Genomic DNA, 144,179 nt, shown 5'->3' with positions numbered 1-144,179 from the left:
GCTGATGTCACTCAATACTGGCCAAAGATAAAAATGAGTTCATGTCCTTAACACCTAGTTCATTTCCTTAACCACCTTTAAACTAGGTCTTGGTTACTTGCGAGGAATTTATGCTACAGCAGCACCCAGATGCAAAAGGAACACATATTAGCCATAATTCCTTCACACATCAACAACCTTGGTGATGTTATAAGAAAGGGGTCCTGACCCAGACCCCAAGAGAGGGTTCCTGGCTCCCTGGGTAGACAACTTTCTTACAGGAGAAGGGTACCGATTGAGACCCCAAGAGAAGATTCTTGGATCTCGCATAAGAAAGAATTCAGGATGTGTCCATAGATTGAAGTGAAAGCAAGTTTACTAGGAAAGAAAAGGAACAAGAGAATGACTAATCCATAGGCAGAGCAGCCCCAGGGCTGCTGGTTGCCCATTTTTACGGTTATTTATTGATGATACACTAAACACAGGGTGAATTATTCATGCCTCCCCTTTTTAGACCACATAGGGTAACTTCCTGATGTTGCCATGGCATCTGTAAACTGTCATGGCGCTGGTGGGAGTGTAACAGTGAGGACAACCAGAGGTCACTCTCTTGGCCATCTTGGTTTTGGTGGGTTTTAGCCGACTTCTTTACCGCAAGCCGTTTTATCAGCAAGGTCTTTATGACCTGTATCTTATGTTGACCTCCTGTTTCATCCTGTGATTCACAATGTCTAACCATCTGGGAATGCAGTTTTCAGTCTCATTTTACACAGCTCCTATTCAAGATGGAATTGTTCTAGTTCACACGCCTCTGACAGTGAGAAGATCTCTGCCAGAGCTGGACTTAAAGAACAGTGTCTGGAATTGCGTTACCACATATGCAGCCCATAACCTGGTGTTCACCAAAGGGATCAGTCAAAAATTTCCAGCCTATTTGAAGCTACTGAAAACCACATATGTGTACAGTATATGCAAGATAAATATTTAATGTATGTACCTTCAGTTCTGAATAATGTACTGCATTTCAATGACGGTTTATCAAGTATTTAGAAATGACACTGGATACATAAAATGGAAAATATCCCAGAGAAACAATGGTGATCACAAGGTCTCCCACTTTCTTATCCAGAACAGCTTGTATTCTTTTAGGAATACAATTTTAAAGACATTGTTATGTGAGTTCAAGAAATGGCCTTTTCCATACCAGGGCTATGAGCTATTCTGCTTATAAACCACTCCGGGTGTGTCCACTTCTTTTGGATCTTTATGAACATCTCACATTTCAATGAAAGGTAGCTTATACCCCAAATAAACACCTTCGTTATGTTAAAAATAAAAAAAGAAAGGAAATGCAAAACTGCATACAGGCATATGTACATGTGTGCAAATGCATAGAGAGAAACCTACAAGGATACACTCCAAACGGTTAAAAAGTAGGCACCTCTGGAAAGCGAAGTAGAACTTGAACTTCGTATTCTATGCAAAAAAGGAAAAAATCTAAGAGGAAAAAAACGATAAAGAATATTTGTGGAATATGATTTCTCAATTTAAAAACCTTCCCCTTCCAACACCATCACCCATCCCTGTCATTCTCTTTTTTTTTTTTTTTTTTGGAGACGGAGTTTCGCTCTTGTTACCCAGGCTGGAGTGCAATGGCGCGATCTCGGCTCACCGCAACCTCCGCCTCCTGGGTTCAGGCAATTCTCCTGCCTCAGCCTCCTGAGTAGCTGGGATTACAGGCACGTGCCACCATGCCCAGCTAATTTTTTGTATTTTTAGTAGAGACGGGGTTTCACCATGTTGACCAGGATGGTCTCCATCTCTCGACCTCGTGATCCACCTGCCTAGGCCTCCCAAAGTGCTGGGATTACAGGCTTGAGCCACCGCGCCCGGCCTTTTATTTATTTTTTTATTTTATTTTATTTTATTTTTGAGATGGAATCTGGCTCTGTCACCCAGGCTTGATGGTAATAGCATAATCTTGGCTCACTGCAACCTCTGCCTCCCAGATTCAAGTGATTCTCCTGCCTCAGCCTCCCAAGTAGCTGGGATTACAGGCATGTGCCACCACGCCTGACTAGTTTTTGTATTTTTGGTAGAGACGGGTTTTCACCACATTCACAAGGCTAGTCTTGAACTCCTGACCTCAAATGATTCACCCACCTTGGCTTCCCAAAGTGCTGGGATTATAGGTGTGAGCCATGGCGCCCAGCCCATCCCTGTCATTCTTAGTAATAGGATAGATTTAGGTCCTGATTTTAACTATTCAGAAAACTTTTAGATTTCTGCCTTGTAGACTTCTCTGGCAACTCCCCAAGCCTGCATCAGCTTAGCATCCAATCCATTAAGGCCTCCCCATGGGGCTGAGATCCCTGTCACAGGGTACCGTAAATACAGGGAAGGTCTAGGCAAAAGTTACACATGACATAGTTATGGTCTTGCATGATCTTTCACTTTTGTCTCTTTGTAAACTTTATTTTGTTTCCCTTGGCACATTCTCTTCCCTTCTGGATATTTTTGCAATGGATATTGTAGTCTTTAAGACTTTCTTGATTGCATGTGAGAGAGACTGAATTAGCAAAAGGTAGAATTCATTATAAGCATTCAATAAATGTTTGCTCTTGCTGCTGCCCAGCCGTTGTTATTGAAGGCAGGATTTGGCTGGGTTTTGGAAATAGCTGGATCCAGGAATTTGTATATTCTCAAGAAATTTATTAATCTCTATCTGCTGCTTCTCTCTGCTCCTGTTTCAGTAAAGTCCCTTTCACTTGTGAGACTCAAGTCAAACCAACTTTAGCAAAAAACAGTGAGGAGGAAATACTTATTAGCTCAAATAACTGAAAACCCCAGAGGCTAGCTTCAGAAACCACTTCATATAGGTACTAAAACAATATAAATTACATAATCACCCAGGAAGTGAGGGCGTGCAACCAGATCTATCGACTCTACATGAACTCAGAGTGGGAAAAGAGTCATCCCTGCAAAGGGCAATCTGGGTTTTTTCACCAAAAAAAGGAGAAATAACACACACACCCCAGTCTTCTCTCTCTTTCTCTCTCCCACTCTTCCGCTCTCATTTTGCCCCTCTCTTGCTCAGAAACTGGCTTCTTCTGGCACTCTTATCTTTATGATGGGAAATAATGGCTGCCAAGAGATCCCAAATCCCAAATTAGCCCAACTCTCTCAATTTCAAGCCCAAAAGACTCAGTGAAGGACCTTGTATCAATCATCTACTGCCACGAATAATTCAGGAAAAGAAAGGCTTAAAACAACAGCATTTATTATCTCACTTTGTGTCTTGCAGGTCAGGAATCTGGGGCAGCTTAGCTGGGTGGTTATGGCTCAGTGTCTCCCATGCCAGAAATCACCTCGTGAAAAAAACAGAATCACACGACCCCAAACTCACTACACACAAAGGGAAAGTTAAGCTCAGGAACTGAGCCACTAATACTGTCTTCCTTTTGTTACCAAACAGTCAACTGTAATTTCACAACCCAAATTGTGACGTCATTTCCTCTACTCCCTCTTTTCATGTTTATTTTATATAAAATGTAGATTCACTGAGAGGGAGATAATACGTAATAGACTTTTTCCTCTACTCCCTCTTTTCACATGCAGAATGTAGATTGATTTTTTTGAGACAGAGTCTCACTTTGTTGCCCAGGCTGGAGTACAGTAGCGCAATCTTGACTCACTGCAACCTCCACCTCCAAGGTTCAAGCGATTCTCCTGCCTCAGCCTCCTGAGTAGGTGGGATTACAGGCACGCGCCACTACACCCGGATAACACCATTTTTAGTAGAGATAGGGTTTAGTAGAGACCATGTCAGCCAGGCTGGTCTCAAACTCCCAGCCTCAAGTGATCCACCTGCCTCAGCCTCCCAAAGTGCTGGGATTATAGGTGTGAGCCACTGTGCCCCACCTAAAATTTAGATGTATTGAGGCTAGTCAGAGCCTCACAAGAATGTAACCATCTACCTCACTGCATATCCCCCTTCCTTCCACCCACTTTCCCCTCTTGCCTTTTCTCCTTTAAATAGCAGAGTGCACAAAGCCCCCTTTGGAGAAAAGCAGAGATCACAGATGCTCCTGCAATTTGTGTTTTTCCTGGGTGCATCCTCAACCTTAGCTAAATAAACCTCTAATGGCTTCAGTCACTTTTTGGTTAACTATCTGAAAGCAGTTAACTGGGACTGGAGCATCCATTTCAAAAAGAAGTCACTCACATGGCTGGAAAGCTCATGCTGGCAACGGCAGATTCTCTCCATGTGGGCCTCTCCACAGGAGGCTGGAGCCTCTGCACAACATGGCAGGTGGCTTCACCTGAAGGGAGTGAGCTAAGAGAGAGAGCATTGCCTGAAACAGATTTGGGTTGAAAAGAATAAATAAATAAATATTTAAATATTGTTAGAGACAAAATGCTTGTTTCCAGATACCACAAGGAAAAATGAGCATTCAGACAAAAAGTTATCTCAGCAAGGCAATTTTACTTTCTGCAGAAAGGGTGCTCCCATTAGCTATCTTGCCACAAAAGTACAATGAACAAAGAAAAGACAGGCATATTTATTCCTTACGCGTTGGGTCCTTACTGCTGTATCCAATGTACATCAGTTGGTGCCAGACCTCACAATCCAAACTAAAACCCAATTGGCTAACAACTTAAAACTTTTCTAAATAGGTAAATGCAATGGAGAACAAATGAAAAGAGGAAGCTCAAATAAGGAAGGGGCATAGCCTGCGAGCTGGGTCTTGCCTTTGAGTACATCCAGCACAGATATCTTGGTTAAAGTACAAGGACACAAAATGTACTAATTCCCTTATGTCTAACAGCTACATAGGATAGGGCTTAACAAAGAGATATTAGCAAAAAGCAAGAAGGCTTTGAAGAAAGTTAGTCTTTAAAACAATTTTTTTTTTTTTTTTTGAGACGGAGTTTAGCTCTTGTTACCCAGGCTGGAGTGCAATGGCGTGATCTCGGCTCACCGCAACCTCCGCCTCCTGGGTTCAGGCAATTCTCCTGCCTCAGCCTCCTGAGTAGCTGGGATTACAGGCACGCGCCACCATGCCCAGCTAATTTTTTTGTATTTTTAGTAGAGACAGGGTTTCACCATGTTGACCAGGATGGTCTCGATCTCTTGACCTCGTGATCCACCCGCCTCGGCCTCCCAAAGTGCTGGGATTACAGGCTTGAGCCACCGCGCCCGGCCCTAAAACAAATTTTTATTTCTAACATTTATAATTATTATTATTCTTAAACAAGAAGGGAAACTTTGAACGTTCACTTTCTACAATTTTTTTTTAAAAAAGATAGAAAACATCTGGCAGAAACTATCCTTTTTATGATCAGCCTCAGACATCACATACCATTTTATTAGTTTAAAGCAAGTCCCTAAGTTCAGCCCACACTTAATGAAAGGGAGAGCTTCACCTTTTGAAGGGGGGAGTATCAAAGAACCTGTGAATATGTTACACGACCCCAACACTTACCCAAAGTCAGTGGTTTCCCCACTATAGTCACTTCTGTGGACACCAGAAATATTTTACAGGAAAGTGGTCCCAACACAGACCTCAAGAAAGGGTTCTTGAATCTCGCACAAAAAAGAACTCGCGGCGAGTCTGCGGTGCAAAGTAAAAGCATGTTTATTAAGAAAATTAAGTGGGGCCAGGCACAGTGGCTCACGCCTGTAATCCCAGCACTTTGGGAGACCAAGGCAGACAGATCACCTGAGGTCGGAAGTTCAAGATCAGCCTGGTTAGCACAGCGAAACCCTATTTCTACCTGCATGTGGTTGGCGCACGCCTGTAATCCCAGTTACTCGGGAGGCTGAGGCAGGAGAATCGCTTGAACCCAGGAAGCGGAGGTTGTAGTGAGCCGGGATTGTGCCACTGCACTCCAGCCTGGGTGACAGAGTGAGACTCCATCTCAAAAAAAAAAAAAAAGGTAAGTAGGTAAAGTAGTGAAAGAACAGCTACTCCATAGATGAAGTAGGACGTTCCCAAAAGTAAGAGGAGGAACACATCCACCCTGGGTACAATGCTTGTATGTATGGGGAGATGTGCTCTGTGACAAGAGTGTGTGATAAAGGAATAATTTTCTTAATTACTATATTTTGCAAGAATTGATACTATCTTTAAAGCAAAATTAGGAATGCCTTTGTTCTCCAGATATCGGGATACCTGGAGGCTCCCAAGTCTGAGTCTACTTAGTAAACATTATTAATTTGTTCCCTTAACCGTAAACATCTAGAGGTCAGGAGTGCCTCTTTCTGAGAATGCAGCCCAGCCAGTCCCAGCCTCACTTTCCCAGCCCCCACTCCAAATGGAGTTGCTCCGATTCAAACGCCTCTGACAGATACATTTTTAAACCAGCACAGGGCTAGTCTTTCTTGGTCAAGTTTTTTCCTTTAAACCAATCAACCATGACCAGGGGCAGGGTTATACTATAACTACGGCTGCTCCCTCTGCACCCTTGCAGATTTGGGTGGAAAAAAAAGATTTCTAGAAAGGGGGATGCACAGACAGAGAAAAAGAACCTTTTCCTCCAGCTCCAGAAAGAAAAATCCCAGAGAAGGATTCTGATGGGCTCAGCTCACGTCAAATGCCTCTTCCGAGAGCCATCAATCACTGCGGTCAAGGGGCAGGATGTAATGCTGAAATATGAGGTGCAGGAGGGGTTCTAGGTGGTCACTCATGATTGTCTCCACAGTGTGACTTCAAACCATGCCACTTAATCTTTTTATGTCTTAGTCTCAACGTCGGCTAAATAGAGATTAGAAAGCCTGTGCATAGAGTTGTTACGACTATTAACTTAGATGATATCTGTGAAGCACAATGTCTAGCTACATAAAAACCTATTAAGATTCTTAAGTACTTTAAACTCATCTCAAAATGGCATTTTATTTATTTATTTATTTATTATTTTTTGAGAAGCAGCTCCCTCTGTCACCCAGGCTGGAATGCAGTGACGCAATCTCAACGCACCGCAACCTCTGCCTCCCAGGTTCAAGCTATTCTCCTGCCTCAGTCTCCAGAGTAGCTGGAACTACAGGTGCCTGCCACCACATCCAGCTAACTTTTTTTTTCTTTTTTGAGACAGAGTTTCGCTCTTGTTACCCAGGCTGGAGTGCAATGGCGCAATCTCAGCTCACCGCAACCTCCGCCTCCTGGGTTCAGGCAATTCTCCTGCCTCAGCCTCCTGAGTAGCTGGGATTACAGGCACGTGCCACCATGCCCAGCTAATGTTTTGTGTTTTTAGTTGAGACGGGGTTTCACCATGTTGACCAGGATGGTCTCAATCTCTTGACCTCGTGATCCACCCGCCTCGGCCTCCCAAAGTGCTGGGATTACAGGCTTGAGCCACTGCACCTGGCCTTTTTTTTTTTTTTTTTAAGGCGGAGTTTTGCTCTTGTTTCCCAACCTGCAGTGTGATGGTGCAATCTTGGCTCACCACAACCTCTGTGTCCCAGGTTCAAGTGATTCTCCTACCTCAGCCTCCCGAATAGCTGGAATTACAGGCATCTGCCACCACACCCAGCTAATTTTGTATTTTTAGCAGAGACAAGGTTTCTCTATGTTGGTCAGGCTGGTCTTGAACTCCCAACCTCAAGCGATCTGTCCGCCTCGGTCTCCCATTAGGCATTACAGGCATAAGCCACCGCACCTGGCCTGCTGTATTTTTAGTAGAGACAGGGTTTCACCATGTTTCCCAGACAGATACTGAACTCCTGACCTCAAGTGATCCACCCACATCAACTTCCCAAAGTGCTGGGATTACAGGCATGAGTTACTGCGCCTGGCCACAAATAGGCTTTTTTTTTCTTTTTTTTTTTTTTAAGTAATTTACAATTGGAAAGTCTCAGGGCTTACTCTTCATTTCTAATTCTGATAATCCTTACTTTCTCATTGTGGCTGACTTCATCCACAAGCAGGCTTTCCTCGTGCAAAAGAAATAGCTGCAGTAGCTCCAGGTCCCATGTTTGAAACCCATGGAATATGCGAACATGAATTGCCTTTCTGCCTACTCACAAGGAAGAGTATTGACATTCACTCAGACTGGCTGACTTCAGTCACCTGTCCACCTCTGAATCAATCACTCTGTCCAGGGGAGGGGAGGCTGGGGGCAGAGAAATGGTATGCTTATTGACTTAAACCAATCACAGTCCACCCCAATGACTGAGGATGGAGTCAATCTCTTAGGAACACAAGGAATACAAGAGAGGGATGATATGAAAATCAAGTCCTGTAAGGAAAGAGGGTGGGTGCTGTAGGTCAGAGTCAGCTGGCCTGCCAACCCCGGCCTTCTATTGTAAATAAAGTTTTATTGGAACACAGCCACAGTCATTCGTCTATATATTGTCTATACCTGCTTTTGTGGTACAACGACAGGATTAAATAGTTGCAACAGAAATCATATGGCTTGCAAAGTCAAAAATGTTTACTATCGGGGCCTTTACAGAAAAAAAGGTCGCAGATCCCTGCATGTAGGCAAACATACAATTTCCACTGCAATCATATTCAAAACACATTTCTTTCCCTCCTCCATCCTTCTCTGTTGAGAGACATCACGACAAATCAGCAGAGCAGGCATCTGTCAGCAGAAGAATCCCCCCTGGGTCCATCAACTCCTATCCCATTGCCAATGAGTAAACACACAGCCTGCGGAATTCACATCAGGCAGAGGACTGGTTTGAGAAGAGTTTTCATGGCTGCTGGAGCGTACGGGCTCTGTCTCCATTACCCATCACGGAACTTCACCATTCAAAGATCAATGACGTGCAGCCTAGATGATGCTGGCAAGCCAGGGGCTGTGGATCCCGATTTTTCCTCCATGATAAATGGGGAACAATCTCCAGGAGCTCTAGCCTGGAAGACAGCCCTAGTTAAATTACTTTATAGCCCAGCTGAGAGATGGCCAGCTTGGAGGAGATGTACTCAAGCAGCATGCTAACTAGACTCAGCATCAGCACACAGACCCCTCCTCAGAGCAGCCCACTCCTCCCTCCTCCTTCCCACCAAAGAGCAGACGAATTGTGCCCTGGCACTGGCCTATGGAAGCTGCTCTTCCTGACATTTCCATAGTAAATAAGATCAGGAGTCCGTGTGGTTTCCACCCACTTCACATGAGCACGTCCGAGACCACAACTTTCAAGCTTGCCAAGTGGCAGAGAACTTGTACATCATGGAGTCCTTACAGACACTCAAAATGCCGGTTTATCATGCTTACAAGAAATCTCTAGTGCAGTGACTAAGTGCATAGGCATTAGAGATAGGCAGAATGAGATTTAGATCCCAGCTCCACAACCTACCATGGGCAAGTGTCTTAGTTCAGGATCCCTCAGAAACTTACTTTAAGACAAGGGTTCCAGGGAGGGGAGCACTACACACTGGGGTCTGTTGGGGGGAAATGGGGGAGGGATGGGGGGGTGGGGAGGTGGGGAGGTGGGGAGAGATAGCATGGGGAGAAATGTCAGATATAGGTGAAGTGGAGGAAGGCAGCAAATCACACTGCCATGTGTGTACCTATGAAACAATCTTGCATGCTCTTCACATGTACCCCAAAACATAAAATGCAATAAAAAAAAGACAAGGGTTCAAGTGCACATCGTTGATTTAGAAAGTGACCTCAGGAAGCACCACAGGGGAGTGAGGAAGAGGAGGAACCAATAAAGGACGTGTATCAAGGAGCTATCACTGGAGCTGAATTCTGCTGGAGAACCAATGTTAAACACTGCCTCAATGGTAACTCACCCAAGCAGCAAGGGAGCTGGGGTATGAATACTCCAACACCTGTATGTTATTTGAGGGATTCTGCCAGAGGCATTAACCCCATGGCACTTCTGGCCTACTATGTATGGCGGATCTGGTGGCCAAAGAGAGCCTTTGGGCAAAGAGCTGCCAATGCTAGGAGATGGAAGTCCTGCCCATGGACTCCAAAATGGTAATACTCAAGGAGGTAGGGGTGGAGCTTGAAGGGGCATCAACAACATATGCTGCAGCATGCAACCTAATCTCTCTAAGACTCAAGTTTTCTCATCTACAAAATGTAAATTATTGTAGCAAATAATATCTAATATCATGGGGTTGCTTTAAAGAATAAAGTCAATACTGCAAGTTAAAGTATTTAGCAATGTGGCTCTAGTAAACATTTAATAAATAACAATTATGTTTACAAGACACCATCTGCAAAAGGAAATGTGTAATAATAAATGCTATGCTCATTTTTTAATCAACTCTGAGCCCCCAACCTATGGAGTTGGCAAGAAATCAATCTCCCTGTTTTGAGGTGCTCCTTCCACCTCCTTAAGGTCACATTAGAATCTGAGAGGTTTAACTTGGGGCCAAAAAATAAAGGATAAACTCTTGGTTTTCAGTTCCCCATGACCTCTCTGGTGAATTTATCATCCAACTTTGCAGAATCCATTGAGTTTGGTCACAGGAAACTTTGTGGAGGCTGGGGGCCCAGTACCAAGGGAGGGTTCAGCGTCTTTCAGCACACCCCCACCATTCCACACTTCCCTGTCCTGACCACCAGTGGGGGTCCAGCCACTTCCCCAGGATCCCATAAGAGAGTAGATTGAGGCTCTGCAGAGCTCCCACCCCTCTGGTGTTGAGGGATCTCCCTCCTTGCTCATTGTTCCTGCCTCTTCCCAACTCCTCAAAGTCTCTCATCTCCCTCTTTTGAGCCATAAGCCAAGAGCTGCAAGCTGAAGGGCAAACAGAATGGTTCAAGTTCCCTGAGATTATGGGGTTCCTTCTTGGAACTGGGCTCTGCAGATCCTGGCTGCCAGCATTACCTAGGATGCACATCTTTGAATAGTAACATTCTGTGATGGGTAACAGAGTCAGAGCCAGTGCACTCCTGCAGCAGCCCCGAAAGCTCTCATCTACCAGTCCTCTACCTGATGTGAATCCACAGGATTCGTATTCAGGTCATTCGCTATGGAACAGATTTTAATGGAGCCTGGGAGAATTCCTCTGCCTGCAGACAACTACTCTTCTAGTATGTTGTAATATTCTAACAAGAGAGAAAAGGAAAGAGTGAAAGAAACATTTACGGAGTACCACCTGTAGCAGACACTGCATGACCACCACCTACCCACCACTCCTCCTTTCCCTTATTAACAGTATGCAGTAGAGGAGAATTTACAAAGAACTTCCATTCATTCTGAGTCTTTTCTTGTAACAAAATAGAACACAAATTGATGGTGTTGCAATGAATTATCCGGTCTCATAAAATTTTGTGCTAAATCAACTATCATATCAAATTCTAATACAAGCTAATAGCAAGAGCCAGTGATCTAATGAGAAAAGGATGGAAGAAAAAGCCAAAGCCATAAATTCTATTCAATCAGGGTTTTGCTGAGGTTTTTATTCCATGAATTACAAAGAAACAAGCTAATTTCTTTAGAGAAGAGTGTCTGGTATACAGTAAGCAGAGAAGATGTTCCTTTCTAAAGGCCCGCTCATGCTTTGAGAAAGAGAGGTTATGTTAGTTCGCTAGGAGTGGCCAGATGTCTGGCTTTTCAAAACGAGCACAACAATTCCTTTTCCCAGGGCGATGAGACAGTGACCCAGGAAAATACAACCTTGTCTTATCCCCAGCAAAGGTATCAAATGCATGGAAATTTAACACAAATAATTTGCTGCTCTTTGGGGCTTTCACATGATTTGAAATCAGCAAAGGCATTAACCCCACGGTACTTCTGATGTGATTTTTATCCACATGATTTTTACCTCAGTTGTTACTATGCAAAGCTGAACATTTCAGAAACTTAAACCCAACTGACTTAAGCCTAAAGGGGGATTCACTGGCTGGCGTAACTTGAAAGTTCTGGTGTAGCTTGATCCAGGTGCTCAAAAGACAGAATCAAGATTTGGTTCTTCTCTACTTTTTGTCTCTGTGTTGGCAGTCACTCTCGGGCAGATGTTTCCCCCAGCATAACAAAACAACTGACAACAGCTCCTGGCTTACATCCCACCAGCTCAGATCCTCAGCAAAAGAAGAATGCATCTTTTTCAGGGTATCTCTCACAAGTCCTGGAATTCACTCTGATTGGATCGGCAGGGGTCATGTGCCTTTCCCGAAACTTGTTGTGGCTTGGGATGCATTAAGTCCTCTGGCTGGCCAAAGCTAAAATCATCAGAGGCGTGTGAACCAGAGCAACTCCACCTTCAATAGGACCTGGGTAAAATGAGGCTGAAATTTACTGGGCTGCATTCCCAGACGGTTAAGGCATTCTTAGTCACAGGATGAGACAGGAGGTCAGGACAAGATACCGGTCATAAAGTCCTGGCTGATAAAGCAGGTTGCAGTAAAGAAGCCGGTAAAACTCACCAAAACCAAGACGGTGATGAGAGTGGTTTTGGTCGTCCTCACTGCTACACGCCCACCAGCGCCATGACAGTTTACAAATGCCATGGCAACCTCAGGAAGTTACCCTATATGGTTTAAAAGGGGAGGCATGAATAATCCACCCTGTGTTTAGCAAATCTTCAAGAAATAACCATAAAAATGGGCAACCAGCAGCCCTCAGGGCAGCTCTGTCTGTGAGGTAGCCACTCTTTTGTTCCTTTGCTTTCTTAGCAAACTTGCTTTCACTTTATGGACTTACCCTGAATTCTTTCTTATGCGCCATCCAAGAATCCTCTCTTGGGGTCTTAATCGGTACCCCTTTCCTATAACAAAATTGCCTACCCAGGGAGTCAGGAATGGGACTAATTTAAACCACATTAACTCAGAGGTTGGGAAGAGCCACACACAACTCAGAAGAGCCACACACAACTGATCATCTGATTTCCAAAATGACCCCCAACATGATCATTTGGGTTTTTTTACTTTTTTTTTTTAAACTCAAAGTTATACACACACATTATCATAATTACCTCCATTATACAGACTAAGAAACCAAGGCTCAGAAGAACCAAGTAACACCCAAGCTCTCCTACTCAAACAAGGAAGAGCTGGGACCTAAATCCTCAGTCTATGTGACCCCAAAGTGATGTCTGCTCAGTGTCTTCTTAAAATGTCCATTTATAGGCCAGGGAGTCATTTTCAGGGCTGATCAAAGTCTTCTACTGTATACACAAAACAAAGATACCAAATGGCATTCCTGTCCCCTCATTCCCACATCCCAGGGCAAGCAAATTTCAGGAGCCCATCTGAGCCCCCCTTGAAGAGGAACTGAAGACAGTTAGTAAATCTGTGCTGAGCTAATGCATTTTTCTGGTTGACAACTTCACCGCTGCCACCAACCTCAGTGCTTTGCTGATGTCAGGCAAGAAACGCAAAATATATTCTGCCCTGTCACTCTGGTCATCTCTTCCTGTCCAATCCCACACTAAAAATAAGCAAACAGGATTGGCATAGTCAACTCAATGTGGCTGAAGGGTCTTTCAAGGCTCCACATCCAGAGTGTAGCCTGGCCCCCTCTCTAGAGAATGGTGTGACAGAAGATACCCATAGCATTATGCTTGGGTGTCCCCTTCACCTAGGAAATCCACTTCGGGGCATTTATCCTAAAAAAAAAAAAATAATCAGAGATGTGAGCAATCATGGATATACAAGTGTCTTCTGAAATATACGCTCAGAGTGCCCGCAACAGATTACTCTGGGCACTTGTTAAAAAGGAGCATTAGGCTGTGGCTCCCACCTGCGATCCCAGTATTTTGGGAGGCCAAGGCGGACAGAGCACCTGAGATCAGGAGTTTGAGACCAGCCTGGCCAACATGGTAAAACCCTGTCTCTACTAAAAATACAAAAATTAGCCGGGTATGGTGGCACATACCTGTAATCCCAGATACTGAGGAAGTTGAGGCAGGAGGATCGCTTGAACCCAGGAGGCAGAGGTTGCAGTGAGCCAAGGTAGTGCCACTGCACTCCAGCCTAGGCAATGGAGCAAGACTCCATCTCAAAAAATAAAAGTTGGTGAGGGGGCATCAGCTGGGCAAGGGGCAGGAGTGGGGCAGGATCATTGCATTCCACTCACACCTGCAAAATCAGAATCTCCTAAGCTATGGTATCCAGTCTCAGTTCAAGGCTGCAGTGAGCTATGGTCAACACCATTGCACTCCAGCCTGGGCAACAGAGCAAGACATCATCTCTAAAAAAAGAAAAAGTTTAAAAAAGGTTGCGGGGGATGCGGGGCAGGATCCCTGCATTCCACTCGCACCTCTGAAATCAGAATCTCCTAAGATGACTCCCAGTGTTTCCTGCCGCCCTCTGTGTCCCTGGTATTTACACCCACCTTGTTACAGTCTCCTCCCACCTCGAACAGGGCTGCCCTCTATAGCTAATGCAGTGGCATATTGCAGAAGTGACAGGGTGCCCTCTGAGATTAAGTCATAGAAGACACTGCAGCCTTGTCTTGCTTTCTCTTGGGTCACTCTTTGTGGGGGAAAGCCATCTGCCATGTCATGAAGACACTCAAGCAACCCTATAGAGAATTCTGCAGGTCCAGGAGCTGGGTTCTGCCAACAGCCAGCACAGACATTGTGAGAGAGCCACCTTGGAAACGGATCCTCCAGCCCCAGTTGAGTCTGAACCACATCTCGACTCCTGAGAGACCCCAAGCCAGAATCAACCAGCTAGGACACTCCCTAGTTCCTGACTCTCAAAATCTCTGTGAGGCAAATGGATAGTCATTGTTTCAAGCTGCTAGGTCTGGGGGTAGTTTGTTATGGAGCAGTATTATTACACAGGGTGAGTCCAGGATCTACACCTTTACAAGCTCCTTGGGGAAGTCAGACACACTCAAGCCACAGCAGGCCAAGGATGTCCCTGCAACATCGTTTAGATTTAGAAAGTAACATCGATGCCCCCTAGGGGATCAGAGAAGCAAATTACAGTCAGCTTGCACAATGGCCAGCAATCACAGAGGAGACAGCTAGTAGCTACCTTAGCTTTTTTCAAACGCTGCCAAGCGTTTCATGACATACTGAATGGAAAATCAGCTCACATGCACAATGCATAATATAATCCTATTTTTGTTTCATATAGAGATTATATAATCCCTTATGCCCCAGGCCTTAGCCTGAGATGGGTGCAATTACATAATAGTCTTTTACTTCTTGAAGAAGTTCTTGTCACTTCTAAATTATTAAAGTACAAGCCCACAAGCAGCCTAATGGCTTCAAATTAGCCCCAACTGTTTCTGAGGGTTCCGCAGGAACGCATGCACCTGAGCTCAGGAATGTGCCCGTGGGTCCTTCTGGCATTGGCATCCTGCTGTGCCATTGCTGTGGTCTGCGGGGGCAGCTCCCACTCATAGCCCAGGAGGCAGGATGGCTCACATTCACCCATGTGGAGATACAGGCCCTTACAAATATCCAAGTGAGACCAGGATGTAGTTATTTGTTTCACACATATTATACATAAAAACAATCCCCTGTAAACGCCAGCTTTAAAGGAGGCGAAAATGGAGGCAATCAAGTATAATGTTTCAAGGTCTGACTCCACTTTCTATTTAAGTCAAGCACGTTCACCTCATCTCTTTGTGGTCCCTCTGTGCTGCACAATTCCAGGGCCACCATTCCAATTGTATTCCTTGTAGAGTGCACCCCGGAGTCATGCCTTTATTTCCTCATCTGTAACATGGGGATTATAATCACAACTCATAGTGTCATCATTAGCATTGAGCAAGTGAATTCATGTAAAGTCCCTCAACAGTGCCTGGCCCAGAGTGGGCACTCAACAAATGTCACCTCTCATGTTAATTACCATTATTATTATTTATATATACTCCACACATATAATTCCACTGCCCTCCCTAGAGGTAGTTCCATTTATTAAGTGGGCAAACCTGCAAAAGTTTTCCATGCATTTACATACATATATTTTGGCATTGATTTTTTTTCCTGTATGAATAGGATTGTTCTCTATTCTCGGCCATATATGTCAGAGAAGCTTCCATGTCAATGTGCATAGATTGGCCTCACTCTAGTTCAGATATACCAAGGTTTATCTAACAGTCCCCACTTGTCCAGTACTTATTTCCAGTTTGATGTTATTGCACGCAATATTGCAAAGAACATTGCTACATGCTTCTCTGTCCATTACACCAGTATTTCTTTAGATGAGATTCCTAGAAGTGGTCATTCTGGGCCAAAGGGTATTTGCATTTAAAATGTTGATGGATCCTCAGCCTGTTGGGTGCTACTACAGACAACAGAATAAGAGGAGAGATATAGTACCATGAAGATTAATTTAAAATTATTGCCAAGAGTAGTTGCTAACACTCAACATCCAAATGCTTTACTTAGAACTTCCTGCCTAAACACTCACCCTGCACGGAGGATGTTCTGGGAATATCGCCACACCTCCACGTCCCCACCCACCTCCTCTGAAACAATCGATGTGAGAAATAAGGCTTCCTGCCCAGGAGACCAACAATACTCCCTGGAGAAACATGGGAATCTCTCCCCTCCAGAGGACATCTCAACACCACCCCAGAGCCCAAACAAGACAACCACATAGGCCAGAAGGGCAAGTCCGAGTCTGCTCATTGGATTCAGCACATTACTACCGAGAGGGAGACAACCTTGGAGGCCAGGGTACTCCTTACCAGATGTGGTCCTTCTCCTCCAGCCTCAGGTGAGACCAAGCACAAGCCTGGATATCCCTCTGCCACCATCTGGTCCTCAGTCCTCAACTCCAGCAAGCAAATGCGTGGATGAGGATGCACACCCTGTCCCCCAAGAGCCAGCAAGTGTGTTCAGACCTGGGGCAGCCAAACTCTAAGTTTAGAAACAGATTTTTCTCCAACCCTGCAGGGGCACGTTCTACTAACTCACACAGTTTGCTTTAGCTTCTCTTTAGAATACTTAACTGCTCCATCTGCAGCTTCAGTATTTGAGCTTTCAGGACATCCCCAAGAACCATAGATAGTTATTTTGCTTATTTTCTGCTCATCGAGTGCTCATACCCAGAATCAAGAGATGGTCCTGCTCAAAGGTAAACTCCATGCAGAAAAATACATGTAACATCTTCTCCAAAGCAGAAAATACATGTAACATTTTAAATGAGGATTTTCCAAGCTTTGGGGAAAAAAAAAGTGGAAGCAGATTCTACTCCAGGAAACCTACTAAATATGTATTATAATTTTGCATTTATTCAAAAATATTTACTGAGTATTTGCTACTTGTCAGACTTTCTTCTAGGTGCTGAGGACACAGGGGTGCGTAAAGCAAGTCAAGACACTACAGACAGTCCTCAACTTATGATGGTGTGATTTTTTCATTTTATGATGGTGAGAAAGCAATAGGTATTCAGTACATTCCTTGACTCACGATGGGGTCACATTCTTATTGTAAATCGAGGAGCACCTGTATAGGGATTACATTCCAGTGTGCTGATGCATAGAAAAAAAGCCTAGAGAACATTTTTAAAGTGATAATGGTTACCCCTGAGGATTGCGATAATAGAGATCTTTATTATTTTTTATGTTTTGTGTAGTTTGAAATTTTTCCAACTGGAAAAAAACTCATGGTATAGATGAATATTTATAGTTATGAGACTATACTCACAATATATTGCTACATGAAAAAACCTGGCTACAGAAGAATATGCAAAGTATACTTTTTTGTAAATATATATTTATACTGTGTGTGTATGTGTTGGGATGAGTCATTTTGACTACAGGGATTGTGGAGGAATGTGTTGTTCGATTTTCTTGGTGTCCTTCTAGATGTTGCAAGTGGTATGCATTGAACACATATCCCTTTTCTAAAAAGGGAGAAAATGGGTCAGGCAAGGTGGCTCACATCTGTAATCCCAGCACTCTGGGAGGCCAAAGTGGGGAGATCACTTGAGCCCAGGAGTTCAAGACCAGCCTTGGCAACATGGTGAGACCCTGTCTCTACAAAAAAATACAAAGAAAAAGAAAAAATAGCTGAGCATGGTGGTACACATCTGTGGTTCCAGCTCCTTGGGAGGCTGGAGTGGGAAGACGACCTGAACCCGGAAGGTCAAACCTATAGTGAGCCATGATCACACCACTGCACTCCAGCCTGGGTAACAGAGGGAAACTCTGTCTCCAAAAAAAACTGGGGTGGGAGAGAACAGTGGGGAATGTTATTTAGCAATGAGAACGTCAACCTGGCCCTATATTATTCTATCCCTTGGTCTACCAAAATACCTGAAAATTCTCCATTAGAGTCAGTCATTTGGTTAAATATTTTATTCACGGAGGCTCCTGCTACACTACTTAAGAGGAATAACACACTGGTCTCTGTCACCTGCAAAATGGAAACGTGAACAGGGAATCAGAAAGTGAACTGTCACTTTAGAGAGCGAAGAGTCTGCCTGGCTCAGCAAGACACCAACAGACAAGGAAGGGGATGGGGAGTCCCAGTGGTGCATGAGGACTCTGCTCTGAAAGTGAGGAGGAGGAGACTGGAGAAAAATCAGACAAGATGTGGGATAAGAAGGACCCCCATGCATGCCCCTCCACCTACCCCATCCCATTACCCGGCACCCACTCTGCAGCCAAGGTCAGAGCTGTCAAAGAATAATGAGCGCCTGTTTACTAAGAAGAAAGAAAAGCCTACTTATAAGAGGTTTTTATCATAGTGAGCCGCTCGGCCTGAGTCTTCGGAAGTTCATCAAGGGTGACATCACTCTTCCCGGTCACAGCCCCAGGACAGAACATCCCAGCAACACCCAAAGGACTCACCTACCCACCTCCCTGTCATTGCAGCAGCGAAACTGTCAACCCCAAAGATGAGGACGGTTACACGAGGAAACGTGACAATCACTCCTCTCCAAGCTGTCGGCTAGAATATGAGCTTAAATCTAGACTGGCTGCAGCAGAAACCATGTTTAACAAGGGGCACAGTTGACTGCTGGGACTGTTTTATATTCAATCCAGACTTCTGATGATGAGTTATTCATTAATGACCAACTGCCTCAGGCCCCTGTTTTATTAAAAGCTTTACAAACCATCCAAGAAATGAGATATTGAGCCAAACATTTCATTCTTCCTCTTTTCATCATTCATCCAACATTTTTTACAGCTACTTACCAGGGGCCAGGGACTGGGGTTCAGGTATAAGAAGATCATTTTGGGCTTGAACATATCTGAGGACACTTTGAACTTTTATAAAAACGTGCATTAGATTTTCTTAATTATGGAAGTAATGCATGCATTGCAACATGCTAAGCAACAAAGTAAAAAAATCCATAATTTCCCCCACTCCATTATAACTCCAATCCCTTGAAGTTAGCAATGTTAATAGACTGTTGCAGAGGTCCCTTCTCTATGCCTTTTTTTAAAAAAAAATGTTTATCTATTTATTTATTTACTTACTTACTTATTTTTTCACTGGATTATGAGACTGGCTAATCTTTGTATTTTTTTGTAGAGACAGGGTTTCATCATGTTGCCCAAGCTGGTCTCGAGCTTCCAGGCTCAACTGATCCACCCATCTCAGCCTCCCAAAGTGCTGGGATTACAGGCATGAGCCACCACACCTGGCCCTCCATGTCTGTTTTTACTTACCAAAAAATAAATATATATATATTGTACTATACACATGATTCTACAACCCCTCTTTTTCACTTCATTATGTATTAAGAATCTCCCTTCAGGGTAATACAGAGATTGAGCTTGTCCTTTTTCATAGCTGTGTGATATTCCACCGTATAGCTGTAATATCATTTATTCAACAAGTCTCAGACTGATAGTTAGGATGTCTCCTAACATCCTATTTGGGGAGACTCATTAAACATCCTTAGATGTCATTGTACTTTCATAGATGTCTAAAGAAAAGACTCCCCAAGTGGAAGAGACATCTAACAGTGATAGAGGTCCCTTGCTGCCCCAGCTCACAGGAAAATTCCCACTCAGTTCTCTACTGGTTAGGGAACAAGATTACTCCTTCTCTCCTTCTCCCCACAAGGTGTCCAAACCCCTCACCTTCTCTTCATGGGGCTGGAGAGTTGGCAGGATGGTTAGATGGTTGTTTGTTCACAAACGATGGGTCAGAAGGCAGGTGCCCTCCAGGGCAGCTCATTATTCAGTCCCTGACCTTTCTCCTCTGCGCTCATGATGGAAGCCCTCCCCAGCCCCCTCCCACTTCCCAGTGACCTCCACATCATCCTTCTCTGCTCAGAATGGTCTTCCAGATCATCCTCCTCTTTCCCCAGCCCCAGTCCCATCACTTCTCAGAGACCAGGGATCGGGAGTGGGCAGAATGCATCTGTGTGCTTTCATCCTTGGCTCTGTGTCAGTGCCATCTGGTGAAGGAGAGAAGGGTACCCAGAACCAAGGCGGGAGAAGAAAGGTGGGGAAGACCAGAAGAGGAGAAATAAGAGGAGGAGAGGAAAGAGAAGGGGAAGGGAAGGAAAGGAAAGGGAAATGGAAGGGAGGGGAGGGGAGGGGAGGGGAGGGGAGGGGGAATTATTAGCCAGAAAAGAGACACTTCCCAATACAACCCTACCACATGCACTGCTTTCTACTCTCTGAACATTTATGGTACATTAACTCCAGCTATCCTCAGATCCTCCCTCTGTGAAGACACTGACCATGCACATTTCACAGTGAGGACACTGGAGCCAGGTTGTGGGGTGGGGCATTGTGATTTAGCTGACACCACTCATCAAGTTGGTAGCAGAGAAGGGGCTACAATCCAGCTCTCTCTGACATCCCTTTATTGTGAGTCGAGGAAGCAGTGAGTCTCCATTGCAGTTCATTCCACCTGCCCTTCACAATCCCAAGGAGCAATCCTATTAATCATCACAGGAAGGTTAATATGAAAATAGAATCAGTCCTAAATTGAGACAGACAAGTTCAAATCTGTCACCCTTAACCCAGTCCAATTCAATCTGTCAGCAAGTGCTGTTGTCTGTTCCTTCAAACTCTATCGGGAATTCAGTTTTTCCTTTCTACTCCAGTCACCTCTGTTCAAGGCACTAGGGTTTCTGCAGCCACCTCCTCTCTGCCTTCCCAGCCCCCATCTTGCCTCTCCACAGGTCTTTGCAGGTAGCAGCTGGAGCCTTCCTCTTAAAATATAAACTGAATCGTGCCTTTCTCCCCAGCTTGGAGCCTCTAGCAAATGACTTCTGGTTGCACTTAAAGTAAAACCTCCATTTCTCACCGTGGTCGATGAGGCAGGACATGATCTCCTCACAATTCCAACCTCATCTCCTGCAGCAACCCCTCTCACTTACCCTGTTCCTCTTTCTGCCCCTGTGAAATGTAAGACTCTGGGCTGGACGCGGCTGTAATCCCAGCACTTTGGGAAGCCATGGCGGGAGAACTGCTTGAGGTCAGGAGTTCAAGATCAGCCTGGGCAACATAACAAGACCCTATCTCTAAAAAAATTTTTTTAATGAGCCAGGTGTGGTGGCCTGCATCTGTGGCCCAGCTACTCAGGAGGCTGAGGCAGGAGGATCACTTGAGCTCAGGAGTTCCAGGTTCCAGTGAGCTGACTGTGCCACTGCACTCCAGTTTGGATGACAAAGTGAGACCCTGTCCCAAAACAGCAATAACAACAAAAACACCAAAACTCCCAGCTCTCTTCTGCTTTCCATGGCCTTTGTAACTGCCATTCCCACTCCCTGGTATTCTCAGCCTCCAGGTGTCTGCACAGCCAGCTCCTCCTCTTTCCATCTCAACTCAGATGTCACCTCTTTGGAGAGGCCTTACCACCATCAGGAATCATCTTGCTCACCTTTCTGCTTATTCTGTTGATTGTCTATCTTCCCAGACTATGAGGTACACAACACCAGAGCAGAGGCCAGGTTTACTTTGTTCAAGCACATGGAATACAGTAGGTGCTCAATGAACCTCTGAGGAGAAAGGCAGGAAGGATGGGGTGGTGTGGAAGAAGGAAGACCAGTGTGTGCACCTCAAGGTAGTAACATCCATGCCCAGGCCCCAGACACCCGAGGAAGAGTCAGCAGGCCCTGAGACCAGTCTCACCCCTTCATCAACACCACCATAGCCAGTGTTGTTTGTAGCTCAGTGTGGGCCCCCACTGAGTCTGACTATGGCATATTCAGAACAGCCAGGGCCTCTAACAAGGAGACTGGGGACTCAGCAGTCATTTTCTCTTTGCAGCTGTGACATCTTCATGAATGGTTCTCTTTGAGTCAGGTTTGTGTCTCTTACCTGACTCTTGCAGCCACAAGTTCTAGAACTCTGCCTCCCAGGGTGTGACCGTGTACCAAGATATTTTACATGCCATGTATCTATGACAGCCTCATGGGGGAACTACTGTTATCATACTCATTTTAAAGATAGGAAAACTGAGGCTCAGAGAAATTCTATAACAAGCTCAAAGGCTCATAGAGCCTCTTACCAGCTGAGCTGAGACTTAGACCCAGACAGGCTGAGGGCAGAGTTGATGCTCTTGACCATGACACTGGAGACCTCCTGGCACCAGGGACGCCAAAGTATGAGTGAAGTCTCTAAGAAATCTACCAACTGGTTTCTGCCTTAATTTTCTTGACCCCGGGATTCAAGGCCCTGGGTGCAAGGGCAGCCACAGCAGAGGCTCAGCAGTCCACACTGAACTGGGGAGTAGGTAAATCCTATCCCTTTCTCTTGCTGTGCAAGGCCAAAAGGATCAAGCTGATTCCCTAAAAATCCCACTTTCCCTCTCAGTGAAGAAGAAAACGATATTGATTCTGCAGGCTCCCTGAATGGTGAATTTGCCCCTATCAGGCAGCTTCTGCTGATTTGCAGAAAAGAAACAAATCACTCCAGCACCTAAATCTTAACAAGCTGGGAGAGATGGCAGTAGGGATTGCTGCCGGGAGGTGGGGCAGGAACCAGGAGATATTTATAGGGTACCAGAGAGAAAGAAATGGGGGTGGTTGGGCCCATTCTGCTGCTGACCCCAGATTTATATTCTACAGGCCTTGTTCCTGGTCCCCACAGGACCCCTGGGTCCTTTCAGCATCTCCTCCTAGCCTTGGGGAGATGAATCACACATGCAGAGGAAGCGAGTGTTGCTGTATCTTTGTGGGTGAGCCTATGTGTGCGTAGATGTGTGTCTGGTGTGCACATTGGAATGTCTTTGTGTGTCTGCCTCAGTGTATCTATGTGTCTTTGTATATGCATGTGTTTGTGTTTCTGCCTTTGGCTACAGCTTTCCAATGGATGAGATCAGTTTCCCTTTCAAATCACCTTTTGGGAGTTTACAACAAGATCCATTTCTCTCCCTCTGCTGTTCACAGTGATGCCTCATCCTCCCTGCCTCTAAATGTCAAGGCACCTTCTCCCCTGCTGACAACAAAGCAAATCTGGGAGGTGGTCTTCCATTCTACTCAGGGGTGAGTAAAAGTCTGTAATTATGATATGCTACCAAATGAGGTGGATGGCTGCAAGCTCCTAGCTGGTAAATTCCCTCCTCCTTCCTTCTTGCAAGTCAATTCTTCTTTTTTTTTTTTTTTTTTTTTTTTTTTTTTTTTTTGGAGATGGAGTCTTGCTCTGTTGCCCAGTCTGGAGGGCAGTGGTGCAATCTCAACTCACTGCAACCTCTGCCTCCTGGGTTCAAATGATTCTCCTACCTCAGTCTCCTGAGTAGCTGGGATTACAGGCATGCACCACCATGCCTGGCTAATTTTTGTATTTTTAGTGGAGACGGGATTTTGCCATTGTTGGCCAGGCTGGTCTTGAACTCCTAACCTCAAGTCTTCTACCAGCCTCAGCCTCCCAAAGTGCTGGGATTACAGGCATCTGTCACCACCCACCACACCCAGCCAAGTCAGTTCTTATTTAGAGCAAAGACTTTTTTTTTTTAACTAATGCAAAAGATTTACTCTAAGCTAGTTATTTCATGTAGTATTTATCTCCCTGCACAGACCTGTGCTAGCCACGTATTTAAAGTGTCTGTAAATAATATTATCAAAATAATCTTAATCTTCTAAATCTCACAAATGCTTATGTTTTACAATCCAATCAGTAATGAAAGCTAAACAAGCCAATCATGGAGCAAAGATTTTTAACCTCTGCATCTGTGGTCATGTTTTGGGCAACATGTGAGGCCACCAGCTCTCTCTTCTGTGCCTTCATGATCCAGAAGCTACATGTGAGGTGGCAGCATCACAAAAATCAAAGTAGCCTGAGTCTCTGAGTAATTGCATGGGGGACTACCACCCTAGAGGGCTGATCGACCCTCAGAATTCATGTAGGAGAAATAAAGCTTGGTTGTATAAAGTCACAGAGACTTCTGGGTTTGCTTGTTACCACATTCATAAGCTTATCCTAATGAATACAACATCTAAAGCATCTTATGTATCCCTGGTGGTACACAGAATAAAACTTCGGGTTACATTGAACTTGACTATTTCTAAGGTCCTATTTAGCTCTGAAACTTGATAGTCCTAACCTCTTATGATGGCATGACCCTAATTATTTACCCAGATCACACCTCTGAAGTCTCCACAAACATAAAATTGCAATCTAGCGTTTCCACCCAGCCCTCTGGTACATGAGGAGATAAGTCTAAAGATGCTACCACACCCTCCCAGAATGGCAAAGCATGAAACTGAGGAATTTTTTCCTGTGACTGTGAAGCTTCTATATTTATCACTCAGCCAGCTGCATTTCACCCTGTGCTGGGCAACTGTTCGCAAATGAACCCAACCCAAAGCCCTTCTCCCCATTAGCCTTTCTGTAATCCAAATCCTCCCAGTTGAGGAAACAACTTTGAAATTAACCCTAACCAAGTCCCAGAAGTGTCCATGGGCTTCAAGCAAGCTGAGTGCCTTGGGGGACTTATTCTGGCTCTTGTCGGACTTGATACGCACGTCCACTGAAGTGTCAGATGACTTGGGTTCCAATCCCAGCTCTGGCATTCCTACAGCAGTGTGAACTTTGACAAGCTACATAGCCTCTGAGTCATATCTTCAACTGTAAAATGTGGATAATAATAGTACCTGCCTCCTAGGATTGTCCTGAGGGTCTGTAGAGCATAAAACTAGTGCCTCAAAGTCAATGAAAAAAAAGCAGCCTGGCTGGGCGTGGTGACTCACCCCTGTAATCCCAGAACTTTGGGAGGCCGAGGTGGGCAGATCGTGTCAGGAGATCGAGACTATCCTGGCTATCACAGTGAAACCCTGTCTTTACTTAAAAAAAACAAAAAAAATTAGCTGGGTGTGGTGGCACATGCCTGTAGTCCCAGCTACCCAGGAGGCTGAGGCAAGAGAATTGCTTGAACCTGGGAGGCGGAGGTTGCAGTGAGCTGAGATTGTACCACTACACTCCATCCTGTGTGACAGAGCAAGACTCCGCCCCCAAAAAAGAAAAAGAAAAAAAAAGCAGCCCTTCACGTAAGCATAATGGGAAAAAGCACGTGTAACAAAACTCTAACCTGACAAAGTGTCAGCTCTTTAGTCATTGGAGTCACCAGTAAACTTGGCCTGAGAGAGTAACCCTTCCATTCATTATTGCTCTCTAGCTAAGACCAGCTTCTCAGGGGTGCCATTGTTATCAGGGATGGGAAGGAATGGGACAGGGGACCAGCATCTTTTGATGAGAAGGAGAGTCACTGCTTCAGTACTGCCGGGGAAGTCCCAGTTGGGCAGTGCGAAGCTCTGGGCACCAAAAAGACAGCATGAAAGTGGCACACATATCACTTATTCACTTGAAGTCCCATTTTCTTCCTGTGTCAAATCCACAGGTTGTATTTAGATTCTACAGTGGCTGCCACAGATTTTAAAGTGTGGAGACCCTGTAAGGTGTTGCCATTGTTATTGCCAACATCAGCATTGCCCACCCTTCTCCCCACGAAAAGCCCTTACAGAACCAACCCAGCCATCTCCATATTTTCTCTTCCAGAGCCTTGTACTATGTGGATGGATAAATAAAAAAACAATTCTTTTCAATTTCTAGGACCCTCCTGAAATCATTATTCACTCTCCAAGAGGGTAGTTTTTAATTCTGCTATAAATGAGAAGCTGGCCTTTAACTCCTCCTTCTCCGTTGTCATGGAAACTGGCGCACTAGCAACTTGGCATGGAAACAAGAAATGGGTGTTCTTTTTCCACCAAGAAGAGGAAAGGCTTGCAGAACTTCAGGGCAGGAGGTGGATACCTTGCACTCTGTGTGATCTCCCTTTGTTAAGGAACCACCCAGAAGATGCCAATAAGGACAAAATTTTGCAGCCCTAGAACTGACTTCAGGACCATGGAGAGCTCCCTGAAAAGTTAAAGGGTGAACCAGGAGGAGGAAAAATGCAGTCAGTAGCTACACCATATCCTCAACTTCTACATGAAACAAAGTATAAAAGGTGGGGGCTGTGCTGAGTTTAAGAATTCTAGCACCGAAAGGAGGAAATTTTCGTTATGATTTGGTTCGCAGTTCCGTGTATGTTCCAAGGGCCAGCTTTAGAATCGCCTGGAGCATCATTCCTAACGTCTACTGAATTACTCTGCAAGGCAGAGCCCTGGATTGCATCTTAACACATTCCTCCCCTAAATGACTCTGATGTACACTAAGACTTGAGGCCAACTGATCTAGTGCTGCAAACACATTTTTCAGATGGGGAAATGTGTTAATAGAGATGAAGTGTATTTGCCAAGTTCCAACAATAAGTTGGAAACAAGGCCCAAAGCACCCAACCCTAAGACTTCTCTAAACCACACAACACTGCTCTAGGGTCTATCTCAGAACTCTGTTCTAAGGACCTGTCCTGGTGGCCACAGGGAGTCCATAAGCTCATCATGCCTTAGGTCACTGTTGTGAGTTCTTTTCTATGAGGCAAATTATCCTGGGACAGAAAAATTGTCTTACCACCAGATTCACATCCCTGGAACCTAACAAACACAAATACTCAATTCACATTGGATGAATTCACTGATCAGTTTATGAGCAAATGAATGATCAAACCAGTGTTTCTCAATGACAAATAGTGATATCTCTTAATGGAGTGATAATTTAAAATGTGTATTCAATGAGCAAGTATGAGATAAAAACTCTTATTACCCCAACCCAAAAATGAAGTGTACAGAGAGGTTTAGTGATTTACACAAAGGGCACAAAGCTACTATGGCACAGATGAGATTCACACCCAGGTGTGCTGAATCCAGTGGCTGGGCTCCTAAGCCCCATTTAGTTTTTTTTGGGGGGGGGGGTTGTTTTTTGTTTTTTTGACACAGACTCTGGCTCTGTCACCCAGGCTGGAGTGCAATAGCGTCATCTCGGCTTACTGCAACCTCTACCTCCCGGGTTCAAGCGATTATCCCTGCCTCAGCCTCCTGAGTATTTGGGACTACAGGCACCCACCACCACACCTAGCTAATCTTTGTGTTTTTAGTAGAGATGAGTTTTCGCCATGTTGGCCAGGCTGTTCTCAAACTCCTGACCTCAGGTGATCTGCCCACCATGGCCTCCTAAAGTGCTGGGATTACAGGTGTGAGCCACCGCACCCAGCCCCAAGCCCCATTTTCTAAATGCACCCAGGTAAAGGCATGTTTCCATGTGAATGGCCTCTGTGCATTGAGAAGAAGTTTAAACAAAAGGGCACTCAGTATAATATTTTTGGTCACTGGTCAGAGTCTCTCCTTGGGGCTTACCTAAGAGAGGTTAAATTCATTTATTCTTTCATTTATTCCCCCATTCTATGAGTATTTGTTGACCGCCTAGTATGTGCCGGGCCATGTTCTAGATACTGGGGTACCCTAGTCAACAAGACCAACGTGCTTCCTTGGAGGAAACAAAAACTCAATGAACAATAAACTCACAAGTATGTATTATATATTAGGTCGTGATGAGTGCTAAGAAGAAGACAGCAGGGTAAAGAGATAGAGAGTGATAGTGACATGTCAGAAAACAGCAAAGAGAACCACTGACACCCAGCCACTGTGTCTACAGGAAGCCCAAACTGCAGGCTGAAAAACAACATGCCAGGCAACCCACAGTTTGGCATCAAAACCAAAACATCTGAGTGATTTTCTCCACTGGATTTGTCTTATGTTTTCCTTTTTCACAGAACTGTATGTGGACAGGTAGAAATAAAACCTGGGGGGTGAAGGCTCTGAGTGAAGCTCCATTTCCTGGCCCAGTCTTGGCCTTCCTCCTAGTAAGATGGCTGCTGTGAATGGGGAAGATTGGCAGGAAGGCCGCCCTTGGGTCTCAGGAATATAAACAGAGGGCTGTCTTTTGACAAGTATATTTGTTAAGACTCTCTGGATGCAGGTAACAGATACTTGCCAAAACTAACATTAGAAATGCAAAGGGATTTTATTATAAGGATACGAAGTGTTTCAAGGAAGCCAGAGTGGGTTTCATGCCAGGGCTGAAAGGGAAGGAGCTGAGAACCCCTGCTCCCTCTCTGCATCTGTCCCCTCAACCCATTTCTCTCTGCGCATGAGCTGCTTAGTTTAGGCAACAGAAGATAAAGATAGCTGCCTATGGTTCCTGAGTTTAACATTTTTTTATTTAACATTTTTGTTCAAAAGCATCCCTCTGGGCCAGACGTGGTGGCTCACACCTGTAATCCCAGAACATTAGGAGGCCAAAGCAGGTAGATCACTTGAGATCAAAAGTTCGAGACCAGCCTGGCCAACATGGTGAACCCCTATATCTACTAAAAATATAAAAAATTAGCCAGGCATGGTGGCATGTGCCTATAATCACAGCTACTCAGGAGGCTGAAACATAAGCACTCCTTGAACCTGAGAGGCAGAGGTTGCAGTGAGCCAAGATTGAGCCACTACACTCCAGCCTGAGCAACAGAGGGAGACACTGTCCCAAAGAAAAAGGGAGAGGAGGGAGGAGAGGGGAGGAGAGGGGAAGGAAGGAGAGGCGAGGGGAGGGGAGGGTCCCTTTGGTATCCTTCTTAGTCTCAATCCCAAATTCCCAGGATAGACTCTATGTGGGGGGTATGCTTTCCCCTTAGCTGATTTGCTATGAATAGGGAAAGTAGAACCTCACCAGACACGCGTCCAGTGGTACACATCCCAGGGACCCTACGAATCAGAAAGATCAGAAAGGTGGGAGGAGAAGTGTTCAAGAAGGGAATGAAAGTGAGCTGTGCAAGATCTCACAAACTCACCATGACAATGATAGATCCTGGGCCCTAAAAATAGAAAGAGTGCATTCTCTAAGGGCTGATAAATTTTGTTAAGGAAGGAATTGGGGCCCATCCTACATGGAAGCCAGTGATGGGGATGGGAGAGTTAAACCAAATCCATGAACTTTAAAAACCATCCAACTTCTACTCAGTAGTCATTGAAATGGCCTCCATAAAGCTCTGAGGCAAAATTATAGATCATCATTTTAATTGACTAAAATTGGCTATACATTAATATTCATGATTATTAGAGCAGCTAATTTTCCTCTTTATAGAAAGTGAGTGGGGGATCATTTCAGCTGCTACTTACTTTTCCTCCCTTTGATTTCTGCAGAGGAGGTGAAAGAGAATAAAACATATAGCACTTGGAATCAGCCATCAATTTTGGAATGTTGAGTAATTATCAAGGATTTTAAAAATTGCTTTGACCTCTTAGAGGGACTGAGTAGAAGCATTCTATGAATATTTTTTTTAAACATGCACCTGTGAGCCTTGAGGACCGGTCCCTTTGACTAAATAAGGGCAGGTGACCTAAACGACATAAGCACTCCATCCACTCCCCTGCCCACCAACCGTGAAGGATGAAAATAACAATAACAATAATAACAGTCATCAGAGCCCATGCTGGGTGCAGCCAAGATGGGATGAGAGTACACAGGTAGGGTGACAAGGTGACCATGCATGGCACGGGTGGCAGCTGAAACAGGAGAATCGTTACATTGACCATTGAGTATAAACGGATTTCTCACTGCCAGAGAAGGAAGTCACTAATATGGAAGGGAAGGAAACTAGATGAGCTCTATGGTGATGGACTGGAGTCAGAGGTGTATCAATGTGACTTTACAGTTTCCAATATGGAGAAAAAATTATAGAAATAAATATAGATGTAAACCTGTTTGTATATGTGTATGTCCACATACACACACGTGTGTGCACACACACATACTCCCCAGATTTGCCCACTAAGAGGACCTGGAAGCAGTGCTACCCTAAATGCTATAAACGTGCCTACACCAACATCTTTGTTGCTAGATATTCTCTACTAAATTGAATCAAGGCACTTTAGAAAAACGGCTGATTCCAGGGCTGGCTTGGGGAAAAAAACAAGATAAGCCTGGAACATCTTGGGCCAGAAAGCAAGAAAACATTCAAAGTATCATAGGGGTCACATCAAGGGACACAGAAGCCAGCTTAAAGTGGCTCTTGCCAGCCAAAAATGAGGTCATTTGAGCATCAAAATAAATGAGAATAGTAATGAATTATAGCCCACTCAATAAAATAGCATAGAATGAGTTCATACTGATAGAAATAAATGAGTGAATAAAGTAAATGTTTGATAGTGAATTGGATATTTATGTAATTTCAGTGACCCTCCCCACAAATAAATACTGCAAAGAGAATAATTTTACAGTGGAGAGAAGTCCCCTATGGGTAGGTCCCCCACTGAAGTGACTAAAGTGAATGTCACCAGTAATCACATGCCATTCAACAGGACTCAATGAGGACACCACATCTATTCACATGCTATTCCTGCCCCAGATGCATGACCTGAATCTATTCACCAGGGAGCATCAGCACACCCACACTGAGTGACAGTCCACAAAATACTGGCTGTCCTTTTCAAAAGCATCATGAGAGTCAAAGAGAGACTGAGGAATGCTTCAGACTGGAGGAGGTCCAAGAGACAGGACAGCTAAACACAACAGGAGATGCCAAACTGGTTCCTTTCACTGCAAAGGACGTTTTTGGCACAAATGGGAGCCCATGAATGGGGTCTGAGGATTAGATGGGAGGAATGTTGCAGGGTTAATGTCCTGAGCCCATGAATGGGGTCTGAGGATTAGATGGGAGGAATGTTGCAGGGTTAATGTCCTGACCCTAATAGTTTTAGCGTGATCACAAAGGGCATGTCCTTATTTTAAGGAAACAGACTCTACTTGATTCAGGGGTGACAGGGCATCGTTTTGACAACTTACTTCAAAATGGCTCCAGAGGGGGGAAAAAATGTGATCTGTATTGAACTTGCAACTTTTTAATAATGATAATAGTAACAGCTAATTTGAATGTCTACTATACACAATGCACTTTTTGTAACTCTGTTTCTACCTTATAATAACCTTACAAAATCATCCTAATATATTCCCATTTCATAGATGAGAAAACTGAGGTTCCAAGAGGTCAAGTATCATGCACAAGGTCATCACTTCTTTAATTCTATGAGTGTGGACTGTGTCTCTGGGGACTGTGCCAGACACTGGGCATGTAGTGAGGAATAAAATAAGCATTTCCTTCTCCTAGTGAGGAATAAAACAAGCTCAAAGTTTAAATCCAGGATGCGCTACAGGCAAGAACCAGGAAAACAAACAAGGAAATTGTTCCTGATCGGGATGACAGCCATGAAGATACAAACACAAGGCTGTGGAGAAAGATAACATTGGGGAGCAGGGGATGAACCCAATCTGTGAGCCTTTATAGGTCTTAGTAGAATTTGGATTTTATTCTAAATCAGTGGGAAATCATGGTCATGATTTGTGCATGGAAATGACATGATCTGATTTGGGTTTTGGGGGGTTTGTTTGTGTTGAGATGGAGTCTTGCTCTGTTGCCCGGGCTGGAGTGCAATGGTGCAATCTCGGCTCACAGCAACCTCCACCTCCTGGGTTCATGCAATTCCCCCTCAGCCACCAAGTAGCTGGGATTATTACAGAGTCGCATCACCATGCCCAGCTAATTTTTGTATTTTTAGTAGGAACGAGGTTTCACCATGTTGGCCAGGCTGGTCTCAAACTCCTGACCTCAAGTGATCTGCCCACCTCGGCTTCCCAAAGTGCTGAGATTACAGGTGTGAGCCACCACGCCTGGCCCTGATTCGTGTTTTAAAGGATCCTTCCTAACTTCAGAGAGGGATTATCAGGGCAAGAAGAGGCAATGCAGGGGCCAATGAGCTGCTAAGCGGCAGAGCCAGTTTTCCCACCCCCAGGTCTCTCGGCCTCACTCTCTTGCCACTCCAGCAGGTCCCCTGAGTGTCCTCCCCATTCCTCCACGGTCACCTCATCTGGGTACCCTGTCTCCTGGAATTAATGCTGCCTATGTGGCTGGGGACGCATCCCTCCAGCGATGACTGTAGAAGTTGCTGGGTAAATATATATTTAGCCAAATGAGCCACTCCATAGTAGCCTCTAAGATTCCAAACTGCAGAGAGATTAAGGGAGGAATGGGTGGCTCTAGGATTAAGATCTGGGTTCTAAGGCCCAGCTATGCCAGTTAGCAAGAGACAGATGTGAGAAGCATATGGGCCCCTTAAACTACAACTGATAATGCTTCTCCCCACTTTTCTTGTTTGGATGTCTTCCATTTTAAGCCCCCCACCCTATAGTCTACACCAGCTTGTCCTATAGAACTTACTGTGATGATGGAAATATTCTATATCTATGCTATTCAATATGGCAGCCACTAGCACATGGGGCTATCGAGGACTTAAAATATGGCTGGTGCAACTGAGAGACTGAATTTTTTATTTTATTTAATTGTAATTAATGTAAATGTAAATAGCCCCATGTAGCTAGTGGCTACCACATTGGACAGCACAGGTCGGTACCCTGGGGACAAAATACTAAGACACAGTTCACTGGGATGCACACCTTCACCCAGCTTCTCAGCTCCAAGGAGAAAGGCAGCCGGTGAAAGCAGCAAACCACAAACCCAAAGGTGACCTGACCTTTGCCATATGACCTTTGCCCCAGGCCCCCAGGATGATTTCAGGGTTTACCAACCCCTCTGTCCCATCTAAATGATGTCATTTCCTTTCGAAGATATAGTTATTTTAATGAGAACATACAACGCTAAATTGTATTTCTCTTTCTTCTCTCCCGACACAATTCTGCTTTTAATAAGATTTTTCCCTGGCTAACCCATTTTCACAGCAGCTATTCTAAAAAGCTGTCTTCTGATTGTGCCATGACATACACAGGCAGGGGAGAGAGCCTGAAGCACAAAGCCGGAGGGATGTACGTCTATTTTCTTACCTCCCTGGGGAAAGCCAGATAATATAATCAAGCCAAAGACTATTTTCCTAACACCTGCTGTGAGGCCAGCTGACCAGCATTTGCCATGGTCAGTCATAATGGATGACGTTGCCAGCAAAAGGCACTTTGACAATGGGAGAGGCAGGCCCAGGCGCCTCTATTCTCTTGCAGGAACTTCTTCAGCCCTGAAAAATGAAAGCAGAGACCCATTTCCCAAGCAAAGACAAGTGGAATTTATTCTCTAATATCAGACTGTATAAGGGGCTTTCAGCCCAACTGGCGATCCGAAAGCTCTTCAAGCGTTAAGTGACAGGGACCCTTAGCATAGGTTTTTCATCCTCTTATTCCTTATATTCATTATCAAGTCATGGCCTCCTTAGTGCCAAAATGTAATAGAATCCATTTCTTTCTCACCACCTCCACCACTGCTACCCTTGCCCAGGCACCCAATGTAACGACACCTGGCAGTTACTCTCAGTCTTTCACCCACAGTAATGAAATAAACTCCTCCAAGCTCTCCTTGCTTCCATTCCATTCTTGCCCTTAACACTCACCTTTCACACACAACCCAGAGTAACTGCACGAGGTAGGATGGCCATGTTATGCTGCAATAACAACTAATCTCCAAAAGTCAGTGACTTATCACAGCCAGGGTTTACTTCTTGCTTATGTTCCATTCAGCTGAGACATCTGCTCCAAGTCCCCACTTTCAAGAATCAGCCACCACCTGCAACACTGGCAGTCACCATGGCCCATGACAGAAGGAAAGCATTCTGGAGCATCTTGCATCAGCAATGCAATGCTCCAGCCTGGAGGTGACAGGTCTCATTTCCACTTGCAACTCATTGGACAGAACTAGTCACATGACCCTGCTTTATAACAAGAAGGCAGGAAGTGCAACCCTCTCCCATCCCCTGAATTCAGGGAGAATGTTACACCGGAGGGAATCTAAGAGAGCATCAATTTCAACTTGCTTGTTCCAGAAGCAAGGAAACTGAGGCCCAGAGAGAAGTGGGATTTATGCACAGTCACAGAGCAGGGAAAATCACAGAGCTGCTGCTCCAAATCCAAGTTTTCTTTCATCCATCCATTAAATATTTACAAAGGATCTACTATGTGCCAAGCACAGCTGGGAAGCCAGAAATGAGCAAGGCCTACCTGGCCTCTGCTCTCCAAGCTCACAGCCTGGCCAGAGAGCCGGATAACTAAACAGGCAATTACAGACCCCTGTGAAACATGCTGAGTGCACATGGTGTCAGAACACCATACGGAACTCTCTCTGAGTGGTTCTCCAGTGAATTCTGCTTTTTGGTTTTGGTTTTTGTGAGATGGAGTTTTGCTCTTGTTGCCAAGGCTGGAGTGCAATGGCATGATCTTGGCTCACTGCAACCTCTGCCTCCTAGGTTCAAATGATTCTCCCACCTCAGCCTCCCAAGTAGCTAGGATTACACATGCCTGCCACCGCACCTGGCTAATTTATTATTATTATTATTTTTAGTAGAGACAGGGTTTCAGTATGTTGGCCAGACTGGTCTCCAGCTCCTGACCTCAGGTGATCCACCAATCTCGGCCTCCCATAGTGCTGGGTTTACAGGCATGAGCCACCACACCCAACTGAGTTCTGTTTATTATAATAAGGTTATCGTTTTTGCCAACAGGTGCCACATGGTCAAGTCTCCGAAAAAAACACACAGGTCAAACCAAGGAGAAACTCAACAGAACAAAAAGTTTATTTGGGGACACTCATGAGCTCTCTGGCTTCTTAATAACCCAGGGAAGGATAAGGTCCCTAAAGACATCTCACCAGCCAGGCAGAACAGGGCTGAGCCAGGTTTCCCTTGATTTATAAAAATGAAGAAATGATGTCTTGTCCACCCTGGCATCATGGGACAGATTTCTGCTAATTTCCTGAGTATGGCTGAGCTGCTCTCCCCTTGGAGGTAGGTGCTGGGTGCAGAGGCAGCCACACTGCATCCATCGGCATCCTTCGGTTGCAGGTGATGGATTGGCAGGAAATGTAATAGGTGCTCAGTAAGTACTTACTGAATGAAGAAAAACAGAATGGCGGCCTGCTGTGGTGGCTCATGCCTGTAATCCCAGCACTTTGGGAGGCTGAGGCGGGCGGATCACTTGAGGTCAGGAGTTCGAAACCAGCCTGACAACATGGTGAAAACCCATCTCTACTAAAAACACAAAATTTAGCCAGGCGTGCCGGCTTACACCTGTAATCCCAGCTACTAAGGAGGCCGAGGCAGGATACTTGCTTGAACCCAGGGGACGGAGGTTGCAGTGAGCTGAGATCACATCACTGCACTCCCGCCTGGGTGACAGAGCAAGACTCCATTTCAAAAGAAACAAAACAACAACAAAGAAAACAGAATGGAAGGAAAAGCTGAGACACCAGGCTCCAGAATGGCAGGGACAGGGCAGTTCGAGGAAGAGGAAAAGCAAAAGGTGTGTTAAGTGGCAGGAACCAATGGAATACATATGGGATGTTTGCCTTGGCATTAGTGAATGCCAATCATTTTAGGTCTTTGTGCTCATCATCCAAATTCCTGGGAGATAGCTCCTGATTGGTCCAGCCCAGAGCCGATGCCCTGGTTTGCCGAAGATGTTCTCCGAGACTCCCACAACCAGCCCACTGCACGTGGGGGCAGTCCCCACTTCCAGCTTCCACCATCTGTGCCTCAGGGTGCTCTTGCCCACATTCTCAGCAGAAAGAATGCTAAGGAATCAGCATCCCCAGGAGCAGCCTTCAATCAATAACTCAGAGGACAGGAAGTGGTGTATGAATACCCCACTCCCCATCTCAAATGGGAGAACCCTGAGGGGCACATTCTACACTGTTTAATCCTAGTGGGATTAAACTACACTTGCCCAGAGTGGTAATGGGCTTGATGATGCACATTTTATCAGCTTCCTGCCCTTCCCTGTGTCACTTCTCTCCCCTATCCTGGTATCTGATATTTCTTCCCAAGTAAACAACCTGCACTCAAGTCCTTGTTTTAGGATCTGCTTCCTAGGAGAGAGGTGGCAGGAGACCCACGCTAAGATACAGCCCCTCTAGTACCACCTGTACTGTGGGGAGGAGAAGTTTCCTAGGATAAAGCAGAGATGCTGATACCAAAATAATAGAAATCCTGGGTGTGTAGAATGACAAAGAGTCACATAAACACTTGTCACACAGAACCATTGTGGGGATAAAGTAGCATCTACTGCAGAGTGAGCCCTAGTAGCTCACTCTGCCACTCTGTTCCCCAAAGCATGTGTGAGGATGGCAGTGAGTCCCGGTTTCTAAAACAAAATGCTGGAGTCCAGCAGCATCCCCTACCCCCCGCATGCCCAGTAAGCTGCCCCCCAGTCCCCAGAGTCCCTGCATGCAGCAGCCTGACACGGCCCCATCTCTGACTTCTCTGGGGCCAGCCTGTGACAAAGGTCAGGAGACCACAAAATCTCTCAGGGGAATAGATTTCCATTTCTGTCAACTGCAGTTAGGCAGCTCTGTCCAGAAAAAAACAAAAGCAAAGGGCCACACTCTTTCCCTAATTTAGCACGCTGTCCATTTTCCCAGGGAGTCCACACGAGGAATGGCAAGATGGTGAGTCCTGAGCACTGGTTAGCCTAATATTTTACTTTACAGTTATTAGAATTATGAAAAGGCAGCATTTGTTGGACAGGCTGCCCTGATATCTTTTTTTAAGGACAGGGTCTGGCTCTGTCACTCAGGCTGGAGTACAGTGGCACAATCACAGCTCACTGCAGCCTTGAACTCCTGGACTCAGGCCATCCTCCCACCTCCGCCTCCCAAGTAGCTGAGACAACAGGCACACACCACCATGCCCAGTTAATTTTTAAATTTTTTCAGAGATAAGTCTTGACATATTTCCCAGTCTGGTCTCAAACTCCTGGCCTCAAGCAATCCTCCTGCCTCAGCCTCCCAAAGTGCTGGGATTACAGGCATGAGCCGCCACATCGGGCCTGATTTTTTTATTCTTGAAAGGAAGATTTCACACTAGTAGTAGTCACCTAATAAACGAAAAAGAGAATTTTTTTTCTGGCATGGCAAATGCCTATTTCACGCCCTTATGGACAATTTTCCTAGCCAGAAAGAAAGATTTAAAAGGCGGATTTTTTTTCTAAGCATCCTGAACGGAAGCCAGACACCTGGACTTCTCTCTGCTCTGGTCACAAGGAGAGGAGAACAGGGATGGGAAGCCACATTGAGAGGCCTAGGGTTCTCCTGTGGTTGCCAGTTCCAGTTGGACCAATTACTATCTGTGTGTAACTTGGATGGTCCTCAGTTTTCCCACTTGTAAAATGAGGATGCAAATAAAGTTCTCTGAGGAATGGATGAGAGTGCAGGCAGAGTGCCTCACATGTGGTAGGCATTCACTATTATGCAGAGTTTTCACATTCGGAAGTTATTTTGGCTTCTGACATTAGCGTCTTCCTTGTTTCTCCACAAGCCAACCAACACCCTTGCTTCGGGGCCACCTCCTCTGGGAAGCCCTTCTTGACTTGATTTCCTCAGCCCGCAATCATCTTGGTCACCTCTGAATCTCTGCACACTACTTTAAGTTCAACTATAAACTCTAAATAAGATTCTAGATTAGTCTTGATTGAGGAGTTAAAAAGAAATTGCTTAGGCAGATAGTGAGGGTACAGAAATCCTCAGCAAGATTTTCCTTTTAATGAAAAGCTGCACCACATCATTTTCCTTTCTAGCAAAGAGCAGTCTGTAAAATCAAGTGGCAGACATAGATGCCAGCAATTGTGCCAATCATGTTCAAGATGGCGGCTCCATTGTCCCTTCTCTGTGTCAGCCACATGTATAGTAAGGAGCAGACAAGATGGCACCAGCCAAGGGGAAAGCTCATTTGCATAATAAGATCAGAGTGGGGTGGCCAGCCTTCCCCAAACGTGATGTAAACGTCACACCTGATCCAGCCAATCTGTGGGCCCTACCTAAATCAGACACTGCCTCCTCAAGCCTACCTATAAAATCTGGCAGACTCTGCCACCAGTGGGTCTTTCCTTTCAGAAGCCCCTCCCTCTCACTAGAGAGAGCTGTTCTTTCTCTTTCTTTTGCCTATTAAACCTCTGCTCCTAAACTCACGTGTGTCCATGTCCTAAATTTTCTCGGCATGAGACAAAGAACACCCTGGGTATTTATCCCAGACAACAAAGCCACTTCAGTCTCACCTCCCCAGCTAGACCAGAGGTGTCTCTGGAGCAGGTCTCTGATCGTGCTGGAGGCTCAGGGCAAGTATCTCTGTGCCTCTTTCAGCTTCTGGTGGCTCTGAGTTCTGCAGCTTGTGGCTGCATCACAGTAATCTCTGTCTCCATCTTCACATGGCCTACTCTCCTGGCTCTTATAAGAACACTCATTTTTTTTAGGGCCCACCTTAGTAATCCAGGATGATCTCATTTCAAGATCCTAATTTATTTACATCTGGAAAGGCCCTTTTTTCTAAAAAAAAAAAAAAAAAAAAAAAAAAAAAAAAAATTCGTTTTCACAAGTCCTGGGGCTTAGGACATGGATGTATCTTTTTTCCCAGAGGGAAACACCACTCAGCCCCTATGGCTTCTCATAGCATCTTAAATCTTTCCACCACACCTCTATCCCCAGTTTGCAATTTTATATTTATTTATGAAACTATTTGGCAATATGCCTATATCCTTAGGAAGTTGCAGATAACGTGAGGGCAGATTCCACGTCTTCACTGATCACCACTCTACCCCCAACACACAGTAGGTGCCTAGAATGCATATGTGGAACAAATGGACAGCAGAGCCCAGAGCTTCTGGAGAATGCTTCTTGTCAAGGACACACGTGGGCAGCCATGGGCAAAGGCCTTCAGCAAGCGATGTGCTCAAGACTTTATGGCCTCATAAATCCCATGGCTGGTGGCATGATTAGAACTGCGTAAAAATGCAAGCAATTTAATTTCCCAGTCCACAGCCTGCGGAGCCTTGTAAACTCACCCCCCTAAACCAATAGCCATAAATGTTTGATAAAACACCATGCGGCTTCCTGTTTCCCAGAAATAGTTCCTGGGCCCAAGGAAGAAGTGACATCCAGCTCCTACTTGAGGTTACTTGAGCACTGTAATTAATGTTTGATAGAGCTCTTCCTACTGGCCTGAGCTCTTTCTTGGTGCCGTATCAATAATGATGACATTTACTCAGCCAACCTGCCGATGAGTCCAATCCAGGGAGGAAAAGAAAGGAAATCTTAGAAGCAGGCTTCAAACGCATTACAGGGTAAAGCTACGTGGCAGTGGATTTGTGCAACACTCTGAGGTTTCTCATCCCACACCTGCATCTTTGATCTCACTTGATCCCTGCGTTGGGTCTGTGGGAAGAACAAAGCAAGAACTGCTAACTCTATTAAAGGAAGGAGGACAAGTGTAATAGCATCTGCCACAAAGGTGGCCAAGAAAGGGACCTTCCCAAGTCCATGAAGCTCATAAAAGCCTCAGGACATGAACCAGGGTCTTAGGACCTCTGACTCCTCTCACACCATTAGTGTTGGTAGTGGGAAAGAAAATACCACAGTGGACCGGGCACAGTGGTTCACGCCTGTAATTCCAGCATTTTGGGAAGCTGATGCAGGTGGATCACGAGGTCAAGAGATCGAGACCATCCTGGCCAACGTAATGAGACTCCATCTCTACTAAAATACAAAAATTAGCTGGGTGTGGTGGCACACACCTGTAGTCTCAGCTACTCCGGAGGCTGAGGCAGGAGAATTGCTTGAAACCAAAAGGTGGAGGTTGCAATGAGCCAAGATCACGCCACTGCACTCCAGCCTAGCAGGTGGTGACAGAGCAAGACTCTGTCGAAAGGAGAGGAGAGGGGAGGGGAGAGGAGGGGAGGGGAGGGGAGAGGAGGGGAGGGGAGGGGAGAGGAGGGGAGGGGAGGGGAGGGAGAAAGAGAGATAGATAGATAGATAATACCATGGCAACCCTGCCTAAACTGCAGCAGGAAGGAGGGAGGTCAAGTTCCAGGAAGATCTTCCTGACCACGAACATTCTATGACACTCAATTGTCTTACCTGGTAAGCTCATAGATTGCAAAATCCTCCTCTTCTGCAAGGTTTAGGAGAAGAGAACTCATTTTAGGATTAACTGTAATCCTGACCAGATGGAAGAGTCACCTGGAACCCCTTGGTCCATAGTAGAGACCAGCACTTCTCAAATTTCAACATGTACACAATCAGCAGGGGATCTTTTTCACATGAAGATTCCAATTCAGTATGTCTGGGGCAGGGCCTGAAGTTCTGCATTTCTAGCCAGCTCCCAGGTGATGCCGATGCTGCTGGTCTCTAGATCACATAGGAGTGATAAATGGTGGACAATTTTTGTACTAGGATGCTACAGGTTTGGTAGGGTCATGGTTGGGTAAGAGTCCTTCTTATGCAGCATTGGGTTTGAGCCACTCAGAGAAGAGCTGTTGATACAGAAGTCAGCCGAGGAACAATGCCCTCCTCCCCAGATGTTTCATACTCAGGGACTTGGGGAAATGGCCCCCATTTTCTCAAGCCTCTATTTTCTCATCTGTAAAATGCAGAGTTGGGCAGAAGATGCATAAGATTTGAGTTTTTGTCTGGCCCTTACAACCCAGGACTCTAGGAATGCAAACTACAGATAGCCCCTGAGCTACTTCATAAGATCCCAGCGTGGCCCTGGAGGCAGAGGTTTGCTAGTCCTGTCTGCTCTGCACCCGTTCCCCATTCCTCTGGTTTGGGGGCCCCATTTCCTTTGCAGTGCCTCTACCTCTCTTACTTGGTGATGTCTGGATGGGGTTAACCCTGCTCTCAACTCCAACGTGAACACATAGTCCCAGGCATAGTCAATCAGAGTGGTTCAAGGGTGAGCATGTGACTCAAGCTAAGTCAATGAAATTCAACCGTGAGACTTTTAGAACAGCTGCAGAGAAAGCGCTCCCTTTCTGCCAGTGTTGCTTAACCGATAGGATAAAGGTCTGATACAGCTGGTGGTCCTCTTCACCATCATGTGGGGAAAGGCTGCCTGAGTACACAGGTCAGTCTAGAAGAAAAGAGAAATCAGAGACAAAGAGGCTGAATCACAATGCCAGTGATGGACACCTAGATTCAGCCATGCCTGAAGCCAGAACCCTGGATTTTCCAGCCCCTTGAGCCAGAAAATTCTCTTACTTCAGCCAATTCGAGCTGGGTTTCTAGGGCTTTCACTCAAAAGAATTCTGATTCACACATTCTGGATTCTTTCCCTAAAAAGAAGATGGGAAATTAGAGGAAAATCTCCTTTTATGCTCAGACACACAAGAACATTACTGGCTTCAATAAATTGCAGAATGCCAGAGCTGGCAGACCCACCTCACTGTACAGAGGAAGAAACAGAGGCCAAGAGAGTGACCTTTCCATGAATACCCAATACATGGGCTAATACCACAACATATAACCCAAGTCAGATTTCTTTTCCTTACATACAGGCAACAGTGTATCCAGGTAGATGACCCGACTTAATGGAAAACAGAACTCCCCAAACACATACCAGACCAAAATGACCTCCCCGCTTCTCATCACACCACCTGAAATGTCACCATTAGAGACCATCCCTCACTGTCTGCTGCCTCCAAGATGCACCTGACAAATGCAGGAACCCAGGGAGGGAATTTACTGTTCAAGCTTATTTATAGAATTATACAGTAAGAGTTGGTATGAATTAGCATTGGGTAACTTTATAGATGGGGAAACTGAGGCTAGGAAAAGAAATGTAACTGGTCTTCCCACATCTCTCTGTCTCTCTCCAGACAGAGATCTGTCTACAGTGGTCTGAAAGCAAAGCTGCCATGCTGCTATGGTCTCAATGGTTATGTTCCCCCAAAATTCATATGTTGAAATCCTCACTCATAAGGTGATGATATTAGGAGGCAGGCCATTTCAGAAGTGATTAGGTCATGGAGGAGGAGTCCTCATGAAAGGGATTAGTGCCCTTAGAAAAGAACACTGAGGCCAGATGTGGTGGCTCATGCCTCTAATCCCAGCACTTTGGGAGGCCGAGGCTGACAGATCACTAGAGGTCAGAAGTTCGAGACCAGGCTGGCCAACATGGTGAAACCCCATTTCTACTAAAAATACAAAAAAAATAGCTGGGCATGGTGGCGGGTGCCTATAATCCCAGCTACTCAGAAGGTTGAGGCAGAGAAATTGCTTGAACCCAGGAGGCGGAGGTTACAGTAAGCTGAGATTGTGCCACTGCACTCCAGCCTGTGCAGCAGAGGGAGACTCCACGTCAAATAAATAATAAGCATTGAGGGAGATCCCTCACTCCTTCTTCCATGTGAGGACACAGCTAGAAGGCACCATCATCTGTGAACCCTCACCAGGAAACAAATCTGCCCATGCCCTGATTGTGAACTTCTCAGCCTGTGGAACTCTGAGAAATAACTTTCTGTTGTAGAAGGTACCTAGTTTATGGTATGTTTTATGGCATGTGTCACTGGGAATGACACCCAAGGAGAAGAGGGAGGTGGGAAGAGTCCAGGGTCAAAGGATGCTGACTTCTCTAAGTCACCTGACCGATGGGCCAGCTGAGAACACATGGATCTCAGACCTGACTGAGACACAGGCTCCAGACCACACTCGGCTTCCTTTAAGAGTCTGGAGAAGCTGGCAGGCTCTGTTCACTCTTTCTCTGTGGTGAGAAGGGAAGAGAACTTCATATTTTGCCCTGAAGATACGGTTGTTGACATCTCTTTACATTATTAGAGAAAATGCCCAGCCAAGAAATAAACCACCAGTTTTATTTACAGTATATTTCCCAGAACTCAGAGAAACAGTGTGCTTTTTTTTATGTAGGCCTAAAACCAAAGTGTGATTTATAACCATATATCAAACTTTACAGGACATAAAATTCTCCCTACCTTATAAAAACATACAAAGAATTGCTCACTCTTTACATAAATTACTTAAGAACATCCTGGGTTTATACATCACGTTGAAAGGATTCCCATTACGGAGAAGAGCTGTTGCTACCAGTGGCAATCTTTGCAGTGGTTTAGGGAACAATTAAAATAGGAAACACAGAAATTGTAACAAACTGCTCTATGGGAAAGAAACTCACCCCAGAAGGGCTTAGAGTACATTCTTCCAACCACGAAATTAGTCACTTCCTTATTGAACTTCAGCCTTTCAAACTTTACGATAAAATCAAGGACAGTATTTTAAACCAGGGGTCGTAACCCCAAGGCCATGGACCCGGATCAGCATCAGTCTGTGGCCGATTAGGAACCGGGTCGCACAGCAGGAGGTGGGCGGTGGATGAGTGAGTATCACTGCCTGAGCCCCACCTCCTGCAAGATCAAGTGTGGCATTAGAATCTCATAGGAGCATGAATCCTATTGTGAACTGCGCATGCAAGGGATCTAGGTTCCCTACGCCTTATGAGAATCCAATCATTTTCATCCCGAAACCATGCCAACCCTCAACCCCACCCACCATCTGTGGAAACATCGTCTTCCACAAAACCAGTCCCTGGTGCCAAAAAGGATGGGGACCGCTATTATAAACAGCTTAAGGGCAAGAATCATATCTAGTTTCACTCACTGTTATCCCTGACACATAGTAAATGCTCAATAAATATGGAATGAGGAGAGAGGGAGGTGGGGAGGAGGGAGGATGAAAGAGGGGGTAGCACACAGAATGTAAATGTATCAGTTATCTACCACCACAATGATACTGTATAACAAACTACCCCCAAAGGCTCAACTTCAAACTATTCTTTTTATTACTGCTCACAAGTGGGCAGGCTGCCTGGCAATTCTTCCAGCGTCAGCTGAGCTCACCCACATGTGTGGAGGTCAGCTGGTTGTTGGCTGAGGGCCTCAGTTGGGTCAACCAGACTCTCTCCCATCTGTCTCTCTCTCCCATGCGTGACTTTCCTATTCCCCCAGCAAGCTGGTCTGGGCATGTTTTCCAGCTAGCGTGGGCACGTTCTCGTAGTGGCTGTAGAGATCCAAGCAAGCAAGTGGAAATATACAAGCACTTTCTCCAACTTCTGCTCGTGTTATGTCTGCTAAATGCCATTGGCCAAAGCAAGTCACATGCTCAAGCGCACAGTCAGAATGAGGGGCTAGGGAATTAAGAGTTATAAGACAGAGGGCACAGCTACAGGGAGAAATTAACTAGAGCTATTAATACAACCAGCCTACCACAGTAATGATACCCAATTCCCATCAGCCCCCACCCTCACCCCAAGCTCCACTCCACATTCGATTATCTAAAGCCCATGCAAAAAGAATAGAAAACAAGATTCTACTGACTCCGTTCTCCGTATGGGAAAAGTGAAAGCTCAAACTCACGCTCTTCAATTAGAGTCATATTTATTTAAACCAGCAGTTGCAAATCTTAATACCTACAGGGAATAGGCAGGTAATAAATTACTGAATCAGACCAGTCAAGGAACAGAGGGCACCAAGAAACACTTCCCCTCTCTCCCCAGAGGTGGTAGCTACACAGCTCAGGCCAATAGACACCTCACAAGAATGCAGGCCCAGGCTGCCAGCTCATCTAATAATTTCAAGAGAGGCTGAAAATAGGCATTTTTTTTCAATGAAATCATATTTAAAAGTTAGCCACTAATTCAAAAATAAGTAAATAAGCACAAACCAGGCACGACAGTTCATGTCTATAATCCCAGCACTTTGGGAGACCAAGGCAGGTAAATTGCTTGAGGCCAGGAATTTAAGACAAGCCTGGGCAACATGACAAAATTCTGTCTCTAAAAAAAAAAAAAAAAAAAAAAAAAAAAAAAAAAAAAAATTACTAAAACTAGCCAAGCATGGAGGTGCACACCTGCAGTCTCAGCTACTCGGGAGGCTGAGGTGGGAGGATGGCTTTAGTCCAAAAGACGGAGGTTGCAGTGAGCCATGATCCCACCACTGCCCTCCAGCCTGGGCAACAGAGCCCATCCAGGTCCAAAAAGATATATCCATAAGGCAGAGCCAGTGTTTAGGGCTGAGCATACCAGCTCTGGTTTTAAACACCACACTTGGGATCTTGGGCCCTGTCTTGAGTGTATTGATTTTGCTTCACCATGGATGAGAGAAAATGAAGGCAGGAACTGTGTCTGTCTTGTTTAGTACTCAGTTCCCAGCCTAGAACAGTGCCTGGCATACACTATTGGTTTGAAGGAAGGAAACAAAGAAGGGAGAAAGGGATAGTTGAGGGATGGGAGGGGAGGGGAGAAATTAACATTTGTGGAGTATCTGTTACGCATTACGAAACATTTTACGCATGTGCTCTGGACTGAATTGTGTTATCAGCAAAATTCATATGTTGAAACCCTAACCCCCAATGTGACTACATTTGGAGATGGGGCCTTAAGGAGGTAATTAAGGTTAAAGGAGATCATAAGAGTGAAGCCCTAATCTAATAGGACCAGTGTCCTTATAAGAAGAAAAAGAGATACCAGATGATATGGTTTGGCTGCGTCCCCACCCAAATCTCATCTTGAATTGTAGCTCCTGTAATTCCCACGTGTTGTGGGAGGGACCTGGTGGGAGATAATTGAATCATGGGGGCAGTTTCTCCCATACTGTTCTCATGGTAGAGAATAAGGCTAATGACATCTGATAGTTTTACAAGGGGTTTCTTCTTTCACTTGGTTCTCATGCTCTCTTGCCTGCTGCCATGTAAAACATACCTTTCACCTTCTGCCATGATTTTGAGGCCTCCCCAGCCATGTGGAATTGTGAGTTTATTAAATCTCTTTTCCTTTATAAATTACCCAATCTTGGATATGTCTTTGTCAGCAGCTTGAGAACGGACTAATACACCAGAGATGGCTCCCCCTCCCCATTTGCACATAAAGGAAAGGCCATGTGAGACATGGCAAGAAGACAGCCATCTGCAAAACCAAGGAGGCAAGCCTCGCCAGAAACCTATCCTGTCTGTACATTGATCCTGGATGTTCCAGCCTCCAGACTGTGAGAAAATAAATATCTGTTGTTTAAGCCACCCAGTCTCTGGTATTTCATTATGGCAATCTGACCAGACTAATACACCATCTCATCTAACTAAAAATATAAAGCAAAGACATGAAATGCACAAATCCACAACCCAGAGAAAGATAAACACTTTACATTTGTGTATTATTTTACAATTTACAAAGCCCTGAGACAGGGGAACAGATTATTGCTTCCATTTTTCAGATGGGAAGACTTGAGCACAGAGGGGCCAAGAGACTTGCCCAAGGTCACACAGTGAGAAGAGAGTACCAAGTCAGATCCAGGTTTTAAGAGCACAGACTTTGAGAGCTCTCTTTCCAGGATATCCCAGCATCTCCCATCAACGATTTAATGTAGTACCTCAATCTATAAAAAATAGAGCATTTAAGCTGGAGGTATCACATTGGCTGACTTCAAACTATACTATAAGGCTACAGTAACCAAAACAGCATGGTACTGGTATAAAAATAGACATATGAACCAATGGAACAGAATAAAGAACCCAGAAATAAAACTGCTCACCCATAATCATCTGATCTTTGACAAAGTCAACAAAAATAAGCAATAAGGAAAGGACTCCCTATTCAATAAATGCTGCGGGGATAACTGGCTATTCATATGCAGAAGAATAAAACTGGACACCTTCCTTTTACCACATACAAAAATTAACTAAAGATGGATCAAAGGTTATTTTTTTTCTTTTGAGAGGAAAAAAAAAAAAAAAAGGTCATTCTGTTGCCCAGGCTGGAGTGCAGTGACATGATCCCCAGTCATGGAAACCTTCACTTCCCAGGTTCAAGTGATTCTTGTGCCTCAGCCTCCTGAGTAGCTAGAATTACAAGTGTGCACCCCCACACCTGGCTGATTTTTGTATTTTTAGTAGAGATGGGATTACACCATGTCAGCCAGGCTGGCCTTGAACTCCTGGTCTCAAGTGATCCACCCACCTCGGCCTCCCAAAGTGCTGGGATTATAGGTGTAAGCCACTGTGCCCAGCTGGATCAAGGATTTAAATGTAATACTGCAAACTATAAAAATCCTAGGAGAAAACCTAGAAAATATCATTCTGGATATCATCCTTGGCAAATAATTTGTGGTTAAGACCTTAGAAGCAATCACTACAAAAACAAAACTTGACAAGTGGGACCTAGTTAAACTGAAGAGCTTCTGTATAGCAAAAGAAACTCTCAACAGAGGAAACAGACACCCTATACAATGGGAGAAAATAGTCATAAACTATGCATCTAACAAACGTCTAATACTAGAATCTATAAGGAACTTAAACCAGCAAGTAAAATCAAATAACTCCGTTTAAAAAGTGGGCAAAAGACATGAACAGACACTTCTCAAAAGAAATACAGGCAGCCAATAAACATTTTTAAAAAGCTCAACATCCCTAATCATCAGTGAAATGCAAATCAAAACCATCGCACACCAGTGGTTATTACTAAAAAGTCAAAGAATAACAGATGTTGATAGGGCTGTGGGAGAAAGGAATGCTTGCACACTGTTGATGGGAATGTGAGTTCAACCACTGTGGAAAGTAGTTTGGAGATTTCTCAAAGAAGTTAAAACAGAACTACTATTTGACCCATTCTCATTACTGGATATATAACCAAAGAAAAATAAATCATTCTGCCAAAAAGACACACACTCTTGTATCTTCATCACACCACTATTCATAATAGCAAAGACATGGAACCAACCTAGATGCTCATCTATGGCGAAGTGGATAAAGAAAATGTGGCCAGGCACAGTGGCTCAGGCTGGGCCCATTACAACTCATGCCTGTAATCCCAGCACTTTAGGAGGCCAAGATGGGTGGATCACTTGAGCCCAAGAATTCAAGACCAGTCTGGGTGACATGGTGAAACCCTGTTTCTATGAAAAATACAAAAATTAGCTAGGTATGTTAGCGCATATACCTATAGTCCCAGCTACTTGGGAGGACAAGGTGGGAGAACCACCTGAGCCTGGGAGGTGGAGGCTGAAGTGAACCAAGATCATGCTCCAGCCTGTGTGACAGAGCAAGACCCAATCTCGAGAGAAAGAAGAAAGAAAAAGAAAGAGAAGGAATAAAAGGAAGGAAGGAAGGGAGGGAGGGAAGGAGGGAGGGAAAGAAAATGGGGAGGGAAGGAAAGGTGGGAGGGAAGGAAAGGGGGGAAAGAGAAGAAAATGTGACATATATACACCATGGAATACTATACAACCATAAAAAAGAACAAAATTGTGTCCTTTGCAGCAACATAGATGTAGCTGGAAGTCATTATCCAAAGCAAACTAATGCATGAACAGACAAGCAAATATTGCATGTTCTTACTTATAAGAGGAGCTAAACATTGGGTACACATGGACATAAAGATGGCAATAATAGACACTGGGGACTACCAGATGGAGGAGGGAGAGAGAGGGACAAAGACTGGAAAACTAACTGTTGGGTACTACGCTCAGTACCTGGGTGCCAGGATCAGTCATACACAAACCTCAGCATCACACAATACACCAACATAACAGACCTGCACATGTGCCTCCTGAATCTAAAAGAAAGGTTGAAATTCATTTTTAAAAAGAGCTTTTACAATTCATAACAAAAATTGCAGAAATGTAACGGAAAAAAACATCAAGGGAAAGACATTAATAGACAATTTCAGAAGTATACAAATGGTCTCTAAACTAGTCATCAAAAATCTACAAATTAAAACTGTGAAGTGCTTTTTCCCTCATTCATGTGTCGAAAATTTTAAAGGTTAATAATATTCAACATTGGGGAACTCATGGAATGCAAATTCCTGCAGCAGCTTTGTAGGGCAATTTGGCAATCACTATCAAACTAGTAAATGGGCAAGCCCTTCAATCCAGCAATTACACTTCAGGGAATTTATTCTCCAGAAGAATTTTCACAACCTAAAAAGTTTTAGGTATGCCAGGTGCAATGGCTCGTGCCTGTAATCCCAGCACTTTGGGAGGCCAAGGTGGGTGGATCACCTGAGGTCAGGAGTTTGAGACCAGCCTGGACAACATGGTGAAACCACATCTCAACTAAAAAGAGCAAAATTAGCCAGGCGTGGTGGTGGACGCCTGTGATCCCAGCTACTCAGGAGGCTTAGACATGAGAATCACTTGACCCTGGGAGGCAGAGGTTTCAGTGAGCAGAGACTGTGTCACTGCCCTCCAGCCTGGGTGATAGAGCGAGACTCTGTCTCAAAAAAAGTTTTAGGCACAAAGATGTGCATTGCAGCACCATTCATAATCGCGAAAACTGGAAACTGTTTTACTGAAAACAGTGTCTTTCCTATGGGTCACTGATTTAGGAACATGCTCTCAGGGAGCAGGAACGAGGTCATGAAGAGGGAAGAGGGAAAAGCCAACACAAGGATGAAATATCCAGTTGGTCACTACCATCTGTAATTGGGTGCTCCATCTATGGAAGCTTTCAAAGAGATTGTGAAATGCATCTCAGAACTGTCCATCTAAGGGCAGCAGGGGAAACACACTATCCATCAGCCCTTGTCTCCTATTGGTCAGGACCACCCAAGGGGCAATGGCTCCCTCTAGCTTCAAGGTAGCAAGTGCAAATCAGATTCCCAGTGGAGTCCCACATTGCAACATCTGAGACCCCATGGTGTTGAGCCCCATGGAGGGCTCAACTGCACAGAGTTAACTGAAGCCTGCTTAGAACTGTTCAGCACAGTCATGACTAGGATAAGTATTATGACCTCATGTCATGAACCAGAGTAACCTGGCCTTCCGTGTTGATTAACTCTGATGCAGGGACTGGCTATGTAGTTCATGGTGGTCCTTATCTCTCTGATGGCTTGTCAGTGAAGAAGCCACCTCCTATGGACAAGGTCCTCGGTCATGGAAGGGCTGTGGATCTACATAGCTGAAAAATACAATGCCTGATGGTGACTTCTCCTCTCCATAGAGGGGCAGAACCTTCGTCTCCTGAATTGAGGTCAAGGGAGCTCCACTGTCTTAGTGATTAGGATTATAGCTGTGCAGCTGTATCACTTCTTTTCCTCTCTCCAAATGGGCTTCTTTGATACCATCACCTCTTCCACCCAAGTTTCTCTCCTTTCCTTGGACTACTGCAGAATGAGTGTAATCTTAGGTTTTTCCCCTTCTGGTCACCCTAAAACAAGCATAAAAGCTGTCTGGGCCGGGCGCAGTGGCTCAAGCCTGTAATCCCAGCACTTTGGGAGGCCGAGGTGGGTGGATCACAAGGTCAAGAGATCGAGACCATCCTGGTCAACATGGTGAAACCCCGTCTCTACTAAAAATACAAAAAATTAGCTGGGTATGGTGGCGTGTACCTGTAATCCCAGCTACTCAGGGGGCTGAGGCAGGAGAATTGCCTGAACCCAGGAGGCGGAGGTTGCCGTGAGCCGAGATCGCGCCATTGCACTCCAGCCTGGGTAACAAGAGCGAAACTCCGTCTCAAAAAAAAAAAAAAAAAAAGCCGTCTGAGCCTTCTTAATGCTTTTGTGCTTGCTAATACCCCTGGGAGGAACTGTAGGGAACACTGTAGCCTTGGTCTTCCCAATAGGCTTTTTCCTTGGGACTTGCCCCCCCTATTCTATGTGCTTTTAGTGGAGCTGTCAATCACAGCTTCCATAGCAACAGGTATAGTCTATTAGAGAACCCTACCCTCTAGGGCAGGCTGGTTCAGAAGTAGGCATGTGACTCAAGCAGGACCACTCAGAGCTCTTCCCTAGTAATCCTCTGCTGGAGCCATAGAGAAGACTATATCTTGCCTCTGGGGTCATAGTGTTGGAATTTGGGTCTGCCAGCTACATGTTTCTGCCACTGAAGAGAAATCTTAAATAATAAAATCAATACACAAAAATAAACATAGCCAAGATATGGAGAAAAAGTCCCAAGTACATTGTTTGATCCATGGCTCCTGTCGTGCCTATCAATATCTTTATGTCTCTCCTCATAGATATATAAACCAACAAAAATACTTTAGGAGCTTTAGCTAGTTTGGCTGAATTTTTGTCATTTGCAACAAAAAAAGTTAAACAAAAATAGATTGGGGAATTGGGGTAATGGCAAGAAGGTGAACAAGATTTCAGGACCTCTTCAAAGACCTAGACAATGGTTTTCTCTGATCTCCACAGACATATACATGGAGCTGGATCTGAAATCCTGCTTTATTCAGCTCAGCCCTTTGTTCAAGTCTTGAGAGGAAGTCCCCTTTCCATTTTCATCTATGAAAGTAAAATTCATCATCTTTTTCCTTTCTTGTAATAAAGAGGAAAAAATATGAATACAATATAATGGTGGATTCCCTAAGGACTCAAGTGAAATGACTGATACCTCACATGAAACGCTTTATCTTCTGGCTTCATACTGTAATATCAATTTAGGGATTTCCCTGGCAGTGTATCTATAATTCTATGAGTACTGTACTGCCTTCAAGAATGGCCTTGATCAAAAATAATAATTATAGCAGCTAATATTTACTGAGCATTTATTATGTATCAGGAACTATGCTAAGCATTATCACACTTATCATAGCAACACTTGGAGCAAGTACCATTATTATTCCAACAGTAGCATTCTATGGGATTGCCTGCCCAGTGCTCCCTTCTTCTCGCCCAATCTTATCTCTACAACAGAAGCAGCCATGTTACAATGTAATCCCACCCCTTGGCCACAGCTGATTGGTTCAAAGATAATCACCTGATCCCAAATAGGCCAGTGATACCTTTCCCTGAGAATTTTGAATGCAGCATGATATCAAGTCAGACCCTCTCTGAATGGCTGATGTTACTTTCATATAAAAAGCTGAACACATAAACAGCTGCGTTTTCCATCCTGTGCACTGAAGAGCAGAGAAAGTTTCGACTGCAGAGAAAAAAGGAATGACATCTGTGCCAAGAAAGAAGCAGTGATAGGCAGTGGAGACATGCTCTACAGATCTCTAGTCCCGTCTCCAGTTGGTAGGATCTAGCTACTTCCTTGTCATTCCCCTAGCTTGACTTTTCAACTCTTCTTTATAGTATGAACTTTCTAATAAATTACCTCTATTAATGTTGTTGTGTATTCTAATTAACTTAGGTTTCTGTCACTTGAATGAAAATATATTAACAAACACAATCCCATGCCCTGAAAGAAGAAACTAAAGCTCATGGAAGTTGTATACATTTCCCAAGAATACATGGCTGAAATTGAATTTAAATCTGGATTTTCACAACTCTGGAGCGCCTACTCTTTACAATTTACTATATGGAAAGTGGAGAAGTGACTTGGATTACAAGTATTCATTCATAATGGATGCTCTAAACCCCAGAATCTTCTCTGAGCATAATAAGAATTCTGATCATCTTGAAGAGCTGCTCATGACCCTAGAGGATGTTAAGAGTGAGAACTATGTCAACAAGAATTTAGTCCCCATGGTGAGACTCTCATCAAAGAAGAGGCTCTGGGGCCCTCAAGTATTTCACTGGCTGGGTTAAGGAGCAGGAAAAGCTTCTGAGAAAACCCTGGTGTGCTGACACTTCAGCCCTACATGTTGATTTGACTTGAAAACCATCCTGTCTAACAGGTGCTCATGGAAAAACAACCTCAGAGTCATCTGATTCCTCCTGTTCCTTCACCTCCACAGCCACGCCCTGTTGGTTTTAGCTCCAAGGTAGACCTCACTCTATCTACACTTCTCCATCTCCACCACTATGACTTGAGGCTCTGTCGTCTCTCACCTCTGCTCTGGCAGGAGCTTTCACTGGCCCCCATGCCGAGCATTCTCCTTTTTGTGCTCAAATCCAATCCCTACCCTTTCCAGTCTTGTTCTACATCCCAAGGAACCGTAGTTCCCAGGCTCTCTGGCTTCCAGATAAATGCAACCACTGGGAGGCACCAGTGGGAGACTAGAGGGAGAGACGCAGAGAGAAACCAGGGTGTCTCTGACCCTCCACCTGTTTCAGGGGGAATCCCTGGGCAACATCCACACCTCCTCAATGGTTTCACCTCCATGATCCCAGCTCCAGCAGGGCAGCTCCAACCACGGTTCTCCTTCCTGCCAAACTGTTCCCGCTCCTGGGTTCTGATAACATCATCTCCCTATTTTGTCCATTTGGCCATAAGTAAAAAGAAGTCTCCCAATATTAATCATTTCTGGGTCACCTCCTTTTCCCCTATCTGACTTCTCAGCTGTTTTAACACTTGTGTAACCAGTTCCCCATATTAAGTCTCCTCTGTTTGAAACACCTAGACCAGATCCTGACTGATGCACTTCCCTGATGCACTGATTCATCTTCTACCCAACAGCCAGAGTAATCTTTCTAAGATATATGCTGAATCATACTACTCCTACTTAAAACCATTCAATGGCTTCCCATCACTTAGAATAAAATCCAAATTCCTCACCACCAGGTCCCTCAAGACCTGCCCCTGCCTGCTCTCCAGCCCCTCTCACACCTCTCTCCCCATCACCCTGCCTGCTCTCCAGCCCCTCTCACACCTCTCTCCCCATCACCCTGCCTGCTCTCCAGCCCCTCTGGCCTTCAGCCCGTCCTCCCACATGCCAAGCCTTTTCCTCCTCCAAGCCTTTGCACATGCTGTTCCATCTGCCTGGAACGCTCTCTTCTCTGCTCTCAACCTGGCTCACTCGCTTCTTTTTCTCCTGTAAGTGCAACATAAATGTCCCCTCTTCATAGAATCCCTCCACCACCACCCATGATCGTCCAATATAAAGCCCATCCATGCCTTTTATTTTCTCTCATCGCACCCTGGTTTGTTTACTTGTTACTGCCTGCTGGCCTCGCCAGGTTATAAGTCCACAAGGCAGACCCATATCATGTTCATAGTCTTATATCCAGTGTATCAGTCAGAGTTCTCCGGAGAAACAGAGCCTGTAGATTTATGTAGATATATCAAGGGAGAGTTATCATGGGATTTGGTTCCTATGACAGTGGAGACCGAGAAGTCCCAAGATCTGTCGTGCTGCAAGCTTGAGAACCAGGAAAATTAGTGGTGTAATTCAGCCCAAGTTCAAAGGCCTAAGAACCAAGAGAGCTTATGTGAAACTCCCAGCCGAAGGCCAAAGGCCTGAGAGCTAAAGAAAAGGAAGGAAGAGGTAAGGGGTGGAACTGGTATAAGCCCCAGAGTCTAAAGGCCCGAGAACCAGGGGTGCCAATGTCTGAACACAGGAAAAGATGAATGTCCTAACTCAAGACGGGGAGAGAGAATTTGCCTTTCCCCCCACCTTTTTGCTCCATCTGGGGCCTCACAGATTGGATGATGCCCACCTACACTGGGGAGGCCCATCTGCTTTACTCGGGTTATCAACTCCAAAAACAGTCTCACGGATACACCCAGAAATAATGTTTTACCAGCTATCTGGGCATCCCTTAACCCAATCAAGTTGACACATGAAACTAACATCACAGCCAGCCCCGGACCTAGCACATATTAGACAACAAAGATTTGCTGAATGAATAAATCAACCAGTGAGATGATCTATCTAGTTCAGCGGTCACCAAGAGGGGCTTATACAGCCCCATGCAGGCTGTCTTGGCCTGGGTGCTCTAGAAGCAGACGACAATAATTTGTGCAAAAGTCATTTACTAGTGTGTATCCCCATGACAAACCAGTAGGCAAAGCCCCACTGGGGGCAACCTTGGCTCAATTCCTCATCTTAGAGTTGACCAGGTCAAAGGCAGGGGAGCTGAAACACACATCCCCCACCCCACACACCTCTCAGTCATTGGTTAAGAGCTTCCCATGGGGTGGAGAATGAACATAGATTCCCAGCAAAGCAAGCTCCGGCAATCTGAAGGCAGTTCCCCACGAAGAGATGCAGGTGCTGGCATTTGAGGAGGGAGCGCACACTAGGGGAGGATGCATACAAAAATGGTGAAGGGATGCAGGGATGTGAGCAGCGCAGTAGCTGGGCTTGCTACAGATGCATTTGGAAACGTGTCGTGGTGCTTTCTGGTTTTCAGTAATCTTGGGTATGGCTGACATACAATACCCAAGGACCAGGCATGCTCAACATCGTACACTACCGGGTGCGTTCTGTCCCACACAATAAAAAACTGTCCACCTCAAATGTCAGAAGCGCCCCAACAGATGAACACTCATCTGCTTCCAAACCCTCACTCAACAGAGCAGAACTGAGGTCCAGAGAGGGAGAGTGACTTGCCCAGGGCAACACAGTAAGCAAGTCACAAAGCTGGGGCTGGAATGCTGGTCTCTTCACAGCAGCCCTGGAGTCTTAATTCCTTTCGAAACCTAAAAGAGAACATTCTAAGCTCCAAAGTGCAAAGTCTCTTCTGGAATTCTAGAAGGGGGAGGCAATTCCCCCTCTTCCCACCCAATAAAAAAACTGTCCCACCGCAAATGTCAAAAGCGCCCCAACAGATGAACTGGGGAGAATGAAGTGGAGAGAAATCAAACTTGAAGACATCAGCGGCTAGAGCCAAAAGCAGATGTGCAAACAAAGATAAGGGAGACAGAGTTTTCACCAGACAAATTCACACCCTGCTCAGTTTAGACATTAAAATGAACTAACTTAATTTCATGCCATATGCAAATCCTTACCAGCTGTCAGCTCTGTAATCACAGGAGACTTAATGTAATAACTAAACAAGAACAAAAACGCAGCAAATACAGGCTCTGGGCAAGTCCATTGACAGCGGGTTTTATGTTCCCGAGAACTCAGCGAGTGCAGAGCGTTTATGGCGGACATCTGGAAGGAGCTACGTGCCCAAATGCCTGCCATCTCCTTCACAAAAATGCCTGCAGTGATAATAAATAATGGCTAAGGACTGATCCGGCCATTGCATCCCCTGATCTTCCATGTACTGTGAACATCTCCCTCTAGGCTCTACAGCTTTTCTCCAATTGTGAGGAGCCAGCTAGGTCCAGCCACCTGGACCAAGAGCTCAGAAGTAGCCAATAAATATCTCAGGCTTCCTGAGTTCAAGTCTCCCACCCGGAACCAAAGGAGTGGGAAGATGGCTCCTGCCTTATGGTAGGGGGCTTCTCTGGCCAGAGGACCCCGCATTTCTCCAACTGCCCAAGTTAATAGTCCTAAGTGCAAACATCAAATGCTTCTTACCGTGGGCCAGAAACCAAACACACCACTTTCTGTGCATTATGTCAATGTTACCCAGAGTATGGGGAATGATTTAAGGATATTCATTCATTCAGCAAACCGTTATTAAGCACTTATTATGTGTCAGGCACTATACTGAGAACATAGCAGCAAACAAAAATCTCTGTCCTCAGGAAGCTTCATTTCTCATGGAACAAACATTTTTAAGTACAGTTATGATGTATGTTAGATAAAAACGCTTTGCAGCCAGGCATGGTGGCTCACGCCTGCAATCCCAGCACTTTGGGAGGCTGAGGTGGGGGATCACTTGAGGCCAGGAATCTGAGACTAGCCTGGCCAACATGGTGAAATCCCCTCTTTACTAAAAATACAAAAAATTAGCCAGGTGTGGTGGCACACACCTGTAGTCCCAGCTGCTCAGGAGGCTGAGTCACAAGCATTGCTTGAAACCAGGAGGTGGAGGCTGCAGTGAGCTGGGATCGTGCCACTGCACTCCAGCCTGGGTGATGGAGCAAGACCCTGACTCAATAATAATAACAATAATCTCTGTACAAATGCTATTATTACCAGTATTACTGCTTCTAGCCACTTCTCCAGGAGCCACATCACATGTTAGGTATCATTACTAAGAGGCCCTCTCTGCAGCTTCTGAGGTTGCTCCCCTTCAAATCAGAGTGGAAACTGTCATTTGCTCTCCCTTCAGATTCCAGCTGAGCCTCTCAGCTCCCCTCCCATTGAAAGTCAGAAGAGCCAGTACTTGAGATTTAACACTCTATTGCCTGCAATTAAATCCAGCCACATAAGGGGAAATGTCAAACAGCTAACCTTCTTGCCGCACACTGAGGTCCTGTGGCAAGAGCATGCGTGAATCCAGCCATAAACCCTTGACTTGTCCTCGCCTGGGAGTTTCTTTTTCTCAATTGACTTCCCAGGCTCAGTTGGAAGAATTCTGGGGAACACCCCACGAAGCATGCTAAGAACAGTGAGGGGTAGCCACAGGGAGGGCTTTTATAAATGGAAGCTGTAAGGTTCAATAAGAAACTAATCAGCCCCCAGAGAAGGTGAGCTTTTCATGCTTAAACAAGTGTTCCATTATACTGGAAATATCTGGGAGGTCTGCGCTGTGTGCAGGCTCTGCACTGGGGGCTGCCAACAGGGCTGCCCTCCTGAGACCATGGTGCGCTGGGGAGGGAGATGCGATACGAGAATTTGATACAAGAGGGATGTACGCTCAGGGAAAGAGCAGAGCATTCCGACCACAAAGACAATGCCCTCACATAGGGTCTGGTGAGCCCCAGGCAAGGAGCCGAGACCTCTGAGATGAGCAAGACTTTTCTATGTGAAGCAGGAAAATGGGAAAGAACATTCCAGGTGAAAGGTCTCTGTGCAGCAGCCCTTTGGTGTAAAGAAAGCTGGATGGGTGGGCCAGGTGGCTCATGCCTATAACCCCAGCACCAGGGAGGCTGAGGTGAATAGATCACTTGAGCCCAGGAGTTTGAGACCAGGCTGGGCAACATAGTGAGACCTCCCATCTCTAAAAAAATATTTTAAAAATTAGCTGAGCATGGTGGTGTGTGCCTATAGTTCCAGCTACTCAGGAGGCTGAAGTGGGAGGATCCCTCAAGCACAGGAGTTCAAGGCTGCAGTGAGCTATGATTGCACCACTACACTCCAGCCTGCATGACAGAGTGAGACCCTGTCTCTAATAAAAGAGAAAGTGAGATGGTCCCGGATGTGCATGCGGCCCCCTGACTCTCTCATGGGTTTTATTGCTGTGGGACGCCATCCCGCAGCACACTGTAGCTGCTCACAAGCTATTTCTTGAGGGAGACTGGATAGTCCAGGCACCCATGTTTTGTTCCTCCTAGAGTTTGAGGAACTCTAGGAGTCTTGGGAAGGAGGACATGAAACCAGAGGGCAAATATTATTCTGGATAACAATAATAATAATGACGACTGCTGAGATTTACTTAGTGTTTGATAAGAACTTCACTTACATTAGATCTTTTTTTTTGAGACAGGATCTCACACTGTCACCTAGGTGGGAGTGCGGTGGTGCAATCACAATCATATTTCACTGCAGCCTTGACCTTCTGGGCTCAAGCAGCCCTCCCTCCCACCTCCGCCTCCCAGGTAGCTGGGACTGCAGGTGTGCACCACTATACTGGGCTTTTTTTTTTTTTTTTTTTTTTTTTGAGACACAAGTTTTTGCTGTGTTGCCCAGGCTGGTGTTGAACTCCTCGCCTCAAACAATCCTCCCACTTTGACCTCCCAAAGTGCTGGGATCACAGGAATGACCCACCACTCCCAGTCCCCTTATACCATTAATCCCCTTAATAGGAGGATAAAGCAGGTCTTGTTATTGTCTTCATGTAAGAGAAGGAACAGCCAAGGCACAGAGCGATGGTGACTCTTGTACGAGGACACAGGGTAAGGAGGTTGCAGAGTTTCATCATTACATCCCGTACGGTGGACCACGTCACTCCTCAGGCAACTGCCTCCCTGACTCTGATGATGGCCAGATCCCTACAAGGGGTCTTTGAGGCCCCAGGATCTAACGCTTCCAGGCCATCTTTCTGACCACATCTCCCACCTGCTCCCCCTCCCTTGCCCTCTCTAGCCTCCTTTGGCTTCCTTGCCATTCCATAAATACACCACGAGCTCCTGCCTCAGGGCTTTCACACGTGCTGTTCCCCCTGCCTAGAACACTCTTCCCTCCAGATATCCATGTAACTCAGCACTTCAATCACAAACCACTCATCACCCTCTTTCCCACTTTATTTTTTCCATAGCGCCTGTCGGCCCCTAATATACCATACCACTTACCTATCTTGTTTAGCATCTCTCTCCTCCACTAGAAAATAAACTGTGTGAGGGCAGGAATTGAGTCTGTTTTGTTCACTGTGGTTGCCCAGGGTCCAGGGCACGGTCCCAATGGAAGCTTGTTAAGTGAGCTCAACAATCACCCCTTTGGTCCCAATGGAAGTTTAACAAGCTTGTTAAACACCAAGGCACAGCCGAAGCATGCAGCTGGTTAAAGTTTGGCAAAGTTTTTCTGGGCACCAAGACAAGAAGCCAAAACTGGAGGGGACAAAGAGGGACGAACAGGGGGTTTTCAGGGGTTGACAGGCCAAATTACCAAGACGGGGAGCCTGGGCTGTCAAGGGGGCTATTACTTGTATTTTAGGGGGACACAGCCCCAAGGACAACAACGGTAAAGAGAATGCCACCTTTTCTTCCAGCCACAGGGAAGACAACGGAACTACCTTCACACTGCAGGCCAAAGAGATGCTCCCATTTTCTGAACTTCTCACCCGGGAAGTAACCCATGTTTTACCTAATCCTAGACCCCGATGTGCCAGAAATTGTCAGAATTCCCAAGTGTTAGAGCTCCCTACAAAGCCACCCTTGCTGTATCTCAACCCTCTCCCAGAAATGTTTATCTGACCTGGAGCTGAGACGCAGAGAGAGCTTGAGGGTCCTGCTTATCCTCCTCTGGCAGAGCCCACCGCAGGGTGAGCTGTGGCAGGGCAGCGTGGGGTGGTGGGCTCCGAGGCCTTTGCTCTGGGATCCGCAGAACACTTAGGGAGGCAGCAGCTGTTGCTTTGCCCCCAGATAAAGCCCAGGTGCTTCTTCAAGGCTCTCTGAACTAGCGTTTCTCAAAGTTCACGTCAGCATTTCTTGAAGAGCTCCCAAGCCACAGATGCCTTGGGGTATTAGAGGTAGAGGGAGAGACACTCATTCAGAGCACCTTTTTGTATACCTCTGACTATTAGAGCTATGGAAATGTTTCACATGCCCAGAAAATCAATCAATCAATAATTAAAATCTACCGAGATGTGGGGGCTTCCCAAAGCGTAGTCTGTGGACCAGCAACCTGATGGGCCTCACCTGGGCGCTCACTGGAACTGCAGAATCTCTGCCTTAGAGCTACCGAATCTCAATGTCTGGAGGTTGAGGCCCAGGAACCTGTGTCTTTAAAAACTTTTTATTTGGGGCCAGGTGTAGTAGCTCATGCTTCTAATCCCAGAACCGTGGGAGGCTGACGTAGGTGGATTGATTGATGCCAGGAGCTCGAGACCAGCCTGGCCAACATAGCATAAACCCTATCTCTACTAAAAATACAAAAATTAGCCAGGCATGGTGGTGCACACCTGCAGTCCTAGCTACTCAGGAGTCTGAGTAGCATGAGAATTACTGACACCCGGGAGACAGAGATTGCAGTGAGCTGTGATCGCACCACTACACTCCAGCCTGGGCGACAGAGTAAGACTCTGTGTCAAAAAAAAAAAAAAAAAAGAAAGAAAAAGAAAAAGAAAAAAGAAAAAGAAAAAAAAGAAAAAACTTTTTATTTCAAAAAATTTAGATGTAAAAATTGAATACCTAGAGTTTTTCTATGTCCTTCACCCAACATCCCTAATGTTAGTATCTCACACAACAGTACAACTATGTAAACCAAGAAATGAACGTTGGTGCAATATGATTAATCTATGGATATTCGAATTTCATCCGTTTTTCCATTAATGAACACTTAATGGAAAAACTAATTTGTTGGACCATTTTCTGGTCCAGCATCCCGTCCAGGATTCCACAATGCATGTAATTCTCCTACAGGACCATAATACAACCATCAAAATCAAGCAGTGAACACTGATCTATGTTCTCCCCAAACCCCATTTATGTTTCACCAGTTGTCCTAATAATTTATTTCTAGTAAAAGAATACAATTCAGAATCAGCCACATACTTAGTGTCGTATTTTCTTAGTGTACTCCAATATGTAATTGTTTTGTCTTTTATGATCTTGATAATGAAAAGTCCTGGCCTTTTAGTTTCTAGAATTTTATTCAACTTGAATTTGTCTGATGTTTTCTCAAAATTAGATTGAGTCACTGCCCACCCAACATCACAGACCGGTAAGTCAGCAGCTGCCGCGTGTTGAGCTGTATGCTTACCAGCATCGAATGTATGCTGCCAATCCTGCTTACGACAGTTTCACTTGTGATTATAACTAGTTCAGTAGTATATAGTAGGATAAAACAGGAGGGAAAGGCCAGGCACAGTGGTTCATGCTTGTAATTCCAGCACTTTGGGAGGCCAAGGTGGGAGGATCGCTTGAGCTCGGGAGTTTGAGACCAGCCTAGGCAACATGGTGAAACCCTGTCTCTACAAAAAATGCAAAAATTAGCCAGTAAAGTAGTTCATGCCTGTGGTCCCAGGTATTCAGGAGAATGGCTGGAGACCCAGAGGTCAGGGCTACAGTGAGCTGTGAGTGCACCATTGCATTCCAGCCTAGACAACGGAGTGAGACCCCATCTAAAAAAAAGGTGTGGAAGAAAAGTTGTTTCTATGAAAACTAAGTTAAGTCTTTTGGAAAGCCACAAGAAAAGCAAGCTTCTAAATAGAAATTGATGAAGAATTAGTTGTAAGATAAAGATGGGAAGGGGAAGAAAATTATAAATATCTGGAAGGGTTCTATATGCTGCTTAACCAGTGTCTTTAAATTGTCATTACATTTAAAATTTTAAATTATATTCCCATTACATTTAAATTCTCATTACATTACATGAACCCAAAGAGGAAATCACCTGATTCATGCAGGAAAGACAATGTGAGACTTCACTCAATTAACTCATTTATTTATCATTCATTAACCCAATATTAATATTAGACAATATTCACAGTACAAATTGGTATACAGAATACCATATGTGTAAGTTAAAAGATAGGATAAAATATGCATAATGTAAGGTTTCTGTTTCTCTATTCTAACCAACTTTTCCAACTAACCTTCCAGACACCAGGCAATAGGCAAATGATATTAGGGTGACCTCTCAGCTACACACAAGAACACATTAAAACTGAGCACTGACCAGACGCAATGGTTCACACTTGCAATCCCAGCACATTGGGAGGCCAAGGCAGGTGGATTGCTTGAGTTCAAGAGTTCAAGACCAGCCTGGGCAATGTGGTAAAACATCGCCTCTATACAAAAAAAAAAAAAAATACAAAAATTAGCTAGGCATGGTAATGCGTGCCTATGGTCCCAGCTACTCAGGAGGCTGAGGTGGGAGGACTGCTGGAGCCCAGAAGATGGAGGCTGCAGTGAGCTGAGATCACCTCACTGCACTCTAGTCTGGGCAACAGAGCAAGATGCTGTCTCAAAAAAAAAAAAAAAAAAAAAAAAAAAAAGATGCGAGTACCAGGAATATTATTCAGCCTTTAAAAGGAAGGAAATTCTGACACATGTTACAACATGGAAGAATCTTGAGGACTTTATGCTAAGTGAAATAAGCCAGTCATAAAAGGACAAATACTGTATGACTACACTTAAATGAGGTACTTATTTTACCAAAACTCCAGGGGTTCAGTCTAGATTCTGCTGCTTTCTGCACAGAAAGCCAATATTGAGACCATGAATATTGCCAGGAAAGAAGGCTTTACTCAGGTGCTGCAGCCCAGGAGATAGGAGACGAATCTCAAATCCATCTCACTGACCAACTCAACTCGGGAGTTTATACAACAGGAAGAAAATGTAACTACATGCAAGAAAACAGGAATTAGGGAGGAATAAGGAAGAGGAGCTGGTCAATAGGAAGCAGGTGGTCAGTTAGGTAATCATGGCATCTCATTGTCCAGATATGGTGGCCTGGTGAGTTTCCGCTCCTTGATCCTATCTGGGAGGCCTGACGGTTGGTTTCCAGAGAAAGGAACTTAGATAAGACAAATGTAACTTTTTCACGTTTTAAGACCAGGAGAATCAATTTCTATGTTTATTCGAAGAAACCGTAAACATCAGTTCTACGGGACAATTGGGCTGGTTTCACTTAGTGTAGTTAAGATCAGAGAGAAAGAAAGTACAGTGGTGGTGGTCAGGGGCTTAAGGGAACATGGATGGGAAGTGTTGTTTAATGAGTATGTAGTCTCAGGTTTATGAGATGAAAGAGTACTAGAGATGGATGGTGGGGATAGTTGCAAAACAATGTAAATGTATTTAATGCCACGGAACTATACACTTTAAAATAGTTAAGATGGTACATTTTATGTTATGTGCATTTCACCACAATAAAAAATTAAGGGGGGGTAAGGGAGTGCTAGATTGTTTACATCCCATTTTATAGGGCGTTCCGGCAGAATTTCAAATAAGACACAAACTTCACTGCCCTTCCTGTATTTCCATTGACGTGGGTTCTAGACAACCTGACGAGGTAAAAGAGACAGTTTCCCAAAGGTAGGGCTTTTGGGTTTGGTTTGGTTTGACAACTGCATTTTTTGTTGTTGTTAAAGCATCTGTCTCCATTTCCTTCTAACCCTTTCCCTGAGATTACCTGAGTAACTTGAAAAATACGGAAAAGCTACCAGCTGCCCTGGAAAGAGACAATACTACTTGCCAAGCCCATACAGCCAGAGACCTGCATGTCATATTTTGCCTGCACATAGTAGGTTATTAACATATGTTTGCTGAATTAATCAATGAACAAATGAAAGTTTCATTTCTTGGCTGCAAAAAAAGAGAGGAAAAAGCCACAGGAAAAGTTGGGGAAAAAGAAAAGGGAAATCCAAAAAGTTACCCCAGTACATGTAGCAAAATTATCTATTTATGTTGCGTTACTTGGGTTGGAAGTTGCCTGCAGAAGACAGAAATCATTTTAGCAGAAGTTTCTTCATCAGTTGCAGCCCCATGACCAGCTCAACAGGTCTCAGGGCAGATGGCTAGGGATTCACAATCAAACCTCCCTTCCCAACCCTAGCTCATTGCCCCCTTATTTGGATGCAGTAATGGTGATCAAGCCCCTCGCTGGTAGGCTCTTGCTTCTTGGGAAGCTGAGAGCTGATAGGAACCCTGGTCAAGAGATCCCACCATGGAATGCAAATTAGTCCAGCCACTCGCATATATTTTAAGACGATTAGAAAAAAAATAGGGGTCTTTCCTCCTGAAATTCCCCTCTCTCTCAATAGAGAGCGAGCCACTTTTCTTTCTCTTTCTTCTGCCTATTCAACCTCTGCTCCTAAACTCCTTGTGTGTGCCAGTGTCCTAAATTTTCCTGGTGCAAGACAACAAGCCCGGGGTATGCACCCCAACATCACCGCTTCATACGGAGGACCTCGTCCAGGAAAGCAAGGGACAGCATTCATCAAAACACACATCTGGTGAAGGCAAGCCAGTGTTACAACCCATCAGAATGGCTGACAGCAATCAAATTCAAAATGGTGCCACAGACAGAACCACACATGGACGTGCCTTTCTTTCAAGGACCCTTAGATCAACCCCAGGAGGAGCCCTAGCTGCTGTTCCCCACATAATGCCACTTTTCAGCAGAAGTAGCCAGAAAGAGTCGTCATCCAACACCCCCTAGCAGCAGTTAGGGTTATAATTCCAGAGCGGGGAATGATACGGGAGTTAAGAAAAAATGACTTAGGCAGATAGTGAGAGTGCAGAAGTCCTCAGTAAGGTTTTCCTTTTAATGAAAAGCAGCCATAAATCATTTTCCTTTCTAACAAGGAGCAGCCTGTAACACCGAGCTGCAGACATAGATGCTGGCAGTTGTGCCAAGCATGCTCAAGATGGCGGCCCCATCGCCCCTTCTCTTTGTCAGTCACATGTACAGTTAAGAGCAGAAGAAATGGCCCCAGTCAACTGGAAAGCCCATTCGCGTAACAAGATTAGGGTGGGGCAGCCAGCCTTTCCTTCAAGCTATGTAAATGTCATACCTGATCAAACCAATGTGTGAGCCCTATGTAAATCAGACACCACCTCCTCAGGCCTGACTATAAAATACAGTGCATCACTTTCTGGGCAGTCTTTCCTATTGGAAGTCCCAGAGAGGGAGGTGGTTTTCTTTCTCTTTCTCCTGCCTATCAATCCTCCACTCCTAAACTCAAAAGGAAAAAGAAAAAGAAAAGAAAAATTGCTACAGTCACTATGGAGAACAGTGTTGTGGTTCCTCAAAAAACTAAAAACAGATATGACAATATGATCTGACAATTTCCCCAGTGGTTACATTTAAAAGAAAGAAAATCAATATATTAAAAAGACATCTCCATTCTGATGTTTACTGCAGCACTATTCACAGTAGCCAGAATAAAAAATCGCCCTAAGTATCTATCAGTGGATGAATGGAGAAAATGTGGTATATACACATAATGGAATATTATTCAGCCATAAAAAAGAACGAGGTCCTATCATTTGCAGCAACAGGAATGGATCTGGAGGTCATTCTGCTAAGTGAAATAAGCCAGGCACAGAAAGACAAAGATCTCATGTTCTCACTCATATGTGGGAATTTAGAAGGTGGATGTCATGAAATTAGAGAGTAAACTGGTGGTTAACAGAGGCTGGGAAGGGGCAGCAGGGCAGGAGAATGAAGAAAAGTCAATTAATAGGTACACATACACAGTTTGATAGAAGAAATAAGACCCAGTGTTTTATAGACCATTGGAGTGACTACAGGTTACCATAGTCTATTGTATATTTCAAAATAGCTAGAAGAGAAGAATTTAAATTTTTCTAGCACAAAGAAATGACAGTATTTAAGGTGATGGATATACCAAGTACACTGATCTGATCTTAACAAATTACATGAATGTGTTAAATTATCACGTGTACCCTGAAACTATGCACATCTATTATTCATCAATTTTTCAAAACAAAAACTTGATCATCTGCAAAGACTCTGTTTCCCAATAAGGTCTCATTCACAGGTCTTGGTGGTTAGGACTTCGACATCTTTTGGGAGGTACAGTTCAACCCACGACACACATTTGCACCTAATAGAGTGGTTAACAGCTCCAGATCCTCCTTAATCAGATCAAATCCCAGCTCGACCACTTACAGTCTGATGGCCTGTGACAAGTCACTTCACGTCTCTGAGTTTCGGTTTCCTCATCTATAAAATGGGTTTCATAACTCTACCTACCTCATGGGGCATAAAAGGGGCATCAAAGGATTCAACAAAATCATGTACTTGTTCAAACCAATGTTGATGGCACTCCTGTGGCCTGCCAGCATCAGGCACTGGGGCTGTAGCTGTGAACAAAAGACAAATCCCTGCCCCCACGGAGCTTACTAAGGACAAAGGGGCTGCAGAGACAGTTTATATTTTTTTAAATAGGCTGGGTGTAGTGGCTCATGCCTGTAATCCCAAAGCTTTGAGAGGCTGAGGCAGAAGGATCGCTTGAGGCCAGGAGTTCGAGTCCAGCCTGGACAACATGGTGAAACCCCATCTCTAACAGAAATACAGAAAGTTAGCCGGACGTGGTGGTACATGCCTCCCAGCTACTTGGGAGGCTGAGGCAGGAGAATCTCTTGAGCCCAGGAGGCAGAGGTTGCAGGGAGCCAAGATCACGCCACTGCACTCCAGCCTGGGTGACAAAGTGAGACCCCATCTCCAATAAATAAATAAACAAACAAGAAAAATATCTAGGCTAGCAAAGGGCAAAGAGTGAGATTATTTCTAAATACATCATTTATGGCTGAAAAATTTTAAAATGATGCAAGTGATAGCCTCAGCAAAACATTTGCATGAAGGTAAAAGAGGTGGCTGTTAAGTGAATCCCCATAAAAAGAGAGGGGAAAAAAAGATCTGTAACAATGAGGTCATCCTAACTCATGGAATGCTCATAGCATGGTGCTTGGCGCCTGGTAATCTGCTGCTCATGATTATAACTCTCCCAAAAAAGGAAGTTGCAGGAAGCATGTCCACTCTATGCCAGTGTGAAGCCCAGCCAGGCCAGCCACGCTCCCAAAGGGCCACTTTTCCCACTGCAGTCGCCAAGCAGCCAAGAAGGCTCAAGAAGGAACAAGGAAAGCCAGGTTGGTGGCCTTGGAGGAGTCTGCTCCCTTTCATCCATCCCCAGCCTGGTGGGTAATTTTGCAGCTGCGCCCGCAGCCAATGAACTGTTCTCAAACTGCATCGAGATAATGCTGTTGGAAAACTGGGAAGATCCATAAAAGGGCAAGAAAAAAATGCTGAAAGAAGCCAGTCTCCAAAAGCCATTATATTATAGGATTCCATAGGAACAAGGAAAGCCAGGTTGGTGGCCTCGGAGGAGTCTGCTTCCTTTCATCCATCCCGAGCCTGGGGGGTAATTTTGCAGCTGCACCCCCAGAAACATCTAGCAGAGAAAAATCTATACAGACAGAAAGTAGATTGCCAGGGGCTGAGGGAGGGTGTTTGGGGAGAAACAGGAAATTGCTACTAAAGGGTCTTTGCTTTCTTTGGGGGTAATGAAAATGTTCTAAAATTGGGGTGATGGTTGTACAACCCTGTGAATATATTAAAAACCATGGAATTGTGCACTTCAAATGGGAGAATTGTGTGGTATGTGAATTATATCTCAATAAAGCTGTCATTTAAAAAAAAAAAAAAAAAAAAACCAGTTGCCTTGGCTCTAAACTTATTTCTCCAGTTCCTCTGAGAACGCCAAATCACTGCCATCTCTCTGATTAGGGCTGAACTCATTTCACAATTATTTTTAAAAGAGTATTTTCTCAACACCTGAAATAGGGCCTTTGATGTCTGTCCAAAGCCCTCCTGGGAATTCTTATCTATTTAAAAGAGGGAATGAGTATTACGAGCTTGGCTTTCTTGGCTAGCCAGGCACCCATGTTAATTTCCACATCTCCACGTTACTATGGCAACAGAGAGCTTCCACTGAGAGCTTTTTAGGGGTCATCAAAATGGACTGCAATTTGGACTCAGGGAGATCCACAGCCCCTCTGCCCAGCAGCCCCCAGACCCTGTCTGCCTTGAATCAGCTGAAACAGAGAAATCAGAGAAGGGGGAGGATGCAGGCTCCACTGGGTCTTCACTCCACCCTGGCCCAAACTGAGTCACCATCCCCATGCAGAAAGAGAAGTGTTAGTCACATCTTTCAGAGGCTGTGATCTAAAACAGGGTATTGAGCACCTGAATCAGTCTCCATGTCAACATGACCATATTTTTAGGCAGGAGTAGGCAGCTTCTCGGGCCAATTAGAGTAGTACAGCTAGAAAGCATTCAGCCAACAGCTGGGAGAAAGGCAGGCAGCCACTGGGAGGGAATCCACGGTTCTCACAGAGGAGGCTCACAAATGCAGAAGCTCCCTGCCTTGGGGTTCTCTAAGAGTCCACCACGTGAGGCCCAGGAGGTCTGAAATCCATGCTGTCAGGCTGTCAGGCAGAATCACTGAGACTGAGAAGGGAAGAAGCAGTGCATGATAGCACGGGGAGCCTCGAAGATGGGCCCCACTGATCATTATTTCCTGGTGAGCCTTATGTAGCCCCCTCATATGTTGTACCAAGGTTGATCTGTGTTGTGGCCAATAGAGTACAACAAAAGTTAAAGTGTGCCTTCTGAAGCTATATCATAAAAGACATCACACTCTTGGGTATTCATAGAGGGGGAAGCCAGCTGCCATGTTGAGAAGGCACTCAAGCAGTCCTATGGAACAGCCCACATGAGAGAAACTGAAGCCCCCAGCCACCAGCCATGTGAGCCACCTTGGAAATGGAAAGTTCAGCACCAGTCAAGCCTTCAGATGATTGCAGCTGCACACAACATCTTGACTACAATCTCAAGAGAGTCTGCCAGCTAGAACGATCCAGCTAAACTACGACCAGATTGACCTGCACAAAATAATGTAAAGTAAAAAATGTTTGGTGTTGTTTTAAGCTTCTAAGCACTGGGGATATTTGTTACACAGCAATGGATAACAGATGTAGGGTGGATGCCAGAAATTATATTGAGAAGATGAGTTTATTAAGATTGTTCCCGGCCGGGCGCGGTGGCTCAAGCCTGTAATCCCAGCACTTTGGGAGGCCGAGGCGGGTGGATCACGAGGTCAAGAGATCGAGACCATCCTGGTCAACATGGTGAAACCCCGTCTCTACTAATGGTGCAAAAAATTAGCTGAGCATGGTGGCGCGTGCCTGTAATCCCAGCTACTCCGGAGGCTGAGGCAGGAGAATTGCCTGAACCCAGGAGGCGGAGGTTGCGGTGAGCCGAGATCGCGCCATTGCACTCCAGCCTGGGTAACAAGGGCGAAACTCTGTCTCAAAAAAAAAAAAAAAAAAAAAAATTAGCTGGGCATGGTGGCGTGTGCCTATAATCCCAGCTACTCAGGAGGCTGAGGCAGGAGAATTGCCTGAGCTCAGGAGGCGGAGGTTACGGTGAGCCGAGATCGCGCCATTGCACTCCAGCCTGGGCAACAAGAGCGAAACTCCGTCTCAAAAAGAAAAAAAAAAAAAAGATTGTTCCTACTTGCTCCTTCCCTACCCTCGAAGCATTTTTATAGTAGAAGGTGACATGTTAATGGATAGGGAACCTAGAGACTTGGATTTGTATTATGGCTCTGTCCTTAGTTTTTCTACTTTTTTTTTTTTTTTTTTTTTTTTTTTTGAGACGGAGTTTCGCTCTTGTTACCCAGGCTGGAGTGCAAGGGCACGATCTCGGCTCACTGCAACCTCCGCCTCCTGGGTTCAGGCAATTCTCCTGCCTCAGCCTCCTGAGTAGCTGGGACTACAGGCACGTGCCACCATGCCCAGCTAATTTTTTGTATTTTTAGTAGAGACGGGGTTTCACCACGTTGACCAGGATGGTCTCGATCTCTCGACCTCATGATCCACCCGCCTCGGCCTCCCAAAGTGCTGGGATTACAGGCTTGAGCCACCGCGCCCGACCAGTTTATCTACTTCTAAAGCTGAGGAGCTAAAATGTAACCTGAGATCTCAGAAAGCCTAGGGTCTCATGATGGTCAAAGCCGTAAGTTTTGAGTCAGGAAGACTGGTTGTGAACCCCGGCTCTGCCACTTGCTTGCTGTGTGACCTCGGGCTAATTACCTAATTTCTCTGAGCTTCACTGTCACCTTCTATAAAGTGGGTTTAATAATATCTTCTTCATGGCATTATTACAAAAATTCAATCAAATACCCTACAAATTAATTAGCATGCAGTAAGTGCTCAGTTGTTACCACTACCCAAAATGAGATACCAAGGTGGGTACAATTATTTCCACTTGTAGCTAAGATACAGGAGAATCAGAGGAGTAGTGAGGGGATTTCGTTGGTCTTAGCAAGGCCCCATGTGGTTGTTTTTCAAACTCCCCTCCACCAAATCATTCTTTGAGGAACTCTGTCCTAGAGAAACTTCCACACATGTGCCAAAAAATCATACAAGTATTTCACTACAATCTGTAATAGGGAAAGACTGTAAATAATCCAAATGCCCATCAACAGGTAAATGGGAAATAAATTGTAAATGGAATACTATACAGCACTAGAAAGTTAATGAACCAGAACTATGCGTATCAGTATGAGCATAAATCTCTAAGACATAATTCTGAACCCAAAAAATGCAGAAGGAGCCACAGAGTATATATAATGTATACAAATCTGCAGAACATCCTTATATATTATTTATAGTTACATGCCTATGGATAAAAGCAAAAAGCCACGCGTGGGGCAGTAGCACCAAATTCAACATGGTGGTGACCTCTGGGAGGGAAGGAAGGGCATGGGAAGGGAAGAAGACCCACGGAGCTTCAGTGCATTGGTGACATGCTATTTCTTTTTTTTGAGATGGAGTCTCACTTCATCACCCAGGCTGGAGTGCAATGGTGTGATCTCAGCACACTGCAACCCCCTCCCCCCAGGTTTAAGTGATTCTCTTGCCTCAGCCTCCTGAGTAGCTGGAATTACAGGTGCATACCATGCCCGGCTAATTTTGTATTTTTAGTAGAGACAGGGTTTCAGCATTTGGTCAGGCTGGTCTCAAACTCCTGACCTCGTGATCTGCCCGCCTCAGCCTCCCAAAGTGCTGGGGTTACAGTAGTGAGCCACCGTGCCTGGCCAACATGGTATTTCTTAAACTGGATGGCAGGCACACAAGTGCCCATTACACTGTCAATGCCTTTTGGATGTCTGAAATATTTCAGCATTTAAAAATAGATATGGCCAGGTGTGGTGGCTCATGCTTATAATCCCAGCACTAAGGGAAGCTGAGGTTTGAGGATTGCTTGAGCCCAGGGGTTAAAGACCAGACTGGGCAACATAGGACCCCTTCTCTAAAAATATATATATATATATATATAATTTCAATTAGCCAGTCATGGTGGTATGCATCTGTAGTCCCAGTTACTTGGGAGGCTGAGGCAGGAGGATCACTTAAGCCCAGGAGGTTAAGACTGCACTGAGCAGAGATCGTGCCACGACACCCCAGCCTGAGTGACAGAGAGCCTGTCCCAAAAATAAATAAATAAATGTGCATAGAGAAATATTGAGCAGAATTTTGAATGTATATTTTTCTTCCTTTTTTGTGATTCTCTATCTGTAATGATCTCATGTTGTTTTTGAGAAATAAAATAGTTGTTTAACAAGTGAAAAGCAGTTATATTTAATTTTTTGCAAAAGTATCACTTCCCCAAATGATTTGCTCTGCAGCACTCATCTGCATGTTTGAGTCTTGAACTATTGCTGATTTGAGCCCATATGACCTGAGAAACATCCTGAGGCCAGAGCACAAGCCTTTAGCCCAGGGACACTCATATGGGTGTCCCCCAAACCCGGTTTCTTGGTGATGCCTCAGAAACTGGGTTTGACCTCACCAGATATGTCGTAAAAGGAGAATTAATCAGTAGTCAGGGAGAAAGGCTGCTGGGCTCTCTTTTTCAGCCACAGCATTAAGTTAGGAGAAAAAAAAAATCCAGGGGTGGAGAAGATGAGAGAAGTGAAGAAGCAAGAACAGGTGTGGTGTGTTTTCTTTGTAATGAAGTTGAGTCATTCTGCAGCCAACTCAATACCATGCAGCCTGAAGCCAGGGAGTTTTGTTTTTCCTAAGCAGTAGAATCTGACTCTGCCAGCAAGAAGCGTTTGACTGCTGTTCCTTAAGACATGCAGGGGTTTTTTTGTCTTGTTTTGTTTTGCATAATGGACACATTTCCCATGCAGCCACTTTCCGGGTTCTTTGTCATGTGTCAAGGTAAGCGGTTAGAAAACTCCTCCGTGGGCCACGGGGAGGCAATTTTCACCTAATACAGAATGCTTAAGATGGAGAAAGCCAACTTTTCAATATCGCTTCAGGGACCAGATTTTGTGCATTCAACACAGCTGAATGCAAAGTCAAGAGTTAAAATTGAGTGTATTCTGACAAGGAGATTGAATGAGGGAAGTAATGGCAAGTGAATTACTGCCCCCTGGTGGCCACATACAGTAATGGATCATTTTGCTGTAATAGCCCTTTGAGTCTTGTCTTCCTGTGTTCCGTGCCATCTTCCACTACCCTCTACAATGGGGTTACAATCTGGCAACCCTGGAAAGCCAGCCAGCAGGCATGCCAATTGTCTTAAAATCTGGAGATACGGCCGGGCGCGGTGGCTCACGCCTGTAATCCCAGCACTTTGGGAAGCCGAGGCGGGCAGGTCACGAGATCAAGAGATAGAGACCATCCTGGACAAAATGGTGAAACCCCGTTTCTACAAAAAATACAAAAACATATTAGCTGAGCGTGGTGGTGCACGACTGTAGTCCCAGCCACTCGGGGGGCTGAGGCAGGAGAATTGCTTGAACCCAGGAGGTGGAGATTGCAGTGAGCCGAGATTGTGCCACTGCACTACAGCCTGGGCGACAGTGTGAGACTCCATCTCAAAAAGAAAAAAGAAAAAAAAAATCTGGAGATATGCTTAAAAATCTAGGCCTCACATTTCTTTTGAAAAATTGAAAACTCTGTCCACTTTTTAGACTGCATCCCAGCTAATATGGGTTAGAGCTGAGAAGCTGCTGCCCACTTTAGACAAGGCATGTGCCCTCAAATCTGCCACACTGGCCCCCCCATTGTCTCATGGCCAGGCAGTTTTACTCATTAGCAGTTCCCCCATTGCTCCAGGATTTACTACACGTACCCTAAGCTAATTAAAGAGCTAACAAAGACAGGAGGGTGCCTTCAGAAGCAGACAATTACATTGCTTTATGCCTGGGTGTGGACAGAGGTCCACAAGTCCCATAATACCCAGCTCAGTGAGAGTAAGTGACTCGTTCAAGGTCACGCAGCTAGCAAGCAGTGGGCCTTGCATTTGAACGCACATCTGTCTCGCCCCCAAGCGTCACTGTTTTCTAATGTACCAACTGTCACCCATAAGCTGGCTGCATACCAGGCCCTCCTCTGGGGAAGGTTTTTACAATGACATTACTAATTGGGCCATCAGGAAGTGCAGTTCAGAGGACTCCAAGAGAAAAATATTCATGACCTTTGTTGAAAAGATTAAAACAAGAATAATCACCACCCTGATATTGTTCCTTAAAAACTATGGTTCTGGCTGGGTACGGTGGCTCAAGCCTGTAATCCCAGTACTCTGGGAGGCCGAGGCAGTCAGATCACTTGAGGTCAGGAATTGAAGACCAGCTTGGTCAACATGGTAAAACCCCGTGTCTATTAAAATACAAAAAAATTAGCCGAGTGTGGTGACACACAACTGTAATCCCAGCTACTCCGGAGGCTGAGGCAGAAGAATCGCTTGAACCCAGAAGGTGGAGATTGCAGTGAGCCAAGATCACCCGACTGTACTCCAGCCTGAGCAACAGCGCAAGACTGTCTCAAAACAAACCAAAAACCTCTATGGTTTGTCCTGCTGCAGGTGTTTCATGCTCATCACTACCAAATTGCTTGAGCACCTACTCAGTGCCATGCTCTGTGCTGGGGGCTGGGAGCTGTAAATGCTGTGGGGGGTGCAGGGGGCAGTTACAAGATATGAACAAGGGGCCCAACAGACAAGGGCCAAAGCTGCTTAGTCCTCACCTTGCAATGTCCCCAGTGGTGTCCTTCATGACAGCATGACTCTGGTCATCAGCCCCAACTCTGCCCTGGGCCCGGACAATTTGTTCCGTGCTGTGGATCAGTGGCTTCCCTAAACTGGAATCAAAACAAGACCTATACAAGGTGCGATGGGGGTCTCTCCCCGGTGGGTGGGGCAGCCTGCAGCTCTGGCCATTTCTTCTGTGGATAATAAAGCAGCAATGACTTGGTGTCATCTAGAAATAATTACAACAGCTGATCTTTATCAAGAGTTTGCTCTGAGGACAGGTGTGGTGGCTCACGCCTGAAATCCCAGCACTTTGGGAGGCCAAGGTGGGTGGATTGCTTGAGCCTAAGAGTTTGAGAACAGCATGGGCAACATAGCAAAACCCCATCTCTACTTAAAAAACAAAAAAACAGCCAGGCATGGTGGTGGGCACCTGTAATTCCAGCTACTCAGGAGGCTGAGGCAGGAGAATTGCTTGAACCTGGGAGGCGGAAGGTGCAGTGAGCCAAGATTGCACCATTGCACTCCGGCCTGGGGAGTGAAACGCCGTCTCAAAAAACAAACGTTAGCTGGCATGCGCCTGTAGTCCCAGCTACTAGAGAGGCTGAGGTGGGAGAATCGGCTGAAGCCCAAGAGACAGAGGTAGCAGTGAGCCAACATCACACCACTGCACTCCAGCCTGGGCAACAGAGTGGGGTGGGGGGGGTGAGAAAGAAGAAAGAAGAAAGAAAGAGAGAAGGCAGGCAGGGAGGGAGGGAGGAAAAAGAACGAACAAGGGAGGGAGGGAGGGAGGAACGGAGGAAGGGAAGAAAGGGGAGAGAGTTTGTTCTGTGCCAGATGTATAGAATCTCATTTCACCCTCCCATAAAACCTGGGAAGAGTTAATATTATCACACTGTGTGCAGTTTACAGAAAAGCCTAAACAGATGATCAACAGGATCAAGTCACTTGCTGAGTGATTCAGTTTGCAAGTGACAGAGCTGGGATTTGAACCCAGGGCTGTGTGACTCCCAACAGTGACACCCACAGCCACCACACAGCCCTGCCTCTGAGGGCACTACATGCCACAGAAAAGGTCAGATCTCAAAGCATCAAGCCTTCCGCAAATCCTGAACTGGATGCCAGAAGCAAGGTAGGCTGTTTGTCTCCATTTTACAAGTGGGGACAGTGAGGCTAGGAGTACCGTGCCCAAGGTGACACAGAGAGTAAATGGCAAAGTCTGATTCTGATCTCAGGTCTCTCTGACTCCCCAAAATCTGAACTGCTAACTTCTTAATGCTTAGCGTTTCTGGGGCACCTCCCTAGATATTTAAGTTCAGCATTTGTGGATTAAGATGGAAGTGTCCGTTCTCTGCTTCAAGGAGAAAATTTCTCTCTGGGAAGCCCAAAGAACTAGCCAGGTCCTTCTGGAGAGTATGCAGATTACAAAGTCAGGAAGGATTGAGCAGGGTGGCTTGCATCTGTAATCTCAGTGCTTTGGGAAGCCAACGTGGGAGGATCACTTGGGGTCAAGAGTTCGAGATCAGCCTGGGCGTATTAGCAAGACCCTGTCTCTACAGAAAATAAAAAATCAGGGTCAGGCGCAGTGGCTCATGCCTATAATGCCAGCACTTGGGAGGCCGAGGCGGGCGGATCACAAGGTCAGGAGTTCTAGACCAGCCTGACCAACATGGTAAAACCGCATCTCTACTAAAAATACAAAAATTAGCCAGGCATGGTGGCACACACTTGTAGTCCCAGCTACTCAGGAGGCTGAGGCAAGAGAATCACTTGAACCCGGGAGGCAGAGGTTGCAGTGAGCCGAGATTGAGCCACTTCACGCCAGCCTGGGTGACAGTGCGAGCCTCCATCTCAAAAAAAAAAAAAAAAAAAAAAAAAAAAAAAAAAAAAAACCCAGAAATAAGAAAATTCTCCGGGCTGTGGTGGTGCACACCTGTAGTCTCAGCTACTCGGGAGGCTGAGGTGGGAGGATCACTTGAGCCCGGGAGGTGGAGGCTGCAGTGAGCTGCACTCCAGCCTGGGCAACACCAGGAGACCCTGTATTTGAAAAGAAAAAAATAAGATTTTTAAGTCAGGGAGGAAAAGCCAAAGAAGGAAAGAGAAAGAAGGTGGCGGCAAACCCAGCAGCATGGGGTGGGGGCTAAAAACAGGTGCTGCGCAGTCACGGAGGCTAACAGGGTGAAGGCGTGGATAGCATCAGCAACTTCATTTCACACCCGGGAAAACTGAGGCACACGACAGCTGCTCCGGGACGAGGAGACCCCACGAAGGGACCGCCGTGGAACTTCGAGTTTCCGGGCCCACCAATCAGCGCGCCCCAGTTTCCCGCACCTGCTCCTCCCACCAGTGGCCTAGGCCCCGCCCCTCCCGCTGCTTATTGGCTGCTACTGGAACGAGACAAACGCAAGCGACAACCAATGGGAGTGGCCCACGGCGCGCCTTTCCCGGGGAAGCAGACGCGGACGCGGGAACCCGGAAATGCGAGGGAAGGACAAGTGGGGAAAGCCAATCCGCCGCGACGAGGGCAGCGGGCCGTCCAATGGCAAGTCACCGAGGGCGGGGCCAGGGGCCGGCTGCGAAGGAGGACCCGGGAGCCGGTGGCCTCGGAGCTGGGAGCGCGGGGAAGGCTTTTGGGGTACTGACAGCCGCGCGCGGTGAGAAGGGGGCAAGCGCGAGGGGCTCGAGAGGACGAAGCCGGGAAGGGTGCGGCGGGGTCGCGAGCCCTGGGTTCGGGAAGGAGAGGCTCCGCAGTCTTGGAGGGGACTTAGACCGGTCCCCTCCCCTGTCCGGGCCTCAGTTTCTCCCTTTCCAGGGAAGTGAGGGGGAGAGATTCGCGCCTTCCCTAATACCCCTGGCACCGGCGAACTGCCCCTTGCCTGTACAGCTCGGTCCAGGAGCCTGTCCTTCGGGAAGCCCTCCCAGACCCCTGGACCCGCGCAGCACGTCAAGCGCGCCCCTATTAAAGCGCACCCTAAGCCATTCCACATGTTCTGTGGCAACAAGCCAGGCTCCCCATAAGACTCTGAAGCCCGTGATCCATCAGTCATTCCCGAGTCAGGACCAGCCCAGAGCAGGTGCATAGGCCCTGCCTAGCAATAAGGTGGAGGTTGTGACCTGGGGACTGGGCGCAGGGGCCCTGGGGTTTCCTTTCAAACGCCTCTGTTTACCTCCTGTGGACCTTCTGGAATTTAACTTATGCTCTCTGTGCCTTGATTTCCCTTGTCTGTAAAATGGAGTTGGGGGTAGCTCTTCCTTCTTAGGGTGGTGGCATGAGGGTAAGATGAGGCGATGCGTGGCCAGTACATAGCTCAGCGCCCAGCACCCCATAGTTGCCTAATAAGTGCTTATTGTTACCATAATGTTTGCGTACCTGGCCGCCCTCCACTCCCACTGCCAGCCCGAAGCACATACAAGCCCCCTTGTCACTGAGGCCAAGCTCTGTAGCCCACAGCCTGAGTTCCTTTCAGGGTGCTCCAACCGCTCATCCTCTTGGTGGTGTCCCTTCTGGACAGGCTGGGAATGGAAGGCCCAAGAGGGGAAGGGCACTGTGGGCGCTGTGGCTGAATATCAGGGTGAGGGCAGTAAATGAGGCCACCCAGCAGTTGTGCTTATCAAAGATTGGGTGTCAGAACTGCTGTGGCTAATCCGCTTGTGTGTATCTCTTGTCAGTCATTTGCGTCCCAAATGTTTGACATATGTCCCCAAACCAAGTGTTTGTGATCAGAAGCCACAGGGATGTGTGGTAAAGGAGCATCACTTTAGAGCCGTGAAGTTCCTGAGTTCAAGTCCTAAGGCTGTCACTTGCTCACGGGGCGACTTTGGGCAAGGGACTTCACTTCTCTGAACGTTTCCTCACCTGGAGAGTGGGGTGAAAACATCAGCTCAAGTCACTGTTGAAGATTGCAGGAGGTGGCCTGTGTGAGGCGTTTGGTGCTGAGCACAGGGCCTGGACTGTAGCAAGTACTCGATACTTGTTGGACCACAGTAGTTATTTTCACAGTCGCGCTGCCTGGGAGGTGGCCCCAGTCCTTCCAGCCTGGCCCGCCTCTATCTAGTGAGGTCCACTCCTTGCCTTGTCCCCACACCCCCATCTCTCTAGTGAGCTAAAAGAGCAGGAAGTCGCCAAGCTCATCTTCCGGCTGAAGTCACGCCGCATCCTGAACGTGTCTGTTTCTCCTGCAACTCTTGGCTCCTTGCAGATCCTGCTCCCTCTCAGCCACCTGTGGACATGCGCAAGGGGCTCACTCCTGAGTCCTGACGATGCTCATGCCGATGGCTTCAGTGATGGCAGTGACTGAACCGAAATGGATCTCGTTCTGGGGCCGCTTCCTGTGGATGACGCTGCTGAGCATGGTGCTGGGGTCCCTGCTGGCCCTGCTGTTGCCACTGGGGACTGTGGAGGAGCAGTGCTTGGCTGTGCTCAAAGGCTTCTACCTGCTCAGGAGCAAACTGGACAGGGCGCAGCATGCCACTGCCAGGTGCACCAGCCCATCCACGGAGCTCAGCGTCACCTCCAGGGACGCAACACTGCTGGTGGTCAAGACCAAGGCCTCTCCAGGTAAGACAGACTGGCCGTCTTCCTCAACACTCGTAGACATTTATAGAATGTGTGCCATGTCCCGTGTGCAGGGTGGGGTATTGTGAACAAGTCAGCCCTGAGCTCCCAGCATTAACAAGCTGACAGGTGACTGAGAGTGTCATGATTGTGGTCATGGGGAAGCACAAAGGGCTGTAGGGGCATACCAGGAATGCTCCCTGGAAGAGGTGACACCTGAGCTGGGACTTAGTTGTAAGTAGGAGTCATCCAAGGAGAAGGGCATCCAAGGAAAAGACCTCCAGGCAGAGACCGGAGGGTAGGAGAGAGCCTGGGGGCATTCGAGGAACTAAAGGAAGTTGAATGTGTGGGGCTGAGCCTCACAGGTGGCCGAGGGGCCAGGACAGCAGGGCTTGGGTAAGAGCAGGCTCCCCACCTCCACCAGGAGTTCTCTGTGGTGGGGACTGACATAGGCATTGTCAGATGGTGGTGGCATCCCTGGCCTCTCCCATGAGATGCCTGTAGCACCCCTACCACCTCCCCGGTTATGACAACTAACCAGGTCTCCAGCTGTCACCTAATGTCCCCTGGGGCGCACAATCAAACCACTGGGTTAAAAGAGTGAAAGAACAGTCCCGGATGGTGAAGCCCCCAGAGTCTAGGAAGAGTGGGGAGTTGTTAACACCTTTGGGCCTGCAGGGCAGGGAACCTGTGTCACCAGCACAGGTCGAGCCGGAGATGTAGGAGAGGGGGCCTACACTGGGAGCTGTGGCCAGTGGGAAAGGCCCAGCAGAGCAGCACAGGTGACAGCCCTGAATGTCCTCTGCCCCCTACCCTCCCTAACAGCACTTCTTTGGTTCTCTTCCAGCAGGTAAGTTGGAAGCCAGAGCCGCCCTGAACCAGGCCCTGGAGATGAAGCGCCAGGGCAAGCGGGAGAAAGCCCAGAAGCTCTTCATGCACGCCCTCAAGATGGACCCGGACTTCGTGGACGCACTCACCGAGTTTGGCATCTTCTCGGAGGAAGACAAGGACATCATCCAGGCGGACTACTTATACACCAGAGCACTGACCATCTCGCCCTACCATGAGAAAGCGCTGGTCAACCGCGATCGGACGCTGCCACTTGTGGAGGAGATCGACCAGAGGTATTTCAGCATCATCGACAGCAAGGTGAAGAAGGTCATGTCCATCCCGAAGGGGAACTCGGCTCTGCGCAGGGTCATGGAGGAGACCTACTACCATCACATTTACCACACGGTGGCCATCGAGGGCAACACCCTCACCCTCTCAGAAATCAGGCACATCCTGGAGACACGCTACGCTGTGCCCGGGAAGAGCCTGGAGGAGCAGAACGAGGTCATCGGCGTGCACGCAGCCTTGAAGTACATCAACACGACGCTGGTTTCGCGCATCGGCTCCGTCACCATCAGCGACGTGCTGGAGATCCACAGGCGGGTGCTGGGCTACGTGGACCCCGTGGAAGCCGGCAGGTTTCGGACGACACAGGTCCTGGTCGGACACCACATCCCTCCCCATCCGCAGGATGTGGAAAAGCAGATGCAGGAGTTCGTACAGTGGCTCAACTCGGAGGATGCCATGAACCTGCACCCGGTGGAGTTTGCAGCCTTAGCCCATTATAAACTCGTTTACATCCACCCTTTCATTGACGGCAACGGGAGGACCTCCCGCCTGCTCATGAACCTCATCCTCATGCAGGCGGGCTACCCGCCCATCACCATCCGCAAGGAGCAGCGGTCTGAGTACTACCACGTGTTGGAAGCTGCTAACGAGGGCGACGTGAGGCCTTTCATTCGCTTTATCGCCAAGTGTACTGAGACCACCCTGGACACCCTGCTTTTCGCCACAACTGAGTACTCAGTGGCACTGCCAGAAGCTCAGCCCAACCACTCCGGGTTCAAGGAGACGCTTCCTGTGAAGCCCTAACCCTAGAAACCCTCCCTCAGTGACAAAGGATGTCCTGAGGTAGGGGGAAAAAAAACAAAAAACAGCATTTCTAGAAACCTAGTCCCTTCCCAAAGCAAAAGGAGAAACATTCTTTACCTCCAAACGTTGTTTTAGTTAAAAAAGAAAAAAAATTAAGTTATTAAGCCTTGTCTCTAAGATAACTTATAATTCAACCAGGCTATTTTCTTCTTTGGAGCAAGCTAGTCAGTGTTGTGTGGTGTCTGCTGTGTCTTGCTGGTGGCCGTGCCTTAGGGGCACCAGTGCTGCCGTTTGAGTTCTGGAGCAGAATTTGCACTAAGGTGGAGGAGCAGCCAGGAGGTGTGGGACAGGGCCCAGAGGCAGACATCACTCCACGTGCTGATCTGAAACGGGCTGAGACGTTCCATGACTGCACCTGGAAAGTTGGACCCCGGTCGCAGCTGAAAAAAGTGGTTGAAAGCTTGCTTTCTCAAGGTTTAGATTAGTGGTGACTAACTTCCAAGCAAACTGCAGAGAAAATGAATGCCGACACTCCTAGTTCAATCCCTACTTAACCTCCAGGAAGACTTTCTGAGCCATAGTTTGCGAACTTCAGTGCCAGCGGCTATTTTTTCATATTGAGACTATTTTTCTAATTATGAATCGGGGTAGCCATAAAGAGCTGTCTGTGGGCAGGGGAAACACAGGGGGATGGCCCATTTGGTTTTCTTTGGGTATCAGTGCTTTCCTCGCACTTCATTTGTGGCAACTTGGGCCAGATGTTTTCGTTTAAAAGTTCTCTGGGCTCGTCCTTCCAACTGTGTCGTGCTGTAAACCAGGTGTTATGCGAGTAGGCACCTGCCCTCGCTCCCCTGCCTGAGTTTTCTGTAGGTAGATGTTGAAGAACCTATCTGAGAAAACGTGCCACGTGGACACCTAGTAAGCATTTTTGATAATGAATTAGAGCACCAGTTTCTACTGAACAGAGCAAAAACCTTCAGCCACAGCCAGGTCATGTCCCTTTGGTCCTGGAGTTTCATCTACTTACTGCCTGGACCCCCAACTTCCACGGCCTTTGCTCTGTCCTGTGTACCCCTGGGAGGCAGAAAAGATTGCCTCAGAGTGGCCTTATTTTTCTCGTGACTTGTGAAATGATGCAGTTCTCAATGTAATATGGCCAAGTTTCCAAGCTGTCATCCTATGGAAGTAGAATCTTCTCTTTTCAATCATATGGCACAGGTGCCAATATGACTGCTGCTATTTAGTCAGAGTGGTGGAAGTCACCGAGTCCCCTTCCCAGTGATGGAGCCCGTGATGTCTAACACTGTACTGCACTTTGCCAGTGTGTGAGTGATTGCAAATATGCAGTGTTATCTTTGATTTGGGAATTCAGTTCCTGACAGTAATGAGGCCACTGCTCTACCAGAGTTTATACAGTTATTCAGTTGTATAAACAGCACATTCAGAGTAGTTTTTGAAAGGTCAAGAAAAATAAGTGAAAAGATAGGTGAAATGGCTCTAAATGGTAATTATTCAAACCTTTATAAAATGTTTTCACACTCTCATGCTGCCAGACGGACTTCTTACACTCTTCTCGTCTTGGTTTTATAAGCACACCAAGGTCGGACAGATGAGCTTGCTTGCTTTCTACTCAAGAACAAGAGAATTTGCACTTTAGCTCTATGTGAAGGATATTATTTTAACAAATTCCCGATGCTAATAAAGTTATTTTATTACATGAATCCCTGAGACTCTGCTGTCTTATTTGCGAGGTGTTCCCATCTGTTCTAAGGGCAATGGGGGTATTCTGACCTTTAGCCTTATTCATAATACTGTTCTGGGGGAGCAACAGATCCAAGATGGTGATTTCCACGAGCAAGTGAGCCAGAAGTTGCATAACCCACCCACCTAGGTGGATAAGGATGAATTACTAATTTTCTTGTTTTTTGTTTTTTTTTTTACTAAGACAAGTAACTGAAGTAGTTCCTCAGGTTTCTATTTACCATCAGTTCTGGATTTTCTAGGGAAAACACACAAACCCACTCATACGGTCCTGGGAATCCATTTGTACAACAGTCAACTCCGAACCTAAATGGGGTTCTGCTCAGGCCTGAAAAGGTGTGTCCCTGTAACAAGCCGGGGTTGACAACTGCAAGTATGACATTAAGGTCAGAATATTGGCTGCAGGCAAGAAAGCCAGTTAATGTGAAACAGCAAAAAGTAAGGCCACACCCACAGTGATCGTCATGGCTCTTCGTGTGTCAGGCCTCCAACCATGAGGGCTCCCTCTGAGCTACCCAAATCATTGCACCAGCTGAATGGCCTTCCAAGCAGCATCACAGAGAACACTGCGGGAAGAACGCATGGGACAGCAAAGGCTCTTGCTGCTGCCAATAGCCACCGCTTGAATTTAATTCAGAAGTAAAGCCTAGTAAAAAGTTTTGTGTAACAAAGAGATGGAGAGGAACCTACATTTTAAAAGACTTATGAGGCTTACCAACCAATGATCATTTATAGGAAGGTGGAAATTTGAGTGGACAGTTGATAACAGTAAGGGATGACCACTAATATTTCTAGCAGTGAAGGCCTTTCAGTACTGAGACACCTGCCACAACATTACTGGACAATCACGATGACATCTGGAACATGCCTAAAAAGAACAGAAGGTGAAGGGGAAACAGACATGAAGGAAGAGGGGCTGGGAGCTGAGGAATGCTGGAAGCCGAATGGTAGGCACATAGGAGTTTATTTTACTGTTCTACTTTTTAATAGGTTATATTAAAAAATGTTAAGTTAAAAAAAAATATAGAAAAGCCCGACTGATGCACAAAAACTTAACACAACAGATAAATGAGGAGTTGATTCCCATGACATAATACAAGGATTCCCTGACATCTTTCTCCAGACTGTGTAAATAAAGGAAGCTTCCCCTACTGAACTGGCAATGCTGTTTTCAAAGCAATAAATAGTATTTGATAAAAGATGTGAAGTAAAAAAGCTCATAAGCTCCAGTGTCAAACTGCTATAACCTAAATTGTATAAAACTGAAGACACATCACAGCTGAAATAATTTAAATCAAAGTGACAATGAGATTTGACTTAACAAAAGTTCTATTTACACATCCATTAGGTAAAGCAAGGTACACCCACTTCAAAACACATCCATATGTGAATGCACATCTGAGTACCGTTCAGCAAGAAGTTTTATGGGAACTTCAGTTTAATAAAGCTAAATGGGGAGAAGCGAAGTTTGCATTTAACATGGTATTAAACAAAACCAAAGGGCTGAAACTCATGTTTAGACAACACAGGTCACTAATCACTAGGCAAAGAAAACGGTCCACAGCAGGTGGCACAAATAATTCCTATACAAATGTTGCAAATATTCTGCTTTAAGGAAACATAAAACAATGGTTGACGTGTCATTTACAAATACAGAATATAAAAATGCACAGCCCCCTTGAACAAAAATCCAGCAAATGTTTTTAGATGACTTCCCTCAGACCCACCCCCACATTAGGCCATTCTGGTGAATTACTAGCATCTGCCGTTTCATCTTTTAAAAGAATGATGGGCACAAGTGCTGTCCAGGGTGGAAGACAAGTGTCATATAAAAAGGGGCCGGAGCCGGCCAGAAACATTTGGACAAGTACGTCTCAAAAACTCTTGTGTTCTAGTTTCGCTTCTGTACCTCAGTCTTGAAGATACAAAAGCCTCTTAGGACACCACATCCTGGGCCCAGCCTGCAGAGTGGTCACTTTTCTGCCACTGCCCTCAATATGAGGGAGCACTGAAAGGCTCTTGACTTAGGGCCTCTTCCCCTTTCTGTGAAGCAGAGGAGCCATCTGTGGTTGCGAGTGGCCAGCACACCAGGCCTGTCCATCCCCAGTGCACTGGTGGGTAGTGTGGGTGGTCCTCCGGGCCAGAGTGAAGTAAGGCATTTCCTGTCTCCCAGAGTCCCGTTCACTTTCTCAGAAACAGCTTGGCAAAATCGGCGTTGGACATCTTGGGTGCCTCGGTGGTGGGTGGGGTGGCAACTGCAGGAGCCGGGGCAGGGCCGTTCTCGGCCTGAGGAGCTGCAGCACTTGGGCGCTGCAGGGCACGAGGCAGTAGAGCCAGCTGCGTCCTTCCCTTCCCCCTCCTAGAAGAGCAAACACTGAATGGACCTTTTGAAGCAACAATTCGTGGCCCCTGGTTTATTTGTGAAAATAAGCCAACACAGTTTTAATATAACCAGAAGTTAAAAAGTGGAGAAAAAAAAAAAGGATGAGACAATCCTTGCCTCCTTAATTCTGGCTATTAAGTAAAAACTGCTTCAACAAACTTGACCTCGTTCAGTTTTGGCAAAGATCAACCCTGAGCACCAGTCACACTCAGAGGGGATCAGAGTGACTATCACCTCTCAGACCTCACCGGTCACCCAGCAATTCCGCTATCTCCTCCTCATCCCTATCAGGAAAAAAGCACAGCTTATGTGGATCATAGCTAGGGCTGTAGACTGGCCACACATGGGTATGCTCTGGACACCCTGCTCCAGTGGAGCCACAGTGATTACCACAAGAACAGCAGGTCTTGGCTTTTCTGTCCTAACAGGAAGCTAATTCATCCTGGTTAATCCCACCATGGTCCATGAACTGGTGCCAGCCAGGGTGAAGTCTGCACTAATCTACTGTGCAAGCACTTACGCTCCGTATGTCTGCGGTGAAAGCATGGGGCCACCTGGTGCCTTCCTGGCCTCCGGCTTCTCTGGAACCTTCCTCTGAGGAGGGTTGCTGATTGCCACTTTGATGACATTCTCTTTGATAGTCATGCCGTCCATCTTCATCACAGCCTGCGACGCCTGGGATTCATTTTCGTACTCCACGTAGGCCAGGCCCTGGAAGAGGCAAGATCCAGAACCAAGTCAGATCCTGCAGACCCAGGATGCAACCTCCTCCAGCAGGGCAGGCGCTGGGCCTCCTCCCAGAGACCAGCAGACCAGGACACAGCAGACGCCCCACCAACAGATTACCTTCCCCACCGCCGCATCCTCTTGTCTACAGGCTTATTTCCCCACCCTCCTCTCCTTCCCTATTGCTATTACGCGCTGTAACTTCAGATAACCCTTCCAAGTTCAGTACACCTTGTACGTGCTGCGGAAGTAGAAAGAAAGAAGGAAACAGACAGATGGACCAGTATAAATCCAGCAAATAAACCAAGAAGTGGACAGAACACAAAGCGAGCAGTCCAGGTGCCCAGGTGAGCCCTCGTGTTTCTGAGCCCTTACACCGCACCCCCCAATTTCATCCTCTTTTTCTCTCCATTAACCTGGATAAAGGGGAGGTAAAGTGGGCAGTGGGTAGACAGTAACACAAAACCACTTACTACTCAAAATGGGGCACAAAAGGACTTAGCAGGAGACTTGGGGGCAAGAAGGAAGGACAGGAGAAGATGTACTGCAATGGAGGGACTCAAGGGGCCTGGCTGGAGGCCCCATGGAAAGAGAGGCCTGGGACAGAGGGAGGAGGCTGCACCCCAAAGCCTGTGTGCTGCTGGTCATAGGGCTTCCCTTAAGCCCTATAGCAAGGGGCCAGTGTATGGTGAATTCATGATCATCTATTTCCAAGTGCCTTATTCTTTTTAGTACAATTAACTACAAACAGGTTAATCTGACTCCAAATATAAGTAGAGCTAAGTGTGCAGATCTTTCTGTTAAAATAACTTCTGTTTCTCAGCAGATGAACTAGGAACTCACCCTAAAGGTAAATAATCTTTGAACAGATACAAAAACGAAGTTTGCCTGAGCCTTGAAGAGGCACAATCTGCTCTAATGCTGACCTTTGGTTTGCCAGCCCGGTTGGTGACCAGCCTGAGGTCCTTCACGGTGCCATGAGCCTTACAGATTTCCTCTAGTTCCTCTTTAGTGCAGGAGAAAGGCAGGCCCGAGATGAACAGCTTGTGTTTCTCCAGGGAAGTGCTGTACCTGAACACCTATAGGAAGGAAGGGAGAAAAAAACCATGATTCGAGGCCTGATCTGGCTCACCTGACTCCTCTGACACCAGCCTTGTCCCCAGGAGCACGCCCAGCCAGGCAGACCAGAGCCAAGCCATGCTGAAGCTTGTTAACAGAGCCACCGGGGTGAGTCACTTAACCTCTCTAGCTTCCATGTCTTTCTCTGTAAAATGGCAAGAATAAAAGTGGCCAGTCACAGAGTCTGATAAGGATTCAATGAGGTGACACACATAAAACACATTTAGCACAGTCTCTTGTCACTACCAAGCACCCAGTGGCAAGTACCCACGCAATGAGTCAGACCTCAGTCAACCAGCTCAGGATGAACCTTGGCTCACAAGGAAGTTTAGAGCCAAACAGAGCATAAAACTTCTGTGTATATCCTAGATATCACTGCTGCAGGAAGAAAGTCCCTAAAGCAACCACAGATACAAGGCATTCTGTTTTTCCATAAACCTACCTTAAAATCGGGGTTTTTGCTCTTATCCACACAGGGGGAAACAAACATCGGCCTCCCTTCCACACTTTTACGGTCCATCTCCAGTGCCTGAAGGGCTGATTTCTCTTCTTTAAACTCCACATAACAATAGCCTCGGAAATCCCCGCGGTTGCTGAAGATGGGTCGGATCTGGACCACCTCCCCACAGGCCTCGAAGAGCGGCCTGAGCTTCACGTCCGGTTCCTGCATGCTATAGGGCAGGTTGCTGACAAAGACGGTGATGCTGTCCTTGCTGCTGTCGTGCAGCACCTTGGGCATGTCCCTCTTCAGGGAGGCTGCCTTCTCCTTTTGCTTCGAAGGGGGCTCCACATCTACAACGGCACATTTCCCAGCGGGCCCTGCTGCTGATTCCACGTTTTGTGTTTCTGCAGGTGCAGGGATGCTGTTCTCGACCCTTCTGCGTTTGGAAGGCTGCTCTACAGGTTTTCAAAAGAAAAGCAGCCTTGGTTAACCGTTACCTCTCTTCAGGGAGCTTGAACAGAGGTGTGATGTGAACGTGCTGTGATAGCTGCATGTGACACTCCCTCGCCAGACTCAGAAGGGCAAGCATCACCCCTGAGAAGTCTTTTGTGACCCACCTGAACTGTCCCACAACTTTCTGTGTGCCCCAGCTACACTCGGGTAAGTGGGCTTGGTCAAGTGGAAGTAGTAACATAAATCCCCATTGTCCACTCTTAATTAAACAAAAGCCCAGAGGGTCTCAAAGTGCAGAAGGCAAATTCCAGGGCCCCTCTCCTACAAAAGCCCAGGTCAACAGCGGTAGGACAGGACATGAGAATCTGCACTGGAAAAGCACTCTAGTGACTGATGCCCATGCCCCACAGAGCACATTTTGAAAAGCACTACAAAGGGTCTGTGGTTTCTAAAACACTTTTTTTTTTTTTTTGAGACGGAGTTTCGCTCTTGTTACCCAGGCTGGAGTGCAATGGCGCGATCTCGGCTCACCGCAACCTCCGCCTCCTGGGTTCAGGCAATTCTCCTGCCTCAGCCTCCCGAGTAGCTGGGATTACAGGCACGCGCCACCATGCCCAGCTAATTTTTTGTGTTTTTAGTAGAGACGGGGTTTCACCACGTTGACCAGGATGGTCTCGATCTCTCGACCTCGTGATCCACCCGCCTCGGCCTCCCAAAGTGCTGGGATTATAGGTGTGAGCCACCGCGCCCGGCCAACACTTTTTTCAATATTACCTTGTGTCCTTAAGAGAGCTTAACCACAATCTTCTACTCCAGTCTGTCCTCACCACTGCCTCCAGAAGGCCAGGACTAAAGCTCAACAGATGTCCGCCTCCAGCAAACAGACCTCCCCATCAGTTGACCCACCACCTTTGCAATGGGTGGAAAGCCCTGCACGCTGCTACTGTATTCAAGAGCGCCCCTGGGCTAGGTCCAGCTGACTGGCCCGCCTACCACTCCAGCTTCCTCAAACATTGCCCCATCCCTCTCCATATATCCAAGTTCAAACCCAATTATTTGCTGCTTACAGAAATTGCCAGGCTGGGCTAGGCCTTCAGGCTGTGCTAACACTGGCTCCCTGTCTAGCTCAGTCCTTCCCTTCTCAATGCCAGTCACTCGGTCTCCCCCCAGATTTCAAACCTCTTTCCCCACAGTCTTCCTGGTACAGAGCTGGCCCACTAGTGCCTTCTTTGACCTCCACCACTATTAACAACTCCATCTCCCACAGTCCTGATGACATGCCACCGTGGTCACATATCACATTTGTCTTACTCTACTAAACTGGGATGCCTAAGGGGCAATGAGCCCCCGTTAGTTATTTAGGAAAGCCCAAACAAGGTGTGCAAGCAAGGTCAACTCAAAGATGGATGACTCTATTCGCAGTTCTTTCTGGCTCACACATCTGTACCAAGAAAGTGTACAGAGTCCTTACACATCCAGAGACAATTGTTTTTTTTTTTTCTTTCTTTTTATGTGATGGAGTCTTGCTCTGTCTCCCAGGCTGGAGTTCGGTGGCGTGATCTCAGCTCATTGCAAACTCCGCCTCCTGTGCTCAAGTGATTCTCTTGCCTCAGCCTCCCAAGTAGCTGGGAAAACAGGTACCTGCCACCATGCCTGGCTAATTTTTGTACTTTTAGTAGAGACAGGTTTTCACCATGTTGGCCAGGTTGGTCTTAGATCCCTGACCTCAGGTGATCCATCCACCTCGGCCTCCGAAAGTGCTGGAATTAGACATGAGCTACTGCACCCCACCATCAGAGACAATTCTTTACATTAACTGACTCTCTGATATAAATATGACCCAGAGCTGCTCATCCCTGAAATTACAAGGGTGAAAGAAACACTGCTGGAAAATTCCACTAAGTCACAACCATTAAAAGCAGGGCCAAGGCTGGGCACGGTGGCTCATTTGTAATCCCAGCACTCTGAGAGGCCAAGGCAGGAGGATCACTTGAGGTCAGGAGTTCCAGACCAGCCTCGTTAACATGGTGAAACCCCATCTCTACTAAAATACAAAAATTAGCTAGGCATGGTGGCTGGCACTTGTAATTCCAGCTACACAGGAGGCTAAGGCAGGAGAATCGCTTGAACCCGGGGGTAGAGGTTGCAATGAGCTGAGATCACACCACCACACTTGAGGACGGAGAACAAAGACTCCCTCTCAAAAAAAAAATGTAAAAAAAAAAAAAAGCAGGGCCAAGCCTGGTAAGTCTGTGCAGGGTGAGGGCTGCTACAGTGGTGTGCAATGCTACAGCCTGAATGGAAGGAAGATGAACAACATGGGGCAGTGACAGGGACCCCGCCTGAGATATGGAAGCCAGAATGAAGATGCAAGGGGGTCCGTGCAGGGCCATACCTGGCCCCAGGTGTAGACCAGACAGGGTGGGGATGGCACCCAGGAGAAGGGGAGGCAGGAACAAGAAACTGATTTCTTAAGTACAGGTGCTGGATGGAATAAGTGAGGATGCTGGGGATAAAGGGAGCCAGGCTTCTCAAGGTCAGAGAAGGGTATGACACAGCTGGGCACAGCGGCTCATGCCTATCTTCCCAGCACTTCGGGAGGCCAAGGCAGGCAGGTCACTTGAGGCCACAAGTTTAAGACCAGCCTGGCCAACATGGTGAAACCCCATCTCTACTAAAAATACAAAAAAATTAGCCAGATGTAATGGTGTGGGCCTGTAATCCCAGCTATTTGGGAGGCTGAAGCACAAGAATCACCCGAACCTGGGAGACGGAGGTTGAAGTAAGCCGAGATCATGCCATTCATTGCAACAGGGTGAGACTCTGGGCAACAGGGTGAGACTCTGTCTCAAAAAAAAAAAATGAGTACATAAATTTTAACAAGAGAGAGAAGGTTGCTGCAAGTATGAACAGAAACCCTGTGGTGTTAGACTGGAACTGGAGGTACTGGTGTGACATCATGATTTTCAGTATATACAAATAGTTACAGAAGTAAATATCGACATAAGTGTCTGTGTACACATGCACCCACACACACACTCCCTACCCTCAACAACACAGGCCTAAGAACAATACCCAACAGCAGTGAGCATAACTAGCACCTTCTAAATACCACTCATCACTCAAAGGAACCTTGGAGAAATGACAGACTCCAGGGCTGAGTTAGGGAAGATGACCCTTGGCAATTTTGTGCTAGAAGGTAAGGAAATGATCAAAGAACAAGGGGACGGGTCAAAGGGACATAGAAGCCTGTGTGAAAAAACTCTTGCTAGCCAAACCTGGGATAAGTAGAGCATCAACATAAATAATTACCAAAAGGGCCATCACCAGCAATGAAACAAAGCGAAATCAGAGGCCACCTGATGGGACTCAATGAGCAGGCCACAGGAGCACCACAGGAGCATTCCTTCCCGAGATGCATGAGCGGAATCCAATCCCCAGGGAGCCTCAGACACACCCAGGCTGAGGGACACAACAGAGTGTGTCATCAGAGTAAAAACAAGAGTATAGGTCATCACAGTAGAAACAAAGCTGAGGAGTGCTCCAGACTGAAGGAGATCCAGCAGACAGGACAACTCGACACAACAGTGTATCCTGATCCAAATCCTTTCACTACAAAGGACATGCCTGTGCCTGGGGTCTGAATATTAGACAGGAGTAGTGCTCACTGCTAACCTTGGCTCCAATGGCTGCATTCCAGTCATGGAGAAGAGGGCCCTTGTTTGCAAGACATACACCCTAACAGTCATCAAACGTGATGGATATCAAGCTGGTAACGCATTCTCAAATGATTCAGGGAAGAACATTCTTCAAATGTTTTTGCAACTTCACTAACTTTGAGACGTTTCAAAACACAATTTCTCAAGAGCTCCTTACCTTCTTCATCATCGCCCCACTCCTTCTCATCATCCTCATCTGCTCCGCGCTTATCTGGGCCTCTGGTCTTTTTCTTCTTTTTCAGTGCTTTCTTCTCAGCCCGGGCTCTTTTCCGTTGTTCAGCCTTTTCTTCTTCTTGCTGCACAAGGGCTGCTTCCTTCTCTGCAGCCTAGAAAAGTGAGAAGATGAGACATCGCTGCATGCGGGGATGACATTCACTGTACTTACTCGTCAGGAAAGGGGAGAGGGGGTGGAAATTCATTATTAAATGAAAAGCAGATATCAGGAGAAAAGGCAGTCAGGCTCACAGATATTCCACTCCAGGGCTCATTCAGGTTCCTTGGAATTCTGGATCTGACGTCTGTGTTATATTAGCAATTTCCCCACCTCAATCATTACTCACCAAAAGGAACGGGAAAAAGTTCATAAAACTGAGGCCCTAAATAAGTTGGGGGTGTTCATGTTCCAATGACTAGGCTAAGTGAGGCTCTTGTTCATTCTTTTTTTTATTAATTCTAGTAAATTTTAGAGCCAAAATTCCCTCACTACATGAAACAAGTACTTAATATTGGGGCTGAAGTTTTAGACCAATCTAAAACGATGATACAAGACAGGTTTACGCATTGATCTAAATATTTTATAATTAATACTGAGTAAAAGACACTTAGGAAAACATAAAACGTCTTGACAAGAAACATCTATACCAAATCAAACCAAAATAGCTAACAGGGGTGCCAAAGACTTCAAACATTGTCATTACCTTCAATCTCTGCTCATTGACACGAGCTAATCGGGTTTCAGTTTTCTGAACAGCTATATCCCAATCTTCTAAAGAACCTTGAGAGAAAGAGAAGTAAAACTTTTACTCTTTAGGATTTTGAAGGATATAATCAAATAAATTTTTCTTAATTTCTCTGTAACTCTAGAAGAGATTTCTCCCATCAAACAATAAGAAAATGTAATTAATCTAGGCTTGAAGTTTAGAATTCAAATAGTCCTTTCTAAGTGGGTTTAAAATGTCCTTTCCCTTTCAGGAGAGACTTGAAACCCAGAACATGATCTATTAAGGGCTCTAGACGGCAAAGAATATGAAAACATTGTCATGCCATGCAAAAGGTACATTTATATTAAGACTGAAGAATTGGCCAGGCGCGGTGGCTCAAGCCTGTAATCCCAGCACTTTGGGAGGCCGAGGCAGGTGGATCACGAGGTCAAGAGATCGAGACCATCCTGGTCAACATGGTGAAACCCTGTCTCTACTAAAAATACAAAAAAATTAGCTGGGCATGGTGGCACGTGCCTGTAATCCCAGCTACTCAGGAGGCTGAGGCAGGAGAATTGCCCGAACGTAGGAGGCGGAGGTTGCAGTGAGCCGAGATAGCGCCATTGCACTCCAGCCTGGTTAACAAGAGCAAAACTCCGTCTCAAAAAAAAAAAAAAAGACTGAAGAATTTTAAGAGCTACTCAAATGTTCAGGCATTTATTTCTTATTTTTTGGTGGTCTTTGATTCCCAGTTCTGGGGAGTCCATACCCAAAATCCAGATCAATACCCACAGATAAATTCACATTATTTTCCTAATGGTTCTAGCTCTATAACACTGAAGACTCTGAAATTTAACACAGAACACATTGAGCCATTTGCCTCTCCAAGCTCCTTTGTTGGGCAGACACTGCATTGGAGCACAGTGGTTCTCAATGGAGGGATCCTGCCTATCAAGGGACATTTGGCAATGCTGAGAGACACTTCTGGTTGTCATGTTTGGTTGCAGGGGAAGGCTGCTACTGGCATTTCATGGCTACAAGCCAGGGATGCCGCTAAACATCCTACAACGCACAGTCCCCCTGACAAAGAATTAGAACTCTGTGCTGAGTGACATCACAGAGTCCTCCTGGTAGCTGCAGAATCTGAGAGGAGCTGCAGGAAGATTCGTTTTCAGGACACTCATGACAGTCTAAGCATAAGGCACCACTTAAGAGGTGGCAGCATAAACATAGTCTGTCCCCAGATTGTAACCACATGCTCCTACTTGAGACCAAACAGCAAATGGGTCAGGCTCCATGCAGAAGAGATCCAGCGGTCCTACCTTCTGTCCTCTCCATGGTGAGCAACACTTCGCAGACATGCTCTGGGTAGTCACTGGTGCACTGGACGGCCCGGTGCAGCGCCTTCCGGCAGTGCTGGGTGTCACCATGTGCCCTAAGGCAGAAAACAAACAGTTGCTGCCACCAGCTCACCAAAAAAAAAAAGGCACTCAAAGGAAGAAGCTGTCTTCTCCCAGGTAGAAACTCACTCTTCAGTAACTCTAGCTTCTGAGGAGATCTTAGCTTTCAGATCTATCCACGATACTTTCTCCTTCCACAGTCTCTACAGTCACCTACGAAGGCTTTCCCTAAACCACTCTCTCCCTCAGCCATGTAGGGACTATTGGAAAGCGTACCTGGGAATGAGATCTACAACCAGCATTCTGCCTTTACAGCATTCAAATTGCGCACATGGCAGGGGAATCCCAATAGCTCTTTGTAACCTGATACAGTCCCTAGGGAAATTTTACTATGGAGTCCTACCCGAGAGGAGTAGAATGCAGGGTAGTGTCAAATTTCATACCCAGAGTCAGATTTTTTTTTTTTTTAAAGATGGAGTCTCACTCTTGTCGCCTAGGTGGGAATGCAATGACGCAATTTTGGCTCACTGCAAACTGCAACCTCTGCCTCCCAGGTTCAGGCAATTCTCCTGCCTCAGTCTCCTGAATAGCTGAGATTATAGGCGCCCACCACCACATCCAGCTAATTTTTTTATTTTTAATAGAGACGGGGTTTCACCAGGTTGGCCAGGCTGGTCACAAACAGATCTATTTTGTATACTGCTAATCACAACAGCCACACAACAATTCTGTTAGTCCTAACTGTTATGAAACAGTATATCCGCATTTGTTTTTAAAACATTTTAAATCTACAGAAGTATTATATATACATATAACGACACTCAGAAAAAATTCAGAGCACTGGTTCTCAAAGTAGGATCTACATATGTATCCCCTTGGAGATCCCCTGAGGATCTCCAAAAGCCTCTTAGGGGGCCTGCAAAGACAAAACTCCTTTTATGATAAATACCAAGATGTTACTAGACTTTTTCACTATGTTGATATCTTCAAGACAGTGCATAAGAAATGGTGGCCCTTAGCACAAATCAAGGCTGTACACATTTTTTTAATGCACTGTGTGGCCGGGTGCAGTGACTCAACACCTGTCCCAGCACTTTGGGAGGCTGAGATGGGCGGACCACAAGGTCAGGAGTTCAAGGCTGGCCTGACCAACATGGTGAAACCCCATCTGTACTAAAAATACAAACATTAGCCAGGTGTGGTGGTGCATGCCTGTAATCCCAGCTACTCAGGAGGTGGAGGCAGGAGAATCACTTGAACCCATGAGGCAGAGGTTGCAGTGAGCCAAGACTGTGCCACTGTACTTCCGCCTGGGTGAAAGAGCAAGACTCCATCTCAAAATAATAATAATAGTGCACTGTGTGATGAAATGCTACGTACACTTAAAGCCTTTCTGCATAATGAAGTAAATGGTTATTGCAAAAAACAGAAAAGCATGTTACTGTTTGAGTTGCAAGCTGATCAAGCCACTTTTGTCATAGACAACATTTTTACTTGAAAGAACACTTGAGTGACAAACCAGTCAGTTACTCAGAACTGGGTATTTAGCAGACATTTCTGAAAATTAACAAAGTGAGGCTGCCACTGAGGAAAACCACTGACATTATTTGTTGCATGTGATAAAATTCAAGCTTTCAAGTGAAAATTATAATCTTTGAAAAACTTGTATCTGCCACCACAAATCTGACAGCTTCCTACTTAAAATACTTTTCTACTAAAATCAGTACAGATATGAACAAATATGATTTTTTAATACTATAGAATGAACTAAGTCAACATTTGGAAGAGCTGCATAATTTAGTGAATTGGGATTTTTCCAAATAATATCATAGAATTATAGCATCATATAAAAGATAAAAGAGACAAATGGATATTACTGTAACAGAATCTGTCGATATGGTTTCAGATTCCACGTGCCAACACTAAAGTTTTGCTATAATATGTATGAAAGAATATCCACAATTATCTGAAAATGCAACTAAAATACCTTTCTTTTCTAACCTCTTATCTGGGTAAGGTCAAATTTTCTTCACACTCTTCAATAAAAACAGATCACAAAAGACGGAACGCAGTAACAGGCATGAGAATTCAGCTGTCTTATACTAAGCCAGACTAAATATATATTTGCAAAAATAGAAAGCAATGCCACTTTTCTCACTAAATTATTTTGGGGTCTGGAAAACAGTCACTGTTCAAAAAAGTTTATTAATGTCAAATGATTTGTTATATTTAAATGAATTTAAATGTTTTTTAGATTTCTCAATTTATAAATTATAAATATCAATAGAACTCACATGTGTAAGTTTTTTGGGATCCTCCAATTCTGAGTGGAAAAGGGATGGTGAAACCAAAAAAAATGTGAACTACTGACCTAGGGGGATATTCAACAAGCTTTAACAGTGGTTATCTCTGGGGTGGGATGATAAGAAACTGTCACTTTCAGCCAGATGCGATGGCTCACGCCTGTAATTCCTACACTTTGGGTGGCCAAGGCAGGAGGATCACTTGAGGTCAGCATGACCACATGGTAAAAACTGTGCCTCTACTAAAAAAAAATACAAAAATTAGCCAGGTGTGGTGGACCACACCTGTAATCCCAGCTACTCAAAAGGCTGAGGCAGGAGAATCGCTTGAACCCTGGAGGTGGAGGTTGCAACTGAGATCACACCATTGCATTCTGGCCTGGGCGACAGACCAAGACTCCCCACCAACGCCAAAAAAAGAAAAGAAACTGTCATTTTCTGTCACATATTTGTGTAAATATTCTGACTAATTTGGGCACACAATGTTTTTTAAATAGGGAAAAAACATTCAAAAATAAACGGCAATGTAGCAATGCTATGCAATGTATAATGTTCAAGATAAACTGAAAAGTTGGTCACTTTTTTTTATGTTTTCCCCATGTTATAAATATTGTTAGGCATATCTTATTTCATCTGAATAAGTTTTAAAGGCTTGTAACACATGTATGCTTTAACTGCATTTTCATTACAAAAAAATTTAAGCATAGAAAAGTCTCAAAGAATGGGTCATGCACAGTTATGACTGGGTCAGTAATTTGAGTTTTTTTCTCTTAGCTTTTCAGTATTTTCTACTTTTCTATAAAAGCAATTATAATAAAAAATAAATAGTTCCAAAAGGTCAAATAAAATATCATGCCCAAAAATAAAAACAAAAGCAAACGAAAAGAAATGCATGGCTATAAGAGTTCCAGGCACACAATGCGATGTCTGGTTCTCTAGCCCTGTCCATTAAAAATGTACCCACTAATGAAAAAGATAGAATGAAAGAAGGCAGCCCAGTTCTAAGGAGCTTGCCCAAGCTGGTAGGAGTCAGCCAGGAGTGATGACAGGGGCATAGCTGACAAGCACCGCCTCCCTCCTCTCCCCGAGGTCAGTTACCTTTCCAGGTTGTAATACTCTAGCCACATGTTGGCGTACTTGGCGTTCCCTCTGGTCATGATGCTATCCCAGAGTTCCCGAGCTTTCTGCATGTTATTGCACAGCCGAGCCTACAGTGCATCAACAGGCTGTTAGGAGGCCTAAACCTTATGACATTGACACCCGTCATACAAGGTACTTCCAACCAACACACATAAAAAGCACCCCATGACTATCAGTGTTACAGATGACCCTGGGCATTCCCCAGGCCTCCCTCTAGTGGTAAAAGCCCCAGCCCAAACACTTGAGCCTTTCTGCAGTGACAAGTTTATCTGCCTACGTTTCCTGAGAACCGAGAGAGGGAGTGCATTGTATTTACTGGACAGTAATTTGTTTTTTATTTTTATCAAGCAGAACTAAAAGTATTTGAGAGACAATGTTAAAAAAGACTGATCTAATATTAAATGCACACTCTGCTACTAATACTTACAAATTGTAAGTTGGGCAAATTACTTAAACTGTAATTCCCAGTTTTCTCATCTTTAAAATGGTTAAAACCTAAGCATCCTATACAGAAACTACCTCACAAATGTTAGTCTTTTCCATCTGACTCTCTCTCAGAGGATAAAACATGATTAGAATTGTTACAGTCCTACCTGCTGATCAAGGCAGGTTTTGTGTTTTACTGACCCTGGTGTCCCTGACCCGGTAATGACATTCAAATGATCATATCGTCTAATTACTTGTCAAATCATCTGTTCTCCACATTAGACAGAAGTCTTACTAGCACAGGAATTGTATCTGTCTCATTCCCATAGCAGTGGTACAGTGCTGACAAACAGTACCCGCTCACTGTGCTCTCAACAATGAAGCAAAGAGGCAGAGACGGATGTCAATGAGTAAATACCTGGCATTCAGACATTTACTACACAACTTCTAGCTGGGAGCTAATATTTTCACCAACATATTTACAAATATGAGTCAAGTTAGGTAAATACCATGAACCCTTGTAGAGCCTAGACTACTACCTAGGTAAATAACATAAATCCTTATAGAGCTTAGGCCATTATCTGGGACTCTGACTCAATTTTAATTAAGGTTTAATAGGATGCTATTAAACAATGGTGGATGAAAGTGATAGATTTGTCAAAAACATTTACCTCAATCCTAGCCCAGTTCTGCATGATCACGCAGCTTGGATCACCACTCTCATTGAAACCTTCAAAAACAGCATTAGTAAACTTAGAAACTTAGAGACAAATAGCCTTTGGCTGAAAAGGTACATCAACCAGCAAATAGTATAGATCAGGAAATACAACTGGGCAGAGCCACAGGCTGGGGCATACTTACGCTCTTCCACCTCCTGTTTCAGGTACTCCAAGGCTCGAGCGAAGGCAGCCCTCAACTCCTCCAGCTCTTTACTGGAGTCTAGTGGAAAGAGCAAAAAAAGGCTTTAGGAAACCACATAGTATGGCATTGTTTGTCTTGTTTTTTTATCCTATGCTGAAACTGTCTGGAGACCCATTATGAACCAGGCATCATGCAAGGGACACAGAAATAAAATTGCCAATTCCTGCCCTCATCACACAGTGAGGGAGAAAAAAATTAGAATAGAGTATGGACAGCGTGGTGACAAAGGCAAACACAGGGTGCTGTGTGTAGGGAGTCTCCCCCAGCTGGGGTGACACAGGCAAACAGAATGGCTAAAGGTTACCTGCATGAGGTAACAGCTGACACAAGTGTACAAGTTAGGGGTTTTCTGGTTGTTTTCTGAGGAATAGGAGGGCAGAGGATCCCACAGAGGTACAAAGATTTTTCTAAAACACAGCAGTCTTATTTCAAGAAGTATTTAGGATAAATAAAAAAGGCCAGAAGGGAGAAATGACAGCTAAGACTAAAAAGACTGGCAGGAGCCAGCATAAAATGTAATGACCATTACTCTCTTGCTTTACAATCCACAGCATGACTTGTTAAAGATATAAATCGCTACGATTTCTGGGGGGAAAGTCACCCATGCCTAGTCTACATCATTTGCCCAATTACAATGTATCTGGGGAACTGGGGCATCTCGCCAAAAGCTGTATTAAGAGCGTGATCAGTTCTGAAGTGAAACACATGCGCTTACATACCTTGTTTGAAATCAACCCTCCTCCTCAGGTAATCAAGGTATGCCTGCCAAATCTCCACATAATCAGTGGCCTGGATGAAGCCGGCATTCAAAGCTTTCTCAAAGGTTACTGGAGTCAGAGAAAAAGTCAGGATTTGTTACCAATTCAAATGGAAGCTAATAAAAAGTTACTACATTCGACTGACTATAAAAGACTACATGACTTTAAAGACTAATAGATGTAACAGAAAGAAATGAGCTAGACAGGAAAGTTTAGGAAAGAAGTTGCTACAGCACTCTACAGACTGTGTTCTAGAAAAAACTTCTTCCACAAGATGCCCTGCAAGAAGAGTTCCAGGTCAAGGAAGTTTGGAGAAAAAGACTACAACTTCTTAGGAAATGCAATGAATATTAGCATGTTAAAAAGCTCTAAGAAGCCACAAATATAACCAGTTCATCTCTCACTCAGAGCCCTTTTTGTCACTACACTCCATAACCCAAAGATAACCCCAGGGAACACTGATTTAATGACTTTGTCCCAGGTCTCTGTTTCTCACTTGGGACAAATAGCTTAGAAGTTCTCCCACAAAAACATCCGCACCAGAAATTACTTGATGATCAACTCCATGTCTCTCCATGGCCAGGAGGTACCGACTCCACAAGGCAACTGTCCAGGGGCAGTTTCTAACAGCACGGTTATGTACAGACAAAACCAAATCCTTTACTTTCAGCTGCCGGTCCTACGATAAAGAATTCCAGAGTTAGGAAATTAAATTTTGTTGTCAAGAATTCATCAATCAACAAGACACTGCCAGCACAACAAATGACAAAAGAAATGTCCTTATACAGCCAGGTTCAGTGGCTCACACCTGTAATCCCAGCACTTTGGGAGGCCAAGGCGGGTGGATTACGAGGTCAAGAGATCGAGACCATCCTGGTCAACATGGTGAAACCCTGTCTCTACTAAAAATACAAAAAATCAGCTGGGCATGGTGGTGCGTGCCTGTAGTCCCAGCTACTCAGGAGGCTGAGGCAGGAGAATTGCCTGAACCCAGGAGGCGGAGGTTGCGGTGAGCCGAGATCGCGCCATTGCACTCCAGCCTCGGTAACAAGAGCAAAATTCCATCTCAAAAAAAAGAAATGTCCTTATAAACAACTCTTGTGACCTCGTTTCTTAAGAAAAAAAAAAAATCACTAGGGAGAGTGGGGGAGAAGAGAGAGAGAGGAGCAACCTACAGGTTAACACTGCCTTAAGAGACATCAGCCAATCCTACTGGATATACTTCATTTGGATGCTTATATACACACACACTGAAATATTTTGTATATACATACTGAAATATTTACCAATGAAATATCATTTCTGGATTTGCTTAGATTAACACAGAAGGGGCAAGCAGGCGAGACAACAGATGAAAGTAAACTAAAGCTATAATTGGTAATAACTTTTGAAGCTGGGTGAGGGGTACAGGAAGTTTCATTTTACTGATCTGTCTACTTTTATATGTTTACATTTTTTCCATAATAAAAAGTTCAAAGAAAAAATATCAATTTGTTGTAAGTCCTCAACATAGTTAGAATATATGCAAATTTTACTTACAGTTAGTGACCAATTTAAAAATAACTTGAAACGCTAAAACTTTCTAAATGAGTTCGCAAAGAGGAGGAAAAGCAAGAGCAGGGCCATATGCAACAAACTCCTGGCACTCTTACAGATTTTCTCTAAGTAGATTCTAAATTGGCAAAAATAAAATGAAATTAAAACAGTTATCTTACTAGGTACTGACTGTAACGGATCCATAAGTCTGGGACAAGGCAGTTCTCAACCAGGGCGCGCTCAAAGATCAATTGAATGCGAGCAGGATCGCCAATTTTCATCTCAAAATCAATATATGCTTGATATTCTGCCAGCCTTGGTGCCTCTGCTTGCAACTGGAGTACAGGAAAATTATGTTAAAGTTGAATTTAGTTAGTGACAGGAACCACAACACATCTGCAAATAAAATAAATTTTGGCAAAGTTGGCTACAGTAGCTAAGAATCACCAAATCCTTACTCAGAGCCAATACACTACGGGCTCTACAACTTCTCGAGCAGAACGAAAGTCTTCTCATCTGGCTCAAAGTGCCAGTTCATGGCAGTCATGACAAAGGCTCCAAAAACACTTTTCTAAATCCATTCCTAGACCACAGGGAATTTAAGTGGCCCATCAATCAGGAACTGAGTGAAAGAGGTCACCTTTGCCAGTGACCACTGTTAACCACCCTTCCAAACCAGAAATCATGTTCTTAGGCTACTAAGTAGAGTTAATACAATCAAAGTAGAAAAATTTAGTGCCTGGTGCTATTTCAGGTTTCTTATTCCAAATGTTAGTTCCTGAAAGAATGTAGGTAAATGCAGAAGAAGATGGAGGCAGCTGTGCTGAATGCTTACTGATCCAAAGACACACAATCAATTCTTTTTCGAAAAAAATCTTCTTATTCGACATGTTTTCTCTTCAGCCACATTTTGCTGATGGCCATGACATAATTGAATGATTGACGCTTTGTGAAACACAGGTACATGCAAGTCATCTATACATGAAAAAGAAAGGGAGGAGTGCAGGAGAGTAAGAGAACACACAGGCTCTGTATGTGGAAAAAGGATGTTTCAGAGCCTCCGTTTCCAGTAATGATGAACAATTAGTTACCCAGACACACTGTGCCATTCAAAACAACTAAAACTGCTAAATTAAATATAATGCCTTCTTAAAAGTTATCCACAAACTGGCAAAGAAACAAGGAATATTAAGGACTAAGGACAAAATCTAAGTGAAGGTGGCAAGCTAAGTAAAGGTTAAGCTTTTGCTGGCTTGACATGTAATAAGAAGTTGATTTCCACAATCCTATTGTTGGTCAAGAAAGAACAAATAGAGCCAAGAAGCCCAAAAAAACCTCAGGCCAGTCCATACATGGACCTACTGTATATGAAATTAGAGGATAGGAAACCACAACAAAGAGATCTTAAAAGCAGTCAGAGAAAAAACAGTGGCTACCTCTGAAGAAGCAAGATTTACACAAACCGCTGACTTCTCAACAGCAACAACAGACATCAGAAGACAGAAAGATACAATCAATTGCTGAAAGAACATACTATCTGTCTAGAATTCTTTCAGAACATACTGTCTAGAATTCTTTCAGAACATACTGTCTAGAATTCTTTCATTGTTGCTGTTGGTCTAGAATTCTATAGCCTAAGAAAATAATTTTCAAGAAGGGAAACAAATACCTTTTCAAATACAGAAAATCTGTTACCAGTAAATCTCCCATGCAGGGGACTCTAAAGGTCAAGTGTTAAAGATCATTTTTTTTTTTTTTTTTGAGACAGAGTTTCACTCTTGTTGCCCAGCCTGGAGTACAGTAGCGTGATCTGGGCTCACTGCAACCTCTGCCTCCCGGGTTCAATCGATTCTCCAGCCTTAGCCTCCAGAGTAGCTGGGATTACAAGCACCCACCACCACACCCGGCTAATTTTTTCCATTTTTAGTAGAGATGGGGTTTCACCATGTTGACCAGGCTGGTCTCAAACTCCTGATCTCAGGCAATCATCCCACCTTGGCCTCCCAAAGTGCTGGAACTACAAGCATGAGCCACAGTGCCCCACCAGAAAGACAAGATCTAAGTAGCGGAAACCTATACTAAGTTCACAGACTGGAAGATGTAAATTCTTTCCCAAACTGATCTGCAGGTTCAATGTAATTCCAATTAAAAAAAAAAAAAAAGATTGGGGGGGAGAAAAAAAAAGAGTTTAAGAATATAACTAGAAAAGCTGATTCTAAATCCAATGGAAGCACTGAAGGCCCCCCCACCCCCCCAAAAAAAAAAGCCAAAACTCTCTGAAGAGGAACAAGGTGGATGGGACTTGCCCTATCCAAGAGCAAAACATTGTAACTCTCATCATTACAACAGCCTAACGTAAGCCAGTGGGACAGACCAGAAAATCCAGAAGAAAGACCCACACATAAATGGACAGCTAATCTATGACAGATGTGGCACTGCCCATCCGTGAGGGGAGGAAGAAATTATCATGCTCAGTACTAAAACAACTGGTTCTCCATATGGAAAAAATAAAACCAGACCTGGTCTCATACCATACACAAAAATCAATTCCAAGTGAATGAGGACCTGAACATGAAATAGAAAACTACAAAACTTTTAGAAGAAAATTGAGAAGGGGAGATTTTAAAATATACACAACCACCAGGGAAAGAATTTTAATCTAACTGGATTTATCACTAAGAACTGTTCCTCAAAAGACACTGTTTAAAAAAAAGTGAGATGGGCCCTACGCTGACTCACGCCTGTAATCTCAGCACTTTGGGAGGCCAAGGCAGGTAGATCACCTGAGGTCAGGCATTTGAGACCAGCCACCCCGACGCTACTAAAAATACAAAAGTTAACTGGGTGTGGTGGCAGGCGCCTATAATCCCAGCTACTCAGGAGGCTGAGGCAGGAGAATCGCTTGAACCTAGGCAGTGGAGGTTGCAGTGAGCCAAGATCACACCACTTCACTCCAGCCTAGGTGAAAGAGTGAAACATCTCAAAAAAAAGAAAAAAGAGAAGAGAAGAGAAAAGCAACAAACTGAAGACAAAATCTGTAAGACATACAGCCTAAAACAAGACTTAAGACTCAGCACTCCCACAAATCAATTAGAAAAAAGATATGGATCAAAGACTTTTTTTTTTTAAGCAACAAAAGGGAAATGGGTCAAAGACTTTTTTTTTTAAGAACCAGGGCTTTGCTTTGTTACTCAGGCTGGAATGCAGTGGCAGCCTTGACCTCCTAGGCTCAAACAATCCTCCTACCTTAGCCCTCTGGAGTAGCTGGAACTACAGACACATGCCACCAAGCCTGACTAATTTTTTTTTATTTTTTTTTATTTTTTTTTTTGGTAGAGACAGGGTTGCACTACATTGCCCAAGCTGATCTCAAACTCCTGGGCTCCAGTAATCCTCCCACCTTGGCCTCCCGATGTGCCTAGATTATAGGCATAAGCCACTGTGCCCAGCCTGAAAACTTTAGCACACACAAAAATTTGAAGGGCTAATAAACATGAAAAGATGCTCAACTCCATCAGTAATTAGAGAAATGCAAATTAACACTACAATTTCACATTCATCAAATTAGGTAAAATTTAAGTATATTTAATATCCAAGATTGGCACAAGCAATGAGAACTCTCAGATACTGCTCATGGCAGTGTAAACTGGTAACCTGGGAAACACTTTAATATCACTCTATGATCCAGCAATGTCATTCCTAAGTACATATTCTAGAGAAACTCTTTTTCATGTGTACAAAGAGATACACACAAGAATGTTTAAGTGGCAGCTGCTCCTCCTCCTAGCAAAAATCTGGAAATGACCCAATTATCCAGCAACATAGATAAATAAACTGCAGTACACAGGTAAGTTTACAGCAGTGAAAACAAATGAACAAGAACCATACTTAGCAACATGAGTAAAACCCAAAAGCAATTGTTCAATGAAAATAAAATATACAGCACGGTTCTATTATACAAAAGTTCAAAAGCAAGCAAAATTAAACAATATATTAATTAAGGATTCATTCACAGCTTGTAAAACTATAAAGAAAAGCAAGGGAATGATTATCACAAAAGTCAGGAAAGTGATTACCTCTCGGGAGAGGGAGGAGGAGGCAATCGGAGAGGGGCACATAGGAGACTTCTAAGGTACTGGCAATGTTCTATTTCTTAACCTGGGTGGTAGGTACATGGATGTTCACTTTATTATTAGTATGTAAACTGTATGTATACATTTATACACTCTATATATTTCACAATAAAACAAATTTTAAAAGATACTGTTAACTTGCAACTATCCATCAGGGAAAGGTTTGTAGAAAGACGTTTACTATAAAAGCCGCCAACACTTACCAGTGTTTCTTCATAGGGTTTATATTTCTCCAACTGCTGTAGTGCTTTGTTATAGTTCTGAATTACTGAGTCTGGTACTGGGTCTTCTGACCATTCTTCGTACTCTGCAAATGTGGCCTCCATATCTATTGAAAGATAGATTCAGCCCCGTGGGTCTTGCCATTGGGCTTCATCAACCCAAACACAGATTAAGCCATGAGACTCAGGTGCCACTAACCCCTCCCAAATCTGTGGCCACGGCAGCTCTTACTGATCAAATTCTGATTTCTGCTGAGCCCAAACCTGTCTGTAGAATCTGTCTCAACACAATGTCCCAGGCAGTCCTCCCAGCTAATTAATCAGTCAATGACACTATTAGCAACAATTTAACAACACTTACCTATTGTTGCCTATGTTCTAACACTTCACATCCATTAACTCATTCAGTTATCTCCCCTCTACAAGGTAGAGTCTACAGTGATTCTCATTTTGCAGTGGAGGAAAATGAAGCAGAGGGTTCAGTTGCTTGTCTACAGTTAATGGTAGAGCAAGGCTGTAAACCCAGGCAGTCTGGCTCAAGTTCACACTCTCATCACTATGCTAGGCTGTTTCATCCCGGTATGTGAAGTGAAATCTGCAAGCTGGCTCAGCTCTAGTCTTTTCTGCCTAACACCCAACCATCTGATTAGAGCTACTTTATAACTTGTTAAATCAAATCCAATAAACCATGAAGAGAAATAACACCTGGGCTCCAGTAAAGTTGCCCAGAAGTTCTGAGTATGTACGATACAGGCCTCTGCCTAGGGATCAAACAAGACGGCCATGCCAAACTTCGCCCATACTCAGAAAAATCCTCTCAGCACGCACACACGCACAGCTTCAAAGACTCAAAGGCTTGGAATGCCAAAATGTATTTACCAAATGAAACTCTTTACCAAACCCCAAGAAACTCATTTATGAGTACTTCCAATCAACTGTACCTCTGAACCAAATCCTTCCCATAGATGAATGATCTAAACCCATGTAAAATTCCTGCTGTTATGGAAGAGGTTACTTGTTAAGAGAAAATGATCATAATGGAACTCTTGTTCAATAAAGTTTCCCCAAAAAAATACTGGTGTCACTCACTATTCCTTTCAGAGACCCTATCTCTGCCTCTTCAACCAGGTCTCAAAGGAGAAAAGCGCTCTCACCTGGGAGTCAGGGAGTCTGGCTTCCAGTCCTGCCTCTGACCCTCATAACCCTCTTAAGCATTAACATTCAAGATGGTTTTACCAAGGACCTCATCCAGAGAGACAACGTCCAAGGAGAATAAGAACACCAGCTCTACCTGCCTCACAGGATGGTGGGAAAGGTCTAATTACATGTCGTATCCCAAAGCATTTTAAAAACCATAAAGGGCTGGCTGTTGACATGTCAGTTTCTCTTACCATAGAGTGGGATCGCCAACTGTCGCCGGAAGAGACTGTGGACTTTCTCAAGCTGTGAATCAAAGGTTTGTTCCCGGTCAAAAGGGGAAAGGAAGCCAGCTACGGGCTAAAGAAGCAAATTAGTAGTAAATGACAAACTGTGGTTCTTTCTTTGTTTTTCTTTTGAGATGGATTTTCACTATCACCCCAGCTGAATTGTGGCGGTGTGATCACAGCTCACTACAGTCTCACACCCCAGGTTCAAGCAATCCTCCCACCTCAGAGTCCTGAGTAGCTAGGACCACAGGCATACACCATCACATCCGACTAATATTTTACTTTTTTGTAGAGATAGGGTCTCACTATATTGCCCAGGCTGGTCCTGCACTCCTGAATTCAAGTGATCCTCTCGTGTCAGCCTCCCAAAGTGCTGGGATTATAATCATAAGCCACCGCACATGGCCAACTCTGGTTCTTTCAACTTCAAAAAATATCTCAACAAATTTCAGTTCAAGTTAAAAAAATTTGTATGACTTCTTTCATAGGTATTACACCAAATGCCAGAAACAGTACAAAAAAAGGTTATCTATCACCCACCCACTAAGGGATTAGCAAAGATCATTTTGTTGACTATATGTGCTGCAAGATTCATCTTGGACATGTATTTCAAAATAATCTTTCCAAGGAGACTCACAAAGACAGCCCTGGCTCATTCAGAGACAAGCACAAGTACTCACCCGAGCAGCTTCCACGATAGCACTTTCAAACTCTCGGTAAGCCTCCCAGAGAGCAAGTCCTTTAGTCATATGTAAACCGACAGACGAGAGAGCCCTTTCAAACACAGAGCGAACTTTCTCAAGGCCACCTTTCTGACCAATCCCACCGACTGAGTACTGGCCGTACTCTAGCCAAATGTTAGGACCTAAAAATAAGAAGTGTTCAATTAGTTTGGGATATAAAATACCCAAATATCAAAACTGATACGTAACAAAAGAAATATGCCTACAAAAAAAGTCCTCATTGTGCTATTGCTTGAGAGGAATAGGACAAGAAAAAAAAAAGTACTCATACAGCAGCACTAAATGACAGTGAAGGCTAACAGCAGAGATGACCATAAAGGACCAAGAAAATTACAGTCTGGAGAAGACCACAGACCCTCAGAAAAAGATAACCAGTGCTATTAACAACGGCTATGAGAGAGCAAGAAGTGGGTTAACAGGATCCTCAGAAATCATGGCAACACCAGGAGCTGCTAAAACGATCAGTGATTCTAAAAGAAGACTCATGGGCCACAGAACAGAGGAACATGTATAGCTTTTAAAAACACATTTGGCCGGGCGCAGTGTGTCACGCCTATAATCCCAGAACTTTGGGAGGCCAAGGGAGGTAGTTCATGAGTTCAGGAATTTGAGAGCAGCCTGGCCAATATGGTAAAACCCCATCTCTACTAAAAATACAAAAATTAGCCAGGCGTGGTGGTGGGCACTTGTAGTCCCAGCTAATCAGGAGGCCGAGGCAAGAGAATTGCTTGAACCCAGGAGGCAGAGGTTACAATGAGCCAAGATCATGCCACTGTACTCCAGCCTGGGTGACAGAGCAAGACTCCATCTCAAAAAAAAAAAAAGGCCAAGTGCAGTGGCTCACGCCTATAATCCCAGCACTTTGGGAGACCGAGGCAGGCAGATCACAAGACCAAGAGATTGAGACCATCCTGGTCAACATGGTGAAACCCCGTCTCTACTAAAAATACAAAAATTAGCTTGGCATGGTGGCACGCGCCTGCAGTCCCAGCTACTCGGGAGGCTGAGGCAGGAGAATTGCTTGAACCCAGGGAGGCGGAGGTTGTGGTGAGCCGAGATGACACCACTGCACTCCAGCCTGGGTAACAAGAGCGAAAACTCTGTCTCAAAAAAAAAAAAAACATTTTTAGTATCATTTTATATTCATAAAACACCTCTTATTTTTATTATTCAGATTATAAACAAAAAAGTTTAAATTCTTCTTGGCTTGTAAAGATACACAAAAAATTCCCTATCTCAGAACAGTCTATCTGGTAAGCATCAATGCTTCTCATAAAGGAGAATGCTCCCAGTGGGAAGTCAACAAGGAAGAGGATGTGAAATCTGAAAGGGGAAATTTTTTAAATGCCTCTTTTTTTATTTTGAGACAGAGTCTCACTTTGTCACCCCGGCTGGAGTACAATAACACAATCTCCGCTCACTGCAACCTCTGCCTCCTGGGTTCAAGCAATTCTCATACCTCAGCCACCTGAGTAGTTGGGATTACAGGAGCATACCACCACGCCTGGCTAACTGTGTTTTTAGTAGAGATGGGGTTTCACCACGTTGGGCAGGCTGATTTCAAACTCCTGGGCTCAAGTGATCCACCTGCCTCAGCCTCCCAAACTGCTGGGATTACAGGCATAAGCCACCATGCCTGGCCTTAAAATGCTTTTCTTTGAGATACATTCTTGCTCCGTTGCCCAGGCTGGAGTGTAGTGGCACAACTTCAGCTCACTGCAAGCTCCGCCTCCCGGGTTCAAGCAATTCTCCTGCCTGAGTCTCCCCAGTAGCTGAGATTACAGGCACGTGCCACCATGCCTGGCTAATTTTTGTATTTTTATCAGAGACAGGGTTTTGCCATGTTGGCCAGGCTGGTCTTGAAATCCTGACCTCAAGTGATCCCCCAGCCTTGGTCTCCCAAAGTTCTGGGATTACAGGCGTGAGCCACCATGCGCAACTTTAAAATGCTTTTTAAAAGCATTTTGTCCATAGCATTGTCTGATGTGGTCCCCAATTCATGTACAAAAAATATTTAAAACAATTATACTATATAGAGGGGACTTAAAGGGAGATGAGTCTTGTATACTTCACTTGCACTGGTAAGATGTCAATACTAGCAGGCAAAGGTCTCTGTGGGGACAGAACAGGTCTGTATCGGGATTGCAGCAGTGGTTAAATGAATCTACACATGTAATAAAATGTCTTTCTCCCATTGTTCCAAGGTCAATTTCCTGGTTTTGATTCTGTACTACAGAAACAAGATATTGGAGGAAACTGGGTGAAGTGAGTACACAAGACTTCTCTGTACTATTTCTGCAACTTCCTAGGACTCTATAGTTGCTTCAAAACAAAAAGGGTTTCTTTTAATGTTTTCATCTTTTTTTTTTTTAAAGCACCCTGTCCAAAACCTCTAAAAACCTATTTAATGTATAAAAGATCGCCTGGAAATACCACATTAAGTTCTCACTGCCAATAAATCCTGAGTGTGAATGTATTCATTCCCTCACTACAAGTGTTTCTCCCACTTTTATTTTAAAACCAAACTTCCTCAATTAAAGACCAAAGACAATGATAAGACGACTGAACTTAAATCTTGCTAATTGTGAGACCAACTGCTAATTGTGAGACTTAAATCTTGCTAATTGTGAGACCAAATTCCCTTTTCTGGGTAACAACATCTCATAATACAGTCCTCAGCAGCAGACTGATCTACCCAACATTGCCAGGTAGCCTAAAAGTCCATGGGAACTTACAAATGTAATCCTTCACCGCTTTCTCAAAGAGGTCATACACGTGTTCTCTGTCCAGGCCGTCCTGGGCCATGCTGATCTCGTCGTGCAGCCACTCCAGCCAGAGCTCTACAAGACAACAGTACCTCCTGCATTAACACCAAAGGGTAGGCTGGGAGCAGGGACTTTACCAAGAGACATCAGCACACAAATGTTTCATCCATCTTACACGACCTGGCATTGTTTCCAGAAATTCACTTCTTAAAACCTCAACAGGCTGGACTCGGTGGCTCACATCTGTAATCTCAGCATTTTGGGAGGACAAGGTGAGCGGATCACCAGGTCAGGAGATCAAGACCATCCTGGCCAACATGGTAAAACCCTGTCTCTACCAAAAATACAAAAATTAGCTGGGTGTGGTGGCACATGCCTGTAATCCCAACTATTCAGGAGGCTGAGGGAGGAGAATCGCTTGAACCAGGGAGTTGGAGGTTGTGAGCCGAGATTTTGCCACTGCACTCCAGCCCGGTGAGAGAGCAAGACTCTATCTCAAAACAAAACAAAACAAAAAACCTGAACCAAGCACATAGCAGGTTTTATGCTTCCAAGTAAGATGAAATCACTAAAATCATAATATTCTCTACCTATCAGGCAATTTATATTTTGCAAATCACTTTTCTCATTCAGTCTTTATCGTAATCCTGTAAGGTTGGTGATAGTAACACCTATAATAATGACATCTAAGAATTACAACACGCCAGGCACGTGTTAAGTGTTATATGCAGACTAGCTCATCCTAGTCTGTCATACATTACAAGGCAGAAACCACTGTTGCCTTCATTTTACTGCTAGAAAAACCAAGTCTTACAATGTTTACCTAATTTGCTTAAGATGTAGCCAGGAATGAATCTGAGTCATCTGATTCCAGCATGTACCCTCGGCAGTTATGCCTTACAGAAGGAAAAAGGAGCAGAATGGGATCTAGGACCAAAGTGTTCTAAGTATTGCCCAAAAGATCACTTATGAATATTCATGAAGTTGTTCAGTATAATCATGTTTCTAATAAGCAAATAAATAGAAATAACCTAAATGCCCAACTATTGTGAAACAATTAAGGTATGAAACATTTAGATAAACTGTCTGTAAAAGTTTAAATATATTTACAATTTTCTGGTTTCAAGAGAATGGGTTAACTAAATAAATACTGGAATGGGAAATAGAGAAATGGGAGTCAAGTTTAAGTACATTACAAATGTTTACCATAACGTTAGAATAAAGAAATCAGAATTCAAAATCCATTTTATATGATCATAACTACATTTTGCAAAAAACTACAAAATAACAAACTAAAAATAGCTAACTGATGAGTTGTCTTCTTTCCACTAGACTGTATGTTCCAGGCTTTCTCCAAGGATCACGTCCCATTTTCAGCACTGAAAAAATGTACACTCCTCGTTTCTGTTTCTAAAAGCAGCCTGACTGCTGAAGCTTACCTTCAGTCAAGGGAAAGATCTCACTCATCTTCTGGCGAGCCATCCTCACCTTGGTAAGCTCCCCTTCCAGCCGGAGCAGCCTGATCAGGTCCACGTGGCAGTTGTAGTCATAGACATTGATAGACAACTAACAGGAAAAGAAACAAGTTGAAACTTAAAATGCCATCATCAAGTAACTTAGCTTTTGTCACTACTGGTGACTATACACACACCTACCACAAAAAAACAAATGTGCTCTCTGAGAAAACCACTGAAATAGCAACCCAACATGTACCCACAGAAAGAAGACAAAACAATAAAAGAGGCTTTTGTAACAAACATAAAGCTCCCTCAAATCTGTTACAGTTCCTGTTAGAAGACACTCGGGTTCTCTTGGAAGTAAAGAGACATTCTAATCAAACAAATAAAAAGTATGTGACCTTAGGCAAGTTATTTACTTTCCAAAGCCTCTATTTCCTCATCTATAAAATGAGGATACTACTAGTTTCTAGCTCATACTGAGTCTTCGAAGGACTTAAAAAGATAATTTCTATTATTACACTGGTCTTTAAAAAAAAACTAAGAAAAATAAAGGTAATTTCATAACGTCCTTTAGCACATGTGAGGTACACTGTAAGACCTCTTTTATTTTGCTAAATAAAAAAGATGGAGGCCAGTTGCGGTGACTCACGTCTGTGATCCCAGCACTTTGTGGGGCCAAGGCAGGTGGATTGCTTGAGCTCAGGAGTTCGAGACCAGCCTGGACAACATAGTAAAACCCTGTCTACCAAAAATACAAAAAATTAGCAGACATGGTGGCATGCACCTGCAGTTCCAGCTACTCCAGAGGCTGAAGTGGATCACCTGAGCCTGGGAGACTGAGCCAAGATCATGTCACTGCATTCTAGGCCTGGGTGACAGAACAAGACCTCATCTCAAAAAAAAAAAAAAAAAGGAAATCCCTAAATCCCTATTAGAGAAACAAGAATGGCAGCAGGTTGCTATCTGTTGATGATGAGTGATAGGTACATAAAGTTTTATTTCTACATTTGAAACTTTTCAAACTACAATTACTTTTTTAAGTTACCATATATGAGACAAAGAAAAACTAAAATGGTCACTAGCAGACCTACCCTTGAATAGTTAAAGGAAGTTCTTTGAACAGAAAATTAAAAGAAGGAATCCTAGAGGATCAAAAAGGATAAACATCAGGAAGAGCAGAAACATTGGAACTATGACAGATAATCCTCCTCTCCTCATGAGCAGTTTCTAAATCTTATGTGATGAAACAAATGATACCCAGCACAATAGTATTTAAACATGGAGATGGAAAGAGAACTAAAATGGAAGATTGCCACACTTCACTCAAATGGTAAAACACTAATACCATGTAAGTCAAATCTGTATATTGAGAAAAACTATTCAAAACAATTACATTAAAAAATCATTTTAAATAAATCAAGATGAAAATCTAAAAAATATTCAAATAATCCAGAGGAAGGCAACAAAGGAAAAACAGAAAACAAACAGAAAATAATAAAATGGCAGGCTTTGGTCCGAATAAAGCAACAATTGCCTTAAATGTAAATGGTGCATATATACTAATTAAAAGGTAGATAATGGCAAAGTGGATAAAAACACAACCCAACTATACAGCAAGTACTTCAAATTCAAAGACACAGGTAACCTGGTCGGAAGGAAAAGGACAGAAAAAGACAACATGCAAGCATGAATTTAAAACCTTAAGTGGATATATTAGTATCACATAACACAGACTTCAGAGCAAAGAAAATTACTAGAGATAAAAAGTATTATATTATATAATGACACATAATGATAAATGGATCAATCTACCAGGAAGACGTAACAATCCTAAATGTGTAGGAACTAAACGGTGCTTCAAAATTCATTAAGCAAAAATTATTGCAGAGCTGAAAAAGAGACACAGCAGCAATTATATTTGGGAACTTTAACACCTCCCTTTTCAGCAACTGACAAAACTACTAGACACTTGAACGTGATGAATCTGGTCAAAAACAAGATGAATAAAAGAAAAAGAAAATTAGAAAAGACAAAAGAAAATTTTACAAATTTTAAGTTTTTAAAAAGAAAGAAAAATTTTTAATTTTTTTTAAAAAACTAAACAGGGGTATAGAAGAACTCAACAACACCGTCAATGAATATGATCTAATTTATATATACAGAACAACCCACCCAACACTACAGAATACACATTTTTCTCAAGTACTTATGGAACAGTCACTGAAGCCATATCCTTGGCCATAAAACAAACCTCAACAATTTAAGAGATATGAAACCATACAGAGTATGTTTTCTGACCACAGTGGAATCAAATTTGAAACTATTAACCCTAAGAAAATCTCTGAACAGTTGGACATTAAGCAATACACTTCTAAATAATCTATAGGTCAAAAAGGAAGTCTCCAGGAAAATTTAAAAGTACAAAGAAGTAAATGAAAATGAAATTGCAGCAAATCAGTGTATAAGAAGAACTATATACCATGACCAAGTGAGATTTATTCCAGGTATACAAGGCTAATTCAATATTTGAAAATCAATTATTGTAATCCACTGAATCAAAAAGCTAAAGAAGAAAACTCACCATATCAACAGATGCAGAAAATGCATGGGACAAAAATCCAACAACCATTCACGGTAATAACGCTCAGCAAGTTAGGAACAGAGGCAAACAACCTCAACCTGATAAAGAGCATCTATAAAAAATCTATCCCATAAGTTGGGATATAGGGTTAACATAACCTCATTCTTAAAGGTAAAAGATAGAATGGTTTCATCCTAAAATCAGGAACGAGGCAAGGCTGTCTGCTCTCACCACTTTTCCAACAAAGTCCTAGAAGTTCTAGCCTGTTCAACAAGACAAGGAAAAGAAATAAAAGTTATACAGCTCAGAAAGAAATAAAACTATCTTGATTTGTAGATGATATGGCTAAGTAGACAATCCTAAGGAACCAATTTTAAAAAACTCCAAAAATAGTGAACTGAGCAAGGTCACAGAATACAAAATAAACATACAAAAAAAAAAAAAAAAAAAAAAAAACAATAAACATGTGGAAACCACATGTGGAAACCAAATTTAAAAACATAACACGATTTACAACTACTCCAAAAAACCTAAATAATTATATGTAAACTTAAAACGTTTATAGAATCTGTATGCTGAAAATGACAAACTGAAAAAAAAAAAAAGAAAGAAAACGACAAACTCCTAAGGAAAGAAATCAAAGACCTAAAAAAATAGACATTTCATGTTCCTGGATTCAAGACTCACCATAGTCAAGAAGTAAATTATCCCTAAACTGACTTACAGGCTTAATGAAACTCCAATTAAAATCCCAACAATGAGGTTTTTCCTAGACATAGACAAGCTTATTCTAAAATGTATATGGGATGACAGAGACCCTAGAATAGCTAAAAAGGATCTTGAAAATGAATAAAGTGGGAGAAGTCACTCTACCTGATTGATACTAAAACCTACAATATAGCTACAATGATCAAGGCAGTGTGAAAATGGCAGAAAGACACATAGATGAATGAAGAGAACAGAACCCAGTAACAGACCCAAACAAACATGCCCAAATAATTTCTGACAAAAGCAATGCAACGGAGGAAAAAAAGGCCCTTCCAAAAAATGATGCTGGAGCAATTAGATATCCATAAGCAAAACAAATACACCCTGACCTAAACTTCACACCTTACAGAAATAACTCAAAATTGGATCAGAGACTTAAATGCAAAATGTAAATATAAAACCACAAAATGTTAGCACAGGAGAAAATGTTCAGCGTACCAGCAAGGTTCCTTACAGTGACAGAATTGATCTGTATCTTGACCATATCAATGTCAATATCCAGGTTGTTATTATATATCATATTACAGTTTTGCAAAGTTTTACCATTGAGGGAAACTGGGTAAAAAGTACATAAAAATCTCTGTATTATTTTTTATAAGTGTATGGAAATCTAAAATTATCTCAAAATAAAAGTTTAATTTTTTAAAAAACTTTTCTGCAAATTGGGATTATAGCGATAACTCAAATCTGTACACCAAGACTTCATTAGTATCTACTCTGCCACATTTTAGGAATATTTCCCTCTCCAGAGATAAATGATTACCTATACTTCATTCAAATCACACTTTAGCATCTGACAACATACCCTAATACTCCAAGTACTAGCTATTTCATTAAAATACAGAAAGATAGCCAATGAATATGATTACTTGAACTTTAGAATAAAAATTTAACAATGAAATACCCAGTGAACCTTTAAATGGAGTGGGGAGAAGGAACCACCATTCACAGAACACAAATATGAAGGATTGCAGGGTTTTGTTCATGTGTTTAGATTTTAAACAAGAACCCATTATCTTTACTAATTATAATAGTAAAAACCTTCCATGGCTTCCCACTCTCCTAGCAACAACGTGCAAATCCTTGCCTCATGTGCAATCCCAGCATGCTAGGCTCATCTCTCCAACCCGCCTCTCAACACGGCATCCAGCTTCATGTAACTCAAATATTCCAACATCTCTCCAACCTCAGGGCTGGGCACCTGCTGCTCCTTCAGCCCAGAAGGATCTCTCCCTTCTCCCTGCCTGGCCACTCCTCATGCTTCAGGTATAAACTTCACTTCCTCAGAGGGGCCCCCCAAAAGCTACTCTTTCTTAAGGAGCCCCCCACCTGCTGCAAGCTGTTTTCTATCTCATCATCTTGCTTATTTCCATCATCACCTAAAGTCTCCATAAAATAAGTACCTTGTATGTCTTATGCCTTGACATGGTTAGATTCTTTACCTACCTGGCACACAAAATTCAATAAATTACAGGTCAGTCTCATTCAAGAGCACTAACACAAAAATCCTAAATAAAATATTAAATTTAAAAATGTATAAAGAGAACAATATATAAGGACCAAACTCGGTCTATCCTAGGAATGTAAGGGTGTTTTTACATTATAAAATCATCTAGCATAACTTTTCCACCATCAGATTTGAGGAAAAAACCGTATGATTATCTCAATGAAGAAAAAGCACTTGATTAAAACATCCCATTCGTGATTCGAAATTAAGAATTAGCAAATTGGCGGGGTGTGGTGGCTCACGCCTTTAATCCCAGCACTCTGGGAGGCCAATTATGAGGTCAGGAGTTCAAGACCAGCCTGGCCAACATGATGAAACCCCATCTCTACTAAAAATTAAAAAATTAGCCAAGCATGATGGCAGGTGCCTGTAATTCCAGCTATTCAGGAGGCTGAGGCAGGAGAATCCCTTGAACCCGGGAGGCGGAGACTGTAGTGAGCCAAGATCGTGCCATTGCCCTACAGCCTGGGCAACAAGAGCAAGACTCTATCTCAAAAAAAAGAAGAAAAAAAAAAGGATTAGCAAACTAGAAATAGAAAAGCACTTCCTTAACCTTAACTTGATTTTAAAAACGTATAATAAATATGACTCCTAATGGTAATATATTAACATTCCTTTTAAAATATACAAAAAGCTTCCCAGTATCACATTCTATTTAATCCTGTACTGGAGGTCTGGGGTTGGAACAATGAGACAAGGAAAAGAAATGGATATGAAGAGAGAAAAGGATGAGAACCGTAATTGTGATGATATCACTATATAGTAAACCAGAACTCATCTACAAACAAATCATTTAGAAATAATAAACAAGATTAGTAAGATGACAAGCAATAAGAGCAATGTATAAAAATCAATTACATACAAAGAAACAAATACTGTATGATTCCACTTATATTAAGTATCTAGTCAAAATCATAGAGACAGAAAATTACAATGGTAGTTAGCAGGGCATTGGGAAGGAAGAAGGGAGCTGTTTAATGGGTACAGAGTTACATATATGCAAATGAAAAGTTTGGAGATATGCTTCAGAATGAACTGAACTGTACACTTAAGAATAAGATAGCAAATTTAACAGTATGTTTTTTACAATAAAAAAATTAATTTTCGGCCGGGCGCGGTGGCTCAAGCCTGTAATCCCAGCACTTTGGGAGGCCGAGGCGGGTGGATCACGAGGTCAAGAGATCGAGACCATCCTGGTCAACATGGTGAAACCCCGTCTCTACTAAAAATACAAAAAATTAGCTGGGCATGGTGGCGTGTGCCTGTAATCCCAGCTACTCAGGAGGCTGAGGCAGGAGAATTGCCTGAAACCAGGAGGCAGAGGTTGTGGTGAGCCGAGATCGCGCCATTGCACTCCAGCCTGGGTAACAAGAGCGAAACTCCGTCTCAAAAAAAAAAATTAATTTTCATAAACCAGTATGCTTTAAAATGTAATTCTAAATAGGACAGCATAAACATCAAACACAGATATATTGTTAGAAATACATCTAACAATAGATGTGTGAGACCTGTATGTTTTTAAACCTGATTGAAAGATATTAAAGACTTGGCCAGGGGCGGTGGCTCACAGCTGTAATCCCAGCACTCTGGGAGGTGGAGGTGGGTAGATCACTTGAGTCTAGGAGCTCGAGACCAGCCTGGACAACACAGCAAAACCTTGTCTCTACAAAAGTTATAAAAATTAGCTGAGCATGGTGGCACATGCCTGTGGTCCCAGCTACTCGAGAGGCTGAGGTGATAGGATTGCTTGAGCCCAGCAGGCGGAGGTTGCATTGTGCTGAGATCATGCCACTGCACTCCAGCCTGGGTGACACAGCAAGACCGTGTCTCAAAGAAAGAATATTAAATACCTAGACATATGGAGTTATATGCATATTCTGGGTTAGAAGAATCATTACAACAAAGTTCTCCTTCAATTCTTCCCTAAATAATCCATAAATTTAATGCACTTTAAATATGAAAACCAACAGGGTTTTTCTAAAATAATTCTAAAATTTAGAAAGAGCCAAAACACATCCTATAGGGAAAGAAAAAAAATCAGGTAGGAGGATGTCTTATCAGATGGCAAGCTTTAGCAGCAAGTTAATCAGTGGAACTGGCACAGGATAGACAAACTGAAGAAAGACCTCAAAACAGACCACTGCAGTTGAAAACCATCATGGCTCAAGTGGCACTCGCTGTACCAACTAAAATGAATTCATGACCTATGACTGTGATCCCTAGCTTGAAAAATAGTGACTTTGAGAAACTCTTTTTTATTTTTTTTATTTTTTTATTTTTAAGACAGGAGGATCACTCTTACCTAGACTGGAGTGCAGGGGCACAATCACAAATCACTGCCACCTCAAATTCCTGACATCAAGTGATCCTCCTGCCTCAGCCTCTTGAGTAGCTGCTACTACAAGCGCATGCCATCACACCCTGCTAATTTTTTAAAATTCATTTTTTGTAAAAACGAGGTCTCACCATCTTGCCCAGGCTGGTCTCAAACTCCTGGGCTCAAGGGATCATCATGCCTCAGCCTCCAAAAGTGCTAGGATTACAGGCGTTGAGTCACTGTACCGGGTGAGAAACTCTGGCACATGACGTGAACGGCTTTGTATTTATCAAATGACATGCCAAAAGATAATAATCAATTACAGATATGAACATGATTGCTAATTTCTAAATCTTAAGACTTTTAGCAATGTTCTCCTGTTCATGATTCACAAAACTTGACAAGCTGAACCCATCCCTTGTTTACACGATAGGTTGAAAAGCACTGGACCAGATGAGGACACAAGTGTTCTAATCCCTACTTGTTCCGTTTCGTCACTTGCACCATCAAAGAGCTGGGCTAAAGCTCTGGCTCTTAAATGAGCTACCATGACACACTAATGTTTCAAAATCACCTGTCAAATGTGTCACACAAAATAACAGCAGTTTGGGATGTTTCAGAAGTTTGAGAAGGATATATTTTCTTCATTAAAGAATATTCAAGGCTCTCCCTGCCATATCACCATTCTGAACTGGAGCAAGAATACAAGTGGGAGAGCACTTACTAATCAGCGCCAGAAATACCTATGTATTCAAGTGCCCCTCACGTGAATACCATGTGTACATCAGCAGAAAAAAAAGGTATAAAAGTCGCTAATGTAATGCCTTCAAGGCTTAAAATAATGAAGATACTATAAATGGACAAATACTCTCAAAGTATATATATTAAATACATACTGAAATGCACTTAAAAGAGCTATTTCCACATGGTTCAATCCATACTGACAAATGAGTACATACGCTGGTCTATTCTGGTCTCAGAACATCATTAATGATGTCTATTTTATTTTATTTATTTTTTTGAGACAGAGTCTCATGCTATAGCCCAGGCTGGAGTGCAGTGGTTCAATCTCAGTTCACTGCAACCTCCGCCTCCAGGGTTCACACGATTATCCTGCCTCAGCCTCCCGAGTAGCTGGGATTAATAACAGATGCTTTAAAGGAAACTCAACCAATCACAAAATGATCTGCTAACTGACTTAACTCCCTAGCAGTGTGAAAAATGTGTTACCCCTACCTGTACTAGAATGGGGGGATGGAAGAAAAGTAAGAGGTCTGGTGGAAAAGAAAACCACTGGTGCAATCAAGGGAAAGGCAGGGAAGTGAGAGCAGAGCGGGCCTTTACCTGGCACCTATTACGTCCCAAACTGTGCCAGAACCTTTACACACATTGTGCCATGCCCCATGACAGCCCTGTGAGGAAAGCACTATTACAACCTTCATTTTACTAACTGGGACACCCGAGGCTCTGCGAGCTGAAATAACCTGTAGAAGGTCTTCCCACTACTCAGTGGAAGGCTTGGGTTCACACCCAATTGCAAAGCCATAGTCTCTGTACTGCTACATTGACAAACCTGCCGAAACCACCAAGAAGTGCCACTTTTAGTTTCAGCACACAAACACAAATAATGGAAAATATTTGCTTTTGTTACACAGACACCACAGCAAACTGCCAGCTTTCATAAAATATAATTGAGGCCATACATGGTAGCTCACACCTGTAATCCCAGCACTTGGGAGGCTGAGGCAGGAGGATCACTGGAGCTCAGGAACTCAAAACCTGGCTGGACAACATAGCAAGAATCCATCTCTACAAAAAGAATTTTTTAATTAGCCAGGTGTGGGGGCGCATGCCTGTAGTCCGAGCTACTTTGGAGGATGAGGTGGGAGGATCACTTGAGCCTGGGAGGTCCTGGCTGCAGGTGAGCTGTGATCAAGCCAGTGCTCTAGCCTGGGCAAGAGTGAGACACTGTCTCAAAAATAATAATAATAATAATAATAATAATAATAATATACTCAGGGATGAGAACCAGAACTCTCAAATATGGAAAGGCCAAGCTTCTTACAGACCTATTTGGAAGCCATTCATCATTATGCTCCACCATGAGAGAGTTATAGCAGAAACAAGAAGCTGTGGGATTAGGATGAAGTGGGTGGGAGGCTTGGAGAAATTGGAAAAGTCCATTTCTAGACCCCAGGTCAAAGAGGATAAGGACAGAGGGTCTTCATCACTTGCCAGGTCCCATCCTGTGTGGTCACATTCTAAACTACATCCCACCCTTGGTAACCTGTGGCAGGACAGGCAACTGTAGAGTACTAGTAGCCAGGAGACCTCTGCTCTCCCCTTTCCTGCTCCCTAGCAAGCTGTGCACCCTCCTCAAGGACTTAACCTCTCTGGTCACAAGCCTCTCTTTCCCCCACGTCACAGAATGGGCTCGTCAAAAGGCTGAGGACTAGCAGTCTGAAGAAATGATATAAACAAGGGCAGGGACACAGTCAGTCCGGTACCCAGTGTCATGCTGTATCTACCGAATGAATAAGACTAAGTTAGCTTCAGCACACTTATTTATAAAAAGTAGAAAAGGTAACTACCTGCCAACCCTAACTGGTTCCTCTGACAATCAAATGTAATGGGTGGGACAAGCTATACCAGTGGATTGACATCGCTATCTAATAACGTAACAAAAATATCAGTGCAAGACAGAGTATTAGAAGGAAAGTGACATTCAGCAAGGTTTAGTGAGTAAACTAGATTAGCAACTTCACATTCACTGAGTGAATTCACATCCACTGTGGCATCTAGTCCACACTTTAAGTGTAAATTCCACTATGAATGACTTAAAACAAATCATTTCATCATTTGTTCTGAACCTCTGTTTCTTCAACTGTAAAAAGACAATGTGGGCCAGGCATGGTGGCTCATGCCTGTAATTCCAAAACTTTGGGAGGCCGAGGTGGGTGGATCACCTGAGGTCAGTTGAAGAGCAGCCTGGCCAACATAGGGAAATCCATCACTACGAAAAATATAAAAATTAGCCAGGTGGGGTGGCACGTGCCTGGATCCCAGCTACTGGGGAGGCTGAGGCAGAAGAATCACTTGAACCTGGGAGGCAGAGGTCGAAGTGGTGCTACTGCACTCCAGACTGGGTGGCAGGGCGAGACTCCGCCTCAAAAACAAAAAAAAAGGGGAATGTGCTCCATCTCTTCTGTTTGTCCCCATCCAAATCCACGCTACCCTCACCTCCCTGTCCTGTGTCCCCGAGTATTGACCCCATGTACAGGTTTCCTGGCTCTCCAGCTTCCAGATGGGTCTGCCCAGCAGGAGGCACCAGCAGAAGTTTGGTGGGAGGAAGAGAGGGAGGTTAGAGTTATTTCTTCCCCTATCCCAATCCTTGACAGGAAACTGGGGCTGCATCCCTTGAACAAAGTTACCAGCAGCTCTCAGGTGCCCTCTCCACACAACTATTCAGAGCACTCCCTTCACCCCTTCTGGCCCAAAGATGCACAACACGTTCTGGAGTTACTAGCCAGGGATACTATACCTTCACTCGTTATTTCCCTACCCACACCTTTACAAACACAGTTGTCCCTTCATTGACTTTCTCTCAAATCATCCTAATTTAAATATGCTACCTATTTCCTGCTGAGATCCTGAATTATACAATACATACCACCACCTCATAAGGTTACAAATAAGAGATCATGTTATGACTAGGTGCCAGGCACTGGGCTATAGTTACAGTTACGACAATTACATTATGCAGAAATTATTGCTCCTAATCTGCAGATGAGGAAGCTGAGGCTCAGAGAAATTTAAGAAATTCGCTCAAGCACATACAAAAGTGGAACAGCTATAACAGAGGCCTTAACCTCCAGAATCAGAAACCTTTCCATTTCTATTATCACCATAGCGGTCAATATTTTTTCTACAAGTTTCATCACCGCCATCATTCCTACATAACAAAATAAGATTCTCTTGCGAACGAGAGTTTATATTTCTACTGTTGGACGTGTGGTTAAGAGCGGGAGTTCTAGAGTAGGATCAAAGTACAAGGGCTGACTTGCAGGGAAGTGTTATCTTGAGCAAGAGACTTTCCTCCACGAGTCTGTTTCCTCCAGTAAAATGGGGATAGGTAACAGGGCTTCCTTCACAGGGTCGTGGCGAGGATTCAGTGGGATGACGTTTGCAAAGCACCAGGCACGCAGTAAGCACTCAAATGACAGGAACTACCGTGATGAAAGCGGGTTTGCAGCCTTGGCGGCTTTACGGCCGCTGAGCACTAGGAAGGCGGGCCGGAACCCGGGGACCTGAGAACCTGAAGGACTTGAAGGAAGGTGCCCGCTGCCCACCCCCTCCAGCCCACCTGCTCCTCAAGCCTCTCAATCTCCAGCTGGTTCTTCTCCTCCTCTTCGTCATATTCCCACTCGTACTCCCCGGGGGAGCTCTCCGCGGAGGAAGCCATGGCGTACTCATCCCCATCGCTCTCACTCATGCCTTCCTCCTGCTGATCCCACCCTGGCCCCATGGTCTTGTACGTGGCAGCGGCCACAGCCCGCGATAACACCTTCCTCCTTGTCCTAGCCGCCTTAACCTCATCCTCCTCTCCGTCAGCCTTGGGCCCAGACTTGGGCTCAGCCTCAGGTTCTGAAGCCGAGGATGCGGCCGCCGTCGCCATCTTGCGCTTCTAGTGACTCTCGGGTCTTCCCGCGGCCGCCGAAGACCCGCTGAGGAAGAAGCTGCCCGCGGCGTGCGCCTGATCAAAAGCCCCCTTTCTGCCATTGAAAGGGAAACTGGGAACCTCAGATAACGGAAAAATCTCCGAATACACTAAATTCATATTATTTTTACACCCTTGCAAGAGTTCCCATCATAGAAAAAAACTCAATAACATGGCATGCGTTCCGTCACAATTTCGGACAGAAGTTGGGTCTTTGGACAGGAAGTGGAGGCCACAGAGGAAGTCATGGAGCGAGAGTGATGTCTGTAGTGAAGAATTTGGCGCCATCTTGAGAAGGTCACAGTGATTCTTAAAATAAATGCCTTACTTACCGCCTAGTGTGACCTGGCGCTGGATTTAGTCTCCCCAGCAACTGCGCCTCAAACGGAGAGAAAACTGCAAGTCCTCGAGGAAGGATCGATTGCACCATTCAAAAGAAAACCGCATTTCCCAAAGAGATTTCTCCCCTTTATGTAAACGCCTGGTACCTAGCAGGCGTTAAAATACACGAGAGTTTTTTTGGTTTTATAAGATCACATACTGCAAACCAACAGTAAATGATTACATTAATAAGCACTTCTTTAGAAATTCTTAGTTGCTAGGCACTGACATATAAATTGAGTTTGCTGTTGTTTTAGAGAGAAACATAGACATATATTCATTTTTTTTTCCATCAGGACATGGTGTTTGTTTCCTTCTTAAGCTTCCCATGTTTGAGGTAGGAAAGTATTGATGTGTGTCTCGATCTCCATCTACCTTGCTCCCTCATTAGCAAGTTTAATGGCAGGAATTACGTCTGTTTTTGCTTTCCGTTGGATCCCCAGGTCTAGTATAGCGCCTTGACACATAGTAGGTACTCGACACAGATGCTGGCTTCATGATGAAAGAGTTGTCCTCGAATTAATACAAAAGGGAAGGTTCAGGCTCAGCGAGTTGGTACCACTTGTCTAGGGACACACAGCCAGGAAGGAACCAAACCAGGATTCTAACCCAGGATCATCCAAGTTCTAACTGAACCTAAGTCCCTGAGCGACCCCGGACGAGTGACTAAACCGCCCTAAATCTCAGCTTCCTTAGCTGCAAAGTAGGGTTAGGAAAAGTGGACTGGGTGGTCCTCTGCGCCGCATTCCGGCAGCGGGCTTTGTGAAAGCGAACTTGAGCCCCACACGGCAGCAACCTGAGGTCCTCTCCACCAGAATCTAGCACCCGAGACAAGACCTCCGGCGACTTCAGACCTTCCCGCTCCCGACCCCGCCCTCCCCGAGAGGCGTGGTCAAGGCGGGGCCAGAGCGCAAACGCTTGCACCGAACTGTAGGCGCAGGCGCAAAGCCTCGGTGAGTTCGGGGGCGGGTTCCCAGCTCGGAGCCGACTCGCAGACGCGCCCCGCCCCTTGGCGTTGCTCTGAACTGGCGCAGGCGCAGGCGTAGGCCGGCAAGATGGCGGCGGCTGGAGCGGGCCGTCTGAGGCGGGCGGCGTCTGCCCTGCTGCTCCGGAGCCCCCGCCTGCCTGCCCGGGAGCTGTCGGCCCCGGCCCGGCTCTATCACAAGAAGGTAGGGACGAACGAGGGGATGAGCGGAACGCCGACTCGGCGGAGGCCCGGGCTGGCGGGGCGGCCGCGGGGTGCTGCGCAGCCAGGACTAGGGGCCGTCCCCTCCCACGTCTCTGTCCTGACTCACTTTCCCTTGCTGCGCAGAGGCTGACCGCAGCTGATAGACAAACGACAGTTACCCTTCCTCGGGCGGCGACTTCTAGGGGGCCGTGCCGCTGACCGCGACTTCGTACGTCCCAACTTTAAATGCTTCAGCAGCCCAGGAGGCAGGGTCCTGTTGAGACTCGAGTTTCCGAGTCCGGCGACACACACCTCCGAAGTGGGCTCGGTCCTCAGCCACTCTGCCGCCCTGGCCAGGTGGCCTTGAGCTAGTCACTGCGCCTCTCCGCACCTGTTCACCCAGGTGTAAATGGGGGGCTCTCAGCTGTCCCTTACAGAAGATACTGTACGCGGAGCCCTGGCACATGGGCCCTAGCACCAGGAGATCGCTTCTGTTACTGTTTTAGGAGTGCACAGGGGAGTCAGGCTTGTAACCAACATGCGTAACCTTTTTGTTTTGTGTTGGAGGGTTTTTTTGGCGGGGAAGGAGGGATTGATGCATAGTTTACAACCCCTTGCCGACTGGTGGTGCGAAGTCCCCCAGACGTGAGACTTTCACTAGAGAAGCAAAGAATGCTATAAATCAACCTGGCACAAAAAGCCCCCAGATAAGATACTGTCCTGTAGGTCCTGGTGCTTGGAGTCAAAATCTGTAGTCAGATGGGGAGGGAAAGGGAACTGGAGGATCGGGTACTTACTACTAACCAGTAACCAAACCTCAAGGTTGAGGCCTTCTGTGTGGCAGTTTAAGCGGATGTTTATCCTGGTCTGGCTTCTGCCCTTTCGCCAAGGCCTTCTTCACTCCTCCCCCACCCGGGGGTGTGTTCTGTTGGGGGTACACTGAAGAAACTCGGACACGCAGCGTTTCGGCAGCCAGGGTGCGCTGCTGCACCAGGGTGATGACAGGCTCTGAAACAGAGTAATGGCACTGTTTTTATTTTAAAAGACACATAAACATACACATTCCATAGCATTGTTCCCTCTGTAACAGTCACCTTGAGGCTTCTAAGAAAGCTTTCCCTCCCTGGGCCATAGTTATTTTTAGAGTTTTTAAATAGTAATCATCTTTTGAGGATTGGCTTTATTTGAAAATAACAAAACTGCTGTTTGAATTCAAGTCTGGTGACATAAGTGGGTAGAAGTCAAGTATCTGTAAAAACCCTGTGGAACTAAGACATGATTTCGCTGATTTTTTTCTCTAGGTATCTGAGATCTGTGAAGTAGTTGTAGAGGAGACACAAAAGGAGTTCGGGTCACAAATAGTTCTCATTGACATGAGTGTAGAGCTTTCTACTCAGGTGAAATTTGGTATTTAGTGATTGCCTGCCAAGTTCAGGTTGCTGACTTCGAGGAGCTTACCATCAAACCAGGGAGACCAGTACCAGTGGCGAGTGAACATGACTTCTCTTAACCCTCTCATTTTAGGTTGTTGATCATTATGAAAATCCTAGAAACGTGGGGTCCCTTGACAAGACATCTAAAAATGTTGGAACTGGATTGGTCGGGGCTCCAGCATGTGGTGATGTAATGAAATTACAGGTATGGCTAGTCTTTAATAGTAATAACAATCCCTTTAAGTTTACAAAACACTTGCACATACAGCATTTCATTTGGTCTCCATCTTTATTCATATGAGATGGGATGTGTCCGCATTATACGTGATTGGAGCAGGGCTCAATCGTGGCTCTCCTGCTAGGCTAAAATACGGATGCCGACTTTTTCTGAAATAGAAAAATAATGTCATTTTTTTTACTCATTGTATCAGTTTAAATTTCAACTTCAGCCAACTAAAGAGTTTTGTGAATTTTACTGATCAAAGGAAAATCCCAGTGATCTAGCAGTCCCTGGTGAGACAAGAAACACAGTAAATTAAACCGGTCCCCAGACTAGGGGCAACATGAAAATAGTGTCTAGTGCTTTGGGGAAACTGTAGTTGTAGCGCCACTCTGCTGCTTCATGGTGAGTGGGCAGCCTGCCAGAGGTCTGCATACCTATCTTGGAATACAGAAACAAAGCAGTAGGAAACCTCTTAGTATAATCTGCTGCCCAAGAAAAAAGTATTAACTAGAGACCTTTATTGTGGACTCTCTCAGTGTTTAAAGAGGCAGATTGCCCCAGCAGCTGTGAGCAGACCCTCAAATAGAAGTTCATAGTCAAAATGCAGGCTAGGGTTGCAAAACAAAACAAAATTGGGGTGAGAAACATATTTTTCAGCTGATCTTTATCTGTTGGGCCTGGATAGTTGTTCCTACATTTCACTTTTCATCACTGAGCTCTTTTGAAACAAGGCAAAATCAGTAATGAGTGCCATCACCTAATGTGGAAAGCAAGCCCGAAACCCTTGGGGTAGGCCCCAGTTAACCCGCTTGAGTGCCAGGTTCCAGACGGTGGCCCCAGAACTCACCACTTAACTCTTGTCTCTTTTCTAGATTCAAGTGGATGAAAAGGGGAAGATTGTGGATGCTAGGTTTAAAACATTTGGCTGTGGTTCTGCCATTGCCTCCAGCTCATTAGCCACTGAATGGGTGAAAGGAAAGACGGTAAGGTTGCTCACAAATCTGACAGAATGAAATTGCATTGGCCCCAAGCCTGTCTCTCAAAGGGTCTAACGGGTCAAAAACAAGCAATCATGATTTTTTTTTCATATTCTAATTTTCTTTAAATTTCTACACAAATGTTGATTATATTATCAATTCTTCAAATTGGGAATTATGGGTCTTTCTACTAGGTGTCGGGGTTTTTTTGTTGTTAATCATTTTTATTTGTTAGTTTGGGTGTTCTGTTAATTACATACAGAAAAGACCCTCACCTGTCCCTATAACAAAATAGAATTTAAAAGAAATCTTTGGCTTTCTCTCAGGTTACTGATGCTCTTGTAATTTCTCAAGTCAGAGAGTTGTTGTATGATAATTATTTTCTTGTTTATGTCCTCTCATCATGTTTCAGGAAGGATTCTAGGTGGCTTACAAGAATTGGTGAAATAAACTAGCCTGTGTTAAAAGATAGATTAAAGAATCAAAAATACCACAAGGGTGGGGGCAAAATGAACAACGAAATCAGAACAGTGATCCAAGTGGCTGATCACAGGCCCTCTAAAGGCAGAGATAATAAAGAGCTAGAACTTCTTTTCTATCCCTTTCTCTCCCAAGTGTCTTTCCTCAGTAGCTGCACGCATAAAAGGTCCCAAACTCAGTGAAGAGTTGGACTTTCTAAAATCCAGTTGCTATCAAAACTTCTCAGATAAGCCAGCCGGCAGGGCATTCATCTTTGCTGCCCCAAGGGATCCAGTTTAAGGAGCTGAGTCATGGAGGAGCATGCTTGGGAGCTGGCCAGCTCCACAGCAGAGCGGTTTGCCAGGCCACATGCCACCTGCTTCCTGTGGCTCAAGGCCTGGCTGGCAAGCTTCTCTGGGCCAGGAAGCTCAGACCTAACCTGCTCTGGCAGGAGGTAGCTCTGAAGGGATTTGTCAGGAACTGTCCTAAGGGGAAGGGAGAAATGAGACAAGGCACCTATGCTCCCAGAACCTGTCCCATGGGGGACTGTGAACTGTGATCAGAAAATGGGAGAGAGGACATTTCTTTAACCTTAAGATCTCCCATATGAGTTTCAGGAGAACCTGAATCAACCAAGAGGGGTTAGCAGAATTGGGAAATTGAGGGATAGTCAGACATAGCCAGGGAGTCCGGCTGTTGGAAGATCTGACTTTCTCTAAGGCAGTGGGGCTCTGTTCCACATTGGCGAGGACCGGCCTGCCTCACATCGTCCCCCAGGGCTGTCAGCCAGACCCCGGGCATCCACTTCAGTTGATCTAGAGGAGATGCTCCAAAGAAAGCGCTCAGCCTGACCCGGCTGTGCCACTGCCACAGTGCCACTTACCTGACATCTTCCCAACCTCTCTGATGCCATTTGGCACTTCTAGTCTAAAGGATTTATTCTTTTTTTTTTTTTTGAGACGGAGTTTCGCTCTTGTTACCCAGGCTGGAGTGCAATGGCGCGATCTCGGCTCACCGCAACCTCCGCCTCCTGGGTTCAGGCAATTCTCCTGCCTCAGCCTCCTGAGTAGCTGGGATTACAGGCATGTGCCACCATGCCCAGCTGATTTTTTGTATTTTTAGTAGAGACGGGGTTTCACCATGTCGACCAGGATGGTCTCGAACTCTCGACCTCGTGATCCACCCGCCTCGGCCTCCCAAAGTGCTGGGATTACAGGCGTGAGCCACCGCGCCCGGCAAGCTAAAGGATTTATTCTAACATTTCATATGGAATGTTAGGATGTCAGAGAAGCTAATATTCACAAAACCAGCATAGGAAGTCACTGCCTTTTAAGGAAAAGATTCCTATTACAGGCCACAAACAGATCCCTAGAGACTTCTCACAGGTTCCTTCCTGGCTTATAGAAGTGTCTGGGCTGTCTTTGCTTACCCAGGCCAGGCAGTGTAGCTGTGTATACTTCATACTTGAGAATCCCAGCTGCAGCTTTGATACAGTGGGAGTCCTGAGACGACCCTTAGCCCTTTGTTTGAGTTGTTAAACAGAAATCATCCCCACCAACCCTGAGGGCCTCTTTGGCCTCCCTTTTTTATTGTCTGGGGCTCGCAAGATAAAGCTTTGCTAAAACTGCCCATCTTCCTGTTATGCCTCTCAGGTGGAGGAAGCCTTGACTATCAAAAATACAGATATCGCCAAGGAGCTCTGCCTTCCTCCCGTGAAACTGCACTGCTCCAGTAAGTCTCTGCTCTCAGTGCCAGCCAGCTGGGACACTTGGCACTAATTTTGGCTTGAATTTGCAACAGTCCTTTTAGGTCATGGAGCCCATCTTTATAACCCTCAGAATTAGAGATCATGAGTCTGTCCTTATAACCTCAGAGGGTTAGAGCCCCCGTGGTCTCACATTCATCTCTAAGAGAATCATGCCAGAAGGAGGTATGTACCAGCAATCATACTAAGCACTTGATGGGTATAATTTCTAAACCTCAGAAATATCCCTGCGTGCACAGTAGGTGTCATTACTTCCCTCTTGCGGATGAAGAAGCTGAGGCTTGGGTTAAGACACCTACATCACATGGCCAATAAGTGGGAGAGCCAGAATTTAAGCTCTAATCTGTGATCCCAGAATCTGCTGTTTCCAGCAAAGGAGAAAACTCAGCTTTCTGCATAATCCTGTTTCCTGTGTGTTTCATCACTTCCTCTCTGGAAGCTATTTCTGTTGGAGTCTGTTTCTGTCTATATGGAACAACTAAGCCCAGTGGTCAATGTCCCCCGCTCTGCTGTCCTTTAAAAAAAGCCCAGATGCCTTAAGACTTACACTTGGCTTTCCAGTTGGGTCTGTCTATTACATCTAATTGTTTTTGTTGTTTTTTTTTTTAATCATTTCTTAACCTTCTCAGGGAAAGAAGGAATGAGAAGCAGACTTAACGCATCAATGGAGGTTTACTAACCAAATTAGTTAAAAATCATCAGAGAGTCAGGCCTCTTGCCAGGGTAATACTCACAGGAGAAGAGCCAGGTGCTGGGGTAGACACACTAACTCATTCTTCAGGAAGCCTGGTCAGACCCAAGTTCTTTCCACTTGATCTGGAATTTTAAGTACCCATAAGGAAACATCGCTTGTAAACATTTTCATGTGGTTTCAGGAAAACCCCAGCCCTTTTATTAGGCCTTTTTAGATGCTGAAACCTTTAGCTGGTGTTCTCTGCTATTTGCTTTCTGCTGTCCTTCCAGCTCCCTTTTGATTTTCCCTATAGCCTCACGTTGAATATTGACTCCTAAATAAAAGTGGTCAAACTCTCGATCACGAGAGGGTGATATGGCAAATGCCATCCCATCAACAGATTGACATCATCTTTTTCCAAAGGACATGTCAACTTTTTATCATGACATGATTTTGTCCAAAGCCAGACTTTAATGGGAGCAGGTGAGAACTAACATTTGCCATGTCCCTACTATCTGTCAGACATCTTCTCTAAGTCCCCACACTATCCTGACAAGAAAAGCATGATTATCTCAGTTCTATAGAAAGGTTTGAAGACCCTAAGGAATTAGCCTGGGATCACAGATATTTAAACCTACTCTGTCTCCAGGATCACCCACAGGAGTAGTTCAGCTCAGGAGGCAGCTCCTGACCTGCCCGGCTACTCCTCTCCCCAGCTTTCTGGCTTGGTTACCCTGTTAGTCCCTGCCAGCACCACTGCCTCTCAGCTCTTAAAGATTCTATTCCCAAGACCATTTCTTCTGCATCTAGAAACTAAGGCTGCTTTCCTTCTGTTACTTCTAGTGCTGGCTGAAGATGCAATCAAGGCCGCCCTGGCTGATTACAAGTTGAAACAAGAACCCAAAAAAGGAGAGGCAGAGAAGAAATGAGCCCTCCCTGGGCGAAGCCTCCAGCAGGCTACACCAGCTGTTTCCCACCTGCTGTGCAATCACCTTAGATGTTCAGAAGCCGCTCCCTCTACACTGAAGAGCTATGAGATACGCACAATACTTTCTGTTCATGTTATGACTTATGCAAGCAAAATACACAGTTTCATTGTTCTGAATCCATGGTTTCTTTAAGCCCACTCTTATCGCCTTAACCTAGTTAATGTATATTTTGAATTGTGTGTATGGCCTCAGAACTGAAATTAATAATGAAGACTCAAGTTTTGATAGCCCATGAAGTGTATAAATATCATAATTTTACCTGATTGATTTGGGGGGAAATTACCAGTAGAATGCCTTGGTCTGATTATTTGATAGAACCAATTGCTGTACATAAAACATCTGCATATATATATATAAAATAATAATAAAATAATGGAAGATGATGGTGTTCTCTAGTAAGCCTTGTCTCTTGGGCCCATCATTCACTCCAAAGTGGTACCCAGAGCCCCTTAGAGTTCCCAAAGGCTGACCGCAATGGCGTACACAGCTCTCTAAGCAAACAACAGTAAAGGTCATGGACAAGATTTTTTCCAAAGACAAATATACATAATTTTTTTGGAACAAGGATGAAAAGAGATGATTATCACTTTTCATTGTTCTTTGTGAGATAATAGTCGACCGCTCAAAGTGAGTCTTGATGATTCGTTTTATAATTTCACTCGTTGCTGAAATCTAAGACGCACTGGTTTAGCACCCTAAAGTGGCGGACCAGATACGTAAAGAGCACCTGGGGAATGAGTTTAAAAGGCAGATTTCTAGGCCCACAGTTCTGACTTCTGTCGGGGCAGATGACTCTAGAGCCCCTGACATTTAACAACCTCCTGGGTCTTTTGCGGTCACAAGTAAGCCAAACTTTAGGGAATAAACTTCTGAATGTTTGGCTCTGCACAGCTGTAGTATTCAAGTGGTTCATTCTGAACTGCCTGTGCCTGCAGAGTGTACCTAAGGTTGTTTAAAAAACATTCATCCCTGGCTTGGGCATAAATGAGTCTAATCATGGTCCCTCCTTCCCTCATGTCTCCCTATTCTTGGCTACCCTTAGTCATGCAAATCCCAATAAGGACGCCCTATCTTCTAGTGAAAATGGGTTATTGAGATACTACCACAGTCTCAAATGTTCAAAGGTAAGATATGTTTGTTTTTTCTGGTGGTGGCTTTTTTGTTCAGGCGTAGGCTGGCTGCCTCTTCTCTTAAATATACCTCCTTTTTTTTTTTTCTTTTATGCTTTGGGTTCTGGTCGAGGGGACAGAACTTCAAAGACTGTTCCTCTGTAGTCAGTCTGTAAAGGCAGCCACAGACAGGGCCTTTATAGGAATCTCAAATTAGAACCCTGGGTAGAACCATGTAAAATTGTCCTGTGTGGCGCGTTCTGCTATTTAATTCATAGTCCCTCTAGGCTGAGCTTGTCTCTCCCTTCTTTTATTACATGTGGCACCACCACAATTCCCCACCACTTTTCTTTGTGATTTTTTTTTTTAATGAGACATTTCTATTCCAGTTAAAGTTGAACATCAGGAGGAGCTTGTAAACAACCAAAGCAATATTCCCAGGGTAGCCCAAACCTTCAGATGTGGTTGCATTGTTAAAATGAATGGATATTTTTTAAATTCACATTAAAGACACCTTTCCCCAAACAAATCTAGTTTGAGCCACACGAGGGCATCATGTGCCCTTCAGTGAGCTCAAGTCTAGGGACTTTTGCAGGCTCGAAATAGGTCTTAGCATCTCTAAATAAATCCCTCCATGGAAAACCTCAGCAGACCAATTAAAATGGTCTGTCAAGCACCCGTGCGCCGTGCCAAGCCCTTAAATTTGTAATCCTGTTAATTCTCATGACGGCCCCCTGCGATGGGCATTGTTTCAAACAAGGACACTGACTCAAGAGGCCAACTGACTCTTAAGCCAGCTGGCTTGACTTGGGTGACCCAAAGCCCATTCGTCTGCCTCACCCCTCCTGGCAGATCACACGAGGGATTCAAACTGCACATCAGAGGCTCACCTGTGCCTTGAACATTCAGTGAAGAAGCTGAACCAACACAGGTTGAGGGGCCTGGGCACTGGCATTAACTGATGGGCTGGGTGGGTTTATGGTGGGTGGGTAGATGGATGGATGGATGGATGGATGGGGAAGCAGAGGTTCCAAATGACTTGCCTCAAGGCACACAGCTAGGAAGTGGTAGAATCGAGCTCTGGCTGAGGTTTTCTGCCCACCTCCACCCCTCCTGGGTGCCACACTACGGACGTGACCACATCTTTTTTTTTTTTTTTTTTTTCGAGATGGAGTTTTGCTCTTGCCCTGGCTGGCGTGCAATGGCACTATCTTGGCTCACCGTAATGGGTTCAACCAATTCTGCCTCAGCCTCCCAGGTAGCTGGGATTACAGGCATGCACTACCATGCCCAGCTAATTTTTCCATTTTTAGTAGAGATGAGATGTTGGTCAGGCTGATCTTGAACTCCCGACCTCAGGTGATCCACCCATCCCAGCCTTCCAAAGTTCTGGGATTACAGGCGTGAACCACCACACCCAGCCGATATGACCACATCTCTAATGTAACATTTCCTAAGTGTGATTCTTGGACCAGGGCCACCTGGGACCACATCCAAATACACAGTTTTAGAACCTCACATTAAGCATTGTCCTGTAAAAACGACTCATCTCTTTTTCTTAAAAAGACAAGAAAATAAGGCTGACTTCTCAAGACTTTAGGCGCCTTAAACTTGAGGCAAGAGTGCAGACCTTGTGTCTATCCTCATGACAGCAGAGAAGACTTCTAGGTCCCACCAAGTTTTGGTGGTGTTAGAGGACCCCTACAGATGAGTTCCAGCCCCAACCAAAGATGGATGTTGAGCACGTCCCCTGCCAATGGCTCTTTGTGACCTGTCTGCTTGCTTTCCCCGCCCTCTGAGATGACATCAGCCAGACCCTCAAAAGGCAACCTCCGTAGAGAAGATCATCTCCACCCAGGGAGGAAGCAGCAGGGCAGAATGGAGTGAGCTTTGAGCACTGACTCAAATGCTGGCCACCACTGTGTGACCCCGAGCAAAAGACTCAACCTCCCCAATCCTCAGTTTATTCATCTGCAAAATGGGAACGATAATAGTACCTACCTAATCAGGTAGAGGTGATAATTAAATGAGATAATACATGGAAAGCACATGGCACATAAAGAGTGCATTGTTGGCCAGGTGCAGTGGCTCATGCCTGTAATCCCAGCACTTTGGGAGGCCAAGGCAGGAGGATTGCTTGAGCCCAGCAGTTTGAGACCAGCCTGTGAGGCAGGATAGGGGGTCAAGGAAGTGACCATGTCCTCAAAGTGCAGCATCAGTGGTGACCATTCAGTTAACAAAATAAGCCTCAGCATTCGCCTTGTAATTGACTTCACTCAAGCAAAACTATCTTCAGAAAGGACTTTTCCCTCCAGAGAGCATGCTCACTTTGATTTTACCAGTCCTCAAACTGACTCTTTGCTCATGAAAATAGTAAAAACGAAACATCCCTGGGTGGAGATTCAAGATGCTAATGAGACATGTGACGTATGAACAAGCGTACTGTGCATGGGCACCGAGAGGACTGCCCAGAACATGCTTACTAGTAACGACTCTCCCAACTCGTTACGAATAATCATGTAAAACCCCCATAAAGGAAGTCTCCCAGCAATAATCAATGTTGTCTTTTCCTTACAAGCAGCCTGCCCTGAATCCCCTCTCTCTCAGGGTGTCCGGTCCTTTCTCTACCTAACTTTCAAAATGTTCTTTTTCCTCTGCAATGAATTACTCTATACTGCACCTCCCCTTTGCTGTGTGTCTCTTGTTTAAATTCTTTTAAACTAAGAAGAACTCAGATCTCACAACAGCTGTCAACACCTGGGCAAGATGGCAAGACCCCAACTCTACAAAAAAATAAAAAATTAGCTGGCTGTGGTGGCATGCACCTGTAGTCTCTGCTACTTGGGATTCTGAGGTGAGAAGATCCCTTGAGCACAAGAGTTCAAGGATGCAGTGAGCTGTGATGGCACTACTGCCCTCCAGCCTGGGTGAGGAAGTGAGACCCTGTGTCCAAAAAAAAAAAAAAAAAGACTAGGCGCAGTGTCTCATGCTTGTAATCCCAGCACTTTGGGAGGCCAAGGCAGGTGGATCACAAGGTCAGGAGTTCGAGCCCAGCCAATATGGTGAAACCTTGTTTCTACTAAAAAAACATAAAAATTGGCCAGGCGCGGTGGCTCAAGCCTGTAATCCCAGCACTTTGGGAGGCCGAGGTGGGCGGATCACAAGGTCGAGAGATCGAGACCAACCTGGTCAACATGGTGAAACCCTGTCTCTACTAAAAATACAAAAAATTAGCTGGTCATGGTGGCGCGTGCCTATAATCCCAGCTACTGAGGAGGCTGAGGCAGGAGAATTGCCTGAACCCAGGAGGCGGAGGTTGCGGTGAGCCGAGATCGCGCCATTGCACTCCAGCCTGGGTAACAAGAGCGAAACTCCGTCTCAAAAAAAAAAAAAAAAAAAAAAAAAAAAAAAAAAAAAAACATAAAAATTAGCTAGGCGTGTTGGCCCATACCTGTAGTTCCAGCTACTCAAGAGGCTAAGGCAGGAAAATCGTTTTGCTGGTGGAGGGTCTTGCCTCAATGCTGACAGGTGCTGACTGGTCAGGCTGGAGGTTGTTGAAGGTTGAGGTGGCCGTGTTGAAGTCTTTTTTTTTTTTGGAGTCTTGCTCTGTCACCCAGGCTGAAGTGCAGTGGTGCGATCGATCTTGGCTCACTGGCTCACTGCAACCCCCATCTCCTGGGTTCAAGCAATTCTCCTGCCTCAGTCTCCCAAGTAGCTGGGATTACAGGCATGCACCACCATGCCCAGCAAATTTTTTTATTTTTAATAGAGACAGTGTTTTATCATGTTGGCCAGGCTGGTCTTGAACTTCTGACCTCATGTAATCCACCGTCCTCAGCCTCCCAAAGTGCTGGGATTACAGGTGTGAACCACTGTGCCCAGCCGCAACTTCTTAAGACAACAGTGAAGTCTGTCACTTTGCATGCCTTTTCCTTTCACAAAAGATTTCTCTATAACATATGGTATTACTTGATAGCATTTTACCCAGAACTTCTTTCAAAACCGGAACCAATTTTCTCAAACTCTACCACTGCTTCACTAAATTTCTTTCTTTCTTTCCTTTCTTTCTTTCTTCTTTCTTTTTCTTTCTTTTCTTTTCTTTCTTTCTCTTTCCTTCCTTCCTTCCTTCCTTCTCTTTCTGTTTCCCTGCCTCCCTCCCTCTCTCCCTCCCTTCCTTCCTTCATCCTTCCTTTTTTTCTTTCTTTCCTTATTTCGAGTCAGAGTCTTGCTCTGTCACCCAACCTGTCGTTCAGTGGCACGACTTCCACTCATTGCAACCTCCGCCTCCTGGGTTTAAGTGGTTCTTGTGCCTCAGCCTCCCAAGTAGCCGGGATTATAGGTACACGCCATCACGCCCAGCTGATTTTTGCATTTTTAGTAGAGACAGGGTTTCCCCATGTTGACCAGACTGGTCTTTAACTCCTGACCTAAAGTGATCCACCCACCTCGGCCTCCCAAAGTGCTGGGATTACAGGCATAAGCCACCATGCCCAGCCCAGCAACTATATTTATGTAATGTTCTAAATTATTTATTGTTCTCTCAACAATGTTCACAGCTTCTTCCCTAGAAGTAGATTCCATTTCAAGAAACCATTTTCTTTGCTTATCCATGAGAAACATCTCCTCTTCTTCAGACTCCAGTTCTCATTCAAGTTCTCTTGCTATTTTTACCACATCTGTAGTGGCTTCTTCCATTGAAGTCTCGAGCTCCTCAAAATCATTCATGAGGACTAGAATCAACTTTTTCTGAAATTCCATTTCCCAACTGCAGCCACTCTGGGAGGCTGAGGTGGGAGGATCGCTTGAGCCCAGGAGGTTGATGCCACAGTAAGCCATGATCGCGCCACTGCACTCCAGCCCGGGTGACAGAGCAAGACCCTGCCTCAAAAAAACAAACAAAATAGATGTACTGTCATCCAGGCTTTGTTGTTCCATTTATAGAGCACAGGCCAAGTAGATGTAGCACGATTCTTACGGTTCTGGGTTTTGGGGAATGGGAAATGAGCATTGGCTTCAATTTAAAGTCACCAGCTGCCTTATCACCTTATGAGAGAGTGAAGTTTGAAGCCTGGCATTGAATTCTCTCTAGCTATGAAAGTTCTAGAAGGCATCTTCTTCTAATTGAAGGCTATTTCATCTACATTTAAAATGTGTTATTTATCTATTTATTTATTTTATTTTATTTTATTTTGAGATGGAGTCTCACACTGTCACCGAGGCTGGAGTGCAGTGGCACAATCTCAGCTCACTGCAACCTTTTCCTCCCCAGTTCAAGCAATTCTCCTGCCTCAGCCTCATAAGTAGCTGGGAATACAGGTGTGTGCCACCACATCCAGCTAATTTTTGTATTTTTAATAGAGACGGGGTTTTACCATGTCGGCCAGGTTGGTCTCGAACTCCTGACCTCAAGTGATCTGCCTGCTTTGACCTCCCAAAGTGTTGGGATTACAGGCATGAGGCACTGTGCCTGGCCAAAATATGTTGTTTAAGTCCGTATTAATAGAGATGGGGTCTCGCTATGTTACCCAGGCTGGTCTCAAACTCCCGGCCTCAAGCTATCCTCCTGCGTTGGCCTCCCAAAGTGCCGGAATTACAAGTGTGAGCTACCGCACGCAGCTGAAAATCTGTTGTTTACTGTCGCCATCTTCGTCAGTGACTGTAGCTAGATCTTCTGGATAATGTGCTGCAGCTTCTCGATCAGCACTTGCCTTGCACTTTTAAGTTACAGAGATGGCTTTTTTACTTCAACTTCATGAACCAACCTCTGCTAGTTTCCAACTTTTCTTCTGCAGATTCCTCACCTCTGTCAGCCTCCGCAGAATTGAAGAGAGTTAGGGCTTTGCTCTAGATTGGGCTTTGGCTTAAGGGAATGTTGTGGCTGGTTTGATCTTCTATCCAGACTACAATGACATGCTCTCCACATCAGCAATAAGGCTGTTTTGCTTTCTTATCGCTCATGTGTTCACTGGAGTAGCACCTTCAATTGCCTTCAAGTACTGTTCCTTTCCATTCACGACTTGGCTAACAATTAGGTGCAAGAGGCTTCCTTTCAGCCTGTCTCAGCTTTCAACACGCCTTCTTCACCAAGTGTAATAATTTCTAGCTTTTGATTTAAAGTGAGAGGTGGGCAACTCTTCCTTAGACATTTGGGACGCCATTGTAGGGTTATTAATGGGCTGATTTCAATATTTTCGTGTTCCTCTAGGAATAGGGAGGTTACAGGAGAGGGGGAGAGGGGAACAGCGCATTGGTGGGGCAGTCAGCACACACACAACATTTACTGATTAAGGTCACCGTCTTATATGAGCACAGTTCGTGGTGCCCCAGAGCAATTACTGATGCATGTTGAAAAGTTTGAAATATTCTGAGAATTAACCAAAATATGACACAGAGACACACTGCTGGAAACACAGCGCCGACAGACTTGCTCAACACAGGGTTGTCGCAAACCTTTAATGGCTAAAAAACACAGTATCTTTGAAGCACAATGAGGTGGGCCACCGATGACCATGACTAACACTACCTGTTGGTCCTGTGACTACTACTGTTACTACCGCTATTGTGAACTATTTTAAAAATATGATCACCTGGCCGGGCGCGGTGGCTCAAGCCTGTAATCCCAGCACTTTGGGAGGCCGAGGCGGGTGGATCACGAGGTCAAGAGATCGAGACCATCCTGGTCAACATGGTGAAACCCCATCTCGACTAAAAGTGCAAAAAATTAGCTGGGCATGGTGGCGCGTGCCTATAATCCCAGCTACTCAGGAGGCTGAGGCAGGAGAATTGCCTGAACCCAGGAGGCGGAGGTTGCGGTGAGCCGAGATCGCGCCATTGCACTCCAGCCTGGGTAATAAGAGCGAAACTCCGTCTCAAAAAAAAAAAAAAAAAAAAAAAATTATCATCACCTCAAGGCTTCCAAGCTCTGGTATCTTTGGCATGGAACCAACCCTCACAGTCCAGCCTCCAAAATTATGCAAAGCTGTGGCCTGTCTGCATCCGTACAGGAGTCACCTCAACATAGATGTTAACACAGCTAACATCTTGACGTGGCTTGATGGGCAAGCTCACCCCACAGCAAGTGGCCAGCCACAGGGCACATCTGTTCCCCAGGCCCATTATCTGATACCACCACCCCACCTAGCTATCTTTGGACATGTCACATTAGACACTCCAGCCCATGGCCTCACGTCAGAGAAACCCAACTCCCAGAATAACTCCAAAAGCCCCCTCACATGAGGACAACTTTATTATCCTGGAGCTACCGGTGCAAAGGGGTTTCCGGGGGCCTCCCATCCTGCCGCCAGGACCTCAGGCCTATCCGTCAAAGGAAGCCCCAGTGGGAAACCGGGTGAGATTCCCTTCTGCCCCAAGCCTCCTCAATAGGCAGCCCTAGGTCATTGGCCCCTTTGGGCAACAACACAGGACATTAGGGAACAACTTTGGGACTCAGGTTCTGATCCCAGCTCTGCCGTGATCTCTCCACGTGACCCTGCATCAGTACTTAAGCTCTCTGAGCCTTGGTTTTTCTTTCTGAAAAATCAGGAGACTACTAGCTCCTAAGCCACAGGATTACTGTGAGGATTAAGTGAATTATCCCATGTAAAGTGAAAAAAAACACAGTATCAGACATATAGTAGGTACTCAATAAATGTTGGCTATCATCACCATCCTCACCATCACCATCACCACCACCACCATCACCATCATCATCACCACCATAAAAATCATCAGCTCTGCTGTAGTTGTTATTGTTATCAATCCCTGCTACGGACTAAGTTATATCCCCTCAAAATTCTTATGTTGAAGCTTTAATCCCTAATGTGACTATTTGGAGATAGGGTCTGTAGGAGGTAATTAAGGTTACATGAGTTCATAAAAGTGGTATCATAATCTGAAGGAACTGGTGGTCTTATAAGACGAGGTCTGGCCCAGCACAATGGCTCACACCTGTAATCCCAACACTTTGGGAGGCTGAGGTGGGAGGATCGCTTGAGGCCGTGAGTTCATGACAAGCCTGGGCAACACAGTAAGACCCCATCTCTAAAAAAGAAAACAGCTGTGTGTGGTGGTACAAGACAGAAGTTCTAGCTACTTAGGAGGCTGAACTGGGAGTATTGTTTGAGCCTAGGAAGTCAAGGCTGCAGTGAGCTATGATTATGCCACTGTACTCTAGCCTGGGTGACAGACACCCTGTCTCAGAAAACAAAACAAAAAAGGAAGTCTCTCGGTGTTTACTCACATGAAAGGCTATGTGACATCCGAGGACAAAGTGACCATCTATAAGCCTGAAAGAGGAGGACCCCTCACCGGAAAGCAAACATGCCAGAACCTTGATTTTTGACTTTCTGTTGTGTAAGCCGCTCAGTGTGTGGTATTTTGTTATGGCACCATGAATAGTAATACAATCACCATTATCATCATCATCATCATCACTATCATCATCATCATCATCATTATCATCATCACCATCAACAACCCATCACCATCACCAACAACATCCCATCACCATCATTACCATCAGCACCATGGTTATCATCACCATCACCATCATCATAATCATCATCACCATCATAATCATCATCACCATCATAATCATTGGCACCATCATAATCATCACCATCGTCACCACCATCACCATCACCACCATCCCTATAACCATCATCATTATCATCACCATCATATTGTCATCATCACCTTCATAATCATCATCACCATCATAATCATCGTTACCACCACCATCACCATCACCACCACCACCATCATCGTTATCATTATTACCATCATGATCATCATCACCATTATCACCACCATCACCATCACCGTCATCACCATTATCATCATCACCATCACTGTAATTGTCACAGGGTGGATTCCCCAGGAACCTGACCCTGAGATGGAGATTAGCAGAGAAGTGTTTATTTGGGAATGTTCCTGGGATCAGCACCTCTAAAAGGGGGTTAAGAAATCAGGACTTGGCAGAGGGAGGAGACAGGAGGCAGTGTAATCCCAACAAAGGCTTCAGTCAACCCCATGGGGAGCTCTAACTCAGATGGCCCCTCCGAGTTGTCCTGCACTGGGGCCTCTATCACTTACAGTCTAAAAAGTTTATCACTCTATTGAGTTCAGGGTTTCATCTTCCCACTCTTTTTCCAAAGGAGATTTGCATTTTACAAGAAGAGCTAAGGACAATGCTTACCACCAACGAATAAACCACTGGAATTCCAGGCATCTGTTGGGCTCACTGGGGGCAAAAGAGTTTGTGGGAGCTTCTCTAACTGTCCCATTGGCCCTTCAGCCCCAGAGTCTTGCTCACTTTCCCACAACAGCAGGGCCCCTGGGGACCATCTCCCATCAAGGGGGTGCTTATCCCCTCCAACCCCCAGTGACTCTGGACAGGGTAGCCCTGCTTCCTGGCAAAAACCAGGCTCTGAGTTTTTGGGCAGCCACCAGGCTCTGAGTCTCCTCTTGTCCTTTCCCACCCTTTTCTCCAAGGAGCTGACACAGAGGACAATCTGCTGGTGTGGGCAGGTCCTTCTCCCGCTGAGTTAACAGAGCTGAGGGCCTGAAGAGAGAGAGCCTGGGTCAGGGATGCCTGCACTGAGTGCCCGCAAGCAAGCACCGGCTTCTCTCTCTTGTCGACAGCCCAGAGGATTGTTTGCACGACTAACGGAGATTACGTGGATAAAGTGCCCAGCACAGTCATGCACGTGGCAAATGTTTACTATGCTCATTTGCCTGCAGGACAGGCTCTTACCATGGTGCAAGGGAAGGAGTCGGGGTGGGGGGGGCAGTCCCCTGATCAGTGCTGAACAACAGCTTCCCATGGAACCTCTCTCTTTGGCCTCCGAGACCCTGACCAGGCTCTGCCCACCTCTGTCCCTACTCAGCCCCCTCCTATCTCAGCAGCCTCTCTGCTGTCCCTCAAATTCACCCAGCTCAGTCCCATCATTGCACTTGCTGGTCCCACAGCCCAGAGCCCTGTTCCCTGGAGCTTCACAAGGCTGCGTCCTCCTTTCAGTTCTCACCTAAATGCCATCCCCCAGCTAGGGTCCCTCAACCATCCAGCTAAATAGAGACACATGCCTGGTCACTATGCCATCACCCTGTGCCTTTTATTCATAGCTTAGATCACACTAGATTCACCCCGCTCAGGGAGAGAGCACCTCTGAGGGGTCACTATTAAAATTCTGATGCCTGGGAGAGTAGCTACATAAAATAACAACACAGGAGGTGCTCCTCAAGCAATAACAACACAGGAGGCGCTCCTCATACAATAACACAGGAAGTGTTCATTATACGATAGCAGCCCAGGAGGTGCTCCTCATACAATAACAACACAGGAGGTGCTCCTTATACAATAATAACACTGGAGGTGCCCTTATACAAAAGCAGCCCAGGAGGTACTCCTTATGCAATGGAAACACAGGAGGCAGGCCTTATACAATATAATTTAGGAAGCGCTCCTCATAGAATGGCGAGGGTGAAGAGGTCTTCCTAATACAACAGCAATACAGGAGGTGCTCCTTATACAATAATAATACAGGAGATGGTCCTCATAGAATGGCAGGGGTGCTCCTCATACAGTAACAGCACGGGGGTGCTTCTTACACAACACAGCATAGGGAGGAGGGTGGAGAGAATGGTGCTCCTGAAAGTCTCTTGTTTGCCCCAGGCCCTCAGCCACAGTCAGGGACCTGGAGAAAGCTCAGAGGCAAGAGATCCATTTCTAATTCCCTGGGCAAATCTCTCTCCCTCTCTGTTTTTGCAGATTTCTCTGCAAACCGAATGGACTGCATGTGATGAACCATATTCCCTTCCAGCTCAAACAAAAAGATTCCACAGACCTGAATAACTTCTCATTTTAGCCAATAACCAGCTCATGCCAAAGCGTGATTCATCTCTGCTGATTCTGCCTAGCAACCAGGCCTTCTCCCCACATCCCAAATCAACTCTCCCCCAAGAAAAATCCCTCCCCACTACACACCCGCCCAGCCCCCAGCGTCCCAGAGAGGAATGCGAGGCTTCAAGATCCCCTCCTCGCCTGTCTGCCAGCAGCATTTTAGCCCAACCTCAGAATGTCTCCGGCTCTGTCTGGAACAACTGGGGGAAGCTGTACCCCTCCTGGGATTAGAACAGGAAACAGCAGCAGAAGTGAGGCTGGTGAAAGCGCTGACCCAGCACGAGGAGATCATTTCTATTCTGATGCCTCACCCTCCTCTTCTGCCCGGTTCCTCACGCCTCGCACATCGTCTGCATTTGAGGGAGGCGGGGAGGAAGAGATGGGTCAAGTGAGAGGAAGGGAGGTTTCATGCTTGAGACAAAACCAGCTTGTTCAGACTGCCTAGGATGTTTTCATCCAGTTTCCCACAGTGAGGAAAAAAACTGTATCATCATTTTAGTAGATTCGGGTAAACATTTGATCAGCTCCAATGCCCATTTGTGACAAAATCTTGGCAATCTAGGAAGAGAAAGGAATGTCCTTAACTTGATACGGGACATTCACAAGAAAACTACAGCTAGCATCTTGCCCACTGGTAAACCTTTGGAAGTATTCCCATTAAGATCAGGAACAAGGAAGGATGCTCACAGCTACCACCACCATGATTGCTATCACCACCTCCACTACCATTACCACCACCATAACAACCTACACCACTACCACCACCACCCCCATGACCACCACCACCGCCTCCACCACCATCACCACCATCACCACCACCACGACCACCCCTACTACCTCTACCATCACCACCACCATTTCCACCACCTGCACTACCACCATCACCACCACCACCATCACAACCACCATCTCCACCACCTACACCACCACCATCACTACCACCACCACCACTGCCACCACCATGACCACCACCATCACCACTGCCACCACGACCACCACCATCACCACTGCCACCATGACCACCACCATCACCACTACCACTGTCACCACCACCATTTCCACCACCTGCACCACCACCATCACTACCACCACCACCACCATCACCACCACCATCATCACGACCATTTCCACCAC

General features: G+C 45.1%; 3 protein-coding genes across 6 annotated transcripts; 2 read left to right on the top strand and 1 right to left on the bottom strand.

The window, feature by feature from the left end:
- Window positions 1-76,412: 76,412 nt before the first annotated feature.
- Window positions 76,413-82,043, top strand: FICD (FIC domain protein adenylyltransferase). Of its 3 annotated transcripts, none has more exons than XM_003932290.4 (3): window positions 76,413-76,498; window positions 78,044-78,402; window positions 79,247-82,043. In XM_003932290.4, the coding sequence occupies exons 2-3, from the start codon at window positions 78,105-78,107 to the stop codon at window positions 80,320-80,322; spliced, it is 1,374 nt and encodes a 457-aa protein (XP_003932339.1). In that variant the 5' UTR covers window positions 76,413-76,498; window positions 78,044-78,104; the 3' UTR covers window positions 80,323-82,043. The 3 variants fall into 3 exon arrangements, with proteins under 3 accessions (XP_003932339.1, XP_074258384.1, XP_074258383.1); XM_074402283.1 differs by having other exon boundaries at window positions 76,418-76,498; window positions 79,250-82,043; XM_074402282.1 differs by having other exon boundaries at window positions 76,425-76,479.
- Window positions 82,044-83,028: 985 nt separating this feature from the next.
- On the bottom strand, window positions 83,029-122,963 carry SART3 (spliceosome associated factor 3, U4/U6 recycling protein). Of its 2 annotated transcripts, none has more exons than XM_074402280.1 (19): window positions 122,615-122,963; window positions 111,058-111,184; window positions 109,589-109,693; window positions 106,791-106,975; window positions 106,075-106,180; window positions 104,666-104,790; window positions 100,509-100,664; window positions 99,334-99,472; window positions 98,755-98,862; window positions 97,976-98,053; window positions 97,786-97,844; window positions 96,647-96,756; window positions 93,168-93,280; window positions 91,843-91,919; window positions 91,083-91,251; window positions 86,754-87,208; window positions 86,119-86,271; window positions 84,987-85,177; window positions 83,029-84,442 (listed from the first exon to the last, which is right to left on the bottom strand). In XM_074402280.1, the coding sequence occupies exons 1-19, from the start codon at window positions 122,924-122,926 to the stop codon at window positions 84,265-84,267; spliced, it is 2,946 nt and encodes a 981-aa protein (XP_074258381.1). In that variant the 5' UTR covers window positions 122,927-122,963; the 3' UTR covers window positions 83,029-84,264. The 2 variants fall into 2 exon arrangements, with proteins under 2 accessions (XP_074258381.1, XP_039327484.1); XM_039471550.2 differs by having other exon boundaries at window positions 106,075-106,126.
- A 273-nt stretch (window positions 122,964-123,236) lies between these two features.
- Window positions 123,237-131,419, top strand: ISCU (iron-sulfur cluster assembly enzyme). The gene is made up of 5 exons (XM_003932291.4): window positions 123,237-124,518; window positions 126,042-126,155; window positions 127,046-127,156; window positions 129,262-129,340; window positions 130,891-131,419. Exons 1-5 carry the CDS (start codon window positions 124,405-124,407, stop codon window positions 130,974-130,976), a joined length of 504 nt encoding a protein of 167 aa, XP_003932340.1. The 5' UTR covers window positions 123,237-124,404; the 3' UTR covers window positions 130,977-131,419.
- Window positions 131,420-144,179: the final 12,760 nt, after the last annotated feature.

The sequence above is a fragment of the Saimiri boliviensis genome, chromosome 7, assembly GCF_048565385.1.
Source record: "Saimiri boliviensis isolate mSaiBol1 chromosome 7, mSaiBol1.pri, whole genome shotgun sequence".
NCBI classification, from domain to species: domain Eukaryota; kingdom Metazoa; phylum Chordata; class Mammalia; order Primates; family Cebidae; genus Saimiri; species Saimiri boliviensis.
The sequence above is the reverse complement of the archived record's forward strand: the minus strand, read 5'-3'. Positions and strand labels throughout refer to the sequence as shown.

What these genes read in the sequence shown, in the direction of transcription:
- FICD (XM_003932290.4), top strand. Translation starts at nt 78,105, where the DNA reads ATGCTCATGCCGATGGCTTCAGTGATGGCAGTGACTGAACCGAAATGG. An exon ending in CAAGACCAAGGCCTCTCCAG is followed by an intron (nt 78,403 to 79,246) that starts GTAAGACAGACT and finishes GTTCTCTTCCAG; the next exon opens with CAGGTAAGTTGGAAGCCAGA.
- SART3 (XM_074402280.1), bottom strand. Translation starts at nt 122,926, where the DNA reads ATGGCGACGGCGGCCGCATCCTCGGCTTCAGAACCTGAGGCTGAGCCC. An exon ending in TGATCATCAAGTAATTTCTG is followed by an intron (nt 98,863 to 99,333) that starts GTGCGGATGTTT and finishes CTCTGACTCCAG; the next exon opens with TAACCTTTGAGAAAGCTTTG. An exon ending in GTGGGGCGATGATGAAGAAG is followed by an intron (nt 87,209 to 91,082) that starts GTAAGGAGCTCT and finishes GAAAACCTGTAG; the next exon opens with AGCAGCCTTCCAAACGCAGA.
- ISCU (XM_003932291.4), top strand. Translation starts at nt 124,405, where the DNA reads ATGGCGGCGGCTGGAGCGGGCCGTCTGAGGCGGGCGGCGTCTGCCCTG. An exon ending in AATGGGTGAAAGGAAAGACG is followed by an intron (nt 127,157 to 129,261) that starts GTAAGGTTGCTC and finishes TATGCCTCTCAG; the next exon opens with GTGGAGGAAGCCTTGACTAT. An exon ending in CGTGAAACTGCACTGCTCCA is followed by an intron (nt 129,341 to 130,890) that starts GTAAGTCTCTGC and finishes TGTTACTTCTAG; the next exon opens with TGCTGGCTGAAGATGCAATC.